The sequence below is a fragment of the Mesoplodon densirostris genome, chromosome 1 (genome assembly GCF_025265405.1).
Source record: "Mesoplodon densirostris isolate mMesDen1 chromosome 1, mMesDen1 primary haplotype, whole genome shotgun sequence".
Taxonomy (NCBI): domain Eukaryota; kingdom Metazoa; phylum Chordata; class Mammalia; order Artiodactyla; family Ziphiidae; genus Mesoplodon; species Mesoplodon densirostris.
Genome location: NC_082661.1, coordinates 221,505,906 through 221,650,084, shown reverse-complemented (window position 1 = coordinate 221,650,084; position 144,179 = coordinate 221,505,906). Strand labels below are relative to the sequence as shown.

The following is a 144,179-nucleotide window of genomic DNA, read 5'->3' as shown; positions in this document are numbered from 1 at the left end:
ATCTGAAGGCTTACTTATTTGCATATCTGGAAGTTGTTTTTGGATGAAGATTGGTACCTCATCAGGGACTGTTGTGCATAACACACTGCACATGTCCTGCCCATGTGGCTGCTTGGCTTCCTCGTAGTGGAGCAGTTGGGTTCCAAGAGTAAGCATCCCAAGAGAATGTGGAAGCTTCAGGTCATTAAGGTCTACTCAGACACTGGCACTGTTGAGTAAGTGGCATCTGTTACCTATTATCAGGAGTAGAAGTCTGAACACTTCTGCCCATCGCATCTTGGTATTGAAGTTGCCAAGGAAAATACAAGACAGTCAAGCACGTGTATAGAGTGTGGGTGTAGTGGGTGTCTGTCTCCCATAGCCTGTGCATTCCTCCTTGCATCCTATGCAGGGCAGTTAGCCTGCACACATCCTTCCTATGCTGCAGCAGAAGGATCCCATACCCTTCTTACAGGTGACAGATATTGCAATGGGGCTGGTCAGGTGCTGTGTGACATGTTTAAGCAGAACAAAGGAGTACACATGGAGTGTCAAACAGGGAAAGATATTTTCACACAAGTTGAAAAGTCCAGCACTGGCTATGAGGAAGAAAGTGTTTGGTGAGGAAGTGTTTTGGTCGCAAGACCCATTCTTATGTGACTAAGTAGGGGTTGGGAGACTGCAGGCAAAGACTCTTCCCCAAATGTCACAGTGCTTCTTCTGCCATATAAGATTAGTCAAACTGTCACAGAGCCTAGAACAATGAAAGGAGATATAGAACCTAATGAAAGGAGTGTCAGTGAATTTGGGGACCATGTTTTAAAACTGCCACAGTCTACCTTCTAGTCACAAATCACTAGTATTCCTTTCACAACTGAAATACACTCACCCCCTTCAAAAAACCCTTAAATACATATCTCATCCATTACTTCATCAGGCTCAATTTTAAAGTCCAGGATTTTGTCATCTAAATGAGATATTGGTGAAGACAAGGTGAATTTGTTTTAACGTCTAAATGTGGTTCGTTTCAATATGAAGATCTGTGAACTAAAGAAACAAGTTATCCATCCTGTCCCCCCATCGCCCCCCCCCATCCAACATATACTGGTGAAAGAGGCAAAGAGTAACCGAATAACTGCTACAGACACATTCAAAAGGGGGGAAAATTGGAGACACATATCAGTTACCAGTCAGTAGCAAGTTAGAGATCCAGCTGGGCTTACATCATCACTTTCTTGATTATGGTCAAATACTGCTCCCTGAAAATGATTTTCTGTAACTCATGGCTTCATACTTTTTTTCTACTTAAAAGATTTTATGAAGCATCGCCTTAGATCTTCCTGAGCTCTTAACAATGGATCTTAAGGTATCCCTCTAGATTGAATCTTTTTCTCTGAAATTTTTCTTACTTTGAGAATTTTCTGCCATCTGGAAAGGCTGGGAATGAGGAACAGTTTTATTTTCAAATCCAGAAAGTATGGGCTTCTTTATATTTAACCAGTCATTCTTTTTTCATTTCATTTTATTTTATTTTATAACCAGTCATTCTTAAACTCATCTCTCTCCTCTTGCGTTTTATCACAAACAAGAATACATAAGGTGGACCTTTCAATATTCTACTTGGATATCTCTTTAACTGTATGAGGGCAGACTATGTCCTGCGATATGATGTCTATTTCTGTAAACAAAGTTTTACTATAATACAGACATACACATTCATTTATGTATTTTCTATGCTTGTTTTCACACAACAGTGGCATAGTTCAGTAGTTTTGACAGAGATTGTACAGCCAGATAGCCTGAAATATTTACTTTCTGGCCCTTTAAGAAAAAGTTTACTGACCCCTGATAAACTTATCATGGAGTTCATTTGATAAATTTGGCAAATTTCCTATTTTCCATTTAACCTCAGACGCCAGTATCGCCACATATCTCACCAATAAGTTGTGAGGGTCCCCTTTCCTCCTGCTTCCAGTATTTTCTTCACATAACTTTAAACCTTCACTGCCAGCCTTCTCTTAAGCTTCTGCTTGATGTCTTTAGGATTTTACTAATATCCTTTGGTTTTCTCTCACCACTTAATCACAAAGCCATTGTCACGTTTTAGTTTTTGTTGTAAAGCAACCGAAGTATATTCTAACGTTGGATAGCAAACCATTCTATAGCTAAGTCTCAAAACAAAAACAGTCATTTGTTTTGCTCATCAATCTGCAATCTGAGTAAATCTCAGTGGAGACAGTTTGACTCTGTTCCACTTGGTATCAGCTAAGGCAATTCAAATGGGGCTAGAGGACCCACTTGCAAGAGGGTGCACTCACATGATGCAAGTTGGTGCTGGCTGTCTCTTCTTATCCACGGGGATCTCTCCACAAGACGGCATGGGTTTTCAAACTGTATGATGGCTGGGTTTCAAGAGAGAGCATCCCCAGAAAACCAGGTAAGGTAGGCACTGTCTCACTTGTTTTTAAGATGAAGTGACATACACCCCTAGTGGCAGGAATGTCAAGAAAGCATTGTATGAGAAACATATGTAATGGGAGATATTATTGTGCCTACTTTTATTATCATTATTTAGGAAAATGTATCTGCAACAGATTTCAACAGATCCTTCACAAAAGAAGATAGATAGATGAGGGGTAAGCGCACACAAAAAGAAGTGCTCAACGTCACTTGTCGACAGGGAAATGCATATAAAACCCCAACGAGGCACCATTTCACAGCTACAACCATTTCATGTGACTAAAATTGAAAAGACTGGTAACACCACACTAAACACTGGCAAAGGTGTGGAGCGATTGGAACTTTCATATATTGCTGGTGAGGACATAATATGGTACAACCACTTTGGAAAACTGGCAGTTTCTTAGAAAGTTAATAGCAATTCCACACCTACATATTCACTCAATAGAAAGAAAACATTGTCCACAAAAGCCTTGTATAAACATTTTTATAGCTGCTTTATTTATAAAAGCCAGAATACAAGATACAACCCAACTGTCCATCAGTAGGAGAACGGACGAGTGAGTGTGGTATGTTTGTACAGGGATGAATAAATAAAAAGTAGTTAATTATTGATATGTGCAACAAAGTGAGGTGACTCTCAAAAGCATTATGTTGAGGCAAAGTGTCTAGATACAAAAAAGTACATAATAATACTTAATATATTCTATGTAATTAAGAACAAGTAAAACTATCTATGGTGATAGAAATTAGAGCAGTAGTTGCCTTTGGGGATGAAAATTAATTTGGTATGATGAATATGATATATATCCTGGTCAGAGTGGTAATTGCCTGGGTGTATACATTTGTCAAAAGTGATCATGGATTTTTTTGCATGTAAATACCTCATTAAAATAGTTTTAAAACTCATTGAGTTGTACACATGATTTGTGCATTTTTTCTTTTATGTTATAGTAAAAAAACATTTGAAGAAAAATTGAGATAAATCTGTGTGAGTTTTTAGGAAAAATGTGTGTAAGATATCTGTCCTGCCTGTGACCCTGATCACCTCTCCCCCCTCTTTAAGAGCTATATGGATGCCCCTGAGTTATTCTTGGCAGTTTTATATAATTTGAATTTGCTTTTGAATTCCCAGTCTCTGTGTGATTCCAAACTCTGAACTCTCACATTTTCAACATCAACTACATCTCTTGACATTGAAATCCCAGCTCTCACTAGTGTAGTGCTTTTCAAATTTACTGTGCCCAGGAATCTTGTCAAATTGCAGATTCTGACTCAGGAGGTCTGGAGTGGGATTTGAGAGTCTGTACTTCCAACAAGCTCCCAGGTGATGTTGCAGCTGCTGGTTCAGAGGCTGCCCTTAGAGTGACAAAGCTCTGTTGCACACTGGTGTGGCTTTCCTCTCTGACTCTCACTGCCCTGAGTGGTCTCAGGCAGGAATCCTCCCCAGTTTCTGGCACCATAAATACAAATTATGACACTATCCGCCAGACCACTTCCTATGCCAGGCTAACCCCAGGTCCAATACAAGGGAATTATTTAACCACTAACCACATGGAAAGTATGTTAAGTATCTCATTTATCTGGGGATAAATTTTTCCACTTCTGTTAATTTTCCAAATCACTGAAATTTACTCTAATCTACATTAATATTATTTTTGTGCATCTAACTCTTTGTAAGACTCATTACACTTCCCCGAAGTCATATTTGGAGAATACTAAAAATGATTGCATCTTTCATTAGTAACTCAGGGACATTACTAATCTGAAATGCAGTGATACCGTCTGGAGCTATTGAGATCTGTTTATCCCTACTTAAAAAGGTCCTAGACTGCCATTCTTTCTGGGCTTTTATTTCCAAAAAACTTTTGGAAATAGTTTTTGTTTTCCTCATTCCCCAACAGACTCTCAGCTGTTAGTTCTTAGCATTGGACTTCAGCTTGCCTGCCTCTAGAAGGCATCTTTCTCTCTTCTAATTGCTGTTTTGATTCAATTATAAAAATTAAAAGAAATGATCAAGCAATGGCATTATTCATTTGTTTAAAATAAAATTTAAAAAAAACTCTTATTGAGGCCATAGAATTTCCTCCTGTTGGAAGACGCTGGAGCTTTTGTGTCTAACTTTCACCAATTTGGTAACTTAGAAGCTAATTTTGCCTTCTTTTTATTATGGACTATGTTCTACAACAATGTTTGTTTGTATTTGGTTTATAGACAATGTACAATAGGATCAGCTGTGGCACTAACATAAAATTAAGACTCTAGGGCCCAGCATTAGAGGCGCTCACACATTAGATCCTGAGTTAGACCCAGGAGTCTGCGTTGAGCAAACACTTTGGAGGCTTCCTGTGTCAAGCAAATTTGAAACCCACCGTTCCTGTGCAAGTGTCACCACTCATCTGAGGATCATTGTGCCTTCTTTAAATTCTCTTTACAGTATCTCTTTTATCTCCCATCTTCTCGATTATAGCTGAGACACTCCTCATGCTGCATCAGAAGACTCGTTTGTCACAATTAGGAAGCTTCTTATCACTTAATGACTCAATCCTTTCCATTCCTTGGGGGTAGAAAATCAGAAGGAAATGTACTAACTTACATATCAGCCCTCCACACCTGATCTGTGACCCTTCAAACCTAAACACTGACTGGGTAGAGCATCTAAGCTGCAAATTCACAGGTCTGCCAACAAATACACGTCTTTCCTAGATGAAAAAAACGGATGTAGAACTTAAGGTTTAAACTGAAGCTCATCTTATGGATGTGGAAACAATTCCCTCTATTTGTAATACGTATCATGTATCCAACAATTAATAACTCTTGTCTGAATTTTAAGAAGTCCTCTAAAAGTGACTCATTTTTCATTCTTTTCTGTCTAAAGTTGCATGAGACATAAAAGGAAATCCAAGATTTTGTCTAAGGTAGAAAACCAGAGAGAAAAGACATCTCTGAGACCAATTTTTGTGGAAGAAAAGCCCTCTCCTTCTCTGTCTCCCTGTGCCTGTCTCCCAGCAATTAACAGCTGTAGAAGGAAATCACATACTCATGGTCACCACTCTCAACTTTGTTCCTGTATTACCTTAGCACGTTTTAATAAGCACCTGACTCTCCACTCTCTATAACAATTCATTTATTCCACAAATATTTATTGAGCATCTATGAGGCAGGAACTGTACTAGTTGCTAGGGATACAGGAGCAAAAAAGGAGGTAAAAAGCTCTGCTTTCCTTGCTTTTACATCCTAGTGGAAAAGGTAGACAATAAACAAGACAAAAAATTAAGTGTATAATATGATAGGTAATTATAAGTGCTAAGGAGAAAATAATAAAGAAGGGATGGAGATAAGAAATGTTGGTAGGACAGTTGACATCTTAGTGTGGCCAGGAAAGTCTCTGAGAGGCAAGTTTGGGGTAAATCCTGAAAGATGTGAAGAAACTAGCCACTTGGACATCCGGAGAAAGGGAATCCCAGGCTGAGGAAGTAGTGAGTGCAAAGGTCTTGCACTGAGATCATGGCTGGTGTTTTCATGGAAGGCTGAAGCTGAGTGAACAAGGGAGAGAGGAGTAGGAGAAGATCTCAGACAGGAGACTCGGAGGGACAGAAGTGAATGATATGATGCACAACAGGTCTTAATTCTTGCCCGGTTCTTCATCTGAACCAGACAAGTCATTGGTGGGCTTGAGCAGAATGATATGATCTGAATTGAGTTTTAACAGGATCATGCTGCTGCTACGTTGAGAACAGATTGGAGAAAGATGAAGATAGAAGCAGTATGAAAGGACTAGAGGCTATTGCAATAACCTAGGCCAGAGATGAAATGATTTCTACTTTTCTGTACTGTTATCAAATTCCCAACATACCCTTTTCCTGCTCACTCTTAGTTGATGGTGCCATCCACTGGGAAATGTGGAGCAATCTCATGAGAAGCCCCTCATCTTCCCACCATGAACTTCTCCATATCTGCAACTGTGATGAACCTCTCTTCCTTTCTTCTAACCACAATGGAGGAAATTATCTTCTTCTAATAAAAGGTACGTAGTAAAATACACTGAGTGAATACCGGCTCTGGAAGTAGATGCTTGAAGTATAATTTTGTCTCCTCCACTTAAACTCTCTGTGACTTGGGAAAATTCCCTGTGGTTCTGCGACTCAGTTTCTTCATCTACAATATGAGGACAATGGTGAAAATTACTTCAACACATTGTGTGAGAACTAGAAAAATAATAATAGTATATTCTTATCATTGAGAAGGGAGCCTGGCACATAATTAGAGCTCAGTAAAACTTGGTTTCACTTTCCATGCATGCTCTGGAACCCCTCTTGCCTCTGTCCTTGAAAACAACACCCCAGTGATGAGTCTCCCTTTCTCCTGCATTTTCAGCATTTTCTTCCCGACAAGATCCTTTTCTTCAGGGATTCAATATGCTCAGATTTCCCCTATCTTTAAAAAAAAAAAAGGCTCCCTGGACTCTTTTATTAGCTCAGGTTTACTATTAACTAGGAAGCCTGTTACAAAAATTGAAGCACGAATGCCATATTTGAAAGGAGAAGAAAAGTGTGGCAGGGAAGGCATAAAGCAACATAAAATGAGGTGTTATCAAACAGATACCCCTTCATTATTAGCTCTCAAGTATGCAGGAGGTTATTCAACAGATAGGACTGCTTGACTCTTGCACTTTCTCTGGAAAGGCCGCAAGAAGAAAATGTGTCCCTAGTAGTACCAGGAGGAAGAAAGGTGAGGGAATCGATTTGCCTAACCCTTGTGTAGCTCTTGTTTGCCAGAGGGCAATGCCTGGCCTTTGAGGAGTGAATTTCTCTGCCCTTTGGAGTTTGTGGTCTGAGTCTCTGGGATGCCAGAATCCACACTGGAATATGTTAGTCTGGCTGTGGTTGTGATTCATCCAAGTTCAGAAGTGACAGGAGAAGCCAGAAGATCTTGTGGTGCAACTGGTCCGCTTGGCCACCTAAAGGAGCCGAGAGAGATCCTGTTGCTCTTAGGGGCAAGTGACTGGTCAGGCCCAGAGAAGGAACCTGTGTTGGTCCGAGCTGTTTAGCTGCCACTGAGGCTGAGCATCTGAGAGGCGGGTGATGCCAAAGGAATATGAGTCACAAAGTACATATGGCTGATGCAGCCTCATAGCAGCTCACATTTACTCCTGTTTCTTCAACTCTTTACAAATTTCTTGAAAGAGCAGTCTATATACTGTCTCTTCTTTACATCCTATTAGCTCTGAAGTTGCTTTTCACACTAACCCTAACCGTGTATTCAAATGGCTCCCAGTATAGTCATCAGTGACCTCTATGAGCCTAAATCCAAATAACGTTTTTCAATCCTTATCTTATTTGACTTGTCAGCATCATTTGCTGCAAATTGATAATCTTCTTCTCTAGTCATTCTCTGCCCTTGGCTTCCAAGACAAGGACTTCTAGATTTCCTCCTATCTTTCGGCTTGCTGCTTTCCTTCTCCTCTACCGTGATTCCTTTAGGTGGTCGAGTTCCTCAGGGTTGCATTCCAGATGGTCTTCTCTCCTTTCTCTACTTGCTCTCCCTTGCTATTGCATCCATTGCATGGCTTTAGTTACCACATATAATCCAGAGCTGCCTCCTATGAAACTATACCTTTGACCCAATCTTCTCTTCTGAGGCCCAACCCAACTTCTGTTTATTTTTATTTGGTGTTTTTATAGACACCTCAAACTTAATCCATACTCAAAATTTAATGCTCAATGTGGGAACCATCCTTGACTCCTCTGTCTGTCTCTCTCTCTGTGTACATATAATCACCATGTCTTTCATATTTTACTTTAAAAAATCTTTCTTGAATTCATCTAGTTCAACCCATTTCTTTCCTAGGTCAAGCCATCTTTTGTCTGTATGAAAACAATGACCTTATCTTTAGTTTCCTCTCATGGGCCACTCCAATCTATTTGCCACACTGCAGTATAAGTGATCTTTCAAAACAATTTCCTAGGCCCTACACCCACCTCCCAGTAGTAACTTCCCTCTCTTCTCTTCTCAGCTGAGCAGAAAAATCTCTAATATGTACTTGCAATCTACATTTCCTGTTTCCCATCTTCTAATCATAATTGGCCCACTCCAAACGAGTTTCCACCTCCCAGTAATTCCCTCTCTTCTCCAATTCTTCCCAGTTAAACTAAAAAAAAAAAAAAAAAAAAAATTGCTCATACAATTGCAGTCTACATTTTCTCAGGATAGTTCCCAATCTTCTAATCATGCATTAAACCGTTCCAAGATGGCTTCCATCTACATTGCCTGCTGAGATGTTGCTAAATCCACAGGGGCATTTTAAAGTCCACATCTTATTTAACCTCGTAGCAGTATTCCAGAGTGTGGGTCTCTCCACCTTTCTTGAGATACTCTTCTTTTTTCTCTGTCAAGAGGTTTTAATCTTATATTTTAGAAGTTCCTTTTGTCTTCATAGACTCATCTTTCATCCAACAATCACATGTTAGAATTACCATAGACCCTTTCTTCCTTTTCAATTTTATCCATTGCATTTATTTTAAATGACCGTGTATGTATAACATACACTAAATTCACATCTCTAGCTCATGCTTTTTCTCTTATCTTCAGGTAGATATATGCATGTGGCTACTTATATCTCATCTTGAATATCTCAAGAGAACCTAAAACTCAGCATCTTCAAAACCAAACTTACGAGCTCACTCCTGAAACCTTGTGTATTTTTATTGTTCTTTGTCAGTGAATGGCACCACTAGTCTTTGAATTTTGCAAGTCAGAATCTTAGCAACGTTTTACTGTCCTCAATTGTTAATTCAGTCCTGCTTCAGGTCAGCTCAATATAACCTTCTGCATATCTCCTTAAATAATATTTTCTTTCGCAAGGCATCAGCAACTCACTCCCCTGCCTAGAATAAGTCCCTGAAAACTTTTGACCCTTCTGATAAAGTTCAATATCCTTATCACGGCAGGCTTTTGCATGACCTGGCTCCTGCCAATCTTTCTGATCTCATATTGGATTACCCCCCTCTTGCTCATTTCTCTCTAACCACAATGACCTCTTTTCCTCTGCTTTGAACGCAATAAGGTTTTTCAGTTTCTGGGCTTTCACAATTTCTCAACGAGGTCTCTGCATATCTAAGACGTGCTCATCTTCTAGGTCTTGAGTTAATGTCTAGTCCTCAGAGAATTCTAAATGACTAGAATAGAGTTTGTTATATATTTTCACTGCATAATTTACATTTCTTTTTCTTTCCTTTTTTTTTTTTTTTTTTTTTTTTTTTGTGGTATGCGGGCCTCTCACTGTTGTGGCCTCTCCCGTTGGGGAGCACAAGCTCCGGACGCGCAGGCTCAGCGGCCAGGGCTCACGGGCCCAGCTGCTCCGCCGCATGTGGGATCTTCCCGGACCAGGGCACGAACCCGTGTCCCCTGCATCGGCAGGCGGACTCTCAACCGCTGCGCCACCAGGGAAGCCCCATAATTTACATTTCTTTGGTAACTCTCATTACAACTTTAATTAAATGATGATTTTAATAATTAAATATTTATAATTATGTTTTTATATTTTTAATTAAGTAAGTGTTATGGACTGAATCCCATCCCCCTGCTCCAATTCATTTGTTGAAGTCTTAAGCCCCAGTGTGATGGTATTTGGAGATAGGGCCTTTGGGAAATAATTAGGTTTAGATAAGGTCATGAGGTTGGGTCCTCATGATGAGATTCATGCCCTTAGAAGAGACACCGGAGAGCTGGCTCTTTCTCTCCCACCAAGTGAGGACACAGTGAGAAGGAGGCCCTCTGAAAGCCAGGAAGAGGGTTCTCACCAGAAACTGAATCAGCAGCATCTTGATTCAGTCTCAAGAACTTCCAGCCTCCACAACTGGGAGAAATAAATTTCTATTGTTTAAGCCACCAGTGTGTGGTATTTTATTATGGCTGTTTGAGCAAACTAATGCAATAAATCATTAAATATTATTAATTAAATAATTTAAAAATAAGATTTGTGTTCACATCTTAGATACCATGAGAGCAGGGACTATATCTGTCTTATTGTTTTATACCTGTTCCCTACACCAGTGATGAGCTCATAATAGGTACTCAATAGATAGTTGCTGAACAAATGATGATTTAATCTTTATAAACTGTTGCATCTTATTTGCTTGATTCCAGTTATTCTGAGAATTCCAAAATTGTCCACAAGTCTTGAACTCTAACTAGTTCTTAAGCCCTGGGTTTATTTTGTGATGCTGAACCTTAATCCATTGCTATTTTAGACCTACCGTCTCTTGCTGGTGTTCTGGACAGAGAATAGGAGTGTAACCAGAAAAGCACTGGGCCAAGAACAGGGAGGCTGGTTCAGAGCCTGACACTGACCTAGTTAGCTTCTGAGACTTTAGTATGAGTGTTATACCAAATGAGGACCTCTCAAGTTTATTAGCATAAACTCATCCAGCTATGTTTTTCCTTTACTTCAAAGACTTTGTACAAAAAAAAAAAATCCAGTCATTAGTTTTGTAGATTTAGTTATATGATCTATTCATCTGATCAAGGAGTATCTTCCTTCGGTTTTCCCAGAGAGAACAGAGCCTTTCTTCCACGTGATTTTGAGTTGTGTTCTTAGTTAGCATTTGCAGCATAAGTAATCAAGGACAACTGCTCAGAAATATAAGAGGAGTTTAAAGATTTGCTCTCAGGAACCCAGAGCAGGTAAACATTGTTTAGAGACATAAAGGCTTGAGAAGAGTGATCTTTCCAAGTAGATTTGGAGTCAATAGAGGGGAAGTATTATTTGGTCTTTTGGGGAAACAAGAAAACAAAGTTACTGTAGAATTCTCTCACTGAAGCTTAGTGATTATCTATGCAAATTACAATGTTGAATGTAGAGAATGTCTGTTCTGTTCTCTAAAGTATGAAAAGCCACGACAGCCGCTGTGTGTGTGTGTGTGTGTGTGTGTGTGTGTGTGTGTGTGTTAGAGAGAAAGAGAGAAAGAGAGAGAAAGAGAATGAAAATGAAAAACAGAGAACTGGTAGAGTTTCATGCTACCCTGTACAGATTTAGAGACATTTTTCCAGAACCACATTATTTTTTAGTTGAATATTTCAGACATTTTAACATCCTCCATTTAGCTCCCTCAGGAAGGACAAGAAAAAGATTTTGTGGGGACTGAAGCTTATAAAAAGTGATAGTTATTTTTAAGGAAAAGATATAAGGTATGAAGGCAATTATTCATTTAGAATGAGAGGAAAAAAGCACAACTGATGACGGATTTTAAAAGCCAACAAAATCACAAAAGTCACAAAAAACAGTTCTGTAATACTTATTTTCTACATATTTTGGCTTTGTAATATTTGATCACTTCCTTATATGACAAAAATTTTGTAAAATCATTTTCTACAGGGAGAAGAGAAAGATAATCATTCTTTCTCTAGCTGGGTTGAACAAAATTTGTTCTAGGTTACTTATAGTTGAGATGTCTAAACCTGTGACTGCACACATATATACTTGCTACTTCTGCTACTAATCTAAGAAATACTGGCAACATGATAAATTCTATTTCTCATGATTCTTATCAAAAAAGAAAAAAATTACACGGCATTTTTATGTGAATATGTGGCATTTATTGTTTTCCCGACAGAAGGGAACAAAAGGAACCACATGTTCAGCATGTAATTTGATGCATTTCATGATTAGAATTATTCACAAACTACCATTTGACTCCATACATTTCAAATATTATTTTGCTTCCGCAGTCCACAAAATTCCAGTTCCAAGAACTATCAAATGCATTCATATCATAATCAGACACATGCCTATCCATGCACAACACAATGCCTATCAGTGCAGTAACCAGTGAAGACATTCCTGAAAGGCAGTAGTACGTTGAAGCAACTAGCAACTTAATAATACATAGAAGTGACTGTAAACCACAAAAAAATACATGTCACCAAATCCTAACTAAATTCCCAACTCAATTTCCCCTAAGCCATATCCTCATCATATCCATTCCAATGCTACCCAGCAGAAGAGGAAGGGAGACAAGGGAGAGAGAGGCAATAATCCTAACTGATTTCAGCTAAAGCATCTTCCTTTTATAAAGTTTAGAGCAAAAACATATAACTACATGAAAACTTTGCTAAGTCCCACTTAGATAACCTTGATATTAGTATATGCAAGTGAAAGTCTCTGAAGCATAAATTTCATTAGCTTTGTGATAAATCTGCTTTTGCCCTCAGATCTGTCTCTGGTGGAAGTTTCATTCATCAGTGTATGGTGTTTCATGCAGAATGAAGACTGTGGAAAGGACAGTAGGTGGAGAGGAAGTCTGGCCTCCTGCAGAGTAGAGGTTCTACATGGCCTCTTAAAGGGCCATGAGGTCCTGAGCCTCATATTTTGTCTTCTACATCTTTGTCTGCTGGAACATCAAAGGGGAAAAATATGTTTAGTATAGCAGGAGCTTCCATTTTTCATTATTTTCATCATGAAGAAAATCAACCAAAGGAATAGGCACTGCTTTTCCAGTGATGCCCAGGCAGGACTCTCATAGAGGGAATACGTGGTCGGGCCACAATGGATCAGTATCTAGCATTCAGTTTTGTAGACCCAAAAACTCAAATTTGTTGAATCTGGAGAATTAAACCAAGCTAGTTACACTCAAAGAAGCTGGTTGGAGAAAAACACAAATGCTAATTTAGTAATTTAAAAGAACATAATTACTGCTAAGGAGCTGATACATTTGCCCTATGGGTCAATATGTTTTTCGGTTGTTTTGGGTTTTTTTTTTTCCCAAGAGAATTCTACTTGGGTTGCAAAGGTGTTATTAGAAGATTATTTGGGCAGCACAAAACAAAACATGGTATTATAAAATGATTAGACAGAACGCCATTCTAATAGAATCACACCTTGGTCACCACGTCTCAAATTTGAGTGTTCACAAAAACACCTCAGCCAAATAGAAAGGAAAAAATCTAAAACCACTTTGAATATAACCATTACTTCATGAGTTGGTAGTATTTTATTCTTGTTCTATGAATCAGGATGCAAATATAACGAGATTTAAAAGGGGTTCATGAACAATTATTCAAGGCAGTTTGGAATGTTTGGGATTTAAGAGCTCAGAATCATAAAAACTAAATGTCTTTCCATAGACTGGACTCATGGTCACTTGAAAAGATCATGACAGGCTTAATTAGCTGTGAGGTTGACAATATAAATGGAATTAATGGAATTTATATTTTAATTTAAAGCAATAAAAATTCTGTAAAAGTGAGTTTCTGAGATATTGTTGCTGCTTTTTTTTTTTTTTTTTTTTTTGCGGTACACGGGCCTCTCACTGCTGTGGCCTCTCCCGTTGCGGAGCACAGGCTCCGGACGCGTAGGCTCAGCGGCCATGGCTCACGGGCCCAGCCGCTCCGCAGCATGTGGGATCTTCCCGGACCGGGGCACGAACCTGCATCCCCTGCCTCGGCAGGCAGACTCTCAACCACTGCACCACCAGGGAAGCCCAGTTATAGATTCTTAAAGCGAAGACTTTTGGAATGGATGCTGAGAGTGAGGACTAGGAAGCACAGCTGCTTCCTTTTAAATAATAGCAAGCACACATTTTTTTTAAAGAGTGTTTTTTTAATAATGATCTAAATCAGTAATTATTAACTGAGGGTGTCCATCAAAATCAACAGTATACATATATATATATATTTCTCGTATGTATGCCTGGTCCCCACCCTGGACTTCCTAAAGAGAAACTTTATGGTTGAGGCTTAAACATGTATGTTTTTGAAAAATTCCATAGGGTGATTCCAATATTAAGAGTTATGGATAAATGTGGAAAAAACTGCCAGTGGTATACTGTCAGGCCAAACCAGGATATAAGAATCTAAAAACTCCTAAGGCAGGAAATTCGGATTCTATGGTTGGAAGTGTGCTCAGAAGCAGCACTCGTCTGCTTGTGAAAGTCATTACTATGTCATTTCCTCTGACCAAAGTCTGGATTTGGAAGAATGGGTCGAATTATGTCCAGCTTTGTTGTTCATCCAAGGTAATTTTATCTTTAGTTATACAGGATGGGAAAATACTAAGCTAGTGTTAGCTTAATGAAGTTGAAAACATTTATAAACAATTTTATTTGGTGATGAAATGGAAGTGATTTATTCTGAGAAGCTTGGTTCAAAAACCATTTGCATTTTACTAAAATTGTTTGCATTCTGGCAAGGCATGGCATTTAATAATGGCCAGATTCTTAATTATTAACACCCTCTTCCTAAAATTATTTGTATTACATGATGAAACATATTCTTAATTTTCAGAAAACTTTAAAAAATTGTATCTTACTTTCATATAGAAATGAATAAGTTTTAAAATACTTTCATTCAAATTGTCTTTAATTTTTAAAATCACCTGGACAATTTCAGAACTAAGAACTGTCATTATCATATGAGTAACTAAGACTTAAAGAAAAAGTTATTTCTATCCTAGTGTCATGTAACAGGACTGGATGTGAGGAGTATCAACTGCTTTGGATAATTTATGTATGTAAATCTCATGTATTATTTTGATAACCCCATGAAAAGATTATTTTTTCTACATTTTAAGGGTGAGAAAATGAGGATTAGAGGGCTTTATTAACTTGCCCTTAGCCACATGAGAAAATAACAGAGTTAAGACTGTCTGTCCCCCAAAGCCCATGTTCTAATGATATACTAACTCCTTTCAGTAAAACAAGGAAACCTACATAACCTCTAAGAACTATCTGGACCTCTTCCTTGCCCACCCACCTCTTGGGCCAGTCAATGAGCCTTCAATTGGATCAAGAAAAGATTCCACTGCATTTTACTGCTGAATGAAAAATGGAGCAGATAAATATGGAGGAGAAAATAGGACTCAGTACAAGGCCTTCCTAAAAGGTTAGTATCAGAGCTGAGAAATCAATCTAGTTGATATAAAAATGTAATCATTTTACATCAGGCACTGTGTTAAACTATGGGATAGATGACCAAGACAAATGATGTGCCATTGAGAAGTTTACTATCTAGTGTGGGAGGTGAATGATGTCTGAAAAGTGTGACCAATTTGGTCTTAATTCTATCAAATCAAGATTTTTCAAGAGAAGGTAATAAATAGAATCCTTTATTGTTCAGAATAAGCTTCAGTAACAAAATAAACTTGAAATCTCAGTGCCTTAATACAATAAATGTTTATGTGCTGCTCATGCAAATTCAGAACAGGTCTATGGTGTTGGAGGTGGAAGGCTCTGCCCACACTGTCACCCACAGACCCAAACTCCTCCATCAGGGATACAAGGTTGTCATGAAGGGAAATAAAAGCATAGAGGACTCATACCTGCTCTTCTATGCATTGTCCTAGAAGTGACACATGTTACTTCCCCTTAAAGCCTCTGGCCAGAACTTGTCACATGAACCTACCTAATACAGGGATCCGGGCTTTCATTAAGCATTAAAATCTTGACTGCAAATTTCAGCCAGTTTTTAATTATTATTATTATTATTATTATTATTATTATTATCTTTTGTGATATGTGGGCCTCTCACTGTTGTGGCCTCTCCCGTTGGGGAGCACAGGCTCCGGATGCGCAGGCCCAGTGGCCACGGCTCACGTGCCCAGCCGCTCCACGGCATGTGGGATCTTCCCGAACCGGGGCACGAACCCGTGTCCCCTGCATCGGCAGGCAGACTCTCAACCACTGCGCCACCAGGGAAGCCCGTCAGCCAGTTTTGACAAGAGTCAGGGTGGGGTGTATGGAACATCATCATCTGGGAAATCTCTCCACAGGTTAGTAAAAAATGTTGATCTGGGATACAGCGCCCAAGGGGACACCAAACTGAAACACCAGTAGGTAGAGGCCATTATGAAGAGCATCGGCTGGATCCTGGGAGGGAATGACCAAAGAAGATTGGGAACAAAATAGACAAAGAGAGCAAAAGGCAGTTTCTTGAATCCCCGGGGGAATAGCCCAGGAGCCATTAGTAAGGTAACTCTTTCCCCGAGTTATGGGTAAAGAGGGGTTTATTAAGAAGAACGAACCAGTACAGACACTCCATTTCTAACTTTAAGTTTATATGTTTCTATGAATACCAGAAAGCTGTGCCTGCAGTTGGCTTTCTTTATTTGGAAAAAAAGAGAAAAAACAACCCAGTTTCTAGAAAATTAACTTCAACTTCCATTTGTCTGGAAGTCTGGAAGGGAGAAGTAAATAAATCACCTCATCATGCTTTTAAATTGTTTCAGATCTAGTCCTGTGAAAGATTCCTTTGAGTATTACGAAATGGTCACAGAGATGAACGATGCGAAAAGGGATTTGGGGAACAGAATAAGAACTAAAATGGGTAGAAAAAAGGAGTAAAATCTGAATAGGTAAATTAGTTCAGCTGGATGGAGTATATATAAGGTGAAAGCACTTAGATGCCATTTAATTATGCCACACTTTTATATGGACATATCTGTAAAAAATCCCTGGCATATACTACTCACTCAACTTTTATTAGGTGTCATTTGACATAAGAAAAGAATATTTCCCTAAGATACTATTTCTAGCACACCAAAAATAAGACATCGGAGCAGAAATCTTGGACTTGGGGTATGTGTTAACAGCTGAGCTAAATGGAAAGTTGAGCAAATAATGAAGTACTTAATATTTGCCTATTTATCAATATTTCTGAGTTCATTTACATATTACAGAACGCCAAAGAAGTAATCATACCTGTGCTTCATTAGATATAATTAAATGAATTATATTCTATCTTATTCCCCAAAAGTGCTTGTAAAAATCTCATTTGCTTATTAATATGATTAATGGAAAAAACCCTTAAGCTCAGTTTTGTACACAAAAAACCAATTTATGACAATGATTTCCAAAGCTTCTTAAGGCAGATAAGGATGAGAAATGGTGATTGAACTTTTTAACAAGAAGCATAGTCCAACAGGAGAACTGCCTTACAGAGTAATGAGCCCCAGTCATTTCTACTTTTGACATGCAAGCACATTCACCATTTGTCAAGGGGATGCCTGAAAATGATAATGTTACTAAGAATTTTGTACTCAAGTAACTTTTTTGTATATCTTATCCATGAGCTACTGTGCTTTTACAATTTTCCCATATTTATGCCCTTATATATCGAGACTTAGAGATTGAACCCTATAAGGTTAGGGAGTTAGTGTGAGGTGAGAGAACTGTCTTTATATGTTGAGGTGTAAAATTATAATGGACCATTGCAGAATGTAAAAGACAAGCTCTTCAGAAACTTCACAAATCAGCTTACTGGGCTTCCCTGGTGGCGCAGTGGTTGAGAGTCTGTCTGCCGATGCAGGGGACGCGGGTTCGAGCCCCGGTCCAGGAAGATCCCACATGCCGCGGAGCGGCTGGGCCTGTGAGCCATGGCCGCTGAGCCTGCGCGTCCGGAGTCTGTGCTCCGCAATGGAAGAGACCACAACAGTGAGAAGTCCGCGTACCACACACACAAAAAAAATTAAATAAATAAATCAGCTTACCATGTCTTCTTTTAATTTTAGCAATAATGAAATAGCACTGGCCCTTGGCCACTGGGAGTTGATTATTAGAAATACAGTAAGTGAGGAAGATATTTTACTAGCATAAGTTTGGCCAAATGACTGGGCCCACCCACTACTGATCCTCATATCCATTTTGGCTTTGCAGGAGGGGGACTTAATATCTCTAGTACCATGAGCCTGTTTGTCTTCAGCTCTGTTCCCAATACCTTCAGGAGACTCCCCAATTCCCATTTCAGATAGACAAGTAACAAAAGTAATCTGTTAAGTTCTATCTCCACTGAAGAAAGGACCTGATATTTAAAGAAATTTAAAAGTGGAGCATGGAATAAATTCCTAAAAATAAGATTTGGGAGTCTGTTTAATCTGCTGTCAACAATATTTTGGGACTCTCATCATCGGAATACTTCTTAGGAAACTGGTCAATCACTTTGGAATAATATGGTTTATTTAAAATCTGAACAACCTGAAAGCATACCATGGAACGAAGACAATCTATTTTAGCCTAAACTACAAGGTTAAGGTTTGTCTGTTTTAATATACAATTTTAGAAGACTTTCTGGAATCTCACTTAACTCTCTAAACACATTTGAAGTTTCCATGGTGATTATCCCCTTTTTTTCATGGGGAGACCAAGGCATAAAGAGGCGAAGTAATTCAGTTGAGCCATGAAGGACCAAAAGAAGGAGCCAGGATTTAACACAGAGCTCACGCTCTTTGCTAGTTCATGCACCTTTTGGCCTTCCTACCATTTTAGGTGATTTTATTCAGTGACACGCTAGGAAAGAGGAAGAAGGCAAGGATGGAAAGGAAGTTTAATTTGGGGCTCAATAATGGTGCCAGCTGAATAATCTTCTCAGCACCACACAAGTTAAAGTATGCCCATCAGTGTTGGAGTCTTCGCTATACAATTTCTTCAGTGTCAAAGATGTCAACTGCAAACCTTGAGATGTGCTGCGAAAGAATTCTGAGATTGCTCTTGCGTGACCTCACAACAGCTTATCTCTCAGATTCAATAAGAATACAGAGGACAGTCCAGAGCCTGTGCTCCGCAACGGGAGAAGCCACAACAGTGAGAGGCCTGCGTACCGCAAAAAAAAAAAAAAAAAAAAAAAAAGAATACAGAGGACGAATTGTGAAAAAAACAAAAGCAAAAACATCTTTTCATTTCTCAGATTAGGGTGGTTTAGTTCTCTTCACAGGTTTTCTTTTAATAAAGTGCTCTTAAATTGCACACTTCCACATAATTAAAACATTCAAGTAGGTTAGAATACAAAATGTTTGTATAAATATTCCCTCAAAATATTAAATTAAACAAAAAGTATCAGATCAAACAAAAGTTTTATTTTGTTTTGTTTTATGATAGAGATAATATGTTTTACTCTGAAAATCTTTTTAAGAAAAATAAAAAAATACAAGATAAAAACCATCCACAATTCACTACCAGGAGATAAGCACTGTTAACATTTTCTATTTTAAATATATGTATATATTCACAGATATGTATATATGCATATGTACATATAAATGCATAGATACATGCAACAAAATATCATGAAGGTGTTTCCACATTCATAAAAGTTTTTTAATACTATTTTGTGGCAGACTATTCCATCTTATTCCCCAATAATTAATGTCCTTGACAAGTGTTTGTAATAACATAAACTTTAATGAGCATCTTCCTTTTTAGCATAAGTTCCTAAACATATCACTGCAAGTTCAAAGAGTATGGTTCTTTAACATAGATGTATATTGTTTTGATGTATCAATAACTTTGATGTATATTGTCAGGTCACACCCCCCTGAAAGGTCATACTCCAAGAATAAGACAGTAACTTTCCTTGAACATTAATTAAAACTGGGTATTGTCAGAAAATATATTTTCCTAATTATATTGGAAAGGCAAAAAAAAATATTCTGTTATCTCAGTTCTTGAATATCCATGTGTTTAATTTCTACTGAGATAAATATACTTTTCCATTTTGTTGGCCTTCTGTTTCTTCTATGATGTTGTTATTTTCAGGTGCAAAGTCATTGTTTTATTATTGATTAGCAAAAGGTCTTTTCATATGAAGGATATCAAATCTGTATTATGTATTACTTTTTCATGAACTTTCACATTTTCCTTTTCATCTTGTGTGTTGAGCCAAAAATCTTTTAATTCCTATGTAAGAAAAAAAATCAAGTCTTTCTTTTATGTATTCTGCTTTTGGAGTTATGCATAAAATGTCCTCTCTACCCCAGTTGTATGCAAATAGTCACCCATGTTCTCTTTTAGAATGTTATAATTTTGTTTTTTACGTTTAAATCTTTAACATATAAGAAATTTATTTTGGTATTGGAAGTAGATACCTAACTTTAATTTTTTTAAGATGGTTAAAAACCTGTCAAAAATCACCTGTTAAATAATACATTCTACTCATCACATTTACTGTATATTAAATTCATCTATATCTAATCTCTCCACACACACATATGGGCAAATATACCTATGTATATATGTAGATAGCTATATATATTTCTGTGTCTGTACTTTCTATTTTATACCATCGATCTGTCTCTTCTTGCAGTCGCCACTGTTTCAATGAATTCTTTTACCTTAAAAATACCCCTGATCTATTAAGATAAAGCTGACCTACTATATTACTCCTATTTTTCCTTTTTTTTTTTTTTGCCTAACCATTTAAAAATGCATTTCTCAGATTTTGTTTTTATTTTTTTCATCTACAGGTCTTATCTTTTAAATAGACATTCTATTATCAAACATTCTTGGAATAGGCATCTAATGTTTTTCACGGAAATGCCTAGCAGTCAGGCATCAGAATCAAAGAAATCAAAATGCTATTGAATTCCTGCAACAATGATTGTGACCAACATCAGGACTGACCATGTGTGCTGAAAACTCCCTAGTTAAAGCAGAGCAAGGAGCAGGAAGTGAGGTAATGTGAGTGCTCCACTGTGAGTTCATGGCCACACCCCAATTTATTTCTGGAAAGTGCATGTGACATCTATTCACATACATTGCTATCTTTATACTCTCCAGGATATGACAAATAAAGTAACAGCTCCAAAGGCAGTCTGTTTTAGAAAATTACTTAGAAGAGAGGGTAAAATTAGGTTTTATACACAAAACAGACACTTAGAGGCTCTTCTGAGACTTGGTATAACTTAGGATAAAACAACCTAGTTTTTGGGGTGTTTTGATCAATCAACTTGCTCTATCCACTCTTGGAATAAGTCCTTCCCTGCACCGTGCAGCAGTGAAATGTATGTCCTCCTTATAAACAGGTAAAGGTGTACCTTTGGAATAGTTTTCTTGGCGGAACAGATGAATTAATATTGACCCACTGACACTCTTTTGTCCAGGGGCTTCATGCCTAAAGGTATATAAAGCACGATTGGCTGAGTTTAGACGTGTGGCCTGTGGCTGGGGAGAAGTGTAGAATTATTTGCCACACACACACAGGGATTTCAGTCAGGGCTGAGGCTGCATTAGCACCATGTTTTAATCAATTGCTATTAACATTAAAGAGATCCCTAATACACAGTGTATCTTGCCTGATTGGCATTCTGGTCCAAAGACTCCATCTCTCCCTACTTCATTGATCTGTTACAAGGGCATTCCATCCCAGTGCCATTCCAATCACATTTCCTAGAGAAGAGTATCCACAGGGTCTTATAAGTACTTTTTCCTTTTCCTTCATCGAATTCCAACAATAAGACCAGGAATGAGCAGTGAGCATTCACATGTCTTTACTTAATTCTATTAGAAATATCCTGAAAAACCTCCCTGGCCATCAGATAAGAAGTCTTTTCACTTACTCAAGTCAGAGCATGATCTACTTAATAAAGTTTTGCACTTATCTCCAGAAGGTGGTCTTTACTAATCTGGCTTTCAAGTTGGAAAGAGAGAAGAAAAGTTGATTCTTTGTGGATTCTGCTCTAAAATTTAACCCTCAGGCAATTAAAGCCTCTTTATCCAAACCAAGTCGTTGTTGAATGAGGCCCCTTTATAAACACTGCAAAACATACTTTCAAAACAAAAGTTAGAAAGACTGTAAGATCCATTCGCAAGAAAGATCTCTTTCTGTTCAAACTCCGTCCTGACCTTTTTGTTGAAGAAGAACAAAATAATGTAGTAACAAAAACACAAGTGGCTGCCAAAGGAAGAGAAAAAAAAAGTTCCTGTAAGGGACTGAAACAATATATCTCCTCTCTGCTGAACTCCCAAAGGGAGTGTGTGCATTTCCTCCTGTTCTTTATCAGAGCCCCCGAAATAAGTAGGCATGGGCAGTGGCTGTTCAAATCCAGCACACCTTTTCCATTTGCTAAGAAGGCCCTGCCAGGCTGGGAGGGAGTTGTCCCTGCCTGACTCTGGAGAGAAGAGCCACTGTGACGATCCACAGGCACCATGAAACTGCTTCAAGGGACCATACTTTGTCTTCTTCTGTCCAGTCTCTGTAGCGGTGTGGACGACGCAGGTACCCTTTTCTCTTATTGTTCTGACGGTGTGGATCAGAAATCACTAGTGGGCGGCTCTGAGCCTCAGTTTACCTTCAGGGGGCCTCCCCTGAGAAGTAGACGCAGCAGTGCATTTGCTGAGTTGAGTGTGTGTGCGTGGATGGGGGTTGCGTGGAGAAGGCTCCACAGAGAGGATGTTTGTTTTCACGGAAGGAAAGTGCCGCTGCAGCGGCCTTGAAGTGTGTTCCATGGCATCGTAAAGGTACCGGGAATATACAATAGCCTTTTCAGAGAGTAACGATCTGGGGATCAAATGCTGGCTAAAAATGGACTACTTCTCAAAAATGTGCTCTTTTCAGACGTAAGTCTAGAAATAACAAGATTGTCATGTACCGGTGAAAGGCTGTAATCAGAAACATTGCTCTGCAGATGCTGGCCTATATTTGTCCCAACTATCTTTTGACTCTGATAAATTGAGAGGTTGGATGAAACTGCCTGGGGAAGTGAATCTTAATATCTCGAGGGGTGAGGGTGAGAATGGAGGAGAGACACTTGATTAAAGTTTATGGATGCTTGCTCTAGAAATTAACACAGATCTACCCATATACGTACAATATTTTGCATAACATTTCAGTGAATTTATAGACATAAAAACCCTACCCACTGACTGCAGGTTCTGAAACTTAGATAAAGGATATATATGCACCTACATAAGCCCTGACTATATTAATGACCAGTTGCAAGAAATTATTACATTTGACTTTTAACCCTTCCGGAGGGATTTACTGTAAGCAATTAGATTTAATCAATATTTATTAGGCTCTCACCATGTATTCAGCAGTGCAAGGAATACAAAAATGAGTAAGACATTGTCCTTGCCCACAGTGGCAAATGCACTATTGGGAGAAATAAGCATGTAAATCTAACATAAGACAGATTTAATAGGTGCGAAAACTAAAGTACAAACTATCATAAAAGAACACGGTTGGGACACATTGATTCTGGCTCTGAGGAGCCCTGGAAAAAACTCAATTCTAATTTTATTGTGCATGTGCTCTTTTCAAACTTCACTGCTTACAAAATTCCATTTGCAGTGATTAGGTAGGAAAAATAAGCACACTCCTTCTTGAACAATATTTATCATTAATTTCTCAAAATATGTATATAAATTTAGTACAGGTACCCAAACACTGCAAAATCACATACGATTGATTACAATCCATCTGGGAGTTTCCAGGGTTAAGCTGCAGTGGGTATAAGACCAGAAAATTTAACTTAGATGAGTTACAAAGTTCTGATTTTTTAAAAATAAAGAATATTTATGAGATGACACAGAAATCAATGCACTAGCTTATAAGTAACTCTTCAGTTTGCATGGGAGAGATAGATAGGAATGGATTACATGCACTTCAGAAAGCAAAGTGGAATAGAATCAATAGAAGCAGCCTACAAAATCTGACCGTAAGGAAGCTGGAAAGCTGAAGGATAACCCAGAAATGACCTGGCAGATTTTTCTATTATGATCATTTTAGGAAAAAACCAGCGTCCTTTAGCTCATTGGTAATGAGCCCAACCTCTCTACTAATAGTGTCTTCTTTCTAATGAACTATTAACCAAAGTAAGATAATTTTTTTAATTTAATTTAATTTATTTATTTATACAGCATGTTCTTACTAGTTACCCATTTTATACATATTAGTGTATATATGTCAAGAGTAAGATAATTTCTTATTTGAGCAGAGACAACGGTTACATAATGACTATCTCCTTCAACCTCTGCCAGGGAGCCTTTGTTAATTTAAGGCAAGTGTCTGTAAAATCTACCCCATTTATCCTAGAAAAAGAAGTGCTGGCCCAGGAGCATAAATTGACCATCGGAGTGAGGCCTACAAGGAACTGGAAGAGATTTTCCCATCCACGTGTATGATTTTTTTTGCACCTGGTTCTGACTGTTTTATGTTTTCCTTCCCAGATACAGTTCAGGAAATGAAGCATTTCCTAAGCTGATTTATTAAGTTCTTTTCCTAACCCCCTGTACCGGAAACACATTGATTTCAAAGCTTTATATGTTCCCCAAGCTTAGAATGCTTAACATATTTCATCAGCAGAGTTGATTATAGGAGTACAGAAGGAGGCATTTCATCTGCCTTAAATTCACAAGTTGTCAAGAAGATCCATGATTTTTTGCATAGTAATTTATTCCTAAATAATGATCTTTTAGAGAAATTGACTACTTTTCTGACTTTTTTGTCAGTTTCAGATTTAAATAAATACAATATAGTTTTTTGTGCTCTTCGTGAAAACCAAGGAAATCTTTCTGCATGGCAGTGAGTGACTTTATTACTTGGTGAGCGGTACAATATTTTATAATTTCCAATTTGGAAAGCTGTTCTATTGAAATATGTATGGGAGGTTCTTGAAAAGGAACTGTCATTCTTTCCCAAGGTTTTCTAAATTGTATTTAAAACTGAACAGACCCCTGCATGGCTTTTAAGCTCCTTTGGCTTTTAAGTCTAGACTGATGAGCTTTAGACTGTCAGGACTGAGAAAAGTTAAATGAAGAAGGATTCCAAGAAAAAGGAGGCCCTGGAAGCAATTTACTTTTCAAGTGCCATTTGCTTTTTGAACTTTACATTAATTTAGGAAAGATTAAAATGTTTTAGCCATCTGCAAGCAGGAACACACTCGCTTTATTGGTGTCTGAAGAAGAATTTAATTGCTTGTTGAAATTCACTTGTTAGGGATTGAACATTCAATGTCATGGAAAAACAAATGGATTGAACACCCTCTAAGACAAACACTATGCTAGACGCTGTAGGTTTATAGCGATCACTGTGACTCAGCCCTTGTCCTAGAAGTGGTGGGGAGAGAGGAGCGCCAAATAAATATAAGTTTGATTCTATCATAAGTCTTAAGTGGTAAATAAAGAATGCTGTGGAGAATTCACAGCTAGCTTAGTTTTGGGTGTAGGAACATCAGAAAAGCCTTCATATAAAAGTGGAAATTATGATAAACTTTGAAACTTGAAAAACAGGTTGGATGGATGGAATTTCTTGAATAGGGACTTTAAAACATCAGTATGTTCCAGTCTAGAAATGTAAGGAGTTCACAGATTGGACAGAGGTTAAGTGTTGGAAACATAGCCTCAGGATATGTTGGATACCAGGATGAGAAATATTGACTCAGATAGTTAATTATACTGGATTCTCTAAATGTGTTTGAGCATAGGAATTATATGATTGGGACCATAAACTGAGAAGATTAATCTGTCAACAGGGTATACATTAGACTATTGCAGTCAGGAGAGAGAAAAGCTAAAGAAAATGGTTCAAATGTTATTGCAAGTCTGAAAGTCTGTCAATAAAATGAAAAGAAGGGTCTAGGGAAGAGCTTTAAAGAAGTAGAAAGTTTGTGACTTGACATATTATTGACTGGCTATGAGAGAGATAGTGACTGAGACGTAGAGTGTTATTTGAATAATAGCAGTAGGAAAATGGATTGGGACCAGACATATGGAAAGATAGGAGGAGATGGTTTCGGGAGAAAATGATGAACTTGATTTTGGACATGGTGAGTTCGAAGTCTTAATAAGGTATTCAAATAGAGATGTCCAATGGTAGGTTAAAATTGTCTGGTTGGTAGATGGAATGCCCCTGGAGGTGATGGTGGGGGATGAGGGTTCTTTACACTTGTCTGCCAAGAGTTTCTAGTCCTGTCCTGCTCACTGGAAGCTTAATAACATAGTGAAGCAATTTATTTCTCTGCTGGATGCCCATATTTATAACTCTCTTATGGCACTTATTTTCCAACTTTATCTTAGTTATTTGTGTGCATATCTTATCTCCTGTACCAGACTATAAGCACCATGAAAGTAAGGGCCATATTTATTATAGTCTGTATAGTAACAGTTCTAAACACATAAGCTGAATGAATGCATAAATGAATGATATGGTTGCCTATCCATTTTTAATTTCTTCCTCTGATAATCACTTTTGTTTACTACCTTATCCTTGTGAAAGAGTTGTGGACAGGTATGAATCACAGAACATAACATGAAAACAAGTGGAGTATTTTGATTCCTGGCTATGAAAGCGCGAGCCAAATATATGGAAAGGGGCTTCTTATCAAAGTAAGTCAATTCCCAAACTCCGGCAGAGGAGATGATGTTAGGGGTAGGTGGACGACCTAGTACCAGGTGACGGTAATTTACAGCAAACCTGGAGGAATAAACTACTCTGACTATAATCACTGGGAGGAAGAATATCTAAATACAATTGATTCTACTTCTCCTTTTTTGGGTATCAAATACTTTATGTAATATCTTCTATGGTTCTAAATATTCAAAGAGAAACCTTATTACCAACTAACTTCCCAAAAATACAAAATGGCTTTTTTTTAAAAGCAAAGTTCACATAAGAGAAGTTGGAAGAAAATTAAATAAATATCATACATCATTAATACATGTGTTATTTTAGGTAACATATGTGTTGCTTCAGAGCAGATTATCTTACTTGTTACTTCCTCTTAGCTTAGTCACTATCAATAGATCTTACCTGAAGTGGGTGATCTATTATAGAAAGAGTGAATCAGTGTGGAAACAAATTCAATGGGAAAAGTTTCCAAGCCTTTTATTTAGCATACTTTGTTTACTACTCTTTTTTTCTTCAATGATCTTTAAAAGTAGAAGTGATCATTCTAGAATTCTTATTTTTAAGAGATTCATAAGAGTTGTCACTGGCAAATTGGCAATTTTTCCTTGCTGATTGTAATTATTCAGATATTGAGAAAAAAAAGATGAACGTCTGAAGGTTTCAAAAAGCTTCTAATTTACTGGATAATTGCCCATCCTTTCCTTTTCATTGATGACGTTATATTTCAAGCTTCAGGTAAATATTTTAACTTGTGAATAATTATCTAGTCCAAGCTCCTTATATTCTTTTTTCTTAGTCATCACTTTCCAACTTCCTCTTCACTTCTGAGAACAATTTGAGATGTGTTTTTCTAAACCTTGAATGTCAAAGCAGGAATTTACTCTAAACGACATTCCATTCAATTCCTGTGTAGTAAATGTCTCCATTCCTGTTACTGAATTCCTGTGGGTCATGATAGCTCTGTCAGGTTAGGATAATAAAGCCTCTTGAGTGTTAAAAGAAGCTCTTTTAGTTAACAAGTAAGATCCTTTTTCTTTTTCTACTGTTGCACACAATATCAGCAGTAGCATGGGAAACATTAGTGGTGTCAATCACATCTAGAAGGGCCACTATATAATTCCCCAATTTCGGCAACCATAAAATAAATAGTTTTCTAAACTTGAATAGGGGTTTTGTGTCTTGTAGAATGACATATCAGTAGAGATAATCATAACTAGTCTCTAAATAGAAGCAGCCACCTACATCCTCTCTGGATGCCTTTAATCTAACCATTGCTATGGCAACCTCTCAGGTATAGCTTGACAGTACCTTGTCTCATGTGAATGAGTATCTCTTGCTTTCCTGTCTCCTGTTGTTCTCATACTAAGGCATGCTTCACCTACAGAAACCCACCTGGCACTGTTGTGTATCTGAGCTAGAAGTGCAGGAGCCTTAGCACCCTATGAGACAGGCTTTGCCCAAAAGAAGAATGGGGCCAGTGAATAAATGCTTTCCTCTTCTATTGCTGCTCCATTTTCACTATTTTAGTTCTCTACTCCTTTTCTTGAGATCACTTTCCTTTACAAACTTTGTTTTGCATACAAACCCTTGTCTCAGGCTCTGCTTTTTGGAGAAATTCAGGATTGATTATTTTCTGATGGGAACATTTTGGTTTGGATGATAATATATACATTACACCAGAGTTTCTCTGATATTCTAATTGATATTCACTAACTTTCTTCCTCTGCATTTCAAGAAAAAATTGGAAAAAGCTTTTGTTGAATAAGTTAAACAACATTCAAAGCAGGTCCTTTCCTAAGGCAATCATTTGTCTGTATAGAGTCAATAAGGAACTATATTGTGAGGTTGGTAGTCAAAAATGTCAATGCCATTGATTTTATTCTTAGTGTGCTGCTCATCTGAAATGTAAACTGATTTTTATTCTGTTTAATCAGTCATATTCTGGCCTAAACCTAAATTAGTTGTGTCAAAAAACAGAGAATGGAGACTTCCCTGGTGGTCCAGTGGTTAAGACTCCGCACTTCCACTGCAGGGAGTGTGTGTTCCATCCCCGGCTGGGGAACTAAGATCCTGCAAGCTGCAAGGTGTGGCCAAAAAAAAAAAAGGAAAGAAAAATGGAGATCACAACCAGGTCTGGTCCAAGTTAACCAAGATATGTATTGTTACAACATCTACCATTTGTTGTACCTGGCACTTTACACACATTACTTCCATCACAACATTTCAAGGCCAGCTTTATCATTCCCATTTTACTGATTAGGACACCGAGGCTTGGAGATAGTGTAAAGTTATCCTAGAGTGATAGTGCTTAAAATCAAATCGGAGACTATTATTCTTCAAAATCTTCCCTTCTAGCTTGCTATCCTCCAATGCAGTACAACTGCAATAAGTTGAGTTTTTCTGATCAAAAGAATAAGGGTAGAGACTTTCCACTTGAGTCGTTTGGAAGCACTGCTGCCTCTCATAGCCCCTTCAGCACCTCTAAACTGCAAACTAAGACCACAGTGCTATGAATGAATTTCTACTTAGTGCTAATTAGCCACTTAATATCCTGGATTCAATTAATTATTAGGGGATGGGTTAAAGGAGTTGTAGTCATTTCCCTACCTACTCACTGTTATGTTGGTTGGAAAAAGATAATGTTCTTGGCTCTGATACAAATGTCAGTGCAGCTAATATGGGACTTAGAAGAGAAGGAAAGAAGCAAAGAGGAAATAACTATTAGTGAAATAATTACTTAGTGTCACGTCTATAATTCTTCTGGAGCCAGACTGTCTGGGTTCAAATTCCAGCTCTGCCACTTACTATCTGTGTGAACTCGGGCAAGTTACTTAACCTTCAGCTTTTTCAGCTATAAAATAGGGATGAGTACAGTCTTACCTCATAGGGATATTGGAAGGATCGTGTGAGGTAATACACAAAAAACACTGAGAAGAGTGTCCAGCCTATAATGACTCTATGTTTTGCTCAGTTTGGGAACTCAGAATCCTACAGATTATAACATCCCATTCCTTAGACAAACTACTTTATTGCCAAGTTGATTCCAATCTAGAATCAGCAAATATTTAAATAATTACAATGTTCATGCTCACAAAGAGAAAAACCAGCACTTAATTTTTCACAATAGAATTGAAGTAGGAATGAAATACGATTGCCAGTTATGTTCTTAATCATAATATATACAGGCACAATTTGACATATACAGACTGGTATATTATCTAAGATGCTTTTCAGATTTGTAAGTTATTTAACTCACTGTATAAACTTATCACTCAAATTAATAAGCAAAATTGTACTTGTGTTTAATGAAAATTCTAACTTTTTAATCTGAGAAGAGTCAACATCCTCAAATATTATTTCTTATCTTAAAGTATTGAGCATTGCTTACTCTTAGAGGTGGGATAGGTTAGTGGAAGGAACTTTGTTCTTAATGTGAGAACCAACCAACTTTGGATCCAGCTTCTTAGTATGCTGAAGCCAGCCAAGACACTAAGTGCTTGTTACCCTCAGTTTCTTTATCTAAAAATGATAATTGTTGACACAATATTGGTGTTAAATGATAATTGGAAAACCTATTTTAGATGCTCTGTAAGTCATAAATCACTATTAAAATTTAGTTATTAATATGCAACCTAACATTTAACTCACGGAATCAATAGATGAAGAGGAATGTACTTCATAATTTGAGAATTTTTCTTTACTGTCTGGACCTTTAACTGCCAATCCATCATTGCTCTTTTAGCCATATACCTTTACATATTTTTTATGGCTGCTACACATTCAAATTGTCATGTGTTGAAATTATGCCCAAGTTAAAAAAAACACACACACAAAACACAGAAAATCATTTGTATCACACATTGAACTTATTTTTTTCCCCACATCTTTATTGGAGTATAACTGCTTTACAATGTTGTGTTAGTTTGTGCTGTACAACAAAGTGAATCAGCTATATGTATATATATATCCCCATATCCCCACCTTCTTGAGCCTCCCTCCCACCCGCCCTATCCCACCCCCCTAGGTCTTCACAAAGCATCGAGTTGATCTTGTGTTACACAGCAGCTTCCCACTAGCTATCTGTTTTACGTTTGGTAGTGTACATATGTCAGTGCTACTCTCTCACTTCATCCCAGCTTCCCCTTCCCCCCCGAACTTACTTTTAACTGAAGTGGGAAAAGAAACGATTTGTGTGTGTGTGTGTGTAGTATGAACTGTGAAGTCATCCTCCTAGGGCATTCAGTAAGTATGAGGACATAAATGCTGAACTCTCACACACTTTCCCTAGGGAAGAGAGGCCACTCCTGCATTTGTCAGCTCAAGGCTATTCTGACAACTCCTCTGTCCAACAATGACACATCCCCCAGTTATCTCTCCCCCTGAAAATCCAATTTTAAAAAGTGAGAATCACCATTTTAAATGCACATAATTTACTAATTTAAAGGTTTATTAATGATAATTGCATTCTTGGGATTAAGATAATTAAATTATGTGAATCTATAAACTTTTTTTTTTCTTTTTTCTTTTTCATTTTCTGACGGCCTCATTTGTTGGGTGCAAGTTTTATATCAATTAACGTTTAAAACTCTCTAGATTTGCAAAGTAGAAGAAAATGACAATGTTGTCAATCATTTAAAAACCCCTTATTAGAGTCCATTACAACCTAACTAAACATAAATCTCTTGGAAGCAAGGACAAGGTCTAATTGATCATTGTTTTCCCCATGACCTATCTCTGAACACAGAGGTGATGCTGACCAACTGGCTCTTGCTTTAATTTGGAGAACTGTATTTCTTCAAAAGTCAGCAGAGTTGAAAATACCCAAGTCATTCCTGGCTTTGTTTTCAGTGACTTGAGGACAATATTTATTGATTGATTGATTGATTGATTGATTGATTGCGGTATGCAGGCCTCTCACTGCTGTGGCCTCTCCCGCTGCGGAGCACAGGCCCCGGACGCGCAGGCTCAGCGGCCATGGCTCATGGGCCCAGCCGCTCTGCGGCATGTGGGATCCTCCCGGACCGGGGCACGAACCCGTGTCCCCTGCATCGGCAGGTGGACTCTCAACCACTGCGCCACCAGGGAAGCCCACAGTATTTATTTTTATCCTTGGCCTGGGTTGTGGAGAAGCTGCGAGTGTCATTTTAGGATACTGTCTTCATTGGCTGAACTTATTTGATTTGCTTTATGAAGTTGACCTACTGTCTTATATTTGTATGAATAGCAGAAAATTCCTGCCTTTCGTTTACATCAACTGTCCAAATCACACAAGAATGGCGTGATTATCTGAAGGCAAGTGCTGAATCATTCCTGTGTCTTGCTCCCAAGAAAAAATTGGTATCCTTTTATTCTAGGCACCATTCATCAGGTAATCCTGAATCATTTAGCTCAGAATAATCCTTACCCCCACTAGAACAAAATGTAAAATTATGGAAATTCAAGACACACTGATTACAGAAGCCACCTCTCTGTTTCTGAAGTCTTGGTTCAGAAGGTCATATAAATAACTCTATCCTAACTAATCCTGTTCAGAAGTAAAGGTATCCAATAATTCAATTATTCCCAAGTTTTAAAATTGTCACTGATCAATAAATAATCAAAATGCCATCTGGGCAGTTGACATGGGACTAACAGCTTTTTCCTTTGTCAAATAAAAACACAAAAGTCCTACAACGCATATACTATTTTATGAGCGTATTACATAAAAGAAAACCTACTGTATCTCCTTCCATATATTTGGAATATAATGATGTTCTCTTCCCTTCTTTTCTCATTGAGCTCTGGCTGGTGTCACAGACCAACGCTGTGCAACTGTGCGGGGCACGCTGTCCTCTGAGCCAAGACCACTTGGCTTTCGTCACCAGCAGCCACAAGCTTGCTGTGTGACTGAGCTAAGCAATTTTTTTTTCTAAGCTCTCAAGACTTTCATTTCTCCATCTATAAAATGATGTGGTTTGACTAATCGATATTGAAGTTTTCTTCTGGATCTACAATTGTATGATCTTACTGTAGCAAGCAATTTCTGTACATTTAGCCTCAAGTTATCTTGCTTCATTTTCATTCTGTTATTCCTAAATATGTTCATTCTGGAGCAAGATGTTCAATTCTGTTCCCTAATGTTTACCTCCTTTGGGAATTTTCAGATAGGGCTGTTAGAACGGATCTTCTTTGCATGTGAAAAAGCCAATTCTCTGCTGTGAGCAACATTTCTCAGAGTACATACCAATGAAAGATATTTTTTCCATTTTTCTACATGGCATTATTTGTATTTGGCTTGGCTGAGGGAGGGGTAGAAAAAAGGACTGAGAGAGAGAGAAGGAAATTTTCTGACATCAGAAAAAGACTGAGAGGAAAAATGAGGTTAAAAGAGATGGAGAAAGTGATTGAGGCTGATAGAGAGACAGAGGCTCTCTGAAGGGGCTGGGATGGAGAAAGGTCAAGAATGAGAAGTGGAGGAAGGCTGATAGAGAGATGGGGAGACATTCTTTTTTTTTTCAACAACTTTATTGGAGTATAATTGCTTTACAATGCTGTGTTATTTTCTGCTGTATAACAAAGTGAATGAGCTATACATATACATATATCCCCATATCCCTTCCCTCTTGTGTCTCCCTCCCACCCTCCCTATCCCACTCCTCTAGGTGGTCACAGAGCACTGAGCTGATCTCCCTGTGCTATGTGGCTGCTTCCCACTAGCTATCTGTTTTACATTTGGTAGTGTATATACGTCCATGCCACTCTCTCACTTCATCCCAGCTTACCCTTCCCCCTCATGTGTCCTCAAGTCCATTCTCTACTTCTGGGTCTTTATTCCTGTCTTGCCCCTAGGTTCTTCAGAGCCAAATTTTTTTTTTTTTTTTTTAGATTCCATATATATGTGCTAGCATACGGTATTTGTTTTTCTCTTTCTGACTTACTTCACTCTGTATGACAGACTCTAGGTCCATCCACCTCACTACAAATAGATGGGGAGACATTCTAAATGCTCTAATGGTTTGGGAAGAGCTTTCCCCAACGGCCCTCTAGCCACTTTTACAGATCTAATACCTTGTAGAGTTCTTTCTTATCATTAAATCTCTTGCCAGTTCATTCCTCCATCCATTGCTTTGGCTGAATGCTGAATTTTTCAAAGCACTTTCACTGATCAAATATCTCATTTAATCCTTGACATTAGCCAGGGGATTGGCCAAGCTGGTGTTACTTGTGCTCATTATCAGAGGAGAAAAGCCCAAGGACTCGAACTTTGTGACTCAAAGCAGTAGCCCTCAATGTTAAAATATCTATTAAAATATTTTTCCCAGTGTTCACTCCCAGTGATCTCCAGGCCACTCCTTTTCAGTAAAACCCAGAAAACTATTTTTCCAGCAATTACTGCAGATAATTTTTATACACTTGTACATTGAAATACACTCTGAGAAATCCTGGACTAGACTCAAGTTTGTGACTAGTCATCTGAGCTCTTTTCACTGTCCCATACCTGCAAGATAACCAAAGGTGTCTGGAGGTGTTTATCTTTCAGAAAAGTGCTAGGGTGTAGTGCCTTCAGGGAAAATTTTGGTATTAATGCAGTGTAACCTAATTTCTTCTTCTTCTTCTTCTTCTTTTTTTTTTTTTTTTTGCTTATACTAGTTTAGGATAATAGTAAACTTGATTTGGCCAAGACAAATATTAGTGGAAACGTTGAAATCTCCCTAGTCACATAGGCTTAAATTCCAGCTTTTTTTGACCATCTCTTTATAAGGAGATAGTCTTTACTCCCTACTCATTGTAAGATTTTACTGATTGCTTTCCATTCTACTATTAATCTCCCTTCTGTTTTCATTAATACCAAAAGACCATGAGCCTCTGCTGTATAGGCTGCTCAAGAAAATTAGCCAACTTGAATAATGGTTTGATTAGGGAAACAGCTATAGTAGTCCTATCAAATTTTCAAGCGGGGTCAGGATGTGTTTGATAATCCAAACACAAGTATTTCTGGTTCCCAGAGAACTGTTAAGAGCCAGAGGAATTTGAGAAGGTAGAGAGGATTAAATGATTAGCATTTGAGCATGAAGAGAAATGGAGAAGTGGTGAGGTTATGAATCTGGGCAATATATACAGGAAAACCTCTAGTATTAGAAAATGACAAGCAAAACTGTAAACTGGTCATTACCCTGCTATTTCTTAATAAACCAGGATAAGATAAGTTTTAGAAAGAAGTCAACAGCCTCTCTTCCAGAGTTTTACAAACTAGAAACCTCTGATATCTAACTGGCACAAGTGTGTTGTTTGGCCACACAATGTTTTATGACTACAGGCTACTATTTAAAAATCAGCAAGTTTCACAAAACAACAACGGTGACAGAGAAAGAAAGAGAAAATCTTATTTTCAGCTCTTTTGGCAACTCTGGGTCTCATATGTCCTCACAGCAGCACTAGGTTAAACTTGAGTAATAAGTGCCCCCTTTAAATTGGGGAATGCTCTCATTCCTACAAAAGTATGTGCACTTCCACCCAATATGACTCTCTCATTTGCTGCTTTGCAGATGTGGGCATAGGGTTAATCCCTTCACCTGTAGGATTTCATCTAAGCATTATGTGTGCAATTTGCAAAGCTATCACCATGTGCATGGTGGTTCAATAGATTTTTGAAAGGATAGGGTTCTGGGACAATTTTCTACAACTAACTAGGCTTGTCAGCTCAATCTCAGAATTTTAAAGACATTCCAGTCATCATTTTCTTTTTTTCTTTTTCATAAAGATTAATGCTTTTATTACAATATGCTATAAATAATTAACTTAGCCCTGATTAGTACTCTTGTTTCACAGTCTTGAGAAAGCATAAAACTTCGAAAATAATTTAAACAATTTAGAAACAGCAAATCATAGCATACGATTAAATGTTACTTTATTTTTCTTTCCCATCACCTCTTTACAATTTATTTGGTGAACATAAACTTCCTGCCCTTAATAAAAATATTGAGGCTCCATGACCTTTTTGTTTACTCTTAAGAACTGGACAGGGCTTCCCTGGTGGCGCAGTGGTTGAGAGTCCGCCTGCCGATGCAGGGGACACGGGTTCGTGCCCCGGTCGGGGAAGATCCCACATGCTGCGGAGCAGCTGGGCCCGTGAGCTATGGCTGCTGAGCCTGAGCATCCGGAGCCTGTGCTCTGCAACGGGAGAGGCCACAGCAGTGAGAGGCCCGCGTACCGCAAAAAAAAAAAAAAAGAAATGGACAGTTCTGTGGACAACAAAATTTGCAGAGGCCATCAATTTAAAATTAGAATATATGATACAAAATCATAACTGAAAATTCTCTCCTGTAGCTCATGCCTGTGTCAGATGGAATTCTACAATTGGCTTCTTTACAAGTTCTCTATTTTCTTGTTGCCTGTTCCCTCTCCAGCCCCCTTCTGACCACTCCACATTGGGAGCAGGGTAAGAGAGGAATGAGACAGTTGAATGAAACTTATTACTTGACCTGGCACCATACGTAGTGCCCAGAGCCTGGAAGATGGTTAAAACCAATAGCCAAATGGTGCATTTTCATGGGTTCCACAAAGGTGTGCTTTTGGACCTGTCTCCCCAGGCAGCAACTTGGTTCATGAGGATGGATCCTAGTCTGGGAGTTCAGTGGTTACTCCTTCCAAAGCACTGGTAATCCTGTGTTACCTCAGAGCTTCTTGATGCTAAAGTGTCCAACTCTCCACACAGTCCCAAGGAACAGGACTCAAAATAGCCCACTCTTTCATTCTCACTCTTCATTTGGTCCACAGGAAACAGTCTTATATCTCTTTCTCTAACGCTCCTTGCTCAGGTAGGCTTATTCTCAACACAGTAATAAGCTTCCTGGTCCTACACCAAAGCAGCTAGGCAGCAATCCTTCATTCTCTTGATTTCCCAGGGGTAAATCAGATCCAAGGCCACTATGCCTTTCAGCTATAGGGACCACATAGTAAGGTAGGTTTGAATTGCAGGGGGACAGACGAGCCTGGCTCCTTAGGGGTGAAGGAAGTTGGAATGGGATTCAAAAGAAGTATTCTGCAAAGACGACCTCTTCTCAAATAATATCTATATCTCTCTCCACACTTTTATTCTTTTTATGTTACACAGTGGGTAAAGAGATTCAAGGGTCCACAGACAGGTTTTGGATATTTTATTTGAAATTCTGCATACAATGATTTATCCCACCCCTTTGTAATTTTACCTATTTTGGTACCTGATTAAAACTTTAATGTTCACATATTGTGCCAGATGTCTTACACCAACATTTCCTTTGAAACAGCTAAAGACCTGGATGTGTATTTTCTCTGAGTTTATTGTAATCATGCTATAAACCAATATTATAATTAGAACAGTGAAATTTCTGTATGCTTAGAAATGAAGATATTCATTTCTAAAAAACCTATGGATATAGAAAAAAGAATCATGATAGAAATTAGAACAATATTTTGAATATGAAGGGAAATAAAATATTTTATAACAGTATATGTATGATACAGCCAAACTAGTAATTAGAAGAAACTTTATAGTCTTAAATGCACACATTAGAAAGAAAATAATTTTTAAAAGGCTAAAGTAAACCCACATAAAGTATAAGGGAGAAAATAATAATAAAAGCAAAGTTAATGAAATAGAAAAGAAATATATAATGCAAAGAATTCATGTGTATATTAATAAGATTGCTAAAGCTCTGCCAATACTAATCAAGCAAAAGGAGAGAAGAAGCAAATCAATAAAAATACAGGATCATCTGAACACATGCAGGGAACACACTTTTAAGAATTCAACATTTCTTCTTGATAAAAACATTTAAGAAGCAAGACTATAGGGGATTTTCTTAATCTGATAGGGTACCTTCAAAAACTACAGCAATCATTATACATAATGGAGAAATGTTAGCTTTCGCTTGAGAATGAGAATGAAACAATCTTGCCTAGCAATGCTACTTTTATAAAACACTGTACTAAATATGCTAGCTAGTTCAGTAAAACAAGAAAAATAGATAAAAAGTAATTAGAAAGGAAAAATAAAAGCTGCTTATATCTGAATCACTTTGCTGTATACCTGAAACTAATATAACATTGTAAATCAACTGTATTTCAATAAATAAATAAATAATTATCTTTTGTAAATCATCCTTTCAAGTAAAAATGGTATTCTGCAGAAAAAAACGGAAAGTTCACTTTGTAACTCAAGCTGCATAGGTGCTTTTCCTTGAGACACCATTGTAATTGTTATGCTGCAGAAGTGTTTTATGAATACTTCTTGTTTTGTCACAGATAACAATAAAAAAGTACATTCAAATAATATTTAATAACTTTTACTGTCATTAAAGAGATCCTAAGTGAAAAAAGAGAAAACCTTAAGAGATACCACGACAAGAAAGTTATGGAGAGAAATGTCAGCAGCCCTCGGAAGCATTTCTGACAAGAACAATCTTGTTTTAGCAAATAAATCTCTATTGTCGTTAATCATACACTATTTGCAAGTTCCCCATTTTCCTCACATCTCTGGAACAAATCCCTTATGAATAGGGGAGATACTGTGTACTTTTTTAAAGTTTTAATTTAGCTATTATTGATTTCCTCCCAGTCTCATTCTGTTATTCTCTTATTGCAGGTTGTCATTCACCTTTACTTACTTAGGGTCAGAAACCTTTCATGTAAGACTTGCCTTTGCTCAGGTTTGTCCTCTTGCATTGAGGTAGCCTTTTGTAAGGTGTTTCTACCTGGGATTATTTAGTAGTAAGAGGCATTCATCATATTTAATTTGAGTAGTTGATTTGTAAATCTGCCCCACTAGACTGAAGCCTGACCCTTATGTTAGTGTACCTCAAGATCTCTGGTCTCCACCAGGTCCTTATTGTGAGGCTAGGACCTGTCTTCTGAAGTCTAGATTGAAGCTTGCTTTGTATGCTTCTTGGTGTTTCAGACAGGCTGTCATGAGAAGGAGTAGTGTTTAATCCTCCTTAGGACTTTGATTTCATTCATATTCGGCTTTCTCCTATCTCCATCTAATTCAGGGTAAGAGAAGTACTTTAAAACTTTTTTACCACTTTTAAAAACTGTTAAAACATTTATTAAAAGTACTTATAAGCAAAGCCATGTGCTTTGTTTTTTATAAAATCGTTTCAACAAAGTGGCACATCTGACTTTATAATTTAACAATAATGCCATATTTGCTTATTAATTGAGATTTTACAAAGCACTTTTACATACATTATCTCTACAAAACCCTAAAATGCAGGCAAACTGGTATATGTTAACTATTTTCAATTTATGAATAGAGTTTTAAATACTTAAGGGAGTTTAATTAACCAAATATATAAATGGGATTAAATGTTAAAGAGACCCTAAGTGATTGCTAAACTTTCTACATTAATAAGTAGAATAATAACATTTGTAAATTGAACTTAAAAACTTGAGAGAAATAGACTTTTTATTACATGAATTAAAAAAAACCCTGAATATTAACTTCAAAACTAAATTAATCTCTACAAAACCTTTTCTGCACACAAAATATATACTTGGGGACATTAAAAAAAGCAAAAACACACATTTAACAACTTGAAGAATATACTTGCAAAATATATATTAAATATCAGCATCTTAAATATAAGATATATAAGTGAATTCATTGGACTGGTAAGGGAAATAAATAATTAATTTTATGCCATCACCTAGCACAGTCCTAGAACATAGTAGGCGTTCAGTTATCATCTGTGTTAGATGAATGAAAAGGGACTCATTAAATGTTCAATTGTGTGATTTAAGAATTGCATATTTAGAAATTCTGAGGAGAGGATAGTCACTGTAGATGCAACTAATAAATAAGAATTCATGCAGATAGTACAGCTTCAGTTGAACTTTAAAGAAAAAAATTATCCATGTTCTATAAAAGTTTTATTAAATAAAAAAGAGGGAGGAACAACACAAACAAAGCTACAGAGTAGGAAATAAAAACGCCATGTTTAAGGGATAGAAAACCAGATTATCTATTGGGGAGCAATGGGAAATTTGAGTGCGTAGATTCAGATTTTAAACAAAACATTGAAGTTTCTTCCAGAATACAGCAATTTATTTTTTTAAATTGAATAATCTTTGTACTTGAAAGTAATCCAACAAATTATAAGTAATGTGGTAGCCAGTCTCCAAGATGGCCTCCAATGATCCTTTCCTCTTGGTATTTAAGCACTTGGGTGGGCCATTCTCACACTTACTTAGGACTGAATTGTGTGAGTCTTGGAAGTCAGTGGAAGTGACGTGTGATTTCCAAAGCTAGGTAGTAAAAGACACATGGCTTCTACCGAGGTCTCTCAGATTGCTCTCTCTGGGGGAAGCCAGCCATCGTGTTATGTTGTGAGAACAGTCAGGCAGAGAGACCCAGTGGAAAATAACTGAGACCTTCCACTGACAGCCAGCATCAACTTGCCAGCAAGGGGAGTGAGCCACCTTGTAAATGGATTTTCCAGACCCATCAAGCCCTGAGCTGACTGCAGAAACTGTGAGAGACAATAAATGGTTATTGTTTTAAGACATATGCTTAGGAATAATTTGTTGTGCAGCAATAGATAGCTAATGCAAGTGTCATCACATAAAATTTGAAATACATTTGAGTTTTTGACACTCAGATGAACAGAATGAATATCCTATATCAAGGGAATTTTTCTAGATTGCAAGGTAAATTCTTTTCTCTTAAACTATATCCACAGTAAATATTCGATTAATATTGGCAACATCCTTGCCTATTAAATTCATAAAGTTCAGAGCTTTAATTTATCATTGAAGAACTGGTGCAGATAGAACTAGAATGATGCTTTATTACCTTTTTTGTGATACTATATTACTACTACCAACAGTAATAAATTTTATAAGCATATAGTTTTTTCTTTCTTCCAACATAGATAATTAAAAAGTTACACATTCTAATTAAGGAAGTTATCATGTTATTTTCATGGCAGATATATTTTACTAATTAATTTGGTTTATAGTTATCATTTGCATTTCTTGATGTGCTTACATGAGAATTAATTTATTAATGAACTGTATTTGTCCATTTATTTTCTCTGCACATTAGTAAAATAATTACTGAATTTTTTCATCTAATGAAACAAAAAGGTGAAATTTTAGGGTGAAATTTTTAACTTTCATTCACGTATTGGGAAATTAAGTTAAGGAGACAAACAATATTAAAGAAACAAATTTGGAAAGGATTAAATTAGTTTCAGATATTATTTCCTCAGATTAAAGAGTAAATCATTCCAACACCTTTTTCTTCTCCTCCTGGAATTCAATTTACCTCTTTACTCACATAAGTTTGTTCTTTGACAATTTTGCTCCTATTTGTTTAAACTGCAGAGATGTAAACTGAATTCATGTTCTAATAAAATACTAACCACTACTGAGCAAAATAGCAATAGTTACTTCTTAGTTGTATAGCACGATCTCATCATACAGTTCCATTGCAAGTATAATTTTATAAAATATATTTTATAATATGATAAGTATCATATTAATTATTCATTTCTTGCTTGGGGTTTCCTTTGCCTTTACACCTTTTTCTGATGTATTTATTTTTACCCTGTTTTACTAAATTTGCACATTTTTTGCTTTTGCTCTTTTGTTGTTTACTTTATATTTATGCCTACTAAACTTTGTCCTGTAAATGAATAATAATTTAATTATTTTTATATTGCAAATTTCCTTACTATTATCCAAGATATTAAAAATGCAGCTCAACACACTCTCCTTTAAAAACATGATTTAGATTCTAACTGGATTATTGTAGGTCATATTGCGCCTTTTTTTATACAGTTGATCCTGGAACAACATGGGTTTGAACTGTGTGGGTCCACTTATATGTGGATTTTTTAAAATAGTAAATACTACAGTACTATGCAATTGGAGGTTGGTTGAATCCATGGATGCAAAACCTCAAATACAGAGGATAAGGAAGAATTGTGGAGAAGGAGGGCAGACTATAAATTATGTGTAGACTGCACAGAGGGTCAGCACCCTTAGCCCCCATGTTGTTCAAGGATCAACTGTGTAACATTTTCTCCACATAGGTATTTGAGACATTGGATAATTATTGATCACCTATTCAGCCCTTAGTTTCTACCTGTATTATCAGTCCCTTAAACAATACTGAGCTTTGGGCTGCTCTGACCCTGATTCTTAAAGAAAGATGGGAATAACGTGTGGTGTTATGAGATAAAAAGGGAAGGATAAAAACGGAGTTCGGGCTGACATTCTGTCATATGGAGAAGCTAAAATTTAGGACATTACAAGGTACTTTAAAACCTACTGAGTGGGGACTTCCCTGGTGGTGTAGTGGTAAAGAATCCGCCAGCCAATGCAGGGTACACGGGTTCAAGCCCTGGTCCAGGAAGATCCCACATGCCACGGAGTAACTAAACCCATGTGCCACAACTACCTAGCCTGTGCTCTAGAGCCTGTGAGCCACAACTACTAGCCCACGAGGCACAACTACTGAAGCCCGCACACCTAGAGCCCATGAGAAGAGAAGCCACTGCAACAAGAGAAGCCACTGCAATGAGAAGCCCGCACACTGCAACGAAGAGTAGACCCTGATTGCCACAACTAGAGAAAGCCCATGTGCAGCAACAAAGACCCAACACAGCCAAAAATGAATAAATAAATAAATTTATTTAAAAAAAAAACTTACTGAGTGGCCTTAAAAGGCTCTCACCCAGGGCTTCCCTGGTGGCGCAGTGGTTGAGAGTCCGCCTGCTGATGCAGGGGCCGCGGGTTTGTGTCCCGGTCAGGGAGGATCCCACATGCCACAGAGCGGCTGGGCCCGTGAGCCATGGCCGCTGGGCCTGCGCGTCCGGAGCCTGTGCTCCGCAGCGGGAGAGGCCACAACAGTGAGAGGCCCATGTACCGCAAAACAAACAAACAAACAAACAAAAAGGCTCTCACCCAAAGCAGTATTTCCAGGGTATGTAATGGGTACAACTGGTGGTACTTGAGATAATTTTAGGCATAAATGGAATTAAACAACATTGATTCAAATCTCTATGATACTTACAGTTATACAAGTGTATGTTTGGTGTTATGTCTTACTGTGCTGTAACACTCATTAATTTCACTTTTCAACATAGGGAGAGCAGGACTCAAGCACGGAACCATCATAGTCAATGATATCTTTATAGAATATGAATTTTGTCATAGTATTTATTTTTATAGTTAATTTTTTAAGTGACTTGATTTTAAGAAAAAGAGTAAGGAACCAATAGCAGATAGAGTAGAGAATATGAATAAGCTCATAAAACTTGTACAGGAGTGAATGAAATTTTGGACACACTTTACTAGAGATTAAACCTTAGGAGGCTGCTATAACCAAATATGGCATTTCCTTTTGCCAGCTTTTCTTTTCTCACTAGGAAGTTGCTAAAATGGACAAGAGTTTTAAAGACACTTTTATAGTTGGTAAGTGACTCTTCTGAATTTTAGCAAACACATTTCACTTCAACCTTTATCACCCAGGAGAATAGGAAGTATAATGCTTTCAAATGTTACAGAAGTCTCACTAGAAATAAGAAAAATGCCAAAAACAGAAAATTCCCCATAAATTCTTCCCAGATTTTAAAATGACCCCTATATCAGAAAAAAATCATAAATCCAAGTTTATGCAGCATTCAACACTGTTGAGTTCACAAAAAAAGCAGAGAAATGTTTACAAAAGTAATAAAGCATAAAGGCATAATGATTCAGCAACAAATTTAAACTCAGAAATTTTATTTCAGTATGAAGTTTCAATAGTAGATCATATGTTCAATATAAATTCAACCCAAGTTTGTATTTTCTATTTTTAGTTGGTAGTAATTCTATTTAAAGTGATAGATTAATTATAATAGTTTGAAGATTCTGGCTATTCAGGTAAAACTTATATTTAGCATATAATAAACAGTTAATAAATGCCTATTGTCAAGCACTAGTAATGGGAGATACACAGATAAATGTTAATGCGATCTATTAGAATTGCTTGAAATTGATTCTGGTGTATGTTACACAATGATTCTAAACTAATAAAAATGTTTAGTTATCACTAATCAGTAGAGAAATGCAAATCAAAACTACAATGAAGTATCACCTCACACCAGTCAGAATGGCCATCGTAAAAAATCTACAAACAATAAATGCTGGAGAGGGTGTGGAGAAAAGGGAACCCTCTTGCACTGTTGGTGGGAATGTAAATTGATACAGCCACTATGGAGAACAGTATAGAGGTTCCTTCAAAAACTACAAATAGAACTACCATATGACCCAGCAATCCCACTATTGGGCATATACCCTGAGAAAACCACAATAAAAAAAAGAGACATGTACCACAATGTGTATTGCAGCTGTATTTACAATAGCCAGGACATGGAAGCAACCTAAGTGCCCATCAACAGATGAATGGATAAAGAAGATGTGGCACATATATACAATGGAATATTACTCCACCATAAAAAGATGAAATTGAGTTGTTTGTAGTGAGGTGGATGGACCTAGAGTCTGTCCTACAGAGTGAAGTAAGTCAGAAAGAGAAAAACAAATACTGTATGCTAACACATATATATGGAATCTAAAAAAAAAAAAAAAAAAGGTTCTCATGAACCTAGGGGCAGTACAGGAATAAGGACCCAGACATGGAGAATGGACTTGAGGCCATGGGAAGGGGGAAGGGGGAAGGGTAAGCTGGGATAAAGTGAGAGAGTAGCATTGACATATATACACTACCAAATGTAAAATAGCTAGCTAGTGGGAAGCAGCTGCATAGAACAGGGAGGTCAGCTCAGTGCTTTGTGACCACCTAGAGGGGTGGGAAAAGGAGGGTGGGAGGGAGGTGCAAGAGGGAGGGGTTATGAGGATATATGTATACATATAGCTGATTCACTTTGTTATAAAGCAGAAACTAATACACCATTGTAAAGCAATTATACTCCAATAAAGACGTTAAAAAAATGTTTAGTTATACCATGTTTCTTAGGCATACTGGATAAAAGAAACTAAGTATGTATCGATAATAATGCGAGATTACAGCTATTGGTCTTCTCTCATTTATATTGCTGTTAGGAAAGTAAATTTAATTGTTCTGGCATGAATTCATCTTCAAAACCAGAAAAAATCAGTTTACATATAAATGTCAACTGCGATCTAATGGTAACCTTCACACTTAGAAAACACTTTATTACTTAATACTGGTGGTATCTCAGATTTAAGTAATTATCGCTGCTGCATTGAAGTGCTTGTTCTATAGCTCCATAGTCTATTTGTTCTGATTATCCATCCTGCCATATTTGTGAAGCAAACAATTTATAGCCAACTCTGGAATAATTTGCTATAGAGCAAATTTACACTTATCTTCTGCAGCAAACACGTAACTGTGACTCAGCAAATTTGATTCTGAGTCTAGTAAACAGCATTTAATAAAATAAAAATAATTTTATATAATTCAGATAACTCCTGGATATCTCCACCTTTAATGTAAAAACATGTTCAGATTATAGACTTACTTGCTGCTCTGGGAAAAAGCCCCTGGATATCTCCACCTTTAATGTAAAAACATGTTCAGATTATAGACTTACTTGCTGCTCTGGGAAGAAGCCCAATGCAGCCCATTTCTTCAAATCTTTCTTGGTGGAGGGAGGATTGAATTCTCATGTTCACCTTTCTTTCCACCTTCTTGCATCCTTCAAATTTTGTACTCCACTTGGTTTCTTGTGACATTTTCTTTAACTTTGCACTGGCAACAACCAAAATGTAGTTCCCCTTTCTTTCCTGCATGCCAGGAAGATCCACTTAACTAAAGTCTTGCTGGGTATTTGCAGACTGCATGTGGAATAGGTGACTTTACTGAAGGAAGGGAGGTTTTACAACAGAGTGGTGCAAAGTTAAGAATGTGTTTTAGATATCTCCGTTCTTAAAAGTCTTTTGGATGCTTTACCTTCTTTCTTGGTCTATTCTCTCTCCTCTCCCCCCATATCTTCTGCTCTCTTACCCTCAAGGGTAAAAAATAACAGATCATTTCCATTTCCTTGGGCAGAACAATTCAGTTCTCTCTAGCTCTTTCTCTTACATTTCTTATAGTTTTGGACATCCTTTTGAATTTCCAAAATCACTCTGGCAAGTGTACACCTAACTGTTTGTTCTTAGATAAGAACAAATTTTCCATCCTAGTCGTCATCTTGGCATTTGGGAAGGGATTTTGGAATGGTTCATTCTCCTAGTTAAATTTGAATGATATTATGCAAGAGGGCACTACTTTTAAATGACGAGGCAAATTTGAGTTGATTGAGAAATAAAAGTATACAGTCTTCCTTCTCTTTAAATATGGATTTCCTGAGTTCTTCCATTGTCAGCAGAGCTGAATGTATCAGAAAAGATACTTTCCAACCAGGCTTTGAAAACATATTCTGTAAACGTGTCTGTTGCCTACTATTAAATAACAAAAATCTGTTGCAATGTTCAGTGTAAGCTCTTTCTTTTTCCAAAGGCTGCATCTGTCCCACAACACACAGAGTTATTTTTAAATGTGTTAGATTTAGTTAACCCATCACAAGTGACTCTTCGATGGCATCCTAAAGGAATGTTCAAAATATTTTTAATTTGGAAAATATACCATATAAAAGCTAGTCTCCAAAATCAGAAAGTAGACACCATGACTTCTTCTCTGTTCTTATATAAATACCTGATAGGCTCCTACTGGGCATGTGGTTCCATCTGAGCAAAACTGAGCAGTTTTTCCATCTCCAATGTGGAGATTAACAGAAAGAAAAAGTATGCTTTTATTCTAGCACTTAGAACTGGCACATATTGGAAACAAAGAGCTATAAATCCCCTTCTCTGTAAGTCTTTGCTTGTTTGTTTCTAATTAAAAAGTATGAGTCATGGGTGTTTAAAGACTGACCCTAATTATTTGCAGGGAATGGATAAGACAAGATATCAAATTCTGGCTCAGTTTGTGATGCTATATAAAGTCATCAGTCAAATAAACAAAACTGTACTGTTATTGACATACTGAGATCCACAAAGGAGTGGTCCCCCAATGTTTTGAAGATAAGTACCTCATTTACATGAAAATGGTGAACCCCTTCCCAGTAAGATAATAATTGCACCCACTAATTGAGAAAACAGAATGCTGCTAAATATTTAGCAATTTTTAAACATTTGTATTTCATTAATCACAATAGAAACGATATAAATTTTAAAATGGTAGCATATATGTGTGAATCATTTTTTTCAATATGCAGACAATATTTACTTTGAATATAGATTCAGCGATCCCTGGTTGAAACTCTGTAGATCCCAATAGTACCATGCCCACCGCATGGTAGCAACCATGGACCTATGGAACAGCAACATAGAAAACCTCTTTCTTCTACTACATGAACCTGACTTTCATGTTTCCTTTATTCTATTCTGTAATCTTTCTGTTCCATTATTATAATCACAGCTTCTTAAAAGAAATGGTAAAAGGATATCAGAAAAAGATAATACTAAAAATAATTTATAAAATCTGGCAAAGTTGTTGTCAAAGTTAGGATGTAATTGGGAGAATCAGGTTATGATTTAGGGAGGAGCTTACGTTTTATTCAGAAAGACTTTACTAGCTTGAACTTACTGACTGTGTTGGACATGGCTCTGTAAGTAGTTAATCAAGTATTTAGGGACAGTATAAGCAAGAAACATCAATTTGACCTATTGGTAGAGCTCTAAAATGTATCTCATGTCATCGACTTTTTAATCAGGATAAATTCAAGTGTAACCTAGATGTTAGCTGCATCTCTCAAGTTTTATATATATTAATGTTTTGCTCTGCACAGAAATCCTAAAGGGTATGTTTCTATAATTTTAAAAACAGAGGCTAAAGAGATTAAGTAATTTGCATAAGGTCACATAGCTGGTAAATTGTGGAGACCTGCAGTCACCTACTTCCTACACTACACTGCCCCTTGTTTTATTCCATGCTAAGATATTTTTTCATTTATTTAGTGTCTTTTCTTGCATTCTCAGGAGACCCTGAATATATATGCTAAAAATAATTTGATGCAAATGAAATAAAGAGGGCAAAATAGTTCTTTGATGTGATCAACGTAAATTAATTGGTGATTTTGCTGTAAAAGTGAGACTGAACAATAATATATTCACTATATCACTGTTGCTTTACCCCAAAACAAGAAAGGAAAAAAATTTTTTTGTATCATTTCCCTAAATCCAGAACAACTAACAAATAAAGGACACTGAAAAAAATCATGTCTTAGAAAGCCCTTCATAAATTTTCTGAGTCATATGATATTACAATAAAAGTTGACTTTCTTGCTTTAAAAATTTTTAATAAAGTTGCTTCGCACTAATATTCTATTGATGAACAAGATAAGATATAACTTCGAGTGAAGAGATTTTGTTCTGTTTTATTTAATAATCCCTGATGGATGATGTGACTGGTCAACAACAACAAAAAAAACGGAGGTACTACTGATGACAAATACTTCTTACTTTCAGTAATTTATATATCTTAATTAGTTTCATTTGTTTTCATAATTATTAGCAACAGTATGAGGAAAATAATTGTGCTCTAAAGTACTCTAAATAATACCGAATAGTAGCACAGAAATACTGCAACCACAAACATGACATTGCTGTTCTAAGACTAGCCAATGTAGAGGAAAAGCACATGAAATATGGGATTAGAACATCTGAGTGTAAACAAGGCTCTAACACCTTCTACTGTGACTCTTGGCAAGTCACAATCAGACCTCAGTTTCTTCATCTATAAAATGAAGATAACAGTATTGTCTGTTCTACTGTTCTATGAAATTGTTAAAATCAAATGATGTCAGTGAAAGCAATTGTTGTTACACATGTTTGCGTTCTTGGAATGTCTGTCATTTAAAGTTTTTCGTCACTTCAAATAATTCTTTTTAGGGCAAGAAAAGATTGTCTTTGACTTTTCAGAAGATAGAAGTAACTTTTTGTCCTTTTATTTTACCCCTTAATAACTGAAATTACCATCTTTCAACAGATACAAATTAAAAAGCATTTAAAATCAGAGAGTTTTTCTTTACACTTAGAGAAGACAAAAATAGAGTAGATGCGATGATAAATATGACATCTCAAAGTCAGCCAAATATCATTTTCTAGCTTCAAATGCAATACTGTAGACTTTTTTACAAACTCAGCTGTCACTCATTAAGTGTAGACATGAACACACACACACAGACCCACACACACACATTGCTGAGAAGGAGCTGTCTAGCTTATTGTATATGAGCTCTATTCTTTCATGTAGATACTAGCTTCCCTATATAAAATATTTCATCATTTGTTCTGCTATGTAAAAAAAAAGTTTCAACACAAAGTATTCCAAATATCTATTCCAAACTTTGTCTTTCACATTTTCTCTATTTCTGGGTAGACTAACACCCTAAAGGGAAATACATTTTGTCCAGGTAACATTATCAGATTGCAAATAAACATAATCATTTTCTCCCTTGTAATACAGAATGCCTTTTGGGGCTTAGATTTCTCCCAGGTGATGAGTTTATAACTCTATAAAGCCTTTGTATATAACTGCTAAAGTACAAGCCTCCTTCTTGGTATGTAGAAATGCAACTTATGCTTAATTATTTGCCATAATGGATATTTACATTGTAATTTAATCTTACAGGTAATATAATTTTATAGTTGAAGAGATTTTGTTCAACAGACACTTTTCATAGAGAGGAAACTGAGGCCCAAAGTGGTGAAGTGGCTCACACAGTTACATAATTAGCTGATGTCACAATTGCCAAGGCTGTGTGTCCTTCCACCTCCCGTGGTGTCATTTCATGTATGTCCATCACTCTTCTAATGTCACTGCTGGTGGAAAGTGTCTAGTGAGGCCTTTCCTGTTCCTGAAGAAATGCCAGGAGAGCCTGTAGTGAAGACCCAGGATTTCAAGTGGTGACATTCTAAGCTCAGAGGAAAGCTGGGGGCGCCATTAGAGACAGAAGAGGACCACTTCTCCTCCGTTATCACTGCCCCTGTGTGGAGCCCAGAGAAAGGACAGAGCAGCGCTGTTTCTCCCAGGACCGAGAGGGCCCTGGATTGATCCCCCTCCTGAGACAAGCCCAAGAGACTTGCTTGTAAGGTTTGCTGGTGCCGACAAGAACCTGCAAAGCCTAAGCATCTTGTTTCCTGGGAAGATGCTTTTTGAGCCACACAACCACAGCTCCTCTCTGGGGTCAGAGCAGAGCATGGTGGGAAGGATCTGGGGATGGTTGATCTAAGAGCCCAGGAGTATGGCCAGGTCACTCCTTTCCCCTAATACTCCCACACCTATAAATATTAAATATAACCTTTGCTTTTTTATACCTCAAAGAGCTGAAACTTTCCAAACCTGATACAGTATACAAAAAGTCCCCTTATAATAGAGTCCACAATCTCAAATATCTCGTTATTAGGCAACCTGAGTTTTAAAGAATCACAGTTATTTTGTAAAGGAAAAATACCTGCATTGCCCCATAATTTCAAACCTGACACGTGGGTGAGTGGAGGAAACTTGCCTTGGGAGCCTCCACCTGTGTGTTAGCCAGAACACCTTGGATTCTCGGGTCCATTTTGCAGATATTGTTGTTTTCTGTTTAAGAAACTCACCAATGTACTGTTGCCTTCCCGTTCTCCCCAGAGGGGCCAGGTGGCTGAGACACCTGTCCATGCTCGAGCCTGCCAGGGCTGGCACTCCTTCCCCACCTCACAGATGGCTGGCAACCCGAGGAGATTCTTCTTTAAGGCATAGCTCTCTCCCACTTACCTGCGTATTTTCCTCTCTGTGAGAGAGATCTTCTTCTTTTTCTTTTTATTTTTTTTAACATCGTTATTGAAGTATAATTGCTTTACAATGCTGTGTTAGTTTCTGCTTTATAACAAAGTGAATCAGTTATACATACACATATATCCCCATATCCCTTCCCTCTTGCATCTTCCTCCCACCCTCCCTATCTCACCCCTCTAGGTGGTCACAAAGCACCAAAGTGATCTCCCTGTGCTATGTGGCTGCTTCCCACTAGCTATCTATTTTACATTTCGTAGTGTATATATGTCCATGCCACTCTCTCACTTCGTCCCAGCGTACCCTTCCCCCTCCCCATGTCCTCAAGTCCATTCTCTACATCTGCATCTTTATTCTAACTTATCCCCCAAATTCATTCCACCTAGGAAAGGTAAGCATTCTAAAACCTTTTGTGCTTACTACAGTATTTTGTTAGCCTTAATTGAAAAAGTAAACTTCAAATCCTTTTTTTTTGAGTTGCCACTAGCTCTGATGTTTTCATTGAAAATTAAATTTTTCTGTTTTCCTCTCCCAAAAGATTCTATTTTTAAGTGTCTAATATCCCCAAGGCCCCATTTCAGGCCTTATGTTATATAGCCTCTGTTTTATTTGGCACTATTGTCTTTGCCCTCCTCTTTGACTATCCTTTCTTCTTTTTCTACCATGAAGCATGATTTTTCTTTCCTTCTTGTGCTCGTTTATCTGATTCCTTTTGAAATCTGTTCCACGGAGAAAATGATTCTCGTTATCCTAGGCACATAGAGAGACATCACCTTACTTTGATTTCACTTGTATACAACGAGCTATGCATAGTATTAATTATACAGCACCATTTTTTGTTTGTTTGTTTGTTTGTTTGTTTTGTGGTACGCAGGCCTCTCACTGTTGTGGCCTCTCCCGTTGCAGAGCACAGGCTCCAGATGCGCAGGCTCAGCAGCCATGGCTCACGGGCCCAGCCGCTCCACGGCATGTGGGATCTTCCCGGACCGGGGCACGAACCCGTGTCCCCTGCATCGGCAGGCGGACTCTCAACCACTGCGCCACTGGGGAAGCCCTACAGCACCATTTTTATATGGCACTTTAGTATAACCTTATAGGTGTTTCATGCATGTATAGCTTGAGTATCAAAATAAAGTCTAAGATCCTCTAGGAAAAACATATTTTTAATTTTTGCTTAGGTCTTATTGAAATAGATGCTTCGTAAATGTTTATTGAGGTATGTAACTCATTGGCTAGTAGTTTACTTATACATTTCATATAGGATATCATGAAATTTTTAGATCAATGCAAGTAGAAGTCATCAGGAATACATCATCACGTAATAATTGTTGTTTTCTTTTGATTGAGGAAAAAAATTAACTTCATTTAATTTGGTTGGCAATGAACCAAAGTGACCTGTGCTGTATAAAAGAGCAAGGATCACCATTAATGGAAAAACGTGTTGCTATGACACTGATAATCAAAAGGAGTTGGTGCCTTGTCTTTCATGAAGGCTCTCTTTTGATGGGAATATAGAAAGTGGTATCATATTTCATTTATTTATTTTTATTATATTACTATAGAAATATACTTTACTTATATATAAATTTTTGTATATTATACTACGTAATTAACATTTTAATATATTTTTAATGTGTGAGGGAAAATTGAAATTTTCCACTTAACTTTGCTAATTCTTTGCTACTTCTTTTCTGACAAAGAAGATATAGGGTATATGTTGAACAAAAATTATAATGCTAGCAACTACTGACAAAGTACTATGAAAAAGGACCTTCTCACTATTTATAATACCCCAATTTGTGCATTGCCATCACACACAAACGTTAAGAAGTGGATCTCTATTCACTATGAGCCATGATACATAGGTGAGAAGCAACCGCAAATGACAACTGAAAATTGACAATTACTTTATTTCGAGATAAAATCTGTATAAAGTTCCTAAAAGCCTAAGGGGTGGCATATATGGGAGATGGCATTGCATGAAGACAATATGAAATAGTAGAAATTGTATGTTGTAAGCTATTGAAATATAAAATTAGCTACTTTACCTTCAATTCCATAGAGCAGTTGATCTAGGTGATGAGATTATTACCTAATAATGGTACTTTGAAGGTTTATAAGACCATTTAGTAGTTAGCATTTTGAATTTACTGCAATTATATATTTCTAAAGAAACCATTCTTCTGTTTCCTTAAAGAACTTAAAACCTTCTTCTGAAATTGTGTTTATGGTTAAAACTGGCAAAGTAAATATTTTCAAAGGGAAACTTCAGCACTATCTCTGCCACAATTGCATTCCACGTACCCAAGTGGTAGAATTAGAAAAATTAACTTTTTACTAATTGGTGCTATGATCTTTTGAAACTACCTTAAACTCATACATTTGCTAAGCTATAAAATGTAGAACTTCTATTACATTGAGATCTTTTTGAAAAGTTCTTTCCAGATCTCAAGTTCTAGAATTCTAAGTTACTGTCATTCAGTATTTGTGTTGATCTAGAAGAAGCGAGAGACCAATCTTCTTTAGTAGTGGATTTTCAGTGGACTTTAGAAACAGAATTGGTAGGGAAAAAGAAAGCTGGAGAAGCAATTGCTCCTTATGAGGACGGATGAAATTCTAACTATTGTGAGTTACCTCTAAATGTAATTACAAAGCATGTCTGAGAAGATTGGAGTCGATGACTTGATCATGTGAAAACAGGAGAAAGTATGAATCTTGGTTTCTAGCCATAAACTGAATTCTCAAAGTTCTTATGATTTTTATAATTAAAATAGTTATTTTATTAAAATCCCAATAATGCTTCATCCTTTCATAGTGCAGGAAACTGGTGTTATGGCATCCCTTGTGCTCTCTCAGTTGGAGTGTATGGATATAGGGTAGAGTCAGGATGAAATGCCATCTGTTTCTCCCAAGAGCAGCACTATCTGGTTTGGCACAAGCAAAGCTGTGAAGCACAGGTCTCCTTGTTAAATTATTCTTTAATCATTTTGGAGATAAAGAGAGGGAAAATGCTACCTCACAGTGTCCTTTGAAGAGAAAACACTTCAGAATTAACCATTTTCCTCAATGGTTTATTACGAGATCAAATCAGACCTAGAAGAGATTTACAGATAATACAGTAAAAGCATAACTGATGGTTACTTGAATCCTGGTCAATAAAACCTTCAACAGTGGTAGTTACAGGGAATACTTCTTTTCCACCGTATGAGGAAAGTTTCTATTTGCAGTTTTTTTTAACTCAGTAAATCTCTATTTTTATTTTTCAATTGTAAATAGTTTTAAAAGATTGGAAATATTTTAAAGCTTTCAGTCTAATATGAAAACATTTTACATGTGTTTATGTATATGTACATGACAGTATGAATGCTTGTTATTAAAAAAGAAAAAAAAACAGTGAGGTATTTTGCCTGTTTCCTCATCCTAGGCACGTAGAGGTAAAACACTGGTGCATCTAGTCACTTCCACATTTTTAATATCACACTCCGTCAAAGGCAGAAAGCAGGTGGAGTGGGGGTATGTGGCTTGGCATGGAGCCACCTTCCCATGACCAGATGTGTGATGGTTCAGGGTATCTTCTCTGGAGCCAAAAGTGTCTGGATTCAAATTCCAACTGTATTACTTCTTAGTGTATAATAGGGACAAGTTGCTTACCATTTTTGATCCTCATCTGTAAAATGGTGTTAAGGGTATAAACATTATAGGGTCTTAGAATTAAATGATATAATCCATGGAAAGTACTCACATACTACCTGGCACATAGTGACACTCAATATTCTTAGGGGTTGTTTGTCAGTCCTTGCCAAAAGAGGGAATACTCTCTGTTGAACAATCTGAAGAACTAGTAATGGAGACATTGATGAGTGCTAATGGATTAAGGCTTTACTCAGGGAAATCCGTGGCCAAATGTGTAGAAGGGAGGTGAGGAGGAGAAGCCTTACAGCACATTTCAACCTTACCACATAAGTAGCTAGAAATGTGTCTTGTTGTAGTTTGCCTCAAGTCATTGTATGGATGAGAACTCACCGATCTCACATGATGACTTCAAGAGGGCCGACCACATTGGTAAACATAAAAATGGCGGCTTTCAATTCTGTTCAACTGGTATCTTCTCATTCTCTGCCCCACTTATTTCCCCATCGTGTTTCCTACGTTTGAATTTCCATTTGGTCACTTCCCATGGCTCCCCACAGACTCGTAGATAAAGTCCCAAGTCTCTGGCTTGGTGTTCAAAGTCCTTTACAATCTGGTCTCCAGAATTTTACCAGACACATCCACCATGTCCTGTCATAGGACACAGCAATCCAGCCAAACAGAGCTCTTTGCAGTGCCCTCAAATACCTCTCACTCTCCCACTTCAGACCTTCACTCATGCTCTTTCCTCTTCCTGTGTCACCATATTACTCACTCTTCAAGCTCCAGCCCCTATGTCAACTCTCTCATGAAGTATTCCTTGCTCATGCCAGCAGGGCAGTCATTTTTTATCTTATAAATTCTTGCCCCAATTTTTTCTTGTCCCACAGTTTTCACATTTTTAGCTGGAATCACAGTAAGAGATACATTTTGCATTAACACACATTTCATTCTCAAACACACACACACACACGCACACACAATGCTAAACAAAAGCTTCATAAAACAATACTTACCCTCATTATTTGCAGTATTAATCTAATATTGCCTCTTTTCTCTTTCATTTGGAAAAAAAAGCTCTGGCTGCAATGTATTAAATAGACTTAAATTACTCTTCAATTGTATCATAATCTGAAGTTTGAAAAACACTGGTCTACACAACTTATACAGAATATTCTTTATTATTTATTGTGTATAGGCATTATGTTCCCTACCAGATTAAAAGCTACTCAAGGGTGATACTGTGTGGTGCAACATAGAGTCTTTTGCAGTATCTAATCATGCTTTTCATATTAGTTCCCCAATAAGTATGTGTGGAAGCAAAAAAGGAAAGAAAAAAGTAAGGGAGGGAGGAAAGAAATATGAAAAATATCTCTGGAGTTGTTGATTATACTCAGAAATTAAGGTTGTTGCTATTTAGCAAGTCAACAGAGAGAGATCATTCAAGTTATTTACTGGGGAAATTTCCAGTCCATGGGGTATCTGCCTCTTCAAATAACTTCTTCTTCAATCTCAATTTAAACTTAGAAATTAGTGTTACATCATGGACTCTAGGACAGAAAGAAAAATAGTGAGAATAAAATGACTAATAGAGAAAAGGTAACCTCATACACACTGTGTTCCTTTTCTCTGCTGAGTATTGAGGGGAAGGAGAGGATGGGAGTAAGACCAAGGGTGTGAAGTGTTTCTCCAGAGGTGAAAAAAGCTTTTGACTTGATTTCGGTAAGGCCCGTGAAAAAGCAGTTCTGTCATTCCTGTATGTGCGGAACACATCGGTATGTGCTGCATACATCAAGCAATTTCTGTGAGCTGTCTGTAAACAAAGTCAGCGCTAAGCACTAACACTCCCAAGCCCCTCAAGTCTATAAAAGAAACCAGGAAGTACACTCTATCTCATGACATCTCAAATACTGCTTTTCAATGAGTTGAAAGATTTTTTTTTTCTCAGATTCAAAGAGGAAAATTTTGGATGAAATTTAAAGTTGAGAAGTCATACAAATGACATACAATTACTGTAATGACATACTCAGTTTGACTGGGATTTGAACATGAGTCTTTGTTATTCAAAGTCCATCCTCTCAACTACCTGTTGTACTGACTCTGTATACAACTGACCCTTAAGTAACATGAGTTTGCACTGCGTGGGTCCACTTATACGCAGATTTTTTCAATAATAAATACTACAGTGCTACAATCTGAAGTTGTTTGAATCTTTGGATGCAGAGAAACCTTGGATAGGAAGGGCCACATATAAGTTATAATTGGATTTTCTATCGCATGGAAGGAAGACGCCCCTAACCCCCAAGTTGTTAAAGGGTCAACTGTTCTGTATACAAAGTAACAACATAAAAATAGTACTTTCCATGAACAGGAATATTTTTTCCACATCCTTTGTAAACATTTGTTTGCTGTTTTTTGATCTGCAACATAACAGTAAGTATACAGAGACAAATCCAACAAATGCAGAATTAAAAAATATATAAATGCCAATAAGTTACAATAATATTATATGAAACAAATCTTTCCATAGATCACTGAGAACTAAATCCTACATACTTCACTTTTAAAAAATAATATTGCAATGGAAGTTTTAAGAATTACTGTAAGATATTGGTTTTCTATTGCCAAAAAATAATTATTAAAAATAAATATATAATATACATAACAATGTATTGTCTTCACTTCTGTGCCTTTGAGAGAAATATGTCATTTGAAAAGGCAGATTTATGGTGGCTCTATCCCCAAGAATGTAGGCTTGTTGCAATTATTGAATTTCATTAAAATTTATTGTCTCTTTAGAATATATATGTAGTATATGGAGAGAGAGAGAGAGAGAGAAATGCTATGTACCAAAAAGAGATGCACTAATACTGAGATTTTAGTATTTAGTAACTTTAACATGCTCTAAAACATTCAGTAAAATATCCACTGCCCAGAGAGTGCCTATTTAATTATTTCATTGGACAATGTTAGTTTAGTTGGATTACCAATATTGTTAAGTTTCAAACTCATACATTTATTCCTCACTAGTTTTGTCAGATATTATTTTGTTTCAGAACCACAGACTGCTTCTGCCAACCATCTTAAAAATTCACGCCATTGGTGAGAAGCAGATGGAGTTAGTGTATGAATACTGAAATCAAGGCTGAATTCATTACAATTAGAAAATTAATTCCAAAACCATACCCGATGCAGTAGTATACATACAGTTTACTTTGTTTAAATATACTAGGCTGTTGATTGGCAAAATAAATGTAAATTTTACTGCAACTGCTTTAACACAATTTACTTTTTTCAGAAGTCAAAAATACAACCACTCCTGTATTATCATCAACTTCTGCAACAAAAACATCTGTACCAACATCAAACACAACGTCAACACCAAATGTTGCAGAGAATTCAACAGTTGAAATATCTACTAAAGGTAGGATTAACTCTTCATGAAATTTACTTTAACTTTAACAAATTAAATTAGTAGCACCCATATAAATTAATCATAGGAAAATAATTTGGGAATCTCATATCTGTGTTATGAAGGTCTAGGTTATTTCACTATTTTGAAACTCATGTGTTATTTTGGGTTGAATACAAAACCATGAGATCACAGTGGGCTTCTTCGATGATATCGCTTTGGGTCACTTCCTGTTTGTGAATGATCCTGTTGTGATGGTTACATATACAAAGTTTATTTTTAGAGAAGAAAAAATTGTCATTTCTCAGTCATAAAAATATCTTTCTAAATATTCCAGTTCCCCACTTAAGCAGCACAGCTAACAAGGTGAAACTGTATTCATAACAGAGCTGCTTGTATATTTTGGAGATTAATCCTTTGTCAGTTGTTTCCTTTGTCAGTTACTTTGTTTGCATAGCACAGGGAGATCAGCTGGATGCTTTGTGACAATTTAGAGGGGTGGGATAGGGAGGGTGGGAGGGAAGCTCACAAGGGAGAGGATATGGGGATGTATGTATACATATAGCTGATTCACTTTGTTGTACAGCAGAAACTAAACACAACATTGTAAATCAATTATACTCCAATAAAGATATAAAAAAATAAAGTACTAGGTAAACTGTGCAGAGCCAAATGTCTCCTCCCTCAAACACAGCATGTGTATATATAAGAACCAAGATTTTATGAATGTCACATAGTAAAAATAGAACCCTTGCCCTAATCACAAAAGGACATTCTGACATGTTTTAAGAGAAAAGGGAATGCTACCATGAGTAGCAAATCAGTAAGTTGTGTTCACTACTTAAAGCAGATCTTTATCCTTTTATTGGTCCCCCTGACCTGTATGAGTGCCATCGTATCTGAAACAACATTTACTACATGCTCACTCTACGCAAGGAATTATTCTTCATACGATGAAGATTAAAAAAATGACTAAGGGCCAGTCGGAGCATGCGGCAACTGCGGGGAGTGGGGGGAGGGGCATGGGAAAAAAGAGGTGACTAAGGGTTAGTTACTGCCCTCAGAAGCCTAGGAGAGGGCTTTGTACAGAGTGGGAAATCAGTGGATTGCTTCATAAATGAAAAAAGTTAATTAATTACAGGAGTTTGCTAGTTCCTTTATTATTTATGTTTATTGGAAGTTTCAAAGCCACAACTAAATCAACAAAATGAAATCTTATTTTGGGAAAAAAAGGCACATTACTCTTAGGTCCTATTGACCAGGTAATTTTTCCCACTGGGAAAAATAAAATGATTTTAAATAATTCACTTTTAAAGAGACCTAAGTAACAATCTGCAGTAGAAATTTGCTTTTGGGACCTCTCATACAAAAGTGTGTGTGTGTGTGTGTGTGTGTGTGTGTGTGTTTATCGGGCCACCCAAGCATTCAGTACTTACATTCTTCACCTTGGACAAAAGAAGCTGGAAAATGGAAAAATATAGACAAAGGTTTACCCAGTACCTATAGAAGGACTTTGATTCACCTTCAGATTTGACTTACTTTTCTTTACTCCATGACAGGTGAGATGAAATTGTAATTAATAATAATGTCATCTATCTAGGATCTACCAGCAAGGAACTCTTAGAAACATCTCTGCTGTCAACACTGTCTTCAGTAACCACAGTAGTTAATGGTGAAGGTGAGTAATGTATCTGTTTTGCCATCATTTTTCTTTTATGTATATCATCACATACCTTACCATAATAGTCACCCTTTTAAATTCAATTAAGTGGGTTTTAGCATATTCACAAGCTTCTGCAAACATCTGGGACATTTTCATCACCCCCAAAAGAAACCCTACATCTATTACCAATCACTCCCCATTCCACCCTTCCTCTAACCCCTGGCAACCACTACTTTCTGTTTCTATAGATTTACTTATTCTAGAAATTTCATATAAATGGAATCATATGATATATGATCTTTTGTGTCTGGCTTCTTTCACTTAGCATAATGTTCTTAGATTCATCCATGCTATAACATGTACCTGTAGTTTATTTTTTTCTATGACTGAATGATATTTCATTGTGTAGATAGACCACATTTTGTTTATCTGTTTATTAGTTGATGGACATTTGGGTTGTTTCTACTTTTTGCCTATTGCAAATAATGATGCTAAGAACAATTATGTACATGTTTTTGTGTGACCATGTGTTTCCATTTCTCTTGGGTATTGTCAAAAATTAATGAACAGAAACCTCAGTATTTCAAATAGAGTTGATGGGCCAGAAGAGGGAGCTCTCACACCCTGAGACAATAGCAGAGCCCAACAGGAAGCAGAGACTCTCTTCTTTCCTGGCAAGGACTCAATCAATGAAAAGTCAGGGACTCTTTGTTTACTATTGCCCTCCCCACTTCCTTTTCCCCTCTATAAAAATGTTCTTCTTCCCTTGCCATGTGGGAACTTACACATGACTTGCCATGGTTGCAGACCCTGAATTGCAATTCTCTTCTGATCCCAAATAAATGCATCTTGGCTGGAGAAATATCTGTCAGTCCATTGGCTTCAGGTCAACAGTGAATACCTTGAAGTGGAATTGTGGAGTCACATGGTAACTCTATGTTTAACTTTTTGAGGAACTGATTTCCAAAGCAGCTTCACTATATTACATTCCCACCAGAAAGGTATAAGGGTACCTTCTCTGCACTGATGAGTCTGTCTCCAGTAAAAGGAAAACTTATATCCTGCCTTTAGGCAGAAAAGGGAGATATTTTAATGCATTTGCTACTTCTTAATTGCATTCAGTTTAAAATAATTTTATATCAAAGATGCATATTTTGGGGTGACATATTCTGGTTTCCTTTAGTAGTTTGTGCAGTGGATCAAATCAGAGAAATACTTGCTCAACTCAAGATCACAAAGATTTAGATCAATGTTTTCTTCTAAGAAGTTTATACTTTCAGGTTTTAAAGTCTTTGATATAGTGTCAGTTAGATGTCCAGCTTCATTCTTTTGCATGTAGTCATCCAGTTGTCCTAACACCATTTGTTGAAAAGACTATTCTTTTCCCATTTGAATTATGGTAGCACCCTTGATAAAAGTCAGTTGGCCATAAAGGTATGTTTTTACTCCTGGACTTTCAATTCTAATCCATTTATCTGTATATCTATTCTTATGCCAGAATCATACAGTCTTGGTTGTCATAGCTTTGCATTAAGTTTTGAAATTGGGAAATGTGAATCCTCCAACTTTTTCTTCTTTTTCTAGATTGTTTTGACTATTCTGGGTCACTTGAATTTCCATATGAATTTTAGGATAAACTTGTCTTAACTTTCTGCAAAAAGTCAGCTGGGATTGTGATAGGGATTGCATTGAATCTATAGATCAATTTGGGAAGTACTGCCATCTTCACAGCTGTAAGTCTTCCAAATCATGAATACAGGATGCCTTTATTTAGGTCTTCTTTAATTTCCTTTGATAATGTTTATAGTTTTCAGTGCAGAAGACTTTCACTTCTTTTGTTCAATTTATTCCTAATATTTTATTCATTTTATTGCTACTGTAAATGGAATCATTTTCCTCAATTTTGTTTTTGGATTGTTCATTGCTACTGTATAGAAATACAATTTATTTTCATATATTGATATTATATCCTTCCACCTTGTTGAACTCATTTATTGGTTCAAGTTGTGTGTGTGTGTGGTGTGTGTATTCCTTAGTAATTTCTATATATAAGATTTATCTGCAAATGGAGATAGTTTTACTTCCTCCTTTCCAATATGGATGTCTTTTATTTTCTTGCCTATTTGCCCTGACTAGAACTTCCAGTTCAATATTGAATAGAGTGGTAAGAGAGGGCATCCTTTTCTTGTTCCTAATTTTAGGGGAATGATTTCAGTATGTCACCATTAAGTATGATATTATTGTAGGTTTTTCAGAGATGTCCTTAATCAGGTTGAGGAAGTCCTTTTATATTACTAGTTTGCTGAGTGTTTTCATCATGCAAAAGTGTTAGATTTTGTTAAATGCCATTCTTAGTGTATTAAGATTATTATGTGGTTTTTAATCCCTTATTTTATTAATATGGTATATGACATTGATTTTCATATGTGGGACCGATCTTGCATTCCTGTGGTAAATCCCACCCGGTGATGGTATATCATGCCTTTTATATGTTGCTAGATTTGTTATCAATTATTTTGTTAAGAATTTTCATGTCTGTATTCATAAGAGATATAAGTTTGTAGTTTTCTTCTGTTGTCTTTGTCTGATTTTGGTATCAGGTTAATAATAGTCCCACAGGATGCACTGTGAAGTGTTTTCTTCTCTACTAATTTTTGGAAAAAATTTGTAAACAATTGATGGTAAATATTCCTTAAATGCTTGGTAGAAGGTACCAGTGAAAATTCTTGTCCTGGGATTTTCTCTGTGGAAAGCTTTTGATTACTAATTCAATCTCTTTACTTGGTATAGGGCTTTTCAGATTTTCTATTTCTTCTTGACTCAGTTTTGGTAGTTGATGCAACTGGGGTGTTAAAGTCTTCTACTATTATTGTGTTATTGTCAATTCTCCCTTTATTTTTGTTAATATTTGCCTTATATATGTAGGTGCTGCTATGTTGGGTGCATGTATATTTACAATTATTTGATCTTGTGGATTGATCCCTTGATCATTATGTAATGTCTTTCTTCATCTCTTGTTGCAGTCTTATTTTAAAGTCTATTTTGAGTAACTCAAAGTGGAGTAAATACTGCCAGCAGTTTACGTTCAAGAGCTCAGAATGCTACTCCCACTGGAAGGGCTGTGTCCTGGCAAGCTGCCCTCTGCCTGACTTCCTAGAATGCTCTGGAAGGTGCATTTTTCTGACCAACAGTCAGAATTAATTACTTTTTCAATTGCTAAAATGTGGGGGCCAGAGCTGTGTAGACTTAGATGAAAGGGAGGAAAATATTTCATTTTTGCAACTCCAGCCTGAATGGGCAATATTGCACATTGCTCAGCTTGATTTGTTTGTTAATTCAATTAAGCTCAACAGCCCACCTACAGGGGTTTGGTTAAATAAATTATAATACATGGATTTAAAAAGAACTAAGTAGCTCTAAAATATACCATCATAAAAATGTGTCTAATGTATGAAGTGTTTAATGCACTTTGAGTAATCATACCTCAATAAAGTGGTTTTTTAAAAATAAATTTAAAAAATGTCTAAATTGTCTGTTATGAGTACTGCTACCCCAGCTTTCTTTTCATTTTCATTTGCATGGAATACCTTTTTCCATCCTCTCCTGTTCAGTCTATGTGTGTCTTTAGATCTGAAGTGAGTCTCCTATAGGCAGTGTATATATGGGTCTTGTTTTTCGTTGTGTTTTGTTTTTTTAATCCATTCAGCCACTCTATGTCTTTTGACTAGAACAGTTAATTCCCTTACATTTAAGGTGATTATTGATAGGTATGTGTTTATTTTCATTTTGTTAATTGTTTTCTGGTTGTTTTGTACTGCTTTTCTGTTCCTTTCTTCTTCTTTTGCTCTATTCCCTTATGATTTGATGACAATCTTTAGTGTTATGTTTGGATATCTTTCTCTTTTATGTGTGTCTCTATTATAGATTTTTGGTTTGTGATTATCATGAGGCTTATATATACTTATCTCTCTCTATATATATATGTTTAATGTTTTTGACATCAACTTTTACATCTTTTTGTTTTAGGTATCCCTTAAATACTTATTGTTGATATAGATGATTTTACTGCCTTGTCTTTTAACTTTCCTACTAGATTTATGTGGTTGATCTACTACATTTACTGTATGTTTGCTTTTACCAATGAGATTTCTACTTTCATAATTTTCATATTTCTAGTTGTGGTCTTTTCTACTTCACTTAGGGAAATCCCTTTAACATTTCTTGTAGAGCTGGTTTAGTGGTGCTGAACTCTTTTAGCCTTTGCTTGCCTGTAAAACTCTTTATCTCTTCTTCAAATCTGAATGATATGTTTTCCAATTAGATTATTCTTGGTTGTAGGTTTTTTCCTTTCATTACCTTGAATATATCATGCCACTCCCTTCTGGCTTACAAAGATTCTGCTGAAAATTCAGCACATAGTCTTATGGGAGTTCTCTTGTATGTAACTAGTTGCTTTTCTCTTGGTGCTTTTAAGATTCTCTTCTTGTCTTTAATATTTGTCATTTTAATTATAATGTTTCTTGCTGTAAACCACTTTAGGTTCATCTTGTTTGGAACTCTCTGTACTTTCCAGAAATAGATGCATGTTTCCTTTTCCAGGTTAGGGGAGTTTTCAGCTATTATTTCTTCAAATATGTTCTCTGCTTTTTTCTCTTTTTTCTCCTTCTAGGACCCCTTATAATGTGAATGTTAGTATGCTTGATCTTATCCCAGAGGTCTCTTAAACTGTCCCCATCTTTTAAAATTCTTTTTTTCTTTTTTGTTCAGCTTGGGTGATTTTTCACTACTCAGTCTCCAGTTCACTGATCGTTCCTCTGTATTATCTAATCTCCTGCTGATTCCTTCTAGTGTATTTTTTATTTCAGTTATTATATTCTTCAGCTCTGTTTGATTCTTTTTTATATTTTCTAACTCTTTATTAACTTCTCAACGTGATCATTCATTCTTCTCCCAAGTTCACTGAGCATTTTCATGATCATTACCTTGACCTCTTTATCATGTAGATTACTTATCTCCACTTCACTTAGTTCTTCTTGGGTTTTGTCTTGTTCCTTCATTTGGAACATATTCTTTTGTCTCTTCATTTTGTCTATCTCTATACATTTATTTCTATGTATTATGTAAGTTGGTTGTGTTTTCCAATCTTTGAGAAGTGGCCTTATGTAGGAGACATCCTATGGGGCTCAGCAGCCCACATCCTTCTGGTCACCAGAGCTGTATGCTCTAGGGGTGCCCCCTGTGTTGACTGTGTGGGCCCTTCTGTTGTGGTGGAACCAACTACTGTGGGCACACTGGTAGGCAGGGCTGGCCCCCAGGCCAGTTGGCTGCCAAGCTGTAACTCATATGGTGACTGCCAGCCCACTGGTAGGTAGGGCCAGGATCTGGCATGGCTGGCTGTGTGACTCAGCAGGTCCCGGAGCTGGTGCCTTCCTGCTGGTAGATAGGACCAGGTCCCAGTGTGGCTGCTGTGCAACCTAGGGAGTCCTAGGGCTGGTGACAGCCTGTTGGCAGGAGGGGTTGGGACCTGGAGCAGCTGGTTGCAGAGCCCCAGATCTCTAGAGACTGGTGCCTGCCTGCTGGTGGGTGGGTAAGCCCCTGGCACTTCAAGGCTGGAGGGAGGTTTCCAAAATTGTGCTTGTCATCACCAGCATCCTCATGGTAGAACAAGCTCCCCAGAATGTTTGCTGCCAGCATCTATGTTCCCAAGGGGAATCCACGTTGCTTCTTCTCTCTCTGTGAGGCTCTCCAAGATCAGCAAACGAATCTGACGCAGGCTCCTTTCAAATTACTGCCTCTGTACTGGAACTCAGAGCATGTGAAACTTTGCCTGAGCCCTTTAAGAGTGAAGTCTCTGTTTCCTATAGCCCTCTGGCTCTCCCATTACACAAGCCCTGCAGGCCTTCAAAGCCAGATGTTCTGGGCACTCATTTTCCTGGGAGTGTAGGACATGCAGGTAGCGGGTCCCAATGTAGAATTCAGACCCCTCGTTCCTTGGGGAGAATCTCTGGAATTGTGATAATCCTCCTGTTTGTGTGTCACCTATCTGTGGGTGTGGGTCTTGACTATACTACATCTCTACCCCTCCTACCTGTCTTGTTGTGGTTCCTTCTTTGTATCTTGAGTTGTGGAAAATCTTTTCTGCTAGTCTTCAGGTGACTTTCATAGATAGTTGTCCCGTAAATAGTTGTAATTTCTCTGTACCTGTGGGCAGAGTTAGCTCAGGGTCTTCCTACCCCATAATCTTGCCCACACCTCAGGATATATTATCATTTTTTAAAGATTATTTTTAAATTGTTTAAAAACCAAAAAACTGAGTTTCAGAGAGCTTAAATGACTTAACAAAAAGCACAAACTTCATAATAACAATTTGGAATTTGAAAGTTGGCTCTTTAATTTTAAATTTTTCTCTCTATTGAATTAATTCATAATCAACTATTACTTAATGAGTAAGTATTACTATTTTCATCTCAACTATTTAGACTTCACTATTAAATAGTGAGCCCCTCAGGTTTTAACAGTGCTTATATAGCACTTTTCCTTCCTACACAAGATAGTCACAGAATTCTGTAACTTTTTGCCTTTCTTTTCCCTTTTTGGTGCATGTTCTGGTTCTTTCCCTGCTTTTAGGCTATATTTTGGGTGAGATTGCCAGCCTGCTATGAATGGTTATTTCTTTTAGGTTGCTCCTTTAAGTGGAAAACACATACACACATACATAAACACACACAACCAACTTGTTAGCATTGTGTTTTAAAAAGAGTAAATAAGTCCAAGTGAAAGGTGATATTCTTGAGCATAGGATAGGAAACATTATTAGCAGATGAATTTCACAATAACACAAGATCTTGTTATTTCTGCCTACTCTGATGTTGTTCATCTTACTTTCAGTGTGGTCAGACAATGTCTGATTTTAGGACCCTCAAAATTAATGCAATTAGTTGTTGTCTAAAATTGTTTGTAATTAGCAGAAACGTTTCCTCATAAAATCTTTTGCGAAAGTCCAAAATGTGAACATATCAGACAAATAGAAGTTCAACCACCCAGTTTGAAGCAGTGTGGTGGTATGTGCAGGGTGGACTGCTAGCCATTTCTCTCTCTTACCACCAAGTCTGTGAGGCTTCCCTACTGAACCCTTAGGACTTTAGTAGTACAGTTAAAGTTTACTGAAGTAAGTCATTATTCTGTTTAGTTAAATTCTATTCATAGTAAAATAAGTAATAAATGTGTTCTACAACTGGAAAACAAACAAAGCAATTCTTTTTCACCCTCCACCTAAGCTGGGAATAACCTCATCTGTAATTGTTAATTACAGTTTTTCCAAAGGGGCAGCTCAAATGTTTGAGAAGCTTTTAATGTCCCCATAAGCACTGTTGCTGATCTTTTATATGTAAGAACTTATGGGTAAATAGGATCAATTGATATGAGAAAATAAAGAAGAAGCTCCTACCAATATTTGCTCTGGCTCCAAGAAACACTTAAAATAGATTTTAAGGAAATAGAAAGTCAACCTCTATTTGTTAGTGAAGTCTCTAAGAAAGAACGAAGGGATTAAAAAATTACTACATTGCTCTGAGGGCACCAAATAACTCAACCCACTTGATTTGGGGGATATATAATGCAAAAAGCCACTCTAAGTACAGATATAAGTTTATTCATGACCTAAGATCAGTCCCAAGTTCCTATATGAGCTTACCCTGGTAAATTGGGTTAGAGAATTGATAAATCTGGAGACACCTAAACACCTTATTAGGCCAGGCCTAAACAGCAGGGAGGTCTCAGTAGTCTGCTCTGGCCTACTTTCCTGGGGTCATACTACATGGCACTTGATGGTTTTGCAAGAGGTAGGACATTGCTAAACACGCAATTCCAAGGGACCCTTAATGCCTACCTTTACCTACCCTCTAAATAATACGGAAAAGAAAAAGGAAATTTAAATCTATATAGAAATAAAACTTTCCCCTCTTCTTGTCTCCCACTGAAAGCTATAGTCCTACTTTATGTACATTCCTTCACCAGCACCATTTTGTGCTTCTTCAGAAACTTTGGGGACACCAGGATAGTCTGGTTGCATGATCTAAGCTCCTCTTCCTCAGGAGTGAGTACTAGAGGGAACTACGTCTTACGTTCTCTTTGAATTGTTCAGGTATTTGGCCGACATTCCTTCACATCTTTTTCCCTTGGGTTTAGCATTTTAACTTATTTACATTCTGAGGTATTCCTTTTCACTCCAATGGAGGCGTTCAGAAGAATCTGAGCAAAACCTCAAGAAGCTTCTTTGCCATTCTTTGCCACTGCTTTGACACATCTTCCTAGGATCATTGGTATAAACATTTAGGCCCTTCACAGTCTTTCTATGGGCTCTTTAATATTACCTCAGAAGTCACTTAAATGAATCAGGATATTAATTAATTTTACCCCAGACTACCCTCATTGTTATGGGTACATAATTTCTATGAAGCACTAGCCCATAAAGTGATCCCTGAAAATGGAGCCACTTGGGTAATTGTTTCAGAAAATACTACCCTCCGAGGGTTTTACAATGCACAATAACATCTGTAAAGATTCTCAGTAATCCTAACACAAAGACATTCATTTGAGGTTTTTTCAGAATCTATGCAGCTCCAAATAATTTGACTATAAAAGGGGTTTTTAACATAAACTAAATAACACACCAAAGTACTAGTATTCTATAGCGTATGTTTTAGTAACTGTTGACTTCAAAATCTATGCAGCTCCAAATAATTTGACTATAAAAGTGTTTTTTAACATAGACAAAGTAATATACCAAAGTACTAGTATTCTATAGCATATATCTTGGTAAATGTTGATTTCGTCAAAAAGTCACTTATCCCATATTCTATTTCTGAAGACAAAGTGACCACACAAGAAGCTTTTGTTATGTATATTGGACAAAACAATACTGTAAGTCAAATTATGTAATTTCAAAGGAATAAAGCTGCTTAATCCTCTTTGCTTCACAATTTAATTCCATAAATCCTCCCTTTCAAGTCAGTCTGTTGTAAACACACTTTAAATTCCTAATATAATTAATGTTCACATTTGTTGCTTACTCCCAAAAATTTAACCTCCCAAAACATATAACATGAATCTCACATTGATAATACCAAGACAAATTATAAAACAGCCCATATTCCTCATTCTGCTTGGTTCTAGCCAATGGTTCTAACTTAGGGCTCTGGTTGGAGTCAAAGTCTCTTCTCTGCATTTACACTCTATTGATGAGACTTTCTCAAGCATCTCTTGTGTTTGATTCTTTATTCCAAGTTAAATATGGTTTAAAAATTCCTCATATTTTGTCTTTCATACATTCCACCTGTATCAAATTCTAAGACTTAAAAGAACATAAATTTCAAAAACACAAGTCCTAAAGGTAAAGCCACTATTATCTTGATGCTGTGATTTAAATTAGTCTTGCTCAAGCAAAATAATGTTTGTCAAATCTAATACATATATTATTACCTAGACTTAACAGTGTGAGTCACACCTGTAGACCACAGCTGATATATAGTGTTTTCTGGGGGAAAATGGCCAGACAGAAAAACTGAAAGAGAGCAAACTGTATAAGTTTAAAGAACAGCTTTGAGATTGGTTTCCTTTTGCTCTGAGGTGTCAGTCACTTCTTGGCAGAAGTCCAGAATCTACTACCTGTGAACCTGAAGTGCAATTGGGAACATTTTCCCAAGAAGATGTTAATATAAGACTATGATTCTCATATTTTAATAAATGTAGGTTACCCATTTTCTTTTCTTCTGAGATTAGGATTTGAAATATTTAGTACACCAGTAAAATTTGAAAATTTATGCCTATGGCAGCATTAGTCTCCACATTTTTCATTCTATTCACTTTTCATTTAATACATCTTTCATTCTGTTCTATTTTCATAGTTCACCATGAATATTTCTAAATATTTGGATCACTTTCAAAACATTCCTGTCTCCTTCCATGGCCTAATTGACATGTGTAATTGACAACCTGTCCTGAATTGAGTGTGGGCTCTAATTCTATTCTCATTTGTGAAGTATATTCCACATTAATAATAAGCAATTCTCTAAATAAAATTTTGGGGATTGTACCCCCAGCTACTCCATTATTCTCCTTTTCTCTTTGTATTTTCATAAACTGGCAGCTCCTCACAGCTTCCCTAGCTATACATTCTATTTTTTCCCATCACCGAGACTGTTGAGTCTGCTTTATACGAGGGAATTCTTTAGCCCATCAGGATAGCTTTTTCATGGTTTCCAATTTTAGCTCAGCAGAAGAATTCTTCTCTGAAGATTTCTGAAGAAGAACTCCTGTTCTGATGTTTTCAAAGCATATGTTCTTGGAGTTCCAGTGAGAAGCAAGATCTTTATCCCCACGTTCCTCCATCCTCAAGTGTTGAGTTTCTGTACCTTTCCCACTTCCATACTATTACAAAGATCAATTTCTGCTTTCCTTATATAATAAGACATTTCTTTTCTTCCTCAAATATTTCCCTCTCAATTTAATACTTCAAGATTCCTCTGAAGTTGGTGACCATTTTCACTCATTCTTTCTCATATGCAGTGTTAATCCTATAGCCTATATTCAAATTTATTCACTTTCTTTAGCATACCAATTTCTAAAGGCTTTTTGCCTGAAGACATATTTACCCACTGTCTATGAGGTCTTCCTGTGAACTATAAACTTCTCCAGCATGAATCTCTCAAATGCACTAAGAATTTGCTTTACACTATAGATGCTTATTGCCATAGAATGAAAGCTGATTGGCACTTCTGGAAGGCACCAGCAGTTCAGGTTTCCAGACCTCTTTGTGGTAGGAGTCTATTAAACTGTCTTCCCCCCATCTCCAGCCAACATCGTATCTAGCTAACACTAAGCGTGCACTAACCAGTATGCCTATCTTTTCTTTACTAACTCAGTGTTCCCCATGCTAGACTTTGAAAAGACTGAAGGTCATCAATCATTTTGTTTTATAATATTTGTGCAAATATAGATTATTTAAAGTAACCTTATTCCAATGCAATTTTTGAAAACTCAGCTTATTTTTTCTTTGTTGCTGAATTTCCTTTTTGACCCCCCAAAATGAACTAAATATAATTAAAAGTTTATTCTGTTTACTTCTTGTTATCTCTCTCCTCCCTGTTATTCCACCTACCTGAAAATTCTCTCCTAGACAGCATGGGAATCATACTACCACTTTCAAGTACTACTACTGCCTTACCACCCCCTTTCTAGGGTAGCTGAGCAACTAAGTTTTACATCAGAAAGGTTTGGCTCTCTGTGACTGTGGGAAAATTATATAACTTTTCAGAATCATACGTAAAATTATGATCATAATTACTACTTAATTCATAGAATTACTGTTACGATCAAGTGAAATAACCTATATCAGACATGTAGGCGAGTCTAATGTCCCTCCACTTTTAAAAATGTAGTTAACTGACTCACCAAAAGACAGACATCAAAACACTGGATTTCTATATCTTGATCAGAAGACTTTAAGTAACTAATCTTCAAGTTGTAACTGGATGTTTATATTAATATTAATGATATGATCTAGTGATTGTTTACAGCCTTGATGGTTACTCATTTTTTTACATAATTAGGATCTACAGCCAAAGGTGTCACGAAGACTGAGTTCATCACTACAAGAACAACAGTGATAAATCTTCCAAATGCTATTTCAACATTACAAAGTTCCCAATCCAAGAGTAAGTACAAGAATTTGTGCTGAAATGTTAAACTAGTATATTGGATAGAACTAAACTCTGAATGTTTTCCAGCCCACAGTTACCAAAGAACAATGCCTTACTTATATTCTCTCCTAGTCTCTACCAAATGGGACAACAATTTAACAACTTTGCCTTGTACAGTGATACTCTATCCCTCCATAGCCACAAATGAGTGGATGCCAAGGAGGATCAGTCCAAGCCTGAGCAATAATCTATGATATCACCTGGCACAAAAAGGTGAGCTTGGCCAAAAAATTAGACAACTTTGATGAAATGGAAAAATTCTTAGAAACAAATTGCTAAAACTGCCTCAAGAAGATAGAAAGACTGAAAAGACCTAAAGCAATTTAAGATTCTGCATTAGAAATTTAAAATGGGCCCATGGAGAAAACTCCAAGCAGGATGGCATCAAGTGTGAATTCTATCAAAATATTCACAAAAGAAGTAATACTAATTCTTCTCAAACTCTTTCATGATGTAGAGGAAACATCGCACGGATAATTATCTGAGACCAGTATTACCCTAACACCAAAGATAGAAAAGAATGAAAAGAAAACACAAGTAAAGAAAGCTACAGACCAGTATCTGTCATGAACACAGATACAAATATCCTTAATAAAATATTAGAAAAAAATCTGTAACATATGAAAAGTGATATAAAGAATGAACAAATGGAATTTATCCAGGAATGCAAGGTTGGTTTTACATATGAAAATCAAGTAATGTAATACACCATATTAGTAGACTCAGTAAGTGCAGAAAAAGTATTTGACAAAATATAACACCCACTCATAATTAAATTAAAACTCAATTAAATATAAATAAAATGGAACTTCCTCAAACTGGTAAAGGATATCTATGAAAAATATACCACAAACATTATACTTAATAGTGAAAGACTTAATACTTTCCTCTTAAGATCTGGAACAAAACAAAGATTCCACTCTCACCAATTCTATTCAAAATTATAACTAGAGGTTCTAGACAGTGCAATAAACTGATATATAGATAGGTAGATAGATAGATAGAAAGGGACAGATAGAATCATTCATCCAGATTGGAAAGGAGGAAATAAATGTGTTTCTCTCAGTAGACTGCATCATTATCTATGTAGAAAACCCAAAGATTTCACAGTAAAGCTACTAGAACTAATAAAGAGTATTCTATACCAGAGGATCCAAGATATGCACCAATAAATCATATTTCTTTATGTTAGCAATGGCAATCCAAAAGATAAGGAAATAATTCCATTCATAATAGCATCAGAAAGAATAAAGTATTTAAGAGTAAATTTAACAATAGAAATGCAAGATTTATACACTAAACTATAAAACATTTCTGTGAGAAATTAAATATATAAATGGAAATTTCTGAGTTGGTGAACATGTGAAGATTTGAGGAGAGTGATGCACTAGGAGAGGACATGGAAGCTCCACGTCCTTTCTCCATACCTTGCCCTATGCATCTCTTCCATCTGGCTGTCCCTGAGTTATATCCTTTTATCATAAGCCAGTGATCTAATGAGGTAACGGAGTGAATTATCAAGAAAGATTTGTCCCCATCAGTAGGGCTAGTGAGTACCAGAATTAACAACTGGGCATATCTGATTCCTTGCCCTGTGTTCTTTTCTTTATTGAATGCTGCCACCTCCCTGACTTTTTTGTCTTAAGGCAGATAGTCATATGAGTATAACTGAACTAAGTAAGACTAGTCAGTGGTACCTGGCACATCACCTGGAGGGGCTCTAGTGGGTGTCTGGGACCCTAAAAAGGACACATCATGGGGTCAGTTTCCAGGCAAGAGGAGCAAAAGAACTAAGGGACCCCTAAAACCAAAGCAGAGCTGAGCCTATTCTGATCACATGCTCTGGACATTCACAATGTGGAGCCTGGTATCAGAGCACATCTGGGAGATGTGGCAGGTGTGAGCCAGCAGGCCATACACAGCAGAGCAGGGAGGGAAAGGCAATGTATGCATTTTTAATGTAATGCACACACAATTTAAATAATACATTTATTTTAGTATTATGTGAAAAGACCACTTGTTAGTTTTAGTGATTCAGACAAGCCCACTAAGGATCAAAAAAGAAAATTTTTCATTAGTACAATTACATCTGGTACTTGAGCAAAGAAATCAGATTTTAAAACATTACTGCCAGTGGGAAAGTGCTAGTGAGATGCAAAAATGACATCATTTTGATTCTGACTTTAGCCACACAAAGCCATTTCAAGGGTTCACAAGAAAGATGGAATCATGGGGGAAAGAAAAGTAGAATGTGAGTGTGTTGCTTCTGTATGTTTAAAAAAATTTAAAAGCCAGTGATGAATGTTTTGAACATTTGCTTCCTTAGGTTTTATACTATAATAATCAACCATCAATTTTCATAACAAATATATTTGTTTCTATGTATATAACCATCAACAAAGACAGAAATAGAAAAAATTAAATGCAACCAGAGACACTTTACCTAACCATATATAAAATTGTTAAAAAAGCACACAAAAAGAATCCAAGTACTTTAAACAACATAGTCTTAACTGCATACCCTCCTCAGTAGAACAGGTAAAGAGGGGGAGAGAAAAGGAAAACACTGCAGAGAAATCCTGAAATTCACTTGATGAGTTTGTTTTATTGAAATGAATATAGCGAATCTAAATACTTGGTACTACAAGATTGAAAAAACATATAGATGTGTTCTCAATGTGAAAAGGGGAGATACAAATACAGAATAGGGGAAGGAAAAAAACACTGCATTATCATATTGAAACCAAAGGCATCAGCATAACCTCACGATTAAAATTCAAATACGTATTTAACATTGCAAAGAATAAATAAATAAATAAACAAACAAACATTACATGTTTATGGATTGGAAGACTTGATATTTTAAGACGGCGGTTGTTTCCAAGTTGATCAATAATTGATAAAATAGTCAGTGCAATCCCTATTAGAATACCAGCAGGTTTTTTGCATAGAAATTGATAAGCCAATCCTAAAATATATATGGAAATGAAAAGGACCTTGAATAGTCAAAACACTTTTGAAAAAGAGCAACAAGATTGGAAGACTCGAACACAGCCAATTTCAAAACTTACTCTAAAGCTATAGTAATCAAAACAGGGTGTGGCTAATGTGTTAAGAATAGCATGATTCATAATAGTCAAACACTGAAAATAATCCAAATGTCCATTAACTGGCAAAATAGAATATCTCATTTGATTTTCCATTTGGAATTCATCTGTAGTATTCCAAAACATGGGCTATCCGTATAATAGAATACTGTTCATCAATTTAAAGAAACAAAATACTGATACATTCTGTAATAGCATGAATCTGAAAAACATCATACAGTGAAAGAAGTCTTTCTCAAAATACAACGTATATGATTCCATTTCTGTGAAATATCCAGAAAGGATATTTTTATAGGGACAGAAAGCAGATAAGTGGCTGCCTACAGCTGGAGATGGGCCTGGGGATTGACTGCAGAAAGACCCAAGGAAGTTTTTTGTGTTGAAGAAAAGGTTCTAAAACTGGAGTATAGTGATGGTCACACAATTCTATAAATTTACTAAATATTATTGGGTTGTGTACTTAAAATGAGTGCCTTAAGTGGTGAGTTTCCAAATAAAGATTTGTTTAAAAACAAAAAGAAAGAGAATGTTGATCTAGGCCAATAAAATTCCCTTCTGGGTAATCTGAACTAGAAAACCCAAAGAAACCAAAAAGTCAGAGGAACTGTAGTAGCAAGGTTTTAGTAGAGTGAGTCTGAGACAACCACGGTGATTGGTGTGCATGCCTGCGGCATAAGGAAGCAGGTATTATGAGTAAGCAGAGTTGGTAGAAGAAGAATGGAGAGAGACTATGTGCGGAAATAGAGAGGCCCCGCGAGCAAGGTTAAGTTGTTCAGGCGAGACAGAGAGAGTAGCAGTTCTGAGAGATCCCCTGATTCCTGACAGTTTTCCAGTTCCAGTCCCCATGTATCTTCACAACAAGGACTTCCCTTATTCTGGCCTCTGTGACTGGAAGTAATCTGTACTTTTAGTCAAACTATCCTGAGTAGAAAAGCTAGCAATCTTCTGTAAGAGCCTTATCAGATCCCATTCATTATAAATACTGGATGTACTGTTGGCATACCCATAGTCCTTAAGGAAAAGCAGCTACAGGTGACTCACAGTCTCCAAGTCTCTTCTTGGGAGACCTCTAAGGTAGAATGACACAGCAAGTGGGGACTGTGGACGCCCAAGGCCCACTGTTGTCTAGAAACACATCGAGAACCTCCATTTCCCCCTTTTTTATTGTGATCATCTTAGGCACGACATAAAAAAGGTTATCTAGAAAAAGTTGAATTTCACACCATAATTGTAAACTAATAATTTTATTTAATTAGTCACCACATAAAGGAACTTAAAGAAGAGGGTCGTTTTTCCTTCATAAGAAGAACATTTTTTTGTGGTAGTGTTTTGGGCTCTGATGAATAGAACCTATTTTGTAGGCAATATATGTCTGAAAAGTACCTTTGGCAAACCAAAATCCCCTCCACCTCATAATATGACTGCCCCCAAGACAAACAAGAATAAAAGTGAATACGCATCTGCAAAATGTGTAGCAGTTGAAGATGAAACTCAAATAATTTGTACTTTGCGCTGACACCCACCCAGGCAGTGTCTGATGTGGAAAATGTCATTCAAGGACCATGGTTTATTAAAATTCGCACTTAGAAGTCTGTGGTCAATCCCATGGGTCACTTGAGATTCCTAATTCTGCCTTGATTCATGCAATAAAATGCCCTCTGCATCTCAGTTCTGGAGACTCCTGTATTTATTTAGCTTCTAAACACAGTCTGAAGTGGCTTTCTTCCAAGTAGTTTAAAAAATACACCCACAAAGCCATTTCTTGAAAAATGAAACACCCTGGAAAGCAAGGTAATGAAAGAAGGGTACTTACTGTTTCCCTTTGCATTTGCCATTTGATTAACCAGTTCTATGCTAAGTCCTTTAGAAATTTTGTTATAAAACTCATTCTTTGGGCAGCCATCCTCCCTAGATCTCTCTCATTCCTCAAGATGCTTCCTGCTAAGCATGGGCTCCACTTGATATAATGAGTTTGCACACATTTCCATCGGCGCCTGATGAGACCAGGAGTCTGCCCAGATTCCTGGTTAGCAGGGCAATGCTCCCTTTCCATCTCCACCCCTCACACACACAAACATTCAAAATTAATGGAGCCAAGACAGAGAAACAGAAGGAGAACAAAACAATCTATAGGCAGGGGAAGGTTGAACACCTCTTAAACATATGGGCAATGGGTCCTCGGAGAGTGACTATCAGATAAAGGCACTGTGGGTACATTATCTTAAATGCAGGCTTGATTTAGAGTAGAGAAGAGTTATTGAGGTCTGTTGCTTTACCCCCTAGAAAGGTGGAATGTAGATCAAAAAAGCATGTTCTCAAAACATTTCTAATCATTTCCCATTCCCTTAAAGTTGTGTGTATTTCTCCTGTTTTATTCTTTTATTCTGCCTGTAGAAGATAAATTTCTAGAATACTAGGATTTTTAAGATAGAAATCCTCATTAATTCAGTGATCTGACTTTATAAAGAAACGAGGGCCCTTTGGATTAATCAGTAAATTAATTTATTCACTAAAAATCTTTTGCAGAGCATCGGTGACCTGACATGCCCCCTAGCTTCTGGAAATTGCCAGTAATTCTCTGCATTCCTTGGCTTATAGATACATCACTCTAATCTCTGCCTCTGTCTTCACATTGTCTTTTTCCCTGTGTGTCTACATACGGCCTTCCCTTCTGTGTCTCCTCTTCTGTCTGTGTCTTCTTTTTTTATAAAGACAATTTCTCGGGATTTTGGGCCCACCCCAATCTGGAATGATTTCATCTCAAGATCCATAATTACACTGGCAAAGATCCTTTTTCTAATAAGGCTGTATTCACCAGTTCTAGGTACACATATCTTTCCAAGGAAGTCAGGGGGAGGGGGATGTCACCATTTAACCCACTCCAGACCATGTCCTTAATTTACCCTTGTTACACCTAGATTTCAACATCCATGCATTTGTCATTGTCCATTGGTAGGGCTACCTCACTGGGCACTGAGGGATGATTCAAAGAAATGTCAATCACAGGAGTCCCCATCCTCCAGTAACTAAACTGTGGGAAAATAGGACGAATTTAAGGAAAAAAAAAAATGTCATGAAGAACCTAAGGGTAAGAAAGGAATAAAGACACAGACCTACTAGAGAATGGACTTGAGGATATGGGGAGGGGGAAGGGTAAGCTGTGACAAAGTGAGAGAGTGGCATGGACATATATACACTACCAAACGTAAAACAGATAGCTAGTGGGAAGGAGCCGCATAGCACAGGGAGATCAGGTTGGTGCTTTGTGACCACCTAGAGGGGTGGGATAGGGAGGGTGGGAGGGAGGGAGATGCAAGAGGGAAGAGGTATGGGAACATATGTATATGTATAACTGATTCACTTTGTTATAAAGCAGAAACTAACACACCATTGTAAAGCAATTATACTCCAATAAAGATGAAAAAAAAAAAAACTCTGTTGTAAAATTACAAATCTTTTCTTCCTGAGTTCCCTGTTTTTCCAGTGGCTTAAAAATGTGGCATCCTCTCTGACTCTTTTAATTTCCTTTGCATACCTGATGGTTTCTGAAGAGAGAAAAGTAAAAGGAAGATGGAGGGGAGAAAGCAAAATAGATGCTTTTCTTGCTGGAAACTTAGTCATTCAGATATCTATAACCAGATTTGAAAGCAGGTATAGTTCACATTGTAAGAGATTGACAGGGAAGGAGAGACCATTGCTCTTTCTCCCTTTGGTGGATTTTGTCTTAGCTGAGGAGAGAATGTGGAATAATATTATAGGTAGAAGACAAATTGAGATGGGCAAATGCCAGGACATAACTCTGCTAAGGCAAGTGCGTGGATAAAAATACTTTTCAGGCTTTTGCCACTTAGAGCTTCTGCTACCACAGCATATACAATATTACAGACTTGAAATCTAAAGGGAAAAATCTGACTTTTGTTAAGTAAAAATGAGTAACATTTATAAGTAATCAGTAGGTTATTTAGTCAGAGTTAATAACATTTATATGTAACAAATAGTTGATCGTATATGTTTCCTTTTTGCAAAATTTATCCTAGTTTAGTATGGAGTTTAACACAAAAATCATATATAATTGTAGTAATCAAGTAGCCACTTCAGATATACTACTGGTTGAACATGAGAATGGCCTCTGCCCACGCCTGTGCTTTTCAAGGCACCACACCCTTCTTAAAATAAAAACATAGGGCTCTACAATCATGCCAAGAGGAAGTTAGCTTATTGGTTACAAACAATGATTCTGAAATCAGATAGCTTAGGTTCAAATAACAGCACAACCATTTATTTGGACTGTGGCCTTTGGTAAGCTCCTTAACTTCTCTGTGCCTCAGTTTCCTCATCTGTAAAGTAGTTGTAATAAGACTACACCCTTACAGGATTCATGTGAAGATTAAAAGAGGTAAAAATATATAAAGCTTAAAACAGTGTCTGGAAAGTAAATAATACATTTTAGCTATTATTTTATTAATGATAATCCTTATAAAAGCCAGGCAAAGTTGGTATTTATGATACCAGTTTCACAAGTAAGAAAACAGGTTCAGAAAGACTAAATGACTTGGCCAAGGTTAAATTAAAAGATGAAATTCAAACCCTGTTTTTCTCACCTCAAATCCCATAAAAGTCACTATACCACACTTGTTCTCATTACAACTGTTTTACATAAGGTACCTAAAGGAAGTAGAAAACAACTAGCTTTTAATTGGGTGCATCATATGCTTGACAAGTAGGAGTTCAATCAACATGAGAGGTTGACAGACTGATAGGCTGGCTGAATATAAAGCTGTGATTCTCACCAGGGTGGTTCTCTTGCTGTTACCAGATTTATTCCTGACTGTGGTATTTGTTCCTGCTGCCCTCCTCATCTGTATGGTCCTTCTTTCATCCCCTTGTCCTTCCTCCAATTGCTTATTCAAATTCTACACAACTATCAAGAGCCCCTGCAAGATGCTACCTCTATTTCCCACAACTTAATGAGTGTTGCCAGATATGCGTACCATCTGCACTATTATTTATTTAGTACTTTCTTTCAATTGATGCACTTTTTATTCTTAAATTTGTTTGAAAAGTAAACCATCATAAATGAAAAACCAGTTTGACTTGGCATAAACAGAAGCTAGAAAGTCACTATGATGTAAGCAAAATAAAACAAAATTCTAGCTAGATTTTGTTGCTTGCCAAAGGCTCTGAGTGTGAGGCTTGCTTGTCCTTGTTTAAGAAATAAATCAAATACTTACCTGGAAGGGAAGATACCAGGATCATGAAGGTGATTGTCCCCCGTCGAGGTTTATCCATAGCACTCTGGATGTGCTGTGCTGACCCCTGTGATTTCCCCAAATGTGGAAAACTTCACTGAATAATTTGTGATTGTTGGGGACTGCATTTGTACTTCCCGCTGTGGGGTGAAAAAAAAAATGATAAGCACATGCTACGTATTAGTGATATATTTGCATCAAATTGAAATTTTGAAACTTCGTCATTGAAATAAACAAAAAAGCTGAAAAGAAAATAACTTTCTCATTTAGTGCTTCAATCTTATTTAATGCCACTTTCCAGTACTGCATCATAGAATCTCTCTTACAATGCTATGCATCTCAAGCTTTGGAAAACACTAATTTATCTGATCACCTATCCTCATTAGTTCTCTTGTGAATGTCACCATTTATCTATGACATTTATTTGGGAACTTAATTACAATGTTTCTTACATGATATTTAATTAGTTTGTACCATTTCATGTGGGCTGATAAAGGACGAATACTCAGGATAACAAGGTCTTAGTCACAAGTCACAGTTTAGCCAAACCAGAACTCATCTCATGTACAGTGACTCAGTCAATGCTTTGTTTGGAAGGGGGGGGGTGGAAATAAAAAGGAAAATTTGAATTGGTCATAGTAAATTATTTTTAAGCAAATCAGAAAAGAATTATATATGGAAATGGCTGTATATATTTCTTTGTCCTGAGCCTGTTAATGATAAATCATGTTCTGTATGTAATTATATACAGTTATATATAGCTGTAAATATAATGGCCTTCATAAGATAAGAATATTTAGCAAAGTTACTTGTTGTATTATTGCTTATTATTTCTGTTTTAAAAGCTGATAGTTTAAGCAAAGTTTAGCTTTGGATTAAATTGTGGATTAAAGTTTAGCATTTCAAAGTTCATTTGCATTTCATAAGACTTCAGTTTCATATGAGAGACAAACTCAACCAAGAAATTTTAAGTTGCCAACCACCCTGATTAAGGATTTGGTTTTTACTAAACTTCTAAGTTTGAGACTAGGTTACACACTTATTTGCTCTTTGACTTCACCTACTTCCTTTTCTTAAAAACACATTTGCATTGTGAAATTTATAAATTAAAAAAAAACAAGAATAATACTTTAGCCATATTCCATAGCATTCCTCTCTATTAAGATTTTATATCCACAGAACTGAATCCAAATTTGAAAATAGTATGCCAAATGAAAACACTTTATTATCTTCAGAATAATACATCCTTGATTTTAGGATAAAAAGTTATATATATTCCAGTATTGATTAAATATTTAAGATTTACAGAATTTTGTCCTCAGAATAATAATATATTCATTCATATATAAAAGTCTGGACCTCTTAAGACTCAATAAAAGGATTTTGAATTTTTTTTAAATAAATTTATTTTCTCTTTGGCCGTGTTGGGTCTTTGTTGCTGCACGCGGGCTTTTCTCTGGATGCAGCGAGCAGGGGCTACTCTTCGTTGCTGGGAGTGGGCTTCTCATTACCGTGGCTTCTCTTGTTGCAGAGCACTGGCTCTAGGCGCGTGGGCTTCAGTAGTTGTGGCACACAGGCTCAGTAGTTGTGGCTCGCAGGCTCTAGAGCGCAGGCTCAGTAGTTGTGGTGCACCGGCTTAGTTACTCCGCAGCATGCGGGATCTTCCTGGACCAGGGCTCGAACCCGTGTCCCCTGCAATGGCAGGCAGATTCTTAACCACTGCGCCACCAGGGAAGCCCGGATTTTGAATTGTTATATGTTATTTTTTAAATATTCAGCTACATCTTTAAGGCATAGTTATTTTTCTTTTGTGTAATATGTCCCTCTAAAATCATTATGCATTTTTAAAAACATCTTTATTGGAGTATAATTGCTTTACAATGGTGTGTTAGTTTCTGCTGTATAACAAAGTGAATCAGCTATACGTATACATATATCCCCATATCCCCTCCCTCTTGCGTCTCCCTCCCACCCTCCCTATCCCACCCCTCTAGGTGGCCACAAAGCACTGAGCTGATCTCCCTGTGCTATGTAGCTGCTTCCCACTAGCTATCTATTTTACAACTGGTAGTGTATATATGTCCATGCCACTCTCTCACTTGGTCCCAGCTTACCATTTCCCCTCCCTGTGTCCCCAAGTCCATTCTCTCATTATGCATTTTTGAAGGATGAAAAAAATGCAAAAAAGGATAGTCAGAAGGTTTTGTCTGATATGAGTTTAAAAATTTTTCATTCTCTGTAAAGTCTATCAGCAAGAAGGTTATGACCTGATATTAAAAGCAGGAGGAACAAAAGGTTTTGATTTCATTTGTATTCTAATCCTCTGGCAGCTGATAAATATTTTAACTGCAACTTTCAAATACAACATTATGCCATGTTCAAAAGTATTTTAACTAGTTATCAAAAGTAGGAATTAATTACATAAGCTTTCCACTCAGAATGGTTTAGTGGAAGGAAAAGCTGTCTCTTTGAGTAAAAGAGAATGGACCTTAGAACCAACAGACCTGAATTATAATCACGGTCCTCCCTTTGAGAAAGCAGTTTCACTGCTTTCAACTAATATTTGCAGATCTGCAAAATGGAAATAATAACGTCTTTCTTGTAGACATCAGCAATTAATATATGGAACTGATCATAAGAGTTGCTTGAAAAATAGTAGCTATAATTATCCAAGCAGGAATATTAAGTAAGGCATTCATTTTCTCTTAAAAATTGAATTCAAAGAGGTAGAATTAGTTTTATAATTATTACTTTCTATTGTTATTCGTTCATTCCTTATCTTTTTACCAGAGACCTGGTAGTAGGCTCTGCGATTACAGCTCTGAGTAAAACAAGAAATCCTGTCCCCCTGGAGTTACATTCTAACTAACAACAAACAAATTTTTAAAAAATCAATGCCCTGGAGTGCTAAAAGGACTGTTGAGCAGATGAGGCAGAGTGGTGGACTAGCGTGGAGGGAAATGAGGTGTACAACGTTAGATAAGGTGGTTGGAGAAGACTTCTCTGAGTGGTGGAACCTGAGCAGAGTCGTGAAGGGTGGGAAGGAGCCAGTGTAGACCTGAGAGGGCAACACTGAGGCTAGAGAAGAGCAAGCAGGGACCCCGGAGGCAGGAGGAGCCCTGGGACGTTGATCTACCACAGAGATGCCCAGCAGGGTGAAACAGCTGGAGTGAATTGAGGAGGAAGGCAGGAGCCACGTGCTCTGAAGAACTGCCAGCTGCACTGAGGAGAAGAATAACTCCTTATTCTTGGAGCAGCCAAATTCAAATTCCAAAAGAGTTTTCTAGGTGGCTATTGCAGGTACCAAGGGGACAGATATAGGTGCTAGATGAACAGTATTTGATTGAATGGTGAGACATATTTGGAATATATTTTGAAGCTAGAGCTGATGGGGTGAGATAAAGAAGTGAATAAGAAAGGCCACTAGTTTTTGACTTGTGCACCTGGGAGACAATTGTACCATGCTTTGATCTAAGATGGTGAGGGGGGAGGTGGGTTTGAGGATTCTAGTCAAGAGTTATGAATGGATAAAGAAGATGTGGTATATAGATACAATGGAATATTACTCAGCCATAAAAAAGAATGAAATAATGCCATTTGCAGCAACATGGATAGACCTAGAGATTATCATGCTAAGTGAAGTAAGTGAGACAGGGAAGTCTAATATTATACTATTGCTTATATGTGGAATCTAAAACAAAAAGATACAGATGAACTTATTTACAGGAATAGACCCACAGGAATAGAGCCACAGACATAAAGAACAAACTTATGGCTACCAAAGGGGAAGTGAGGGAGATAAATTAGGAGTTTGGGATTAACATATACATATTACTGTATGTAAAATAGACAACCAACAGGGACTTACTATATAGCACAGGGAAGTATACTCAATATTTTGTAATAACATATAAGGGGAAAAATCTGAAAAAGAATATATATATAAAATATATATATATAATATATATATATATATTATATATATATAAACTGAATTACTATCACTGTGCTGTACACCTGATATTAACACAACATTATAAATCAACTATACTTCAATAAAAAAGAGTTCTGTTTCGGGCATGTTAAATTTAAGTTGCTGGTGAGACAATCAAGTGAAAATACAAAGGAAGCAAGTGAATATTTTTAAACTATCATTACTGGGCTTCTATTTGTTTCAAATTTTTTCTATATTTTTTTGTTTGGCAAATCTTGGTTCATGGTGCACACACTCCAAGTTGTTGAAGTGATCTTTGATTATAATTCTCTCAGGTGATTTTATTTGTAGAAGCTCTTCTGAGCTATATTTACTTTAGAGGAATTCCCTAGTTTTCAGAGGAATCTGTATGAACCATTCTGAATCTTCCTCAGTTCAGGAGATGCACAATATCTTAGTAGGAATATGACACATGGCAGTGCCACTCATGAAGTACCTACCAAAATTTCTGTAGTTGTCTGGGTTATCTAGGCGTATTCAAGATGTGGGGCTGTACTAGGTGCTCCAAAAGAGGATTCAGCAAAATACAGCTCACAGGCCAATCCAGACCCACACCTGTTTTTGTAAATAAAGTTTAATGGGAATACAGCCATATATATTCTTTAGGTATTCTGTATAGCTGCATTCACACTACAATGGCAAAGTTGAATAGTCACTAGAGACTTATGACCCACAAAGCTTAAAATGCTATTTGGCCCTTTAAGAAAAATTTGGCTGACCCCTGCTCTGAGGTTTCTTCTAATCAGGAAGCCTCTTGATTTTATCATTTGATGAAAGTAAATCAGAAATGAGCTAAGATCTATATCTATTTACCACCTGAAACAACTGTGAGAGTACATTTGATATTCAACATTTAATTTTAGCAATTTTCTTTTCTTTCCTCTAAAGCTGAGATTCAGAGTTCAATCAAAGCCACAGAAACACCAGGTAAGTTAATTTTCTTTCTCTGAAAATATTCCTGGGTAAAATCCCAAGAAAGACAAAGTAGATCAATCGGTCTGAGGACAGGGTGAAATAGCACAAAGGAAAACATTACATGGCAACTAAAATATTTAGGAAATCTTGTGTTAAAAAAAATGCAGTCCCGGAGAATATACAATGATGTGCCTCAGTGCTCTGGGGCTGGGATGAGTGGAACCAGTTCTGGTAAATGCATAAAGCCTGTGGAATTTTCCTCTGTTCCTGGTCTGTTTATGTGGTCAGCTTGCCCTCTCTCAGAAGTATAGAGTGTGTGTTTGCTGTCTTCTCTACTTTCTAACAAAGCCTGGTCCTGGCATCCAAAGAGATGATGTTATAAACCACAGTTAACAGCCTAAAATGTTATCACTTCAAGAAGTGCTCATGCTTTGCCATCGTTAGTTTTAAACTGAATAAATTCTGGATGATGGAGCAGCAGAAATTGAAAAAGATTATTGGGCAGAGGAAAATGATAATGTTGAATCTTCCTATTGTTTTGAAATTATAATTGTTTGGGGGATTTTTTGTTTTCCTACATCCTACCTGGTATTTATATAAATGACAAATCTCTTAGGTTCTCAGTAATAACCACCTTTGGTATATATAAAATGAGAAATACATGAAGTAAACTTGTAAGATCATGTAAATTTTTTAAAAATTGGAAAAATAAAGCCATGAAAATTATAAGTGACTCTGATAGCATATTCACAGCAAATGTCCTAAATAATCATCATAGTCTACTTTCAAAGAATTAGAAATGGAAATTATTATGCTTTTAACTTTTCATTATTTATCTTCTACATAATATATCAAATGAATAAAGAAGTTATTTTTATATTGTTAACTCTATTTCACCTTATCACCATATTTTTTATTCTTATTTCCATCTACATAGTCTAGAAATGCAACAGAAAAAAACATTGGGAAAAACAAAGCAAAACAAAGCATAAAAATACTACATCCAGGCAAAGAGGGTAGCTTTACGTTGGCTGATGCTTTGCACTGTTCTGGAGAAGTCCTGTCCCCCTGCTTCATGGATTGGTTATCAAGGAGAAGTTACAGATGAAAGACAATTGGGAAGCTGACAAAGTGTCAGCTCATTTTAAGGGGAGACTGAAGCATCTTTTATTTTGTTTGAAATAATGGTATTAACACAATGCCAACTTTAGCTATAATTGATTTTTAAATGTAATAAAAAGCCCATTTAGACTTTAATTTTGAATTATAGAAACTAATTCTCCTAAAACAAATAATAGACAAACCATTGATTTGAATAGCAGACTAGAAAGAAATGAGGCTGATTCTATCAGCTGTAGAAAAGTCAGTCTCAAACTTCAGATGTATGTTTTGGCTAAAGACTAAATCCAGATACACTCAAAAAAATTCACAAATATTCACCCATATGATCAAGGAGGGGCATCTTCCTTAAAATAATTAACATTTCTCTTTTAGGTAAAGTTGAGGTAGACTTCTTGACCACAGAATTATTAGTACTGCTTCCTTCCATAAATATGAGCTAAATATACATTTAGTTTTTGACTAGAACATACTGAGTTCTCATGTTTGATATTTTCTTTCAGATTATGCATCTGACTTTAATTTTCTTGAAAAATTATGTTTTTACCACTCTCTTGTTGAAATTGTTGATTGTTTTATGTAGGATCTTTTTTTGGAATTCAGGATAAGTACAGCAACTATATATAAAATGTGAATTATAAGCAATTGTACAAAGATATGACATTCAATTTTATGGAATAAAGATAAAAGATAGTCATAGTTAGATGGAAATGATCAAAGTCAGAAGACATGTCCATTCATTCCATTCAACAGAGCAAAGGTAGTATGAATGGACGACTGAGTTTACCAATGCTAAGCATGAGGAATTCATGCCCAATATCTAAAGCATGTGGGAAAGTCAAACTTCACCTGACCACTGTAACATACCTGGTGAGACTCCAAATTTTGTATAATCCCCTGCCAAATATACAGAATGGTATATTCAATCAATCACTACTAACTGAGGCATTCAATAAATATTTGTTCTGTTCCATCACACATAACGCTAGCTAAGAGTTTGAGTGTTACATGGAGCCTGCCATTAAAGGTTACTAAAGACGAGTCAATATTATAAATAACTATAATAACTCCAGCAGTCATGTCAGTATAAAGTGATGTGTCATAGATGAGCCTCAGATAACCTTATGTTAAGATCAGAGGAGGAAGAGATTTTTTTCCCCTTTAGCTGTTGTGGTATACATTGGGTGGGAAAAAGCATTTTAAGAAAGATGAGGAAGGGGTTCATGAAAAATTTAGCTCTGAATTCAGAGCTAATGAGGAGATAGAAAGACCCATTAAAAAGTGATGAAAGACTATTTATTCCCCAGAGATATACGCAGCCATCATGTGGCCATTACAACAATTTAAAGCAATGATAGAATTCACTTTTCTTTAGCCTTATCATTTTCTCACAGACAGGCAGAGCTAATAACTTGTCCTTGAAAATGAACCTCTTGATTTCTTTGATAAGAGACCTCAGCTCCAGAGAAAAATGGAACAATATGCCTCAGAGTATTGGGAAAGGAATAAATCATCTGCCGTTAACTTTCTGAAAATACAACTATATTTGTCAGGGTTTTCCAGAGAAACAGAACAAAAAGAATATATATATATATATATATATATATATATATATATATATATATATATATATATTTGTATATATGCATGGAAATCTATAAAGAGATTGATTATAAAGAATTGGCTCATGCATTACAGAGTCTGAGAAGTCCTAAGATCTCAGTTGGCAAACTAGAGGTCTGGAAAGGTAGGAGAATGGATGGTATACTTCTAGTCCCAGTCCAAAGGGCTGAGGACCAGGAGAGCAAACGGTGTAAGTTCCAGTCTGAAAGCTGGCAAGTTCAAGACCCAAGAAGAGTCGATATCTCAGTTCAAAGGCAAGAAAACACTGATATCCTAGCTCAAGGCAATCTGGCAGAAAGAGTTCTTCTTACTCCAGGGAGCCTTTCTGTTCTATACAGGCCTTCAACTGATTGGATAAGAGCCACCCTAATGGAGGGTAATCTATTTCACTCAATCTACTGATCTGAATGTTAATCTCATCCAAAAACACATTCACAGGCACAACCAGAATAATGCTTGACTAAATATCTGAGAACCCCATGGCCAAGTCTAGTTGACACATAAAACTAATCACCACAGCAACATTCTCATAGTCACCAGCACAGCTTGTGAAAGTTCTCATTGTACCCGTCTTCTTTACTTTCTCAACTGTGTTTCAGGACCTCAATTGTATTGTAGACATGAATTTTAAGGGAAAATCAGAAGCCAGTACAGACAAAAGTCCCATCAAAACTGACTATTGGCCTTTGGAAAGGAGGATGCTCTGTCTTGATTCATTCATTATGCTTGACATCTTACGTAATGCCTGGGATTGGTTACTCATCTCTCAGAATTCATATAATGTGAAGCATGAATTATTTTTATACAGAGGATTACTTACCTGAATGTTTGAACTTTGAATGACAGAATCTTGATACGCACTCAAACTAGAAATATACCCATAGCGAAGTGATATCCAGAGTTGTTTTTATTAACTTGGAAATTTTATGCTGTTTGAAAATTAGTTGAGAATAAAATAATTCAGTTATGGAATGAAAAATATATCAATATTTATGCGATAGGGTCTGGCATAAACTTCCACTTAGGAAATTGTATGAATCTATGAACCTAGGTATGGCTATTTGGGTTCTCCTCTAGTTCAGGGATCTGATAACTCTCTAAGAAGTGCTCGGCCCTGTTCTTGTGGCTCTCTAGTCTACACTGAAAGGACATAAAAACTCACAGTCTCAACTGATTAGCTAGCCAACACTCACTTTAAGAACCAACACATTTCAATGATATTGCTAAGGGTGTGAGCTCTTCCAATGAGCTCTACAATGTGCTTTATTTAATACACTAGGAATAATTCTGTCTGCTTGTATGTATATGCAGAGTCTGATTTGGCCTATTGAAGGACGGAGGTGTTTAGTTTGCCTTGGTAGGAAGAATACCTTCTCGATTGGAGCTGAAATTGAAATAGATAATATTTCATGTAACAAAAATAAGAGGCATGCACTTAGAACTCATTCCGACTGAGGAGCTGCAGCTTAGGCAGCACAGAATTGTGGTTGACTGAACAGAGTCTAGAGTTTGCATTCAAACCCCAGCTCTGTGTGACTTTGGGCAAATTATTTAAACTCTCTGGGCTTCAGTTTCCACTTTATAAAATGAAAATATTATTAATACAATAGTGAGTGTAAAACACTTAGAACAATGCCTGGCACATAGTGTCCCATAACTTGAAAATAAAATCCTTTTTAATATTTTCATGTCCGTGTTTTGGATCGCTTATGCTCCCATTCTCAGAAAGCGTATGGCACAGGAAGAGTTACATATTGAAAAGCTTCTCAGTGTTTTCAGGTCATACCATCCAAATCGTGAATTTAAGGTAAGATGATGTATATATTTTGGGAGAGAGATGAGAACATTCTAAAACTTTCAGAATGCTGAGAAAAAAATTTCACTGGTCTCATTGATAATGATACCATTAACAAGTAAGACGAACTCAACTCACTTGAAATCTGTTGGTTGCATGGCATAATGGAAAGGAAACAGATAGGGTTTTGAGTCATACTTGGCTTATGTCTTAGCCCTTCTACTTATTGTCAGACATGTTACCTTATCTCTCTGAGCCACAGTATCTCTCATCTTTAAAGCCATAATAAATATGTTTAAGAATAAGGTGAGTTAGCACATATGGAAGTAATTAGCACAGTGCCCCATTCATTCTTTGTGCATTGTATATAATTTTCTGGAAATTAATAACTATTTATATTAAATCACAAAAGAAAAATATGCCCTCCTTCTTCAACATATATTTCTACAGAGTTACCTAAAGTAAACAAATCTCTAGTCACAGTTATTCCTGGGTTAGAGGATGCTATTACTTCTGGTTAGTTATGTTGATGGCCCAAAGCAAAGTGAAAGAACTTTGGGATAAAAATTGCTTTTGCATAGCTTGAAGTGTACAACTAGGTCAGAAAGTTCAGGTCTGATGAGAGCAGAAATTAATTTTTATCATGTGAAGGCAGAAAAGTTTCCTTTTGTCATTTTGCCCATTAAGTAGATGAGGGGATCCCGTTAAAAGTGAAAATGCAGAATACCTATGACAAAATCTGAATGGAAAGGAACCCTGACAAGAATCTAAATCTTAAAGCTAGAAGAGACCTCAGGGATCATACCAGCATATTCCCCTCCCAAAGCAGAGAATGGAACCAACCATACTCATAGCATTTATTGACTGGACCGCTGATGTGCCACTTACTTATATAATAGATCATTTTCCACTCTGATAATGAAAGCCTAGAGTAAACCATGCTCCCTTTCCCGAGTGTCAGGATGCTCAGCATCAATTCTTATGGCCAACACCAGCAACCGTATTGATGCTTGGTATTAACTCTTAAAAGGAGCTTATTTGTTTCTTCCATTTTCTTTTTTTCTGATTTCTCATTTTTATTTTATTCATCTTATGGCCTATATCATTGCTTAAGCACCTCTAATTCTTTCTGTTAAGAATTAATTTATAAGTAAAATTCAATTAACAATAACATGGTATCTCTTATTTTAATCCTTGACATACTGTTTTTTTTTCACATCTATCAACTTTGTGCTGTTCACCTTCCCTGTGAGAGCTCCTTAAATGAAATAACTATCTCATGTACTCTGTTGTATTTCCTTCAGCATCTACTGTTGGACCCAGAGTAGGTGTCTATTTTTTTCTATTACTTCAGAATGAATGAAAAAAATTAATGAGAATGATTTAAAATAAGTACCCATCCTAATATTAAGGCAAAAAAGGAAAACACATGGATTTACTTCCTCCTCAACAGTAGTCACGTCTGCTGCCAAAAAATTTGTTTGTCCATTCAGCAAAACTTATGGTCGCTACTTGTACACACTGCTCTAGCGCTTGGGAAATATCAGTGAGCAAAATAAAGATCCTTGCCCTCGAGGATCTTATATTCTAGTATAAGTATAGACAAACTATAATCAATACACATATTAATTCACCAAGTTATAAAGCAAGGTGGGAGGTGATAAGTGCTATGAGAAAGAGAAGATGTAGAACAGTGTAGAAGGGAGGGATTATGAGTGCCAGAGAGGTGGGGACCATTTTCAGTATTGAAAAAGTGGTCAAGATAAGTCATAAAATAGGTTTGAGAAAATACAAGAAGGAAGTGAGCCACCTAATATGTGGGGGAAGAGCATCTAAACAGAGCTACAACTTGAGGAGAGGACTGGTGTGTTAAAGAAACAGGGCAGGGAGAAAGGCAGGGGATATACCAGGCAGATTACCTAAGATTTGGTGGGCTATTTCAAGGACTGTGACTTTTCTGTAAGTGGAATGGAAAAACACTGAGGATTTTGAACAGAGGGGTGACATGATCTGACTCATGTTTTATAAGTATAACTCTGATTGCTGAGGAGAGACTGTCAAGTGAAGCAAGATTATCTTTTGCAAATTTTCGAGGAGAGAAATGATGGTAGCTTGGACCAGTGTGGTCATAGGGTCATAGGGTGGCATGCAATCTCTGAATTCCAAATATATTTTGGAGGTGGAGCCTATAGATATTCTTGATGATTGCATTTGGAATAGTATAGAAAGAGATGAATCAAAAATAACTCTGAGGCTTTTGGCCTGAGCAATTGGAAGGAATATCTGCCATCAGCTAAGATAGAAAGGCTTCAGATTGAGCAGAAATTCAAGTTTGGACATGTTGAGTTTCAGATTTTTATTATTTGCCATTACTACGAATCTGAAATTTAGGAAAGAGGTCTAGGCTGGAAGTATAAATTAGGAGATCATTTGCACTGATATTCTATTTAAACCTTGAAATTGACTGAAATCACCAATGAAATTAGTGTAGTTAGAGATGAGGACAAAGGACTACATTTTGGGGCCCTCCAAAACTGAGTCAGAAAGAAGAGACAAAACCAGCCAAGGAGACTGAGAAGAATAAGACATAAGGTAGGAGAAAAACCAGCAGTGTGTGCTCTACTGGAGCCACATGAAGAAAATGTGTGAAGGAGGAGTGAATGAGTTATTGTGACAAATGCTGGAAAGTTCTTTTTAAAAGTGAGACATGAATCCATCAAATTGCAGTTAGAGACCAGTTCCAATTATTTATAAATAATGAAAAAAATGAATAAGCATTCCGTTCAATTGAATTTAGCCCCTCAAACACATATCAAATGCGCAAATATCAAAAAGTATAGGAAACATGGTGAAATGAAAATAGAACACACAGTTTTATTTTCTTTCTCACACTAGAATATTTTATCCCCTACTGCCTCTCACACTTTTTCTCCTGTTAATATCTGTGTATGATATGCCTTCCTTTAAGGAAGGTTTGAGAAGGCCGTCAGGGACTCCTCCAGCTCAAATCCCTCCTCAGAGAAACCCATGGTTCCCAGGAGCAGATCTGCTTTCATATACTTGCCAGGCTCAATCACTGGCTGGGAGCAGCCTGCAGGAGGTATGGCATCAGCACAAACACAATGATGGAATTCAGAGAGCAGGTGGGGAACCTCAGTCAATTACACTGTAGTTCGCCTTCCATGAGGTGCATTCTCATAACCACCAGAGGTACCCTGGGACATCAATAAGGTCTTCTGTCTTTAAAACTTCCAATGAGGGCTTTCCTGGTGGCGCAGTGGTTGTGAGTCCGCCTGCCGATGCAGGGGACACGGGTTCGTGCCCCGGTTTGGGAAGATCCCACATGCCGCGGAGCGGCTGGGTCCGTGCGCCATGGCCGCTGAGCCTGCGCATCCGGAGCCTGTGCTCCGCAACGGGAGAGGCCACAGCAGTGAGAAGCCCGCGTACCACAAAAAAAAAAAAAAAAAACTTCCAATGATTTACCTAGTAATTGGTTTACAGCAAGGGCCAAATGTGTTCCACTGTCAGATGGCAATAGGGTAAATTTGGTTTTTTTTTAACTTTTTACTTTATATTGGAGTATAGCCAATTAACAATGTTGTGATAGTTTCAGGTGCACAGCAAAGGGACTCAGCCATACATATACATGTATCCATTCTCTCCCAAACTCCCCTCCCATCCAGGCTGCCACATAACATTGAGCAGAGTTCCCTGTGCCATACAGTAGGCCCTTGTTGGTTATCCATTTTAAATATAGCAGTGTGTACATGTCAATCCCAAACTCACTGACTATCCCTTCTCCCCATTTTCCCCCCCGGTAACCATAAGTTCATTCTCTAAGTCTGTGAGTCTGTTTCTGTTTTGTAAATAAGTTCATTTGTATCATTTCTTTTTAGATTCCGCATATAAGGGATATCACGATATTTCTCTTTCTCTGTCTGACTTACTTCACTCAGTATGAGAATCTCTAGGTCCCTCCATGTTGCTGTGAATGGCATTGTTTTCATTCTTTTTAATGGCTGAGTAATATTCCAGTGTGTGTGTGTGTGTGTGTGTGTGTGTGTGTGTATACATACCACATCTTCTTTATATATTCCTCTATCGAGGGGCATTTAGGTTGCTTCCATGTCTTGGCTATTGTAAACAGTGCTGCAATGAACATTGGGGTGCATGTATCCTTTTGGACCATGTTTTTCTCCAGATATATGCCCAAGAGTGGGACTGCATGGTCACATAGTAGCTCTATTTGTAGTTTTTTAAGGAACCTCCATACTGTTCTCCATAGTGGCTGTACCAATTCACATTCCCACCAACAGTGTAGGAGGGTTCCCTTCTCTCCACACCCTCTCCAGCATTTATTGTTTGTGGATTTTTTTTTTTTTTTTTTTCTTTTTTGCGGTATGTGGGCCTCTTACTGTTGTGGCCTCTCCCATTGCGGAGCACAGGCTCCGGACGCGCAGGCCCAGCGGCCATGGCTCACGGGCCCAGCCGCTCCGCGGCATATGGGATCCTCCCAGACCGGGGCACGAACCCGTATCCCCTGCATCGGCAGGCGGACTCTTAACCACTTGCGCCACCAGGGAGGCCCTGTTTGTGGATTTTTTGATGATAGTCATTCTAACTGGTGTGAAGTGATACCTCATTGTAGTTTTGACTTGCATTTCTCTAATAATTAGTGATGTTGACCATCTTTTCATGTGCCTTTTGGCCATCTGTATGTCTTCTTTGGAGAATTGTCTGTCTAGGTCTTCTGCCCATTTTTTGATTGGGTTGTTTGTTTTGAGGATATTAAGCCTCATGAGCTGTTTGTAAATTTTGGAGACTAATCCATAGGGTAAATTTGGGTATACATTATTACAATAGACTTGGTTCTGCAAGTCTCTTTATTACAAAAGACTTTATTCTGAGGTCTCTGCCTCAAACAGCCTGCTCCAATTTCTGGCCTGAAGTTTGCAAACTAAATTTAAGTCATAACATAGCATATCTGCAATTCAATAATCATTACAATCACCAAAAGTCAAGGTCTAAGAGCAAACTGATGTCATCTAAGAACACCATATACTCCAGTTTCTCCAGTTCCTGACTAGAGCAAAGAAGCTTCTGAAAACATGTAAGTGTCTGAAGAGTCATATAGCTTTACACTTAGAATATCTGAGAAAATTAGATAAATTGACTTTGGTTGAAAGACACAACTCTGTAGGTGCCTAATCACAATATAACAATAGGATATTATTATAAAGTAATATATTAATATAATATAAATTAACATAATTTTATAGTAATTATATATATTATAAACATATCAGTATCAACACTTCTAAGCAATTTAAATTTATTTTTACTCATTTAATTTTCACAACACTATGATGTAGAAAAATTATAATCACCATTTGTAGATGTGGAAACTCAGACACAAAGAGTTTAAGTGCCTTGCCTAAGATTCCACAGCAAATAAGTGCTAGAGTCAGATTTGAGCCCGCGTACTCAGTCTTCAGAATCATGCTCTCAACCATCCACTGTACCTCTCCTGTACCTCCTCTGCCGATGCCGCTTTAGTAGTAACGTGGCATAATAGAGTCTCAATGAAATCCACAGAAATCATAAGCTCTGAACATACCATGGCTCCATCTTAATTGCAGGAAGAATTACATTAAACTCACAATTTATGAATTCAGCCAAGACCTGTAATTTCATCAATATGATCACGCTAATGGACAGGGTTTCTCAAACTGTTAAGTTAATTCCCATTAGTGGGTCATGACTATTATTTTTTAAAATGAATTAAAAGAGACTAGAAGACACCAGAAATCATTCAATGTAATAGAGGTGAAGTGTGTGTATGTGTGTATGTGTGTGCTGGTTTCAGAAATGATTTATTAACTAAAGTTTGAGGTTAAAAGAAAAAAAATAAGTCTTTGTTCAAGGAGCCAACAAATCCTCTTTTAAGAAGGGTTAATTCTATTGCCTCCCTGTGGATCATTAGCAATAATGGCACTGGACAGTCAACACGTTTTAACCTTTTAAGGAGGAAAGCTTGGAGTTTCATCTGAACCAGATAGATTATACTCAGAACTGTAGCCGCCACCTAGCCTGTCTATGAGAAGGTAATAAGGTAGAATGTGGAGTCTTGAAAATTAACCCTTGGGGAATCCCAGGGGAATTAATGCCATTGGTTATTTAATCAGCCATCTCATTCTCTACCAACACAACCAAAAGACCATTCATCCTCACTAGAACACTTGACACTGGAAAAAGCAACTAAGTACCAAGGTTTGAGCTAGTTCCCACTCTTGTATTTAAGATTCCTTTTTCTGCCTGCTCAGTGCACGAGCCTGACATTTTTCTTTGTTCTTACGGGCATATATCTAGCTTCCTCCCACAGATCTCTTGCCTGGCAAGAACAGACTCTTAACATTATTCTCCCCCCACAAATGTCAAAAATGCATAAGCATGCAGTGCGTGCTGGGCTGTGGGTGACAAAGAGGGAAAGATCCAAGGCAGTCATAGGCAATATCAATTTCTTTCATGCAATTATGCATGGCCTTCACACTCCTAAGGGGGCCATAATTGTAAGAGGTGCCTCTTAGTTTATCCAAGCAGTCAGCTACATCTTACTGCATACCCACAGTGGTCAGAGCTTCGTGTGGTGGATGGTGGGAATTACTGCCCTCAAACTCCCGTGTAGAGACAAGGCAAACAGGTGTGATTAAAAGATATTACTCCATATTTCAAGAAAAAGAATTATTTTTCAAAAAATGTTCAAAATACAAATTACATTTTATTACAGATTCACAATAAACGTTGTACACTTATAAAACATATAATTATCTGTTTCCTTGAAATTTATTGAGATTTATGAGTTTTGAATAATAAATTTTTATTTATTATTTTTTTGTTTTAGTCCTTCTGACTAAAGATGGCAAATGTTGACTTATGCAAACAAATAATAATAATCAATTTAAAATTAACATTTGCCATGGTAAAAAGAGCATGGACAGTGGTGGAAATGCGTCCAAGCAGCAGTTACTCTAGAAAAGGCATACAAGTGTAAATCACTGCTGAGATAAAAATGAAGGGATCTTCTATTATTTTTTTCCCCAGTTCTTCCAACCAAAGTCTCAATTGCAATCTTTCTCTTTGACCACTAAGAAACATTATAAAATCTGAAGTCCTGTGTACTTATGTCCATTTTAAGTATTTATAGTGAAAAAAATCACTATCACTCAAAGTTGTAATATCTAAAATGTGATTAATGCTTTTGCATTGATTTGCATTCTTATGGGATGCAGAACTTCATGCAGTAGGTAATACAGTCTGTAGCCTGAGATGAGAAACTTGCTCAAGTATTTTTGGCCAGTTCTTGAAGATATAAGACTAACACCCAAGTTTTCTCATTCCAAATTTAATCATCTCTACAGGAGGAGATAGAATGACCTCGTGATTTAATGTATAATTGTATGTATCCCATTATTCAACAATAAGCAGTTTTTTACAGATCATCAGAAATGCAAATTGTTTGAATCTGCAAAGAAATCCAGTCAGAAGAGCAAATACTATCATCTGACGCTACATTTATCATTTTCCTACAGTTAACACTCTACAACCAGATGCATCGCCTTCCAGAAGCCCTACATTATCCTCAGTATCAGTAACAGTTCTGGAAAACATCTCCCAGTCTCAAGGTATGACTTCTGTGTGTATGAGTGGAAGCTTGCTTCGCCTGACCCTTTCTCACCAAGAAAACCTCACCAATTTAAAAAAACAGCTTATTGAGGTATAATTTATACACAACAAAGCTGCACATCCTCAAAAGAGGGAGGGGACACGAGGAAACTTTTGGAGGTGATGACTCTGTCTATTACCTTGATTGTGGGGGTGGTTTCATGGGTATATGCATGTGTCCAAACTCATCAGATTGTATACATTAACTCCTTACCGATCTTGAGTCATAAGACAGAACTCTTTCAGAATGAGATAAAATGTTTTCACTCCAAGACTCATACCTATAAATCACAGAGGCTCACCTAAACGGGGAGTGGGGAGGTGGGGGGGAGGATTGTGAGAATTGGCACACATTAACCAAAGGTGACTTTTTTTCTTTCTTAAAATAATAGGCACTGAGAACGCAAAAAATGCAAGCTCTTCTTCACCCAGCCCCTCCTATTCCAGTGAGTAATACGTGCATCTTCGTTCAAGGCAGTAGAACTGCAGAATGTTTGAATGTTACCAATAAGGGAAGGGACTCAACTATAGACAGCCTTTTCTCAACTTTACTGAACCTGCAATCCCATTATAATCCTATATAATTGAAAGTTTCCTCCCCTTGAGTCTGGTTTTAATAAATACACTTCGGGGATTTTTTTTTTCTTACCTTAGTGCTAAGCAGCTACCACCAGGGGTCAAAGTGAATTGATGGGACTAATCTCTGATAAGCCAAAGTGCATGGGCAGAGATCTCCATAAAAATGAATTTTCACCTTTACAAAACTTTATCTTAATGTTAAAAATGGCCTTTTAAGAAAAGTTCCATTTTAGCAAAAACATATATATGTCAGCCACTGTTTATGCTAGGACTGAATAGAGAATATTCATTAATTTCCCTGAAAATTAAGAATAAGATGAATATATATGAAGCTGTGATGATAAAAGATTATCTTAGGTTTAGGTAAAGTCATTCCATTCAATAAGTCAGTATTGCCTTTACTGAGCTGCTGATTCATGCCATCTTTATTTTGGGAGGCACTAATGATCTCATGTAAGGTCTAATATGAACCCAGCTGAACTTACTTAAAACAAATATTTAACCATAACAGTGGAGTGTAACCCACCCTACAAATGAATCGCCTAGCTATTCTCAACGCCCCAGTAAATATAAGGAGTACATATGCCAGCAGATGAGAACACCTAACTAAACAGTAACTATAACATCTATATCTCTACTTATATCCCTATGACAGCTTTTTCCTTTCTTCACTCTTGTTTTAACCTGGGAAATGACCGTCAGAAAAGAAGGCAGATGCTAAAACAAACAAACAGCAAAGCCCTTCTTTTAATGAGAACAGGAAAAACTCACCCTAGTTTACTGTAGCAACACCACTCCCCCAAGCAGACATTCACAAATACACACATGCTTATCTTTCTTGGACCATATTGTTCCACCATGATATCCATCTATATCCACTTATGTTATTGTATGCCTTTTTAGTCCTAAGATAATTTTACAGTAAGATATTAGTGATTTTTTTAAGAAGCCAGCTTTATGAATAGAGCGTTTCCACTAGAACGAGAAGAGGATATATATTTCTTTTCCTTCCAGTTTTATTGAGATATAATTGACATACAGCACTGCATAAGTTTTAGGTGTACAGCATAATGATTTGACTTACATACATCATGAAACGTATCACAATAAGTTAGTGAACATCCATCACCTCATATGGATACAAAATTAAAGACATAGAAAAAATTTTTTTTCTTGTGATGAGAACTCTGGGGACTTGCTCTCTTAACAACTTTCCTATGTAACATACAACAGAGTTAATTCTATTTATCATGTTATACATTAAAACCCTAGTGCTTATTTATCTTATAATTGGAAGTTTGTGCCTTCTGACTGCCTTCATCCAAGCTATGTATTAGTAACTTCACTATAAAGTAGTAAAGAATATAAAGTGTGAATATGGTTCTGACCATAGGGGGCAGCTTCTGCCTGGCCAGTCTCCCATCTCCTCATTCCTTCAGTCACCAGGAAAGTGGGAACTGTCTTCCTTAGGTTTGGAGTTTTATTTCAGAAAGGCTACAAGACTGACATCAAGTGGATACATCAGAAATGACAACTAGGGCAAAACCCAGGAATCAGATAATTATCTTCTTTGCTTAAAAAAAACCTTCTTTTAAATAGAATGATGTTTAAAGAAGAAAGGAAGCATACATGCTTTCCCTCAGTTCATGAACTATTTGTTGTGAAATTCAATAGCCACTCTAACTGACAATGTCTCCAATACTTTTTAGGTATCATTTTGCCTGTGGTTATTGCTTTGATTGCAATAACACTTTCAGTCTTTGCTTTGGTGGGTTTGTATCGAATGTGCTGGAAGACAGACCCAGGTAGGTAACAGTGTTTTGTTTCATTTTGTTTTCCTAAAAGGAGAATATACATGCTCAGTCTAAACTTGAATTTAAACTCTTAAGAGGAGAGAGGAATCATACACAGAAACAAACTGCTGTATTGCTTGATCACAGAGGTAGAGGGAAAGGGGCATAGAAATCCATTGAATACTGGTGAAGGTAAGGAGTAGAAATTAGCTACTAATGGCAGATAATACCGAATATGGACACTTTTTTAAAATGAAAAAGCCCTAGTTTTGTGGGCGGTCAGGGGAATATGGTAGTAAAGAAGGCATAAAATGACATGCGTTAGCTATAGCGAAGATTTGTTCCATTTCCATATAACAGAGAATAAAGGGAAGTATCGCTAAGAATTTCACTTTGGGACCCATAATTTCAAGAAGAGTGTTTTGTGACTTACGTCCCTCCTGGGAGGCATGGCTTCCTTCCTATGAAGGTGTCTTCCACAACTGTGTGTTCTGCTAATTGAATCAGTTCCTCAGGATTGAACCCTATTGCAATTTTTAGAGGGATTCTAGTCCAACAGTTCTTTATTATCCTCCTTAATCTCTCCATTAGCTTTGGAAAGTCTTTCTTCTTTCATTTAAAATGACACTGCCTTCTTTTACAGCCTCACTCTTTTTCTTCTTTTTGCTGCTTCATCTTCTTCTCCCTGCCTCTTGAATATTTATGATTCCCGTAATGGCATTACATTTTAAAGCCTTTTTTAAAATAAACTTTTAAACCTTAGGATAGATTTAGATTTACAGAAAAGTTGTGAAGATAGGTAGAGAGTTCCCATCTGCCCTTATTATTAATATCTTACGTTAGTATGGTTTATTTGTCACAATTAATTGACCGAAATTGATACATTATTAACTAAAGTCCCGATTTTATTGAGATTTCTTTCGGTCTTTATTCAGTCTTTTTTCTGTTCCAGGAACTTGAGCTCTCTTTTTAGTTCATGCTTCCACTGAATCCCCCTCCAGTTCCCGGGAACTCACCTATGTTATCTTAAACTTCAATCTATCTTTCCATGTCAGACACCTTCCTGGTTGTATAATGTAGTGCCATGTATTCTGCTTCATCCATGTTATTCCTTCCCTTAGAATGTCCAGCCCACTGCTTAACTTTTATAACACACCTTAACTTTTATAACACACCTAATCTCCATCTTATCCATATGGATCTAGCTTAAAAACAAACTTAATCCATATTTTTTTGACACTCCATCTCTTTAAGCAGAGTGGAGTGTTCTATTACTTCTAATTCCACAGAATTTAATGATAGTATTCATCACACTATAATATAGTTACTTCTCTATAAGCCTGCTCCCCCTGCAAGTCAAACATCTTATTCTGTCTAGGCTGCTGTAACAAAAATGCCATAGACTGGGTGGCTTAAACAACAAACATTTATTTCTCACAGTTCCCGAGGCTGAGAAGTTCAACCAACACACCATCAGATTTGACGTCTGATGAGTGCACTCTTCCTGGTTTTCAGATCTGCCTGCATCTTCTTGGGACGCAGAAGGGACAAGAGAATTCTCTGGGGTCTCTTTTATAAGGGCACTAAGCCATTCCTAAGGACTCTGCCCTCATGACCTAATCACTTTCCAAAGGCCTAGCATCCTAATACCATCACATTGGGCATTAAGATTTAACATATGAATTTTGAGGGGACACAAACATTCAGTCCATAACTTCAGGCAACCCCTCCAAGTCACAAACTACATATGACTCACATGGCATTGTGCATAATAAATAGCAGAGAGAGACTTATGATACGCTTGTTGAGTTAAATTTTGTAATTTTCAGTAAAATAGAACCTTTCCTTTCCTCACTTTAATTCTAAACAGTTCACTAACAGAACTCTACCTAAGTCTCATATACTGTTAAAAAGTAAAAATGAATCATTTTTATGAGCCACACTCTTCTTTGTTTACCCCATGGACAATGTGCCCCCAGGACACTAATGAATGCTGTTCCTGAGGCCAATCCCTGACTGTGCAGGGCGCGGACAGTTTGGAGCCTGAGCAGGACAGTGCAAGGGAAAGTAGTGATATGAAAACAGCAGTGTCCATTTTAGCTCTTGCTGTAAAATAAGAAGAAAACAAATCAATGTCTTTCCCTCTGGGAGTTAGTGAATAAAATTCTTAATAAAGTCTGAAATATGTTTCCTCACTCAGTTTCCAGAGGGGAAATAGCATTTTTATAAATCAGTTTAATTTCTCTAAGTTTCTAAACCACCAATCCTATCTTTTATGGGAACTCAACCAATCTAGTTGAAGCCAGTGGGTGTTGAGTATACAGGATAGGGAAAAAAAAGTGTGGGCTAAATCCATTAGTAAAAATACCCTGTACTGAAAAACTGTTTTGCATAGGAAGATTTGCAAATAAGTTATTTGAAAAGTTGACACTTTCTATTAAAGGGGACTTTATAGGTGAACTGGATCATTCAGAAAAAATGTATGAGATTCCTACCACTATGGAGAGTTATTCTGAAGACATGCAATAGTTTATAACCAAGTTGGGCAATTGTACAATTAGCCAAATCTATTTGTCAACTTTGTTTTCCAAACAGAATTCACATCATTGTTATCATTAAATTAGCACCATTAAATGCCCAGCGTTAATCACTCTTCAAGTATGTGGGTGAGACTTCATTAAGTTCAGAAAATTCGTAAACCCACTGTACTCTCTGGAAGCCAATATGAATCAGAGATTTCTGTATGAAATTAAGCTTACCTGGATAATGTTGACAGTAGTGTGAGCTTTAACCCAAATAACAGTGGCATATATGCAGAAAGTAGTCTGCTGGTATGCATCTATCTGCTAATGAACCCATATTGCAGTATTCTAAGAAAAAATATTAAAACAGGCAAACAAGAAAATATCTGCTCATTGTGAAACAGGGCTATGAGCAGTACAGGTGATATCATACATAACAGTTATAATGGGCATTTTTAAATGTTGTTAAAACCCTACTGATGGTAGGGAAGATGAAGTTAGATCTAGTTGGTGAACAGCATACCGTGCCATGAATTAAATTCTAGGGATAAAGATTCATGCTGGAGTAACTTAGCCAAGGTGACAGAAATAGCAGTAGCCAAAATTTTCATGGAAATCAACGTCTTTATAAAACAATCATGGTCAAAGTCAAGGGAATGATATTCAAAGGCATATCCTGATGACAAGAGCTACCTTAGAGATGAAAGGAAATCCAAGAGATGGGAGCCGAGCCATGGAATAAAATCACAGCAAAATCCGGAACAAAGCAAGGACCTTAAGTGATTACATTAAATATTTTGCCTAATAGGCCACAGATTAATGCAAGGTTTGACCAGCACAATCTGCTCCCAAGAGGCCATGCTCTTGTGCAAAATGAATCATTCTGCGTTCTCACGGGCCCGACTTGCTTTCTACCGGCCCTCGTGGAACAGCCTGGCAAAGCGGGCAAAAGATTAGTTACAGTTAGTAGGCTCAGTGACGTTTTGTAGGGCACTTCTGAGAAGCTGAATCCGTGGGCTTCAGATGCAATTAGAAGCAATATCAGCATCATGGCTCACCACAAATACAGAGATTTAGGTCCCCAGAGAGAGCAACATATAAAGAAAAGCCAAAAATTCAAGTCTTTGTTTTAAGAAGGTAATTCAATACTCTGAGAAGAATTTGTTTCCAGAGATACTGAAACCTTTTTTGGTGTCTGTGGGGTGTAAAATAATGGATAGTAGTTCCACACAGTGATACGAAACTATAAGATTAAAATTAGCGGGAAGCAGCCGCATAGCACAGGGAGATCAGCTCGGTGCTTTGTGACCACCTAGAGGGGTGGGATAGGGAGGGTGGGAGGGAGGGAGATGCAAGAGGGAAGAGATATGGGAACATGTATATGTATAACTGATTCACTTTGTTATAAAGCAGAAATGAACACACCATTGTAAAGCAATTATACTCCAATAAAGATGTTAAAAAAAAATTAGTCCAGAGCTAAGTTCAGTGGAGTTAGTCTAGTTGAGACTATACCATGAATGTATTAGCTGTGACTAAGGAATGAGTAGTTACCACATCTGAGGAAATGGTCAGTGGGACGGGGAATGGGGCGAGAGACTGAAAAGTTAAAAATTGGCTTTAGAGACATCTTTGAGCAGAAAGTGGCAGGGGTCTCAGGTTTTTTGCAGCCAAGCTTCTCACAATTCTAATAAAAATTCCCTCCCCTCCTAGGCACACCTGAAAATGGAAATGACCAGTAAGTAATGCTGCATCATTGTTTTCTTCTAGAAGCTCTGACCCTGTCATTTATATAGGGGAAAGTATCGATCCTCTACTCATACTTCTTCGGGTTTTTCAAGCATTTTGCAGAAGGCATAGTATATGGGGTTTGACTACCTATTTGTCAGAGAGGTCTCAAGTATGAGAAATTCAACTGAGAAGTTCCAACAACTGGCTCTTAAGCTTGGGTAAAGTGGTAATATCAGAAATCAAAACTTGCCCCCAAAAACCATAGAAAAACATAGTTAGAGTTTTAAAATAGTTTTCCCATTGAAATTTTCAATATGCTTCTCACAATTAGGGAAAAATCATGCCTGCACCTTGAGACAGCTCTGAGTGGCTTTACTTTAACAACAGATGGTTATTTTGCTTCGACTTTACTAAAACAAACAAAGCAATTGTTAGCAATCCAACCAACTGTTACAATCAAGGTGCTGCAAAGAGACAAACTATTTTAATGTCAAAACCAAATTCTGTGGTTAACTTTTCTGTGTTGATCTGACTTTGTAGCCTGCATTTTTGTGGGTGTTTTTGTATATTCATTGGGATGTGAACTTTAAGAATAATGTCCCTACACCACCTACCCTTCTTAATTAAAAGTAGATGTTCTTGAGATGTCCAAGGGGAGGAACTGGGGTTTGAAACTATTTTGAGTCTGAGAAGGGATAGGTGGGAACTCTTGTTGAAATAGACAGTTCAGACACTATATTGCAGTATCCATGACCTCATGAAAAGGAATTACCCAGAACTCAGATCAGTCCAAAAGGTTTGGAAACATTTCCATGTCTTCCCCTCACAATTCAGAAGTGGAGGCATGTGCAACATGGACATCATGACAGGTGGGGTTGTTTTTGTTTTTTTAATTTGGCTGTGCCGCTCGGCATGAGGGATGTTAGTTCTCTCACCAGGGATGGAAACTGTGCCCCCTGCATTGGGAGCACAGAGTCTTAACCATCAGACCACCAGGGAAGTCCCTACATGACCCATCTTGATGTTTAATTTAGCTGATGATCTGATCATCACCGTAACAGAATAACAGAGATTTATTGGCTTGATTCCAGAAATGAAAGTGCTATAAAAGTATATGTGTCTGTACATGAAGAAACACAAGTTTTGCCATAGAAACACACAAAAAATATATGCATGTGTATCTTCTTCTTTCTGTTTGTATCATGTTTACTTTCCTTCACAGATATGTAATGCTAATTACTGTGGTGCTAACTTAATGTTTTCTGTTCCAAATAGACCTCAGTCCGATAAAGAGAGTGTGAAGCTTCTCACTGTTAAGACAATTTCTCATGAGTCTGGTAAGCTCCCAGATTGTCGATTAGATGAAAAATTGTTATTTCAAAATCTAACTTCGATTTTGTTCATGTGAACATAACCAAAAAGCATAACTTCTCTAGAAAAACTCAATCATTAACTCCCAAGAAATACAAAATTCTCCTACGAAGGAAAGACGAGCCCTAGAAATATCATTTTTGGTAAGATTATTAGACTATCTGGCTTTTGGAGGTTGCATGCAGATGTGTTCTAAAGAATGGGTGGTGACTAGAGGCATTTTCTATTCTGCAGTAGTGGCAGAAAAAACATTAAGTATGCCGCAGGGTTTTCTTTAAAGTATTGCTGTTGTTTTGTTTCATTTTTGGTAATGGTTGTATACAGTCAACTGGAACTAGAATTCATCAGTTAAAATGTATATCATATTTTATATCACTTCAAATACTTTAATTGAGCTTCTCAGTAAGGACAAAACACAATTTCCTGTTGATAAAATTTACATTTCTTTTTTCTAGTTTCTTAGGTTTTGATTTTGTTTGGTTTGAAATCTAAAAAGATTTTCAAAATATAGGTATGATTTGTATGAATTATATTTGTATCGTAAGCAATGAAAAATGAGATGCTAGATAGTTTTTAAAAATTAAAAAAACAGATTACATTTTTGTTTTGAGTAAACAAAATATTTAAAACATCAATATGACAAAAAAATTAAAAGTAAATAAATAAAAAGTAATTATGAGTTTTATGAAACAATCTATGTGGCTCTAAATTAAATATCAAGTTACATCAAGACATTTACTATATTCAGTCCCCCCAATTTTACCTATACAAAATACTCCCATAATACATATGTTATGTGAAGTGAGAGCTATCAGATGATAAACATTATAAATATGGTGCAAAAAACAAATTTGTAAAACAAAAGGCTATAAATATAGTCCCAACTGAAGAGCAACATATCAAAGGCTGAATGAGATCCCCATTTCAGGTAGGAGATTCTAACTAGACCAAACTACAACAGATAAACAAAAGAGTTGAAAAGCAAGGGTACCCAAAATCTGCAGAGACATGGCCAAATCCCTCATGGGAGCCATTTTCTTAAGAAAGACTTTCATTCTTGTATCTCTTACACACTTCTTTATTCCCACACTGTTCTCTTGAAGGTAACCATATGAATGAATGAAAGAGTAAAATTCCTCCACAGATAATTGGAAACCACTCACCAGGTTCTCCTAGCTGTTTACCAGCCTTGACTAAGTAGCTGAGCCTATTCTACTTGGTCAGGGAAAACCTCCAGGCAACCAGACTAAACGTGAACTAGTCTTGAGTAAGGTTATGAAGGACCCGGAGTGTGACTACACCATTTATCAAGAAAAGTTCTCAGAATCTGCCTGTGACTTGTAAGCAGCATGACAACCTGTAATTTCATGCACGCTCCTTTATCCCCTCGGGATTTAAACCAAACACTCGGCAGCTTCTGGGGGTCTCCAAGCTGTGGACCAGAAGCCTCTGTATAGGAGCCCTTGGCTCTCCTGGTGAGGAGGGGGCTGAGATCAGGACCACCTGCTCTGCTACCTATTTCTACCAGGGAAATGACAATTGACACCAGAATCGCGGCTTTCAGGAGGGGAAATCCACAGAGAAACCTTGTGTTTCTTGGTTGCAGATTTGCTTTCTGCTTCTTCTTCAAGGCCCAAGGATAATTCTGTGTAAGCTACTATCTCCCACCCTCATACTAACTGCAATAATAAGTGGGTAGATCATGGTGGGATAGTTAAGAAGACCCTTAACTACCCAAACTTCCTTTTCTTCATAAGTAGCTTTTCAGGTCATAGGTCTAAGGAGGAAATATTTCTATGGAAATAATAAGATCTAGTCTCTGGTACTTTTATTTCTGCCAACCTCAAGTTAGGAAGCACACTTCTTTTAATAAAATAATCTCTCAAAAGTCAACCTAGCTGATTATAGAAAATATTTGGTAATAGGGGAAAACTAAAATGGGTGACTCAGAGTTGATTTCAATAGCCTAGAACTGATAATCTAAAACAATGCCCTCCAAATTCTCTTTGTACTACCACAGTTTTTATTAAAGTCTGTCCACCATTAACAAGATTTGATGGTTCCTGAAACACCTGCAAACAAATCTCTTTCTACCTTCTTTCAAAACTTATTCAAATATGCTTTCCTTATAAAATTATGCTCACCACACTCAATAGAAATTACATTATTATAATTATTTTCACTTAAATATCTCTTCCCTAATAGTGACACCATTCTAAAATATAACTAGAATAGTCTGAAATGATTAGGTTTTATATAAGTTCACAGGTTTAGCCTAAATTTCCACTATCTCCTATATAAAAATTTTTAAATAGTTAAAAAATACAGAAAAAGAATTTGATAGAACAAATATGTGACTACTTACCACTCAGAACTGATGATTGTTATATTTCATATTATGTGCTACATGGCCTAAGGGACATAGTATTAATTAATGCACCAATGTGGGTAACAGAATGAAATTTGAGATCCAATGGTCTTAAGAATTCATTGGATTGGTCAGTATGTCAATTTATAAACTCTGGTCTTACATCTCAAAATAAATTTTGCCATTTTAGAGGTCAATATATCATGTTTCCAAGGAAACAGAGCTCTGCAGCAACTCACCTTCAGGGGGAATGCCAGTGGATGCTAAGTTTTCTGGGTTTCTACAAGCCTCTATGTGTAATGGTTATTGTTCTGAGTATTTTCTCCGGATAAGACAGTTCCTTGCCTCAAATCCTCCTCCTCTTAATTGGCCATGGTGTTCATCCAGCCACACTTCCTGCTTCTTCTAAATATGTTCTTTCTCAAGCAGGGTTCTTCCGTTGAAAATGTGGCCCATAATGTTTAAAATTTGATTATTTCAATTGGGAGCTTTCTTTAATGTAAAAGAGAAAGCCTATTAGGGCATACACAAGAATGTGCTTTCAGAAAAAAATGAGCACCAAACATAGCAGATCACAGAGTCCTTTATGAGAACATATAAGATGCCACTCAGGTTTAGTAAGAAGTCTTGCCAAGTTAAACATCCTCATGATTTACTACAAAATATACATGTGACGATGCATTTTAAACATGATTCCCACTTACACCACTCCTCAGAAAGTTAACGTACATTATCTCATTTTTAACATGTAAGGCTATATAAATATAAAGAAAATTGCCTAAATTAAGGAATACATGATTCCACAAAAGAAAGAAAATACTGTATCACTGAATTTAATTTCAAAGCATCACTTGGTTTTGAACTATTTGGAGGGAGAAAAAGCAGATCTGAATCCGTTTATAATATTCCTTTGCTTAGAAAACTCTGATAAGTTTTTATTACTTAAGATTAAGTTCCAACACTTTAGCATGTCTACAAGGTCTTTCATGATGTGCCAGATTTCACTTGCTCAAATTCTGAACCACTTAATAACATGTACTTCCCAGATGTCACTCATCTCCTATCCTCTGTGTTCCTCACTGAACTCAAGCTCTTTTGAAGGAGGAGACAGCACCTTGGTCTCCTTTGTCACTCCCACCTCCCCTCCTACGCATTGTGGTGATTATATATTATTCATATATTATTAGTATACTAATACTAATCAGTATGTTATGGTAATTACTCATTAAATGTACAGTTACTTTTCTGTTTATTTATGCTTTACAAACGTTCATTAACAACTAGAAATGAACAACTGTAAAGGTGAGGGAAAGATTCATAGATGTATAAAACCATACAGAGATTCAGCATCTGTCTTCACAGCCCTTCAATACTTGCGTCAATCTCTGCATTTACACCAAGGCTTCCTTGACTGTCCCAGCTGTACGTGGTCTTTCTCTCCTCTAACTGTTGATTGGCAAGTCAGCATGCATTACTGCCTTGAATATCTCTTCGTGGCTTAAACTGCCATTTTAATATTTGACCACGTTATGCATAATGGAGAATGGGGGAAAGTGGAGAATAGAAAAGAATTAAAAATTACTTATGAGAGAAAACCTTGATATGATCAGTATTGGCATTTGGTGTATTTCTTTCCAGTTGTTTTTTTTTTTTTCTAGGTGTGTATGTACTTTGTTTGCTTTTACCGTATATATCATTATTGTAACTGTTATTTGAATCATATGGTTATTGAATCTTTCCACACTTTCTATTCCCAGTTAGACAGACTTTGGGAGATACTAAGAATTGAAGTTTTTCATATGATTTGTTTTACATGACTCTGGCAGACAGTAGGGGTTCAATAAATGTTTCTTTTGTTTACTTCTTATTCCTGTACTTTATAGCCATGGATTCCAGGACATGCTGTGCTTTTTGTTAAATAAACAATAGTGAGCAAAGGGTTGTAGTGGGGCAGGGGCTGTGAGGGCTGTTGCTCTGAGCCTGACATTTTTTGAAGCAGAAGACTTGAGGAACTCTTGAAGGGGAGTCCCAGGTTTGTTCTTCTTAGGTCTCTGGTACTATTTACTATCGCCATGACAGTGCAGGTAGTGGGTGACATCAATGGAGTCCCCAGAAGACTGGTTTCCTAGCTGGCAGATAAAAGCTGGAGCAAAACAATGACATTTGTTCTCAAAGCTGGACACTTGGACCCATACTGCTTTTATATAATGTGACTGCTGTTGTTACTTGAATCTACATGAAAGACACAGGTAATGTGAAATGCTTTGAACACAAATCCAAGAGCAAGTAAAAATGCTTGGGGGCTTCCTTGGTGGCGCAGTGGTTAAGAATCCGCCTGCCAATGCAGGGGACACGGGTTCGAGCGCTGGGCCGGGAAGATCCCACATGCCGCAGAGCAACTAAGCCCATGTGCCACAACTACTGAGCCCACGCTCTAGAGCCCATGAGCCACAACTACTGAAGCCCGCACACCTGGAGCCCGTGCTCTGCAACAAGAGAAGCCACCGCAATGAGAAGCCTGAGCACCGCAATGAAGAGTAGCCCCTCCTCGCCGCAATTAGAGAAAGCCCACGTGCAGCAACGAAGACCCAATGCAGCCAAAAATAAATTAAATTAATAAATTTTTAAAAAAGGCTTGGGGCCTCTCAGCTCCCCATCGTCCTAAGTTAACATTTATCTTTATATTGATGATGGAATAACATTGTTATTTTGAGCAATGTTCCCTGTGCTGCTTTGTATGTCACCAAAGTATTCATGTTGGCCTATAAATTCATTTTCACAAAACTCTCACTGAATTATTTAAACAAAGAACCCTAGAATGTTTTCCTGATAAGATGGCATTTTAAATATATGATGTAGTTTTGCTCAGGCAGAGCCAGCTTATGGAACAAGCAAAATTCAATAATTTATTCCCTAGGGTGCCTCTCTTGCTATCACCTCCCAACTCACACCCCCTATCTGCAGGGAGTGAGTTAGCATTGCTCCTCTAGGGTAAAAATAAACAGTGGCCGAATAAAGCTCATAAATCTTGGTGAACAATTTCCAGGCAATATCAAGAGGTAAGTTGTGGCTCTAATGACGTTCTTGAAGGGAAATTGGACTTTCCTTGAAAAACAAAAAACAAGCCAAGAAACTTTTATTTTCATCGTTATTCACTCCCTGAGCTTATAGATCAAAGCATATCTTCTGTTTTTAGGTGAGCACTCTGCACAAGGAAAAACCAAGAACTGACAGCTTGATGAATCCTCTCCACACCTGGGCAATAAATATGTAAGTTCCCTAATTTCACTCACTGAGATACTCATTAATATCTGTTTTGTTAGCCTGCTGCAGCTCAGATTATTTTTAAAGACTTTCATAACCTGAAAAGTTAATAGCTTGTGTCAGTTAAACCATCATTTTCTATTTGTCTAAAAACAAACTCTAAGAACACTTGCTAGAGAAATAAATGTCTTGGGGGCTGTAGAAGATTCTTCCAGTTGCTCTGCCTATCTCAGGAATGATACAATTCATTCTTTCTGCCTGTTGGTAATGTTTCCTCATAGATGCAGTTTGCCTCTGCCTGGCTCAGCATATACGTACTTAACAGTGGCAGTTAGACAGGGTTCTATTGCTAAGGAAGATTTGCAGGACCCAAAATGACAGTTAAAAAAAAAAAAAAGTATATGACATAGCAGCTGCATTAAGGTAAGAATGCGCATCACAGCCAAAGGCTGGCTCAGGGAGAGGGGTCCAGAGATGCCAGGTGGGAGGTCCAAATGTCCTCTCTCAGTAAGAACCGTACCCAGATGTACTTCCTCTCTGGAGACAGGAACCATGGATGTGTGCACAAAGTACCTCAAACAAGGTGATCCAAAATGTACTCTCAGCTAGGGTTTCTTTCTTTCTTTTTTTTTTTTTTTTTTTTTTTTTGCGGTACGCGGGCCTCTCACCGTTGTGGCCTCTCCCGTTGCGGAGCACAGGCTCCGGACGCGCAGGCTCAGCGGCCATGGCTCACGGGCGCAGCCGCTCAGCGGCATGTGGGATCCTCCCTGACCGGGGCACGAACCCGCGTCCCCTGCATCGGCAGGCGAACTCTCAACCACTGCGCCACCAGGGAAGCCCTCAGCTGGGGTTTCTTATACAGTAAGTCCCCTACATATGAACCTTCAAGTTGTGAACTTTCAAAGGTGCGAACATGTGTTCCATCAACGTCAGGCATGGGTGAAATTGCACTCTGTCTCCTATACCTCACGACCCTTCAGCTCTACCATCCCCCACCTCCTCTCCCTCCTCCAGTCAGTAACTCTTCTTGCCTGTTCACTTGATGCCAGCCCCTGTATGTCAGCTGTTGTACTGTCCTACTGTACTTTTCAAAGTACCATACTGTAGGAGTAAAAATGTTTTCTTCATTTTTTGTTTTTTTTAATGTACTATTTGTGTGAAAAGTATTATAAACCTATTACAGTACAGTACTATACAGCTGATTGTGTTAGTTGGGTACCTAGGCTAACTTTGTTGGACTTACGAACAAATTGGACTTACGAACACACTCTTGGAATGGAACTCGCTTGTATTATAGGGAATTTACAGTACCCAGACGGTCATGTAGGCACATTCTTGCTGTATAACTAGATGAGTGACAGAGCCCTCCAGGTGTCTCAATGAGACCAGATGCAAGGTGATCAATCTCGTTACATTAATTGTTAATCAATGAATAACTGAAACCTCTCAAAACTATGGTTACAAGCAACTGCTATTCTGTGTGTTCCATTCTTTGACCAGGAGTCAGTGCAATGCAAGTACATGTCTTATTTCGGTAAAACAACTCAGCCCGTTTTCAGGCCTGTTGGAATTAACCTTTCCAGCTTAGCATGGGACTGTCTTTTGCTTTTCTAGAATTGGGTAAGAAAAGTTTCTTTTGATTTATTTTTCACAAGCAGCATTGATTCAGTGCCCTCACAATTAGTGTTTGATAATTTTTAGAACCTGCAGAGAAATTTACCCTTTAGCAACTAATAGTAAAAAAGCAAAAGAACAGATAAATAGGTGTATGCCCAGAATTGGCCTAAACACAATGGTGGTCACTCTGGGTAGCTTCCGGGGGGAATATCATTGTTATGCCCACTACCTATGTCTACTTCCCAGCACAAAGACAATGCTGTTTTGGATACTCAGCCAGTGTTTATTGAATAAATGATGCCAGCCATGCTTCTCTGGCCAGGAGCAGGAGACGTAAACAAAGGAGTGTCATCCAGACATGCATCAGTGTCAGAATTTCATCCTTCTCTAGCCAGCAAGGGGTGGGTTAGGATGAGAGGAATCTGGGCCTTTGCCTATCCTTTTGCAATGCACTCTTTCAGATGCAAGACTCAAGAACCTGAGAAGTGTGAGAAATTTGTGGAGACGTGGTCCAGCCCTCTCTAGTATATGGCAAGCTTCCTTCCGTACAAGCTATGGTTTATTTGCAATGCTGTGGCTAGTAAAAGGATGCTTTCCAGATTGTTAAAATGCTCAAATCTTAGTGACTAATTGTCCAGTTTGGAGGAAGAAGAAGTCTTCTGTTCAGTTGGAAAGAGAAAGAAAGAAAAGTCTCTATGCAGGAGACAGTCTCTCTACAGGACAAAAGGAAGAGTATTGACCCAAACAAGCTCAACAAAATGAATTATTATCCAACTCCCATTCCTTTCAATTTTTGTACTTTAAAAAATATTCCTAGCCTCTAATCTCATGTCTTTTGATTTGCAGAGGTAAATAGCTTCTGTTGCCTTTCTGAGTAATTGTGGAATTACATAACAATGTTCTGAAGAGTAAAGATGAAAGTAATGGGAAGAAACATGTTTGAAATTGGTCAGTTCTATTGTCTACTTGTCTTACCCTTTTTCAATATATTTCTCTTAGCAACCATTGTACTTTAAATGTAGTAACCGCTGAGTAATTGCTTTCTCCTAGAAATCAGATATCACCTAGAAATAAGATATCAACTCAGAAATTCAGGATAAATAGGAATGCATTTATCAGAACTAGAAGTTGAGAAAAGAAGTTGAGAAGTCTTTGGATTGCTATGCAACAGTAAACACTGATATGGAAACATTCACTCATGTTAAAATTTTTCACCTCAGGATAAATTTCTAGATGTATTTAATGCCTGCTGCTTCGTATAATGATCATCTATTTTGTGCTGAATGTTATATTTAATGGAATTCCAAAATACCTTTAATCTATGATCCTTGCCCTCTCTGCAAAGCTTTGTCTAGTGAGAACATGAAATCACACACAAGAAATAAGAAAATAGAGAAAAAATTAAAAAGCTATATGGGCATGATTGATACAATTGATCAATTCAATCTAGTTCTAAAATCTCTTAAGACTTTTATGTCAACAAGAGGAAGGTTGATAGGAGTTTCAAAAAATATTATCTTTCACTGCAGATTTATTGCTATATTTAGGGACCATAATTTATTTAGAATAAGAAAATGATTATTTTAGTTTAAACTTTCCCTGTATAATTCATTTTCCTCTCAGCTATTAGCTGATACCTCCCTCAAAATGGTTATTTGTGCAAAAATAACTTGTGGTAAGTTTTGAAGGCCACTGGAATCAAAGATTAGAGATACATTAGCTGTATGTACTTCTATACATATTTGTGCTCACTTATAATGCAAATATGCTCTGTTATCTTCTTCTGAGATTAATTCTTTTATGACAAGAGATTAATTCTTTTATGACAAAGTGACAAGGAATTGATTTGCTGTTACATAGGACTTCTGCTAAGGCCAGAATTTTTATGCCAAAATGTAGAGCAGGAAAGCACATCCTTTTCTTACTGATGCCAACAAATGGTCTGAACAAGTTGGTGAATAATGAGTGTGAAGGGACATTAGCTAATAATATCTATATGGGGAAAATATATATAAAAAAACTAAATGTAAAAAAAGTAGAAGAAAAATTTGTTAGGTTTTATTATGTGTCTGATTAAGAATTTTCAGACCATGAAACAATATAACACAATGGAAATAATAGGAATTCTACTACATCATGACTTAAAACTTCCAAACATAAAAATTATCATAAAGAAAACTATAAATTATAAATTGGGAATATGTTTCTCATAAATATGAGACCAATTCATTAATATTTTAAATATACAAGGCAGTTATACAAATCAGAAATTTTTTAAATGAGCAAAGGCCATGAACAGGCAATTCACAGAGGAGGAAATAAAAATGGTAATATAAAATTATAGAAGAGTTCCTGTACTGTTACTAATCAAAAATGGAATTAAGACCAAAAAACTTATAACCTTCAATTACTTGAGTTTTTCTTTTTCTAATTTTTAAAAATCATACTGGTGAAGCAAATAGTATCATATGCTGCATTTGACAGTATAAATTGGATTAACTGGATTAATCTTTGCAAAGAACAGCTTGGTAATATTCACTAACAGACTTAACATATTCACATTTGTCACCTAGCAACTTCACTTTTAGGAAATTTTCAAAAGGAAATGATTTGAAATGTGATTAAAGATTAATATACAAAGAATGGTAGCCAACATTTAGAAACAGCATGTCCAGTGGTATGGAGATTTCAGATAAATTAGGTATGATCCAATCGATGACATTATACAACTAGCAAAAGTGATTATCAAGACAAGTTTTAAATTGCATGTAGACATGTCCAAGATCTATCTTACATGAGGAGGAAAACAATTTTAGAACTGAAAAGAAAGTCTTTTGATTGTTCTGAGAGCAATCCTGTGCTGTAGAAGGGAGGAGACCTACTGCCACCTGGCCGCTCCCTCTCCACTAGGCCTCCTGTCCGTTCTGTTCCAAGCCACCTGCCAGTTTAAGAAGTGAGGGGAGTTTCAGATCAACGAAGAACCAAGGGGCAGCAAGACCAATAACTTGTATGAAAGTCTCATCCCACAGATCCTCAACAAAGTGGAATGTTACCCATTTCTATTTTTCTTGCAGATACAATTCACTGTCCTTCTGTAATTTTCTAAATGATACCCTTGATAATCTAAAAGCATCTTTGTGAACTTCCAGAAAAGCTTAACATGTTTTTCAATTATTTTTCTTACATTTTAAAATGAATAATGGGGGCTAAAAAGAAAACATCACAAGTAAAACAAGATTTATTTTCTGATCCTAGTCTATGGCCTTCAACAAATTTCTTTATAATGCTTTGCAGTAGGTTCCACATCTATAAAACCAGGATAGAATGACATTTTCTCCTAGAACCATTGTGCTGCTTTGCTTATAAAGTGTTGTCAATATGATTAAAGAATCTATCATGGGGGTTTCCCTGGTGGCGCAGTGGCTGAGAGTGCACCTGCCGATGCAAGGGACACGGGTTCGTGCCCTGATCCGGGAAGATCCCACATGCCGCGGAGCAGCTATGGCCACTGAGCCTGTGCGTCTGGAGCCTGTGCTCCGCAACGGGAGAGGCCACAACAGTGAGAGGCCCGCATACCGCAAAAAAAAAGAAAGAAATGCCCTGCTTTACAGTCCTTTCCACAGACTAAGACTTGACCTGGATCCTGTGTCCACTCTCCGTTCTCCCAACTGTCCCGCAAGACACGGTGGTAACCAGTGTCCGGCTCCCGCACTGCAAGGCAGCAATGCAACCATCCCTAGCAAAGGTCCTGCCTCACCGACCATGCCATGAGGGAGCAAGATGCAGGTCTCCACCCTGGTCCACTGCCCACCCTCACCCCCACCATATCATCCTCCTCCCAGACTCCAGCAAACCACCAGCACTGCCATCAGCAGCATGACAGCACCCACCCTGCCATGCCGGGCATGTGCCCCTTTCCCAATTAAAGCACAGAAGCTTCCATCTCCTGCTCTTTGGGGGGGCCAATACAGAAAGTTCTTTCTGTACCACAAACAAGAAAACCCAAAGTAATAAACCAAAGCCCTAACTCTCCTTTCTGTGAAGGAGAAGTACAGAGTTGCCTGTTCACTCTTCTCCCTGATAAGTACATGGCAGCAAAGCATGAAAGTTGCCAATCAATTTCTTAATTACTCACATTGTTACCCCAAGCAACAGACCTCGAACGATGTCGCGTTAGTGATAGGGTACAGTGAAGTGCTTTAATCAGAAGAGGAATATGATGAGATTTGTGCTTGAGACACATCACTGAGTGTTCAGTGTGGAAGATTAATTCAACAGGAGTAAGACAGGAAGCCGAGAGGTCAGAGGACTCTTTCAGTATTCCCCGGGAAAAGGACAAGGGCTTCACCAGGTCTGCAGGTACAGTAGGGATACAGAGGAAGAGGCAGAATAGAATAAAGAATTGTCTGGAATGTAAAGTTCTCCAGAGGTAGAGATTGTGTGAATGTAGGCATTGGGGAAGGAGAACTATTAGGGGTATAGATTATGCCCACACATCTAGCATGTGTGCCTGGATGGATCATGAAGGTAAGAGCAAAGACTGGAATTACGGAGCGAGAGGGAATAGGTTTGGGAGGCAGTCTAGTGGGTTTCCTTTCAGACTTGTTGAGGTTGAAGTGCTTATGAGACATTCCAGTGACTCTACTGGGTGGAAAAATTCAGCTGGTCACTAACATCTCTTACCAAGAGATGGTCTCCCCCAGCATCTCTACTTCTTTACTTTCTCGGAATCTGAACTTTTTTGTTTCCCCCTTTCCCACCCCACAGGCTTACTCTTCAGCTTCTGTGCTCCAGGGGTAGAAAGGGAGAAAGCCCTGTGGATTCAATCCTGACCTCCAATCCTGCTCGCCAGTGTGCACCAGTCACCTGTCCCAATAAAGTGATGTCCAGATGACACGCAATAATCCAAGAGAATCGGAAACCATCCTGGGCCTCTCCTGTCCTTTAAGATGTGAAAAAACACATTATCACATTTTATAGGAACATTCCTAGGGGAGGGAATTTTAGGAGGGGCATCTGTGTGCAGGTAACCTGACAGTCCAGGCAGGTGGCTTCACTGATGAAATGACTGTTCCTTGAGTTTAAAGTTTTCAGAACTAACATTTCTTATCCACGGAGACTTTCCTACTTTCTCAGTGTTCTTTTATTACCTAACGTTTGTATTTATTGTTTTCCACTATGTTAATGCAGGGAAAATTTGCAAGTGTATTATTAACTATTGGGTCGAAATCCTGCCATGCCACTTTGTACATAAAGATATTTTATTCATACTTCCATGTGTTACTTTTCATAAATAGTTGCTGTACTCAACACACTAAAAATATGATAATATGACTGTGAAAATGGCAATGATATTGTCTTCCCATAATTATGAGTATTTTTGGATTGATTATTAGACTATGAGAACTCACTAATGAAAGGCATCTAATAAGTGAGAAAGGGACAAAGGATTCATGTATCAGACCCTATTCAAGGGAAGTCAATTTACCATTTCTTTGGTCTTTCTCTTTGTAATTCACACTGTGTGACAAGGATGTAAGGGCATTTATGACACTGTACTGCATTCATTACGAAGATAACAGGACTGTGATTTTTCATAATCCATTTGATTGACACTATCTCTGTGCATTTTTATTTTCTTTTAGAAATGTATTGATTTGTTCTAGCAATCATTGTTAAATCTCCAGTTTGTAGAAACCAACATTTCATAAATACATAACTGTGATATTATTTTTCAGTGTATCACTTTCCTAAAAATACCATATGATTATAGCTGCCACTCCGTCGGGGTCAAATTCTTCTGTTGAAGGCTGAATGATAAACCTTGACCACTCCTTGGACACAAGGGATCAAGACATCATGTTGGCTGAAGTTCTGTGGAAAGTTTTGGAACGAAAAAGCTGCCAGTGGCAGCTCTTTAACTTTTACGATTACCTAAGCTGATTTCGGTGCTAAATTATCTTAGTGACATGAGGACAAGGTAGTAGAGACAGAAGGGTACATTTAAAACTACCTTTTACAATTTATTTTGTTGCAGTGTATTTTTAAATGGTCAGCATTGAGGATTATGTGAATAATCATTTTGGTTTTTGCTCCCTGATGTCTGCACTACTTCTAATCAAGAACACCAAACAAGAATACTTATATTTTTTACTGGTGCCTCTTTATGTTTCTTTGAGAAGAAAAATGGGGAATAAAAAAGAAAAAGAAAAAGAACAATAGGGTATAGAAAAAGGCTAGGATCTCCAGTACCTACACTTTCCCTTGAGGGATGCTTTGCCCATGCTTAACTCTAACCTAGAAGTCTTTAAAGGGGTGCAACAGTGGCTAGAGCATGCCAACCATGGAGCATTTGTCTTCAAAAGAATATTCCAACACCCCCAGAATGCTTTACAGAGCAAAAGCATTGTTACACAGAATGTAGTAAAGATACAAACTCTTCTGCAATTTAAATTACTACAAGTGATATGCTATTTTGACTTCTAGAAAAACCATTTTCTTGACCTTTAATAAATATTGTTCGAAGGGAGTTTATAAGGATCAGGAAAAAGGAAAGCTTTTTAAACATAATGAAAGAATGAAATTCACTCTAGTTCAAGAATTATACATAAGGAATATGCTTTATACTTACAACTATAGCACTAAATCTTTAAAAAGTCAAAGTGATAAGAGGATTGGGAAATTTGCAGAGATATTCATGGCATTTTGTAAAGTCAATCTCAAAGGTAATGTCTGCATTTTTATAAGTCAACTTGAACTTCTGTTGAAATAGGTCACTTGGTTTTCAAGCCAAAATTTTCATTAATCAGATGTTTTTTAATTATCTGATTTAGGTGATCGACTTTTTTTTTGTGCCCCCCCTCCTCTCCCACTCCGCCCCTATTTTTTTATGCCTGATTTCTTCTAAGTTTTTTATTCTGATAGACAGTTCAAATGTCACTGCAGCCAAGGAAAAAATGTATTTAGATCAAAGGCAAACCTTTCTGTGTGTTTGTTCTGCATGACAATATGAATATAATTTAAGTCTATCAATAGTCAAAACATAAACAAGAGCTAATTAACTGGCACTGTTGTCATCTAAGAATAAGCAGACGTTGTTTTCTGACACACTGGTTGTGATCAGTCGGCAGAGAAAGACTTCTAAATTCCCCTTGCTGAGCTGAAATATTCCCTTACATATCTGACAAATCTGTATCTTATTTCTTGTCTACCTGCCAAACTTAAGTTCTTGAGGATCAACTTAGGACACTGAGAAACCTTCAACAATGAGCATGCTAGCTCTTCCGCCTGATTTTTCTCCATCGAGAATTTATGGGGTTCTAAAAAGAAAAGTGGATAAGTCCTTTAAAAGTTGTTTTTTGAGTGGTAGTCTCAAGACTGTGAATTTGTTAATTATTGCCTAATATTGAAGATATCCATCATTGTGATTAATTAACTAATAAGTACCTTGAACTGAGAATATGTCATGGATTATCTACAGAATTTCTGGTCAAAATTTCCCCACAAACACAAACAAGACTTCTTGTGTTCCTTTAAATGAGTATACTTTGTCTTTTCTTCAAGGGGATTTATCCTATGGGCCTGAACACCTTTTTCTTGTTCTGGATACTTTTTAAAGGAAAAACAGTTTTGATAAATAATGAAAAAACATCTATCTTGTTCATCAATATTACATTCCTGAACTTAAAATCAGAATTCTACCAAAGTGATTACGGATAATATCATTGGTTAGTGACACTGTGTCTGAGGCTCTGTTTCCAGGCACTGTGCTAAAACCTTCACATCTGTCATCTCAGTTAATAAGAAAACAATGATAAGATACAGCTTCTAATATTACATTATATTTGTTTTATTATTTTTCTCAGCAGCAGCATATTCATTTTAGATATATGGAAACCAAGACAGAAAATTAAATAACTTACCCAAGGTGGTACAACTAGTGAGCAGTAAAAATTTGGATTCCAACCTAAACCCCAAATCCCTGCTCTTCATCACTTTATTACTTAGTCTTTCTAATCTCAGTTTACCTATATATAAAAACGGGTTAACAATTATGCTCCTGGCTATAGTTAAAACAGGGACCACTTTATCATCCCATTATAAACAAAGGTGACAAAGTCCTGCATTAATCCTATGAAATCTCCAAAAAACCTACCAAAATTAATAAATTAATTTGTAATAGTTGAAGAATATAAGATCAATATACAGAATCAACTGATTTGTTTAGTAACCAAAAAATGAAAATTAAAAAATATATATACCATTTACAGTAATGTCAGTATATATAAAATTCTGAGGGATAAATTTTACAAGCTATCTTCACTCCTTGTACACTTAAAAACTGTCAAACTTCTAAGAGAAATTAAAGAATACTAAATCATTCATTAAAAGACTCAGTATTATTAAGATGTCAGTTCTATTCGAATTGATCTACAGATTTCTTACAGTTTCAGGCTGAATTTAATTTTCTTCTTTGTAGAAATTGATAAGATGGTTCCAATGTTTATATGGAAATAAAATGGACTTAGAATAGCTAAAACATTTTTTTTAAAGCCTAAATTTGGAGGACTCACAATACTGGATTTAAAAACTTACTTTAAATCAAGACAGTTCAGAACTGACCTAAGAATAGAATTTAATCAATGAAATAAAATAGAGATTACAGAAAGAATTAAATGTATGCTTTTCTCCTATATATACATGAATATATGGTCAATTGATTTTTGACAAGTGTGCCACAATAATTCAATGGGGAAAGGACAGTCCTCTCAACAAATTGTTCTGGAACTCACGTGATGAAAAAGCAAAGCTCAACACTTACCTCATACCACGCACAAAACTGACTCTAAAGTGTCATAACCTTAAACATTAAATCCAGATCTATAACATTTGCCTTCTTTAATGTCAGTAAAGATTTCCTAGATAAGGCCCAAAAGGCCAAAATTAAAGACAATGTCAGTCGAACTTTAAACTAAAAATTCTGCTCTCCAAATGAGCGTTAATAAACTGAAAATGCAAAGCCAAAGAATAGGAGAAAATATTTACATTATATATATCTGACATGGCTTAGATCTAGGACATATAAGGAGCTTAAAAATAAGAAGTCAATCCCCTAAAAACAGAAAAAAAATTTGAAAAGACAATTCACTAAAGGGGATATATGATTTTCTGATAAGCACATGAAAAGATACTCAATATCAGTTATTCATCAGGAAAATGCAAATTTAAAACTACAGTGAGATACCACTACATATCCACAGGAGTGGCTAAAATTATAAAGGCCAATAATGCCAAGTGTTGATGGAAATATGGAGAAACTAGAACTCTCATACATTGCTAGTGGGAATGTAAAATCATTCAACAATTTGAAAAACAATTTAGCAGATTCTTTCTGAGATAAAATTTTGAAAGTTAAATATATACTTCTTATATGACACACCATCTCTACTCATATGTATTTACCCAAGACAAATTAAAACACATGTCATGCCTATACAAAGACCTGTAACCAAAGGTTCATATTAGCTTTATTCATAATAGCCAAATGCTACTAAACAAATTGTGGTATAGTCTAGTCACACAATGGAATACCACTCAGAAATAAAATAGAAAAAACTACTAATACACCCAACAAAATGAATCTAAAAAACATTATGCATTATGCTGCAAAAAAAGAAGCCAGACATAGTGGAATGCATATTTTATGACTTCATTTATATGAAGTACTAGAAAAGAAATCAGCCCAGTGGCTGTCTTAAGCCAGGATATAAGGGGAATGCCAAGAGAGAGGGAAGTTTTTGAGATGATAGAAATTTCTGTAGTTTGATTATGGCACTGATTACAGAGGTGTACATATTTGCCAAAACTCATGCTGTAGACTTAAAATGGGTGTATTTTTATATGTAAAATATACCTTAATAAAATTGACTTTAAAGGTATTTTTAATAGTTAGTGATGTTGAGCATCTTTTCATGTGTTTTTGGCCATCTGTATGTCTTCTTTGGAGAAATGTCTGTTAAGATCTTCTGCCCATTTACTGATTGGGTTGTTTGTGTTTTTTTGATATTGAGCTGCATGACCTGCTTGTATATTTTGGAGATTAGTCAGTTGTCAGTTGCATAGTTTGCAAATATTCTCTCCCATTCTGTGAGTTGTTTATGATTTCCTTTGCTGTGCAAAAGCTTTTACGTTTGATTAGATTTTGAGCACCATTCTCTAGTATCAGGTGTTTGTAATATCTGTGTACGCCCTTGCTCACAAACATAAACCAAGCCTCTGTGTGTGTGTGTGTGTGTGTGTGATAAACTCTGATAAAGGACAGAGTGTCTTTGGCATGCTGGCAATATATTATCAGGGAGCTTCTCCTGCTGCTGTTGCAGTACAGTATAATAATGCTGTGTGCATTTAAATTATAAATGTAAGTACAGTGCATTATTTATAGCATTTTGCTTGGAACTAAAACTAAAGCAAATGAAGGCATTTAAAACAAAAACTGTCAGCCACTACATTGCTGTTCCCACTGGATTGGCATTTAATGATCTCAAAGAGCTTAGATGAGTTGATAGATTGGAGGAGGCACAGATGAGGTTTTCGTGGGATTTGCTGAGTGTGGTACCACTGTTTCTGGTATGTGTGCTACAAGAGGCAGGTTTTAATTAATTAGTTTAATAATTAGTTCTACTAGTTAAGAACCATGATTCAGAAAAGTATTGAACTTCACTCTGACATCATCGACAGATGAGCCCAGTCTCAACTCTGTCTTGTTGTTGGGATATGGCCACTCCCTGGGATTGCCATGAATTTTTATTTCAAAAGAAGACTAGTTCCTCTAAAATCCTGCTAGCTGAGCTTCCCATTCTGTGGAGGTTCAGAATGTGGAGTATAGAAATGAAGTTGAACTGTCTGGATAGAGAAATGTGGGAAGTTTTCAAAGGTTGAAGTTTTAAAAAATGTGTGTGGGAAGGGAAGAGAAAGTGAAATCATCTATTAATACCACATTCTAATAGTTATCAACATCACCGTCATCCTCCTCAATAAAGTTTTATTACCTCCTACTAGCCCAGGGTATTGTTTTAGACACAGCAGTAACCAAAAGACACCATAAGTGATAATTCCCTCTAGGAGCTTATTATATAGAAGATAATACATATAGTTTAAGAGGAGGGCTCTTTGTGACTTACTGCTTACATGGGCAAGTGAGATGAAGTGATTAAATGGAAAACTAAATGTTATATGGCATTGCTTGTTCTCCAAGCTGTGTGCACTGGGCACAGAGCACAGGCATGGAATAAACGATGAGCTCTGAGTTAGAGATGAGCTAGGTTCCATCAGTTTTCCTCTCAATTCTGAGATGGTGATATTAAGGTTTTGAGAAGATTAAATAAAATAATGCATGCAAATCATTTAGCACAATGACTAGCATATAAACCAAGCATGAAAAACAATAACTTCAAAACAAAACAAAATTAAATGTAGCAGAGGGCTAATACAGACAAATAATTAAGTATACAAGTTTCAAGCATAAATAGAAGCCACATCCCGGAAAAGTTTTGCCTCTCTTTCTATAGGTACTGAAGAAACTCTAAATGTATTTCAGCCAAGTAGAATCTTATGGAGGCAAGAAATAGTTAAAGAATGATGCAGAAGCAGATCTTTTTTATTTTGCTTTTAAATTATTTTTAATGCAGAAAGGAAGGAAAAGGGAAGAGTCAAAAATATTTCCAAAAGAATGTATGTGATTTTGATGCTGAGAATAGCTCCTTTGAGGGGCACAATTTCATGCCACGGGATTATATTTCCTTCTCTTGGTCTATTTTAGGGGATAGTTTTGGCCAAAGATCAAGAAAGACTCCCTTCTCCTTGCTGAACCCAATTAATTAATAAGGTACTTTACTAAAGCAGTGAAAGGTTCACACCCTTAAGATACAAACATTCATCTAAAGATTTCCAGAAAAGATCCCTTTATTTGCTACTCAACTCAGTATTATTAATTAATAATCAACAATTACCCACACTGGATTTTCAAACTTCAGCCACATGAGTCTCTCTCCTGAATTGTTTCAAAGGCCTGAGATTTTCTGTGACTCACCCCACTCTACCCCCATTTTAAAAGGCATGGAGTTTTAAAAATTGATTCATCCAGGGTCAAGGTCAACAGATCACTGGATCTGTCCTTTGAGGTAACCTGCCAGCTTCTTTTATCCCAAGGTGATGAACAGCAATAATGACCAATTATAATATATACTGTCCAATTATGGACATTGGGAAGCAGGTTTCCATTATTCTGTAAAAGACATTGCAAAGTTTCATGTAGGCAAAAATCCTCATGAAAGTGCAAGCTATGACAACTTAAGCACATCTTGTACTGTAATTATCATCTTATACATAAACTTGCCATAATAACCTTGTGGGTGGGTTGGGTTGCTATTATCAATTTTCCCCTTTTTATATAATACGGAAACATATGGTTGGCTCCCAGCAAAATAATTTATTACTAACGAATATGCAGACTGTTTATAAGTGGCCAAGAAAGCTTTGGCTATAATCCAGGTCTTCTGACTTCTAGTTCAAAGCCATTTCCATCAGAGAAGCTGAAATTTATCTTTCCCTAGACTTGAAAGATCAGTTAGCCTACTGACCTTGCCCAGAATGTAATCGTGACTGCTAGATTACCAAAACTGTCATTATGTCAACAAGAAGTTACTCAGTCAAAGATTTAAAGAGAAAATTCTCTTAACAACATCTTAGCTTCATGAGGAAAAAAAAAAGAATTTAATAGGTACTTATTTGGAGACACTTATTATCAGAATGTTTTGGGCTAACAGAATGATTAAAGCTTACATATTCACTGATATCTAAGCAAATTATATCACTAGACTCACAATCCTATGACAACTTTTCGATAGTCTAAAGCAATGCTATTCAATAGAAATGTAATGGGAGCCACATATGTAATTTAAAATTTTCTAGTAGTCACATAAAAAAATAGAAACAGATGAAATTAATTATTTCAATATATATATACATTAACTATGAAAGAAATGTTCTTTTTTTCCAAACTAAGTCTTTGAAATCAGTTGTGCATTTTACACTTACAGCCCATCTCAATTCAGACTTGCCCACATTTCAAATGTTCAATAGCTACCATGTTTCAAGACTACCATATTGGACAGCACATGTCCAGGGAGTCTAGGACCCCCAATCCTGATATCTAGTAACTCTATTACTCAAAACTAAAAAGAGGGAGCAGGGAGACAGAACAATACTTTAAAATATCAAATAGTTCAGAACCAGTGCTTAGTGATAGAATCAAATGCTTGTCAAGCTATACAATTAATTCTTCAAAATAAAGTGTTGTCTATATGATTTTTATAAAGGAAAACTATGTTAAATTATAAATCAGTTGCCCTACTAGATACTCTCATTCTCCAGTTCTCTTCTCAAAAAAGACTACAACTAGGTTTTTAAATCTAATATATTGCACGTGGACCCAGCAGATATTTCTGCTTGGTATCAATAGTGAGATAACTATTAAGAATATAGTTAGAGATTAGGTAAGATCATTTTCAATTTTATCAACCACTCAGCATGTTGCAAATTGGTAAAGAGGAACCACCTGTGAACCAACAGGGGCTTATCATTCTCTATCTCTTACACTATAATGTTTCCTTGAAGCATTCACTCATCTGTGTATTCTGTATTCAATTAGTTGTATCTACATTGAATCTGTGACTCTTTTGTCAGGACATAAACACGATTAGGCAAAGCAAGAAATCTTCCCCAGTCATTATCACTTTGGCTTATGGTCCACCACCCTTCTGAATCTAGTACCGTCCATGAATTCTAGGTGAAAGTTATCCTCAGTGATCCATGGGTAACTGCATTTTCAAAACCCTTCCAGTTATTTTCCACCCTCTTATTTCGATCACAATTAACTACGTGCAAATCCCTGACTATTCCAGACCTTAGGTATTACTACCTTCCCCAGAAATGCTCTTCCTCTTAGACCGCCATCCTCCATAACTCTTAGATTTTATATCTTTCTCTAAAGACCCACAACAGGACTCAAATGTCACTCCTTCTGTGTTTCATTGTACATTCTATATAACTCTATTATATCTCACAATTGATTGCAATGATTTTAATATAAAAATATATTTGTATATTTAACCTGTGCTCTTTGTATTTACATAGCCACTTCCAAATCCTCATTCCCATGGGGCTGGAAAGAATTCTACCACAGCATAGAGCCAACCTTAATAGGCACTCAATGCATGCATGTAGAATGAACGAGTGATCTTAATACAATTTCTGGCGTATCAAAGTTTCCAAATCAAGTCATTAGCCTATGTTATAGCTATAGCCACATTACCAGGTGGAAAGGAAATAAAATTGACCCTGAAATTTTAACAAAACCTACCTTAATAGGAAAACCTAGTTTAAAATTTCTTCTGGCTAATTGTCCTTGATACATTTTTTCCTAATACCCTAGTAATATAACAATGGTGACATACATCAATTTATTAGGTGAATTATTTACTGGGAACCTAGGTTGTTCCAAACACTGTTACTATGTCAGAAGTAAAATGGCAAGACGGACATAGCTATTGCCCACTTAGAGGTCAGAAAGAAAGATGAAAACTCATACATTTGCCTAAAACTAGAATTAAAATGATGAAATGGAACTGGAAAAGGCCCCACAAATACTTTGCTTCTGAAAAGAGAGCAAACCTGTTTCTCTGAAAAGCAAGATAATGGAAAGGAAAATGTCTTTTTATTTCCTCACTGTTTGCCCACTCAAAAAGAGGATATGACCTAACTAAAACATGGAGCATGAATCCTGTGGCTGCGTGGATTCTATTTTTTGAGGCGAGCAAGATGATCATCTCATGCTTCTTCATCCCCAAGACACCCTACCTCTCTTTCTATAATACCTCTCTATTCTCCATAGAGAGACTGCAACACTCAGAAAACAACAGGCTAGAAAGTAGGAACAGGTCTTAAGTGCATGCACAAAAAGAGTCCTAGGAATAGAATATTCTGAGTATTCTTCTTTGTCGTCTAGCGTGCTGATTCGAATTGTTACAGAAGGAAGTTGGGGATGAGGAGCTGAAGGGGGGGTGTCACATGATTGAACCTCAACAGGGTTTATCAGGTGAAAGGCTGCCAAACTCCAGAAATGGAAACGGAAACTGTGTAGCAATTTGTTCTCTTGTCATGCATATGAGATTGAACAAACACTCAAATGGATGGTGAGTGAGATCAAGGCAATCTACATATTGTATGTGTTTATAAACACCAGGTATAGATCCATTTCCTTCAAGGAAGAGTAAACAACAAGCTAGTAAAATACAGCCTACGAAGAAAAGCTGCAGTACAGGAGAATAGAACAAGATAAGGAAGACTCAGAAGGAGAGCATAGGTCTGAAACAGATTTATCATGAGAATCGTCGCATAAGCTTAGAAAAGAACATGACGCCTATGACACAAAGAAACCAACATTAAGAGCACAGGTTAAGAGGCAATGGCAGCATGTGAGCACAAGTGTTTTGAAGATTCCAAGGGAACCAGATACAGTAGAATTAAAATTCTCTTTTGAAACTAAAAATAGAAATACCATATGACCCAGCAATCCCACTACTGGGCATATATCCTGAGAAAACCATAATTCAAAAAGAGTCATGTACCACAATGTTCATTGCAGCACTATTTACAATAGCCAGGACATGGAAGCAACCTAAGTGTCCATCAACAGATGAATGGATAAAGAAGATGTGGCACATATATACAATGGAATATTACTCAGCCATAGAAAGAAACGAAATTGAGTTATTTGTAGTGAGGTGGATGGATCTAGAGTCTCTCATACAGAGTGAAGTAAGTCAGAAAGAGAAAAACAAATACCATATGCTAATACCTATATATGGAATCTAAAAAAAAAAGGAACGAGAAGGTTCTGAAGAACCTAGGGGCAGGACAGGAATAAAGATGCAGACGTACAGAATGGACTTGAAGACACGGGGAGGGGGAAAGGTAAGCTGGGACAAAGTGAGAGAGTGGTGTGGACATATACACACTACCAAATGTAAAATAGATAGCTAGTGGAAAGCAGCTGCATAGCACAGGGAGATCAGCTCAGTGTTTTGTGACCACCTAGACAGGTGGGTTAGGGAGGGTGGGAGGAAGATGCAAGAGAGAGGAGATATGGGGATATATGTATATGTATAGCTGATTCACCTTGTTATAAAGCAGAAACTAACACACCATTGTAAAGCAATTATACACCAATAACGATGTTTAAAAAAAAATTCTCTTTTGAGGCAATAACGAGTAGGGAAGATAAAGGAGGGAAAAGACAAAACAAGGAATGAGAAAAGGTCTGTAATAAATACAGAAAATGTATTTTTTATTAGAAAAGAAAAATCTGTACAATTTTGTACTAATACATTTAAAATTTTTAATGAAATTGATGACTTTATGGGGAAATATAAATAGCACGGATTTACTCAGCAATAAATTTAAAAAGCTGAAACTGCCAAGAATGGCATTTTCTTCTCTTCTGTGTACATTCCTCCTGCATAACCAACTGGAGGCTAAAACTGGTGTGAAGTCAGGGTAAGAGAGAAGGCCGCCTTCTGTTCACCAGCCCAGCAAACCAGAGTTCTCTAATGGAATTCAACACCTAGCCTTGCTCACCACAAAGTGCTGCAGTCTTGCCTTTGATCCATGTCTTCCATATTTTCCTTGAGTGCCTTGGGAAGAAGAGTGCTGTGCTTTGATGGAAGATTTAGTTTCTCCTGGGACTCCTTGGACAACACTAATAGCCCAATCTTGCTGTAAGTTATTAAAACATTCGCGTGCACTCCTCCCTCATTTGTAATGATCTTTCTGAATCCCCTCTTCTCTTCCCTCATTAGGATGTTGTATTAGTTTGCTAGGGCTGTCATAACAAACTACCATACACAGGAAGGTTTAAACAACAGGAATTTCTTTTCTCACAGTTCTGGAGGCTAGACGTCTAAGATGAAGTTGTCAGCAGGGTTAGTTTCCTCTGAAGCTTCTCTACTTGGCTTGTTTTGCAGTATTTATTTGGCAAATGCCATGTGTGTTGTTTCACTTTTTTTCACTTTCAACAACTCCAGAAATAGGATGCATCTTAAAATCACTTTGGCCTAGCTGCAGTCATGATGGAGTTGTCATTGCCTGGACATGTGTATATAAATTCTTGAGGAATGGGTGTGAAATTTACAAGAAATTCTCAGAGACAATAGTTGATCATCTTTTTAAGTTGTGCCATCACCAATGTGCTTGATGGCAGAGAGGATATTTGAGGGTGGGGGGATGGGGCAGAGGAAAAAAGAACACCTAAACTAAGTGTTAAAAAATAAATCTCACAGGGCTTCCCTGGTGGCGCAGTGGTTGAGAGTCCGCCTGCTGATGCAGGGGACACGGGTTCGTGCCCCGATCTGGGAAGGTCCCACATGCCGTGGAGCGGCTGGGCCCGTGAGCCATGGCCGCTGAGCCTGCGCATCCGGAGCCTGTGCTCCGCAACGGGAGAGGCCACAACAGTGAGAGGCCTGCGTAACGCAAAAATAAATAAATAAATAAATAAATAAATAAATCTCACAACAATGGGAATGTACTGAATGTCACTGAACTGTGCATTTAAAATGGTTAAGATGTTAAATGTTATGTGATGTATCGTTAACCACAGTAAAAAATAAAATGATCAGAAGAGTCAGATTCTGAATATGAAGATGTTTAGGACATGTACTTACAAATTTATTCCATTTTTTCCTTTCATATAAGTACAAGAGTGATATGTGATAAAAATCTATACCTATGCAAGACTAAACGTCTTCTATTAAATACAGAATAAAAATGCTAAATGGTGGGACTTCCCTGGTGGTCCAGTGGTTATGACTTCGCCTTCCAATACAGGGAGTGCAGGTTCAACCCCTGGTCAGGAAGCTAAGATCCCACATGCCTCATGGCCAAAAAGCCAAACAACAGAAGCAATATTGTAACAAATTCAATAAAGACTTTAAAAATGGTTCACATCAAAAAAAAAAAAAAACTCTTTAAAAAATGCTAAATGGTAAAAAAAAAGTATGATGTCATACTTTAATTGGAAGTTTTTTTCTTCCTATAGGTAAAGGAAATACTGGTGTGTCTTACAATCAATGCATCTTAGATTCAATCAAAGAAAGCATTTAATGAGGTCCTACTATGTGTCAGGCACTGTGGTAAGAATGGAGAATATGGAATGAATGCAGGCCCTGCCCTTCGGGAGTTTACATGGTCTTAGTACATCTAGTTACTAAAATATGCAGTAAGAAAAATAATTAAGGGAGATGGGTGCTATAACACTGGAAAATACTGCTCACGGAGCATACATCAGAGAGGTCTAATCTTGCCTGGGGGATCGTGGAAACCCCCTTGGAAAAATGATAGCTAAACTAGGACAGAAAAATGAGAAGGAGTTAGCCAGGAGTGAGGACATAACATTCTTCACAGAAAGGAGTAGCAGGTGCAAAGCCCTGAAAGCGAGCACAAGCACAGCTAACTATGGAACTAAGAAAAGTCGAACGTAAGTGAAGGAGAGAAAGGGGGAGGAGACACAGATAGAGCTGGAGAGGTAGGCAGGGGCTGTATCACACACAGGCCCAGGTCTTCCCGGGTTACACAGGCTGAGGCTCTACATGTTCATAGGGGAAGCTTGAGGGGAGTTATGTTCTGCATCTGCCGCTTTGCTCATAGGTTGTAAGAATTTCCTCTGGGTCTTTTTTAGGAAGCCATCTGTAACATTTCACAAATCCCCCTCACAGGCAAAGGTGCTTTGTCTGGCGAGAACTCTGCCTTAATTTTGCAGTTTTAAAAGTCTGCTGTCCAATCGAAGCCTTAAAATTCCAACACTTAAGGAAGGTCTTAATTATTTTTATACACTGGTTAGTTTTGAGTCTACTGTCTTTTAAATCAACCCATTATTCTTAAGTTGTCTGGTGCCTGAACAAGATGTTTCTCTATAAGAAGAAATGTCCTTAAAGTGTAGTTGAAATTATTTTGTCAGCCAAGCAGATTAATCTTTGAATAACGTGTGTGTGCTCCTACGAAATTTAAAATATTATGCACATCACCCACATTAGCCATTTATACTTGTCTATATTTCAGTGTCGATGTGGTTGATTTATCTGCATGGATTTCAGCTCCACAAAAGTAGATAATACAATAACAACAAAAATAACCATATTAGCTTGGATGGTTAATTGTATGCAGCAACTTGACTGGGCCACTGGGTGCCCAGATATCTGGTTAAATATTGTCTTCGTCCATTTGGGCTGTTGTAACAAAATGGCATAAACTGAGTGGTTTATGGACACAACAGAAATGTACTTCTCACAGTTCTGGAGGCTGGAGTCCAAGATAAAGACACCAGTAGATTCAGTGTCTGTTGGGGGACCACTTCCCAGACAGCTGTCTTTTCCCTGTTACCTCACATGGTGAAAGGAGGAAGGGATCTTTCTAGGGTCTCCCTTATAAAGGGCAGTAAACTCTTCCATAAGGGCTCCACCCTCACGACCCGAGAACATTTCAAAGACTCCCACCTCCTAATACTATTTCCTTGAGGTTTGGGATTTCAACATATAAATTTTAGAGGGACATAAACATTCAGTCCATTACAAACATTATTTCTGAGTGTGTCTGGGAGGGTGTTTCTGAATGAGATTAACACTTGAACTGGTAGCCTGAATAAAACAGATCACCCTCCCCCATGTGGATGGGGTTCATTGAAGGCCTGAATAGAATAAAAGGTTGATAAAGAACAAGTGCTTTCTGCTTGACTGTCTTTGAGCTGGGACCTGGATCTTCTGCCTTTAGACTCAGATTCAGATTGAAATTCACACCATTGTCTCCCATGGGTATCCAGCTGGCTGACTGCAGATCATGGACTTACTTCTCAGCCTCCACAGCTGTATAAGGCAACTCCTTATAGTTTAAAATATATTATATTATATTATATATTTATATAATTTGTTCTGTTTCTCTAGAGAACCCAGACTAATTCAATAGTTAACAAAAATAGAGCCCTTAATAGTCCCAGATACTGTAATGAGGTACTTACGTTAAGTCCAATTAGGCTTGTAAATAACTGTAAGGTAGATACCATTATTATCTCCATTTTGAAGATAAATAGAAATTGAAGCTTAGAAAGGTCAGGTAGAACTCCTAATGTCAGTTAATTTATTCAAATTCTCAGAACCAGTGGGGTATAATTATTTATTTCACAAACACTAATAATAGTAAGTATGCTGAATGTGGTTCTAAATATTATCCCAATACTACTCATTTAATCCTAACAGCTTTGCGGGGCAGACACAGAGGTTGAGTAACTTACTATGAACGAGTAGAACCAGGATTCAAACCCAGATCATCTGACTTCAAAGTTCTGAGCCTAACCATTTTCTCAGTCATTAGAGGCCAGACTAGCCAAAAATGTCCACTTTATGAATTATCAGCTTTATGCCCTTGGTAGAATCGTTTAATCAGAATTAGACTCTGAGCCTAAATTTTCTAACCTTGAAAATGCCAACTACACAAGATGTATAAATCAAATGAGATGATACACGTTTCATTATTATTTTAGTAGTCATTGTGATCCTGCTTAGTCTACCACTTTATAACTATTATTGTTGTCACTAATTATTTCTATTAATTACATGTTATCATTAATTAAATGATTAATCCACACAACTATGGGTGCTTCATTACAAGTATTGCAGACTGTTACTATTTTTAAGAGGCTCTGTGTTAATGAAGTTTTATCGTCTATTACTTATTGCTGGCTTGGCTCTATCTCAGTCCTCAACAAGAACAAAGAGGGAGGGAAGGACAACGGGATGAGGGTGAAGTGCCAAGAGACACAAGGATAAGGCTTGGAAATCCATTCTGAGTCACGGATCTCTCTCAAGAGGGAGAGTCAATGTTTATATTGCCACCATCCCAGTTCTTTTTCCAAGTATTGAGGCCATTTTCTGCCATTCTGTCTTGAAGTTTGGAACAAGTGCCAAAGACAATCCAAATGGTTCCAGTGCCCTTTGCTAAATCCTTTCTTCGAGAATAGTAAAATCCAAGTGTAATATCTGAGCAAGGATATGAATAAAGTGACTTCAAGCATACAAAATATGAATCACAAAATACCAAAATTCACCACCAATGAAGCATAATCCGGGAAGTAAAACCTTCCCATCTCACTTGCGGCTGCAGAATACCTGGCCACTTGATTGACTCACCTCCTACCTGGCTTTGTTCTCAGCCATGGGACCTTCTTCAGCTCTACTTCCTTTTTCCCAATCCCTACACATCTGGGGAGACTTCAAGGTATTTTTTCTAGCTAAAGTCAAAACCTCAGTTGGCTGCATGCAACATTTTCTTTTCCTCATCAGCTCCCACTCCAAAATGCCTTAATCCAAAAACATTTGTGTTGCCATGGTGACTCCTATTGTAGTTGCTAGAAGCTTTTGTAAGATGCAGTCATCGTCTTGTTATATTTCAGTTTTAAAATTTCCAGCAACAAGAAAAATGAAGTTTCCTTTGTCAGAATAGGAAGCGGAGTGCTTAGCAAATTTATAAGCAAAGGACAGAGATCTGGGAGCACATAAGACACTGGATCCCCAGGAAAGAGGGCCTTGAATGCTGACTACAGGGTGAGGTATCTCTAAGGGAGAAGATACCAATGCAAAACACAGAGCCTCTTGTTCTTTTTTAGCTTTAAATAATCTTCTCAGTTTCCAGGGGCCTAAATAAGTGATTGAATAATTCAGCCAAAGGAAATTTCCAATATGAACTTGAAAGACCAGGGGTCTGCAAACTACGGCCCACAGGCCAAACATGCCCTACCACCTGTTTTTTTTAAATAAAGTTTTACTGGAACACAGCCATGTCTACTCTTTTATGTGTTGCCTCTGGGTACTTTTACTCTACAATAGCAGAGTTTTATAGTTGCAGCAGAGACCATGTCACCCATAAGCATAAAACATTTACTATCTTGCCCTTTACCAAAATGTTGACCAACCCCTGCTATGGGCTGGGAAGAAGCAAAACAGTTAAAGGAGAGAGAGGGTGACCAAGCACAGTTTGGAATTCCATTAGAATATCTGCCTTTTGTCCCTTAGTTTTTCTCTAATGCATTATTCACATCAAATTTAGAGCTCTAAAGTGTGGGAGAAAATCTCTTTCCCTTTTGTTTCAGCTCAGGTCCTCCGAGGAGCAGTTGCCTACACAGTATAAGACCTGCAAGAGATTCATTGGAGAAAATCCCTTTTGTAGGGTGGAGGGGAGGAAACTGGAGGAGCAGGGGAAACCTCTGGAGGGCACCGCAGTTCTGACTCCTGCGGAAGGACAGGGAAAAGGAGGGAGGGCTGGTAGGAAGGGTCTAACACTGCAGCACAGCTCCAGATGGCCTTGGGTATGTCTAAAGAGAGTCTGCAAGCTAAAGTCACCCATGAGAAGAGTCCTGCCCTCACAGGAGCAGCCCTGCCAAAAGCAAGCCCCGTACAAACACAAGGGAGGACTTGGAAGGCATCACTGGGACCACCCGTCAATTACGTTCCCCACGTTAGATCCAAGTGGAGCATTTTCATGGCCCTCACCCTGCCCCATCCTATTATTTCAAATTTATCATATTTCCAACCTGCCCACAATTGTGGAGAGGCCGACGTACATACAGAGTACTACATTAAGTATTGTGAGGCGGAAGAAGAATACAAAGGATAAAAAATTCACTAAGTTCTGAGCAGGGGAAAGATCATTTCAGAACTGCTGGACAATGCAATGATCTCTGACTTTTCCTGGCAGTTGTTTGTTAGGTTCTCAGAGCATCTGAAAAACTCTCTTCCTGACTCTGTTCCGAGCCCTCTGACACTCTGGACCACAGAACAAAGGGTCTGTATTATGCTGATTCTCTGATGGCTGTGCTCTGGGCTTCTCTCCTCTGCTGTCTAGATAGAGTGCATGCTGGTGGAGGAGAGATATTAGACACATGAAGTGGAACAGATGTCATACTGCTTTCAAGTTCCCGATTATTATTCCTGCTTTACAATGGAAACAAGCAGAGATGAGAAAGGGATTTCAAAAAGATGAATCCCTATAATGTTATTTCACAAGGCAAATGCTTGGCAGTCTTCACGTCTTTTCTTTCTTTCTCTGCCCAACCTCCTTTTGTCAAAATCTGACTGAAGAGTCGCTATGACCACCAGTTGAACACTGAAAATCATGCAGCCTGGAATCACTCCAAGAGTGCCAAGCTATTGTTAAATAAATATGTTAGTGGACTGGGGTTGATATTTACAGTGTATTATTGCTCTCTCTTCAAGCAACTTAAAAGGATGACCTGGAGTCTCAAGAACTTGTTACTTAAAAGGATGACCTGGAGTCTCAAGAACTTGTTAACTATTGTTTTAAAAAGCAGAATCCTTCTAGAATGCACTTTAGTTTCAGAGTTAAATGACACCTTTCTTCCATGAAGGAAAGTCGGCAAGTCAGCCTTCTTTCATTGTTTTCTTACCGATACCTTGGAAATCAAGCCAACAGACACAGATATTTGTTCATCTCAAATCTTTGTCACCCTTCTCACTGCCATTTCACAGAGCCTGTCACCTTTCATCCTTCTCCCTCCAATTCTAATTGGAATTAGGAAGAAAATAGAGAAAAGGACAAAGAGCTTTCTGTTCCCTGAAAGTTCAAAGCCTGGTAGCTTTCAAAGCCTCCTATCTCTGCTTTGTGATTTTCTTGCCTTGACAACAACTTTCCTAATAATAAGTTGCTGGTAGAAATTCATGCTAATTCTATAATAGAAAGAAAGAGACCTAAGTGTCCAGACTCTAATTTATCAACCATTATACAAAAAGTAGTAAGAACTACTTTAATGAGATTCATATTAGCAGATATATTTTTAAGGTCGATCACTCATATCTTAAGAACCAGAACTTACTGATGAGAGTAACTTGGTAAAAATGCATTCTAAATTTGGGTCTCCCACAGTCTTGTCACCCACATCACCCATCCCGGGCAGAGTAAGGGTGTGGAATTCAAATTTACTGAAGATAATAAAACATGAATAATTTTAGAAGATCATAATTAAAATTAATAATGGTTACAGCTGTCAATATATAGAGAACCCTCTCCTTAATTAATAGGTTTGATGTTCTTTGTTCCGTCCTATTTTAGAACAATATACATATCTGTGCCCATATATACATATAGATGCTGCCATTAATAAGTTATTGATTAAAGGGAAATCAACAGATACTTCTCCTGTGCTGAATTCTACCTCATTTGAGGTCAATGGTTGCCAAAATTTTGAGTTGCCACCTGCCCTTGGAATTATTTTTCTTCTATGTGTTCCATGTTTTGAAACAGTCTACTGATCAAATGACCAGACTTAAATAGAAATTAATTAATTTTTCCATTTCTATTCACCAAGGAATATGTAAGTATTCATCAGAGCTTGTACAGAGCTTGTGATAGTTCGCTTATCACCATGAGTTGATATAATTTTAGCCCATAGAGGAGAGACAAGGTTTTATCCAGCAGCTGAAGCAGCTTTATTGTCAGTAGGTTTACAGTTTCCACAGGGTTGTTTTAAAAAATAATGAACACTGCCTGCAGGTCTCCGTTACTAATTTCGTAAATCCCCAAAGAGCTTGGGACACTGTCGGTAAGCATTGTCCCAAGACAGAAGAGTTTTCTCAACCTTTGTCCCACTCCAATATCCAGAAGCCACAACCCACTCTTACAAGTAACTATTGATCACAGTGACAGACTATAGCCATGCTGACCAGGGGCAGGGACTCCCTAGAATCTCAGGGAGAAATGGAGTCTGTCAAGAGGGGAGAATGTATGAGTTGAAAAAGTGTCACAAGTGACTCTGATACAACCTTCACGTCCCCTCCTTAGCTGAAAACGACTTCTAGAAGTGATGTAATTCCTCAATAGAAAGGGCATTTGTATATTCAGTTATGAAAATTAAACCCTCTTCTATGAATCCTGGATGTAGGTAGATTACTGGGGAAATTCTCATGATCTGAAATACTTTCATTAGTTTCTCTGTATTTTCAAACCGGGAAGTAATATCTTTTGTCACTTCTGAAGGCTGATCACTCTGAGAAGAATACAGTGCAGCTCCAGAATCCCTAGAGGCTGAGTTTGGTGTGTAGAACATCTATCCCATTATAAGCACTCAAATATTACTCAACACTCTTTTAAAAATACAGGAAAGGGGGCTTTCAGGGACTGCAGCCAAATTTCACCACAAATTCCTCCACACGCTCCTCTCATTCCAGCTCCTGGGTGGCCTTCTGCTTTGGAGGAAGCTACTTTGAGCTTCAGACGCTAAGAGACAACAGCATCAGGACACATACTGAAGGTGGGGGGCAAAGCTCGTGTCCCCTTCCCTGTGATTATGAAAAATGCCTCCCATACTCCCAAAGGTAACATTCCAAATGAAACGGTAAACCTGCAATCCAGCAATCTATTTTGGAAACGGTAGTCTCGGATGTGCATGAAGTTGATTTTGTTGAACTTTGATAATCTGCCAATGTCTTCATCGTATTTTCCAGGGAGCTGATTATTAGCTGTACTCAAAGTCCATGCACACCTTGAATACATTAGAGTAATCCCCATAGCTTTATCTTTCAAAAGATTTTGAACTAGAGCTTTGGCTACTTTTATTCTCCAGTGGAAGTCCAAACCTGCCAAGGACTCACAACTGGAAGTATTCCCAAAACCGAGCCTATTTCTTTTCAATATATTATCTTCCTCAGCAGAGTTGTGACAAACATAAGAATTGTGCAAGGTTTTAATCTTGTAGCTTATGAATTAAGTTTCAGGTAGTCAATACTTTGCATTCATGGGGATGGGGATAAGAGAGATATAGCACAGAAGAAGCTAAAGACATAAACAGAAGGTAGCATAAACAAACTGACTTCCAAATTGAACAAGTAGGTAAGTTTACAACTAAATAACAAAAGGGCCATTATTGAAATATCCTATGTCCACTGGACTTTTTACATTGAAATTCCCTGCATAGACAACATAGTTATACAGAAATGTGTTAGAATAATAGACTCACCAAACAGGATACATAGGGCACGGAAGCTTCATTAATCTGAAACTCTGATTTCACACAGGAGGAAACTGCTAAGACACTGCATGTTTAAATGCATCTTTTGGGTCACCCAATGGCAGATCCAGACCGTTTGGGTTTGATTTTTTCCATTACAATATCTAATTACACATGAAGTTCCAAAATGCATTTGATTTTTGATCAAAAATATAAGAGTGGAATTGGGAGTAGTACATCTGGGCTGTGGAGAACACTGAATAACATAGAACGTAATGATATAGTCGAGATGAACTATTTATTGTATGCACTGTGGTTGTGCTACTGTGTGACTTCTCAGACTCCTCAGTCTGGGAGAACTTGTTGAACTAAATCTCATTAAAACAAAATATCAATTATTAGTTGTCAATAAAAGACTGACTCCATGTGTTATGTTATGGAATTAAAAATGACATTGGCTACTCTGAGTCTGCCTGACGTTCTTCCTCCACTTTGGAAAGACAGAATTGAGAAGAATTTTCTTTAAAATCTCAGACATTTTTGATGCAATGCCAAGTTCTTGATATGGTTACATTTTAGAAATTTACTAAAATCTTATAAAGTTTATTTCATTTTTTGGCATGTGACATAAATCAACTTAATTCAAATGTCAGCACAATTGTGATAATTTGTGACAATTAATCCTCCAATGAATGATGCTTCATTAAAATATAAAAAAGGGTAAACCTCTGATACTCTTAAAGGAGCCTAGCACTTACTGCATTGTACTGAAATTGGGTTTTATTAGAACATCTTCTCTATGTATTCCCTGACGATCCTAACAATATCTTATTTACTATTAATATTCACAGACTCTACAGTTGCCCTGCAACAATCTTAGATCCCTATAGTATTTAGTACAAAAATTTGTGTTACATTGAACTGAATAGAATCCTTTTTATTTCTAAATGAAGGCAGAGGACTAGACTAGATCAGATGTGTGCATTCCAATGCAGAAATGATCAGAAAAACACATCAAAAGGGGATCTGTTTTTTATTTTCTGAGAACAGTGATGGCACACGTGGAGGAGAGTTAACTGCCCACTAAAATCTGCCAGAGTACAAAGGTGACATTGAGAAGTGGCTTCATAGGCATGGCTTACATTCCCCAGCCTCCGCTGCAGGTAGGTGGGAGCATATGATTAATCCTCACTGGATTTCTGTACGTGTGAGAAATAACTTCCCTTGTGTTGAGCGACTGAATTTTGGTGCTTTCAATTATTCAGCAGCTACTCTGAACCTAATAGAAACCACAAAATATCCCTATGCCTACGAGTCCCTTTTATGAAACTTTATACACAAACATCCTTTTCTCCTGGATACGCTGAGCTGGTGAGGTTAACAGTATGTCACCCAGGAGTTGCGACACTGCTTTTGAAGTACTGTATTATGCAACAGGGTTTGCTACTTTCAGCTGAATTCATTATCAAAGTGACTCCGCTGACTTTTCTGCTGGTGGCAGATCTTTGAAGAGCTTATTCCAATCTTTAGAAAATCATCATCATTTTTCTCTTCAATCAAGCACAGGTAGATATTCCCTCACTTTCCTCTCTTCCTCCTCTTTCATTCTCCTTCTGTCACCCACGCCTACTTAGATTCGCTACTTATTCAAATTTCTTTTTCTAACCAAAAGGCCTAATTTTAACTGCATTTTTTATAATCATAAAATCATGATTTTCCATATCTGATGAATAATTAACAATTGAAGAAGTAGGTATTTGCTTGGATTTTACTCATGACTATGTTGAATTCTCCACTGAATTTGAAATAAGGAAATGCAGACCTGTCAATGATATCACCTATTGAAAAATATTACTGTGGTGCTGATCCTTTAATGAGACAGCAAGTAGGCCGCCTTTGGAAACTGGAGTAACTCTTTTATGTTATAAAGATGCACAAATCAAATTTACTTTGCACATATTCAGCACAAGTTCAGATTTATGCCTTTAATAAAGCACAGCAGTGATCTGGTTGCATATCTGAACACTGACATTGTGCACTAGAATTTTCCCAGTGGGTGCTATTTGCCCGCAAGCCATAAGAGGAGAAGGCTGCGTGGTCCCCATAGGGTAAAAACATTTTCCAAAATCCTGCTGGGTAAGTCAACAGTGAAATGGACTTCTAATGAGGAATTGGGTAGTTAGAAATTCTGTAATCGTTTAGTGATCATTTTATCTGCAAACATTTGTGGTTGGCTAAGTGCTCTCACACTTCAAGAAATGATAATATCTTTATTATTTGAAGGAAATCTGGCTCCCTTTATACTCTTGAATTCTATCCAGTAAAGAGTTCCCACCTAGCTCTTCTAATTAATGAGCTGTGCCTAGCACCCACAGCTAGAGTACTAGTAGTGGGATCTAAGGCCCCAAACATCTCAAGGTGGATTATAAGACCCTGTGTAATTTAGGTAAAGTTTGCCTTTCCAGTTCTATCTCTCATAACACATGCTTCCCCAGCATCCCTCTACTTTAGCACATAGACATGTGCAAACACCTACTCTCCAACCTTGTGAGCTGTTGGTACTCACTGTATATATTCTTAAATAGACTTACTTTAGTTCCAGGCTGAATGTCCTTTCCTCCAGAAAGCCTCCTCTCGTAGGTTTCATTCTCTGAGAAGAAGAATGACACAGAGGTTACTCTGCCAGAAGATTTTTAAAGAGTCGTCTTAGGATCAATATCTGATGGAAGGAAGGGAAGAAAACAAGATTGGACAGAAGGGGAAGTATAGCTGTGATGAAATATCAGAAGAAACCTGAGCTGACTCCAGAGGGAGTTTTGAAGCTGACCCTTAAGTGCTGTCCTAAGCTGGGAGATAGGGTGGGGAATTTGTAGCCCAGATCAACCAGGCACTGGGTGCAGAGTACCCGAGGCAGGAGGCATAACGTTGAGTGAGGCAGCTCTCATCAGTCAAGGCAGTACGTGAAGGGGGCTTAGAGCGGAAGGCTTTCTGCCTGGAGGATTCTCAGTAATTGATGGCATCCGCTATTCCCTTCTGAAGGGTGATAAGGAAGCGCATCACAGCACTCACCACACACCTCCTCTCGCTCCACTCAGATCCACTTTTTTAAATGAAAATACCTCATACCAAAATTCATGGGATGCAACTAAACCACCATGTAGAGAAAGCTGTATAGTCTTAAATAAATGAGATAAGAATCCAGGACAAGAATTTGGAAGACAAATAATATCAAAGAAAGAGGAGTGAAGAGAAGTTAATAAGAAAAATGGAAAACAAATACACAATGGAGAGGTTTGACAAAGTCACAAGTGACTGAAAAGACCATTAGGACTTCGCTGGCAGTCCATTGGTTAAGACTCAGCACTTCCACTGCAGGGGGCACAGGTTCGATCTCTGGCTGGGGAACTAAGATCCCACATACTACGTGGCGCAGCTAAAAAGTTTTTTAAAAATAAAAAAGTTATAAAAAGATTATTAAAATTAATAGGCTGATGGAGAGAGAAATAACCAGTTTAGTCGTGAAAAAGCTGATATCATTACAGATTTTACAGACAAAAATGCTTTAATTTGTAAGAGATAAATAAATTCTTAAAACATTTTAATATTAAATTACTCAGGTCAATAATTTAAAATTTTCTACCTCAAAAACTCCCAGTCCAGATTGTTTCACTGCTGAGTTCTACTAAACATTAAGGGTGAATAATTCTAATGTACACAGACTCTTCCAAAGAATTAAAAATATGTTTCAATTCTCAACTGATTCAACTGATTTTAAGAATTAGCATTGTCTGGATAGCAAATCCCAGTAATGTCAGTAAAAGAGAAGAAAGTGACAGGCAATCTCACTCATTAACAACAATACAAAAACTCCTAAAGTTTTCACAACTCAGAAACAGCAATATAGGAAAAGAATACTACATCGTGACAAAAGTGGATTTATGTTAATCCTAAATTTGGTTTAACATTGGAAAATCAGTCAATGTAAGTTTGTTAAGATAAGTAACCAGTAAAGATACAATTCATAACTTCTAAACTAGCTGAAGCAAATAAGAGAATTTTTAAAATCTTGATAAATTGAAGATGACAGAAAAGGACGGAGTAAGGGAAAAACATTGGACTAAAAGAAACACAAAGTAAGACTGTGGAAATCATTTCAAATACACCAGTAATCATTCCATATACAAAAGCACTAACTTGCCAGGTAAAATAGAGAGTCTGTCAGATTAGAAACACTGATAAATAAAGAAATAGTAGTACCAGCACATTATTTAAGTATATAGAATAACAATAAGAACTGAAAATAAAAGCAATACTAGTTGTTGCTTCTGAGCAGCTGAACTAGGACTAAAGAGCAGTGGAGCAAGGAATTGCCTTCTAATATTCCTTCCAATTTAAATTTTTTTACAAAATGTTTAGAAATAGCAACATATCAATACTACTCTTTATCAATACTTAGGTATCATCTACTTCTAGGTATTCCAAATATTTTCTCATTTTAAAAGATGCTTAAACGTTTTTATTTGTCTTCTTTTTAATGAGTCTCAGTTTTACTCCTTCTCTATTGCCTTATAACTATGGAAACAAATTCTGTGCCAGGGATTTTTAGAAGAAGGAAAGTTAGATTTTGGTTTTCAGCATTTTTGGAAATTAAATTTCCTATAATGGATTGTTGTTTTAAAAACATGTTTTCCCAATTTGCTGATCAAAGACGCCCAAAGATTCTCTGATGATTTCAGAGACTCAAGCAAAAAAAAAAAAAAACTAAGTCTCATTTTAAGTGAGCCCAGTGATAATCACTGAAGCCTCATATTTAAGTGTGTAGCTGTATATCAACTGGTTTATCTAAATGTACTACAAGAAACTTTCTATGAAACAGAATATAAAATGTAGACTGTGAGCAGAGCAGGGATTATATATAAAATATATAAGCTGACCAGTAATTTTTCCTGTATTGTGCGGAATTGCTCAGAGGGACCTGAGAAATGAACTTTTTGTTGTTGTTAGTTTCTGCTTTATAACAAAGTGAATCAGCTATACATATACATATATCCCCATATCTCCTCCCTCTTGCATCTCCCTCTCACCCTCCCTATCCCACCCCTCTAGGTGGTCACAAATCACTGAGCTGATCTCCCTGTGTTATGCAGCTGCTGCCCACTAGCTATCTATTTTACATTTGGTAGTGTATATATGTCCATGCCACTCTCTCACTTTGTCCCAGCTTACCCTTCCCCCTCCCTGTGTCCTCAAATCCATTCTCTATGTCTGTATATTTATTCCTGTCTTGCCGCTAGGTGCTTCAGAATCTTTTTTTTTTTTTTTTTTAGATTCCATATATATGTGTTAGCATACAGTACTTATTTTCCTCTTTCTGACTTACTACAATCTGTATGACAGACTCTAGGTCCATCCACCTCACTGCAAATAATTCAATTTCATTTCTTTTTATGGCTGAGTAATATTCCATTTTATGTATGTGCCACATCTTCTTTAACCATTCATCTGTCGATGGACACTTAGGTTGCTTCCATGTCCCAGCTGTTCTAAATAGAGCTGCAATGAACATCGTGGTACATGACTCTTTTTGAATTATGGTTTTCTCTGGGTATATGCCCAGTAGTGGGATTGCTGGGTCATGTGGTAATTCTATTTTGAGTTATTTAAGGAACCTCCATACGGTTCTCCATGGTGGCTGTATCACTTTATATTCCCAACAACAGCGCAAGAAGGTTCCCTTTTCTCCACACCCTCTCCAGCATTTATTGTTTGTAGATTTTTTTGATGATGGTCATTCTGACTGGTGTGAGGTGATACCTCATTGTAGTTTTGATTTGCATTTCTCTAATGATTAGTGATGCTGAGCATCCTTTCAAGTGTTTGTTGGCAATCTGTACATCTTCTTTGGAGAAATGTCTATTTAGGTTTTTTGCCCATTTTTGGATTGGGTGGGTTTTTTTGATATTGAGCTGCATGAGTTGCTTGTAAATTTTGGAGATTAATCCTTTGTCCATTGATTCATTTGCAAATATTTTCTCCCATTCTGAGGGTTGTCTTATCATCTTGTTTATGATTTCCTTTGCTGTGCAAAAGCTTTTAAGTTTCATTAGGTCCCATTTTTTATTTTTGTTTTTATTTCCATTTCTCTAGGAGGTGGGTCAAAAAGGATCTTGCTGTGGTTTATATCATAGAATGTTCTGCCTATGTTTTCCTCTAAGAGTTTTACAGTGTCTGGCCTTACATTTAAGTCTTTAATCCTTTTTTTTTTTTTTTTATTGCAGTATGCGGGCCTCTCACTGTTGTGGCCTCTCCCATTGTGGAGCACAGGCTCTGGACATGCAGGCTCAGCAGTCATGGCTCACGGGCCCAGCCACTCGGCAGCATGTGGGATCTTCCCAGACCAGGGCATGAACCCACATCCCCTGCATTGGCAGGCAGATTCTCAACCACTGCACCACCAGGGAAGCCCTTTAATCC

General features: G+C 37.2%; 1 protein-coding gene and 1 non-coding gene across 2 annotated transcripts; both read left to right on the top strand.

Annotated features, from left to right (window-relative positions):
• Nucleotides 1–54,360: 54,360 nt before the first annotated feature.
• Nucleotides 54,361–109,936, top strand: EMCN (endomucin). Its single transcript, XM_060098082.1, has 11 exons — nucleotides 54,361–54,454; nucleotides 57,282–57,407; nucleotides 58,996–59,067; nucleotides 70,668–70,772; nucleotides 84,056–84,094; nucleotides 96,209–96,301; nucleotides 96,734–96,787; nucleotides 98,630–98,725; nucleotides 102,949–102,973; nucleotides 104,242–104,303; nucleotides 109,902–109,936. Exons 1-11 carry the CDS (start codon nucleotides 54,361–54,363, stop codon nucleotides 109,934–109,936), a joined length of 801 nt encoding a protein of 266 aa, XP_059954065.1.
• On the top strand, nucleotides 79,148–79,314 carry LOC132501199 (U1 spliceosomal RNA). The gene has a single exon (XR_009534190.1). It is a non-coding gene; the product is annotated as a U1 spliceosomal RNA (small nuclear RNA).
• Nucleotides 109,937–144,179: the final 34,243 nt, after the last annotated feature.

Excerpts from the sequence above, each read along its gene's own strand:
- EMCN (XM_060098082.1), top strand. The coding sequence starts at position 54,361 with ATGGATGAGAACTCACCGATCTCACATGATGACTTCAAGAGGGCCGAC. Across the intron at positions 54,455-57,281 it reads CTTTCAATTCTGTTCAACTG|AAGTCAAAAATACAACCACT; the intron begins GTATCTTCTCAT and ends TACTTTTTTCAG. Across the intron at positions 59,068-70,667 it reads AGTAACCACAGTAGTTAATG|GATCTACAGCCAAAGGTGTC; the intron begins GTGAAGGTGAGT and ends TTACATAATTAG.